The following is a 104,330-nucleotide window of genomic DNA, read 5'->3' as shown; positions in this document are numbered from 1 at the left end:
CTGTGCATCAGTAAAACGACAATAAATTGACCGTTACGAAGCAAACGATGTCAGATTGAAGCTGATCTAGCTGACTGCCACTGCCTTACACCACTATTTTCAGGTTAAAATCAACACTTGAACATAATACTGGTACCAGCGTTAGCATGTGAAGTAATGTGGCAAGCTATACAGCTATAGTAGTTTGCAACGGATAATGTTAGCAATTGGTTGGCATTAGCCAGCAAGCTAACATTATCTAACTTAACCCCACCAAAAAAACAAAATCACAATATATTTTACATAAGTTACAGTAATGTTGGTTTACCTGTCCAATAGGATGAAATCCAAGTCTGTGTCGATTTTGAGAACAAAGCAGAGGTCTCTCAATTACTCAAATGTCTGACGGTGTTTTCGCCCGACACCAATCAGATTCTCGTTTGGCCTGATGGGCATAGGACATTAAAGTGTTTTTTGTTTTCTATCCTTACATGGAGTTTGTGTTGGAGCCTGGATTGGGCTGGGAGACGGTTGTTTTTTGGTGCTTGTGGACATTTCGTTAGCTCTGGTGTTGCCGCTGAGTTCAGAATCAGTATGCAAGAGACTCGGGAGCCCGCATGAACGCTGCAGCCTTGATTTCTTCACATAGGAAGCAGCATAGTGGCTGTTCTAAGTAACTGAGAGCGCAGACGAATGGGTCATTTTTATGTTCGGTTACAACCCATTCACAAATAGGCAGTAAAAAAGTGATTTCATTTAAAAAACTCCATATAGCCCCTTTAAAATATCAGAATCTAACACAATTATTCACAAAAATCAATAACTCTTCAAAGGCACCTGAGTGAGAGATGGGGTGGAACTGCCTGTCATATTCAATCATTGAAATTATGGAAACATAAATATTTATACATGGAAGTTAATCTTTCAAATATATGTCTGCCATAAATGTATACATTTAAAAAGGCCACTGGCATTGCAGGAAAACAGCATTACTCATGAATGTGTTGTGTGTATTGCCAGTGCAAGTCACGACTTGCGCTGCCTCTGGGTTAAAAGACATATTGGAACTCAGTTGCCAGTCAAGACTTCCGACTGACTCAAACTCGTCTTCTCTACTCAGCGCCTGCTCTCTGTTCTTTTCTCCTGAACTTTTTTCTTTACTGTTATCTAATCAATCCAATTATGCTCCTCTTCTTGAGATATTGGCAAAAACATGTCACACTAAGAAAACTGCTAATTCCATTCCATTTCAGAGATTTCATTTCAATTTGATAAAAAAGTAGGAAAAATAATTTTAAATGTATTTTATATAGACCGGATGAAAGAGTAGAGTGAAAAAACTCTTTAAACCTAGAAGCAGCAGATTTTCATTTATTTACTCATATTTTGATTTCTCAAAATTTGTCCCAACAGCCAACAGCGTCAGATATTTATTAAAGAGCAATAAAATCAGGCAGCTACATGGTCAACTATATTCCCAAAACTCCCTTTCCACCCTCCACATTTACTAAATGCAATGGTCAAAAAAGCTCCTGTAATTATTATTATTATGCTTTTTTAAAAATAGTTTTTGTTATCACATTTACTGACGTTACTAATGTCACAACCATAATGGGTCAACACCGTCTCTTTTGTATAGAAAGTATTATTTTAAATTATGACATAAATCCATGCATTTTTTTTGTAGAGGCCAGAGGTAGCTAGCAACAGAGGGAAAACAAAAGGGAAAACAAGATGGCTCCCGGATGTTACTCGTGTATGTCATGTTAATAAGTGTGTTTTTGTCACCACCGTCAGACGTCAACACCGTCAGGTTTTATGTCAGACGGCGGTAACACATACTAACCCTAATCTCCACATAACACCCTAACATCCAAATCATCCACAAAGGAGGCTTGAATACTATTTATGACCATAAGAAATAGTAACATGGCTTGTAATGTTTAATTGACCTCTATTTATACTATGCATCATTCTCCCTTTGTTTCTTCAACACATACTGTAGTTCTACAGTATGTTCTTACTATAATGTATCACCAATTTCTAAAAACATAAATTGTTTGTCTTAAGAAATTTCTCCTAATATAACAGAAAAAACAGTTTGGGCTGATATACAATACACCACAAAGAGAAGGACCAATTAATAGGCTACCACCACAACCATCTGCTCTGTGTCACCACCGTCAGAAGGACTTTCTTTGTTTTAAATTAATAGGTTACAATCTGTTCCTACAATGCCCCAAATTGTTATTTTGTATACTTAATGCTAATGATGAACATTGCATGATGTATATGTTTGTAAAAGAGTACATGTGAAATAGTATAAAAAATTAACAAAAGTTCATATTCAACATTTAATAACATGTATATGTGGCCACAATTTGGACACAATGATTTTAAAGCTCTAAATCATTATAAGGCTAAATAAATAAGATGAACTGGCTTTTTTTTGTGTCTGACAGTGTTGACAAAAACTAAAAGTAAAGACAGGAAAAACACATATTTTATGAACAAAATACAAAATCAGGAGGTTGCACCAAAATATTGCTAGATTGCTGAGATCTTGTACACATAAATTTAGATATCTTAATATTACATTTTATTTATTTTCAAAATTAAAACCTGTTTTATCCAAATTCTCAAGAAACAGTATCCTACATACTCATAATATTTTCCTTCCTTGTTCTTTTACATCCTTTTTGTTTTTTAATCCCTTTCTCATGGGCTTTTCTTTACTTAATTGGTTTGATTGGCATTTTTCTCATCTCCCCCTCAACTCTCATCTCACCTTGTCTTCTTCCGCTCATCTTCCTTATCATCATTATCGCTGTCTCTCTCTCTTTCTGTCCCTGAGAATGAAGTGGGATGAAGGAGCACTGCACAACGCAGTGTTCGTACTGTAAGGATGTGTAAGTACAGTTGAGGCTGGTACCTGATGCTTGATTAGCCACCATCATCAACATAACATAATCATACTGGGTAATAAGGTCTGGGGGAAAGTGACAATTATGAAGATGTGTAAACTTGCTGCTGTAATTTGAGAATGGAAGTTCATTGTTTCGCAAGTTAGGCCTATTTAGTTGGAACAGACTGAAAAATCTCAGGAACTGTTTTGATATTTGATGGATTTCCATGAAGATTAATCCTAATTACTTTGGTGAGCCTGTAACTCCACTAGCAGGTATCAATATCACAATAACATCTACAACATGAATTGGCAGCACATTTTTTTTGTCTAATACTTTGGTTTTCTGACCAAAGCAAAACTAATGACATTCCCATCAGCCAGGATGGTAAATTTGTAGCGGCAGTAGCTCAGTACATAAGGACTTGGCTTGGAACTACGATCTCCATCATTGTCCAATTGTGCAATCAGTTGTATTGCTCTCCCCAACATAATATTTACTAGCTGACTTTCTCAACCATGTAAGGGTGTATATATTTGCAGACAGCATTAAGTATTCATCAGCTAGCTGTCAGTATCATATCTTGTTTGTTGTCTTTATCTGGCAACAACACAGACCAGCCTGTGGCTCAAACTATAATTTTACCGCCGTCCCTTCAAACTGCTGAACACCACACAGCACATCACAGCATTGTTTGTTAAATGGCTTTCATCTGTCTACTGCCAAAGCAGATAAGAGTACATCACACATAATGAAAAACAGCCACAAGTGGTTCAAGTGGTTCAAATGATTTGACGGTGAAAATGTGTTTTATTGGCATAATCAATTAATAAAAACAAAGTATTTAAATGAAGGACTGGATGGACTACTGGTTAATATTTATATAGTTAAATAAAATAGCTACTCACATGCCATGCATAGATAGATAGATAGACTCTGTCAAAATCTGTTTCAGTGAACACTTCTCCTTTGCCGAGATAATCCATCCACCTCGCATGTGTGGCATCTCAAGATGCTGATCAGACAGCATGGGTATTGCACAGGTGTGCCTTAGGCTGGCCACAATAAAAGGTCACTTGAAAATGTGCAGTTCCATCACACAGCACAATGCCACAGATGTCGCATGTTTTGAGGGAGCGTGCAGTTGGCATGCTGACTGCAGGAATGTCCAATTGAGCAGATGCCCATGAATTGAATGTTTATTTCTCTATCATAAGCCGTCTCCAAAGGCATTTCAGAGAATTTGGCAGTACATCCAACCGGCCTCACTACCGCAGACCACATGTAATCACACCAGTCCAGGACCTCCACATCCAGCATCTTCACCTCCAAGATTATCTGAGACAAGTCACCCAGACAGCTGCTGCAACAATCAGTTTGTATAACCAAAGAATTGCTGCACAAACTGTCAGGGAAGCTCATCTACATGCTCGTCATTCTCATCGGGGTCTTGACCTGACCTGCAGTTTGTCTTCGTAACTGAGTTGAGTGGGCAAATGCATCTGGCACTTTGGAGAGGTGTTCCCTCCCGGCCACACCTGTGAGGTGGATGGATTATCTCGGCAAAGGAGAAGTGCTCACTAAAACAGATTTTGACAGATTTGGGAACAATATTTGAGAGAAATAGGCCTTTTGTGTACATAGAGAAAGTCTGAGATCTTTGAGTTCAGCTCATGGTGAATAGGGGCAAAAACAAGTGTTGTGTTTATAATTTTGTTCAGTGTATTTTGTTTTTACTCTTCTTATCTCCTATTTACATCTTACATTTTGATGTGCTTTATGCCATCTTTTCATTTCCCTTTTCTCTCCTTTCATTCACTCTGTGTCCTTACATCATTGCCATCTCTCACTTTCCTTTCTCTCTTTCCTTGTCTTACATTCTTTACTCTTGGGTGTTTTCTATATGGTAATTTTGACTGTTTTCTTGTTCTTAGAGTGTTAAAGTAAGAGGGACCATCAGAGCTTGGTAAAATCATAGGTTTTGCCACACATACAAGTGCCATCCAGTTGGATTCTCCCCTCAGCCATCAATTGATTTCCTGCATGATCATTCCTTCAACCCCAAATGCTGTTTGCCTTTGGTGGAAACCTGCAACAACTGTCTTAAGCTGCCACTAGTTGACACATATGAGGATTACAGAGAGAGCGTGGCAGAGAATAACTGGGGAACATTATGTTTGTTGCAAGTACCCTATTGAGGATATTCCACCTAGAGAGGTTTAGGATGCACTGTAAACATAGGAGCATTTGTTGTTTTTGTTGAAAAAGTTTGCACATTGATGCTAACTACTGCAGTTTGTTGAGAAAATACCTCATATTCTTCAGTGATAAACTAAAATTGTTTGTATTTTACAACCAGTGCATTCATAAGCTGTATAAAATGTACTTTTCTATCAGATGTTATTGATCAACAAATCCTTGTTGCACATGTTTAATTTTACTAGTGCTGACTCAGTAGCTGGGAAGGGTTTATTTCATTTGTTTTTTAGCCAAATATTATTGTAATATTTTACTGTTATTCATACGTTCATCAATCCAAAGAGGGCCAGCACTTCAACAATTAAGGAGTCTGCTGCATTTTCAATGAAGAAAAACAATTATTAAATAATTTTATACCAAGGTTACCATCATCTCTCAGTGGATATTATGTATCTTGAATTCAGTTTATAACTGCTTGATTTATATTAGAGAGGGTTGTCCTCCCTGTGTCTATGGTTGATCCACTAATTATGGAATTCTGCAGACGCCCTTTGAACTCTTCGCAAGATGATGTAGTGAACTGTCAAGGCATCCATGAAAGACCACCCTCCACCTCACCAGTTTATGGTTTGCATTTGTATTACAAAAGGAATTGCAACCATGGTGCATAATGTTTTTACAGAACCAAAATATATTCCATCCATCCATCCATCGTCAACCGCTTATCCTGCGTACAGGGTCGCGGGGGGCTGGAGCCAATCCCAGCTGACATCGGGTGAAAGGCGGGGTACATCCTGGACAGGTGGCCAGTCCATCGCAGGGCCAAAATATATTCCTTACCTACTTAACCTATTTGAAGTTAAAGGGTCAGTTCATCCAAAATCCAACAAATAATAATCTAAGACAGAGATATCTGTCTCTGAGATATCTGCCTCCCCAAATACAATAATGTCAACTTGTCTATATAAATAGTTTGAAAAAAAGTTGTACTATTATATTGCCATAATATTACTATATCTAATAACAATTTGATAAAACACTTGTCCCAATATAACACAAATGTATTATGTTCATATTCTTATGTCGCGTGATTGGGTCTCCCAACGCTGTTGTTGCTTAGCAGGTAGAGTGGATCGTCCACTAATCACAGAGTTGGCGGTTTGATCCCCTCCTCCTCCTCACAAATTTCTCCCGATAGTTGACCAGCACTCTGCATGGTAGCTTGCTGCCATTGCTGTGTGAGAGTGTGTTAATGGCTGAATGCGGGGCAAAAATCTTGTAAATATAGTCATTTACCTTTCACCTGCATTTGGGGTAACTGACATTGTTAGGGAAGGATCTCCCTAACGTCAGTTAAGACCCCTTCAGACATATACATCCGTGGTCCAAATTCAAGTTGCTGTCTGCTCCTGTACGATGTCCTTCTGCTCATTCCAAAGCATTTAGCTATTCTTTGCCAACTCGTCCAAGGGATAAACAGTCGGTAATTCTTTCATGTAGTATGTTGTACTGAGATCGACCAGGATGACCAGTTCTGATTGTTGGAGGTATTCTGTCGAATAAAGTGTAGCTCTTTGTCTCACTTCCAGTGATCCTGAGTTTTCATATGAATTGATAATCGAACAGAAACGTGCATACATGATCTGTAGTGCACCTAAACTTCCTGAACTATCACCCCTTTTAACTGCTGGCTAAATAGGTGGCAGTAGCTCAGGGACTTGGCTCAGGAACAGTGGTCGGTTTCAGCACAGACCACTGCATAATGTGGACTTGTAGCTAGTACACCAAACCTCAACTGCTTGGGATGCCAGACTATGGGGCCACCCCATCACACTAACATCCTGTGTATTTAATTTCCTCAAAGGGATTGATAAACCAATCCTTCTTTTTCTAATCGAGAGAAAGAAAGAAATTGTCCATGTGTATCCATCAATAATCTTTCCAACATAATGCGGTCAGATCTGATGCTGTCCCTTATAATGTTCTGAATACACCAATTGTGCACAGAAAAAAGTTCTCTTTAAAAATGCTGCTGATTTAAATGCACAATGTTGCTCCAATTTAGCTCCATGGTTTAAGCAAGCTGAAATGTAAAGACTATTATCACGTTTAGTCAAATTGGAACAGGTAAGAGTATAGCTAGTGTCAGGCTAATGTTGCTACTGTAATTGATTCCACTTCCTGCCTGTCAAAGCAGCGTCTATAAAATCGGAAATTTTGTTCTCCAATTTGCTAAGCAAGCACGTAGACAAACATGAATATGCATGCATTGACACCCACACAAACAGCTCATGACTGGCATTGCAGGTTTATCTTTATTGAGGCTCTTGTTCCTGACAAATAAGTGCTGAAAACAAACAGTGAGGCGGTGAAGTAATGTTAGCAGAACGCCTTTTCTTAATTAAAAAGCTTGTCTTTGTTATACCTGAACCAATGATAACAGCATCTGGGTCGGGGAGATAACGGGAGGAGTGGGGGTTTTATAAAAGGGAATACACAGAATGACACTGTGTGTGTGTGTGTGTGTGTGTGTGTGTGTGTGTGTAAGGGATCTTAATAATAAACATACATTATGGATCAAGATCTCGGGATGCGTACATATACATGCAGCATGCAGTGTTATGGGAATGTGATGGGTTTCACTTGTCTATATTAAAGGGAACATAGGGATTGAAAATGTTATTTAGCGAGTCGTGACTGGAGATGCGGTGTATGTCATTTAGGAGCTAATGAATGAAACTACTGTCATCTATAGGTTTCTGAGCATATGTTGTAAAGCAGCAGAGACTGAGTTTACTGCAGCCACAAAATTTGGTCAAAGCGAGGGGAGCCTGGTTTGAGCTGATGAATCCAGCCAGTGGTAATCAAACAAGCAAACACATCAGAAAACCAAATCTTTCTCCTAGAAATTACTGTTATATGCTGGTAACTTGGAACAGAATATCTTTTAAATCAGCACAATAAGATTTACATATCTGGAAAGTTGTAAAATGTTTGGACATACATGCACTTAACAACGTTTTATGGTCATGTTAAACACTGTTTATGTTGAATATTCAAAAAGTCTGATGTGACTCGAGGCATGAGGCGTGATCTTTACTTTGTGTATGATGCATGGTGTAGTAAACTTTGATGTTTACTGCACCATTTTTATTTATTTAATATAAATTGAATTTTGAAAAGTGAGGGGGACCCCCATCCCGAGTGGAAATTATGCCCTTTCTTTCCCTACTTCCCTTGCTACTGTTTTTGTAGCCTAAACTTAACTGCATGTGAAAAAAGTATAATCAAGGCAGCAATTACATTTTCCTTCTAAAATCTAAAGCCCTTCAAGTTGTTCATTTTTTGTCTACCATATAAAGATTTTGATAGTTTGTTTTTTTATTAAACCCCCCAAAAATTATGAAATGGAAAAACAGAATTGTATTTCCATTTTTGGTCTCTGAATCAATGTTTCTCCTTTTGACCCAGAAGTAGTGCCAAATCAAATCAAAATAAAGGCCAAGCCTATATGCAAACACTACCAGGGTAACATTAGAAGAATAACTAAATAAATACATGAACCTGCACCAAGGGAAGTAGGCCAACAGAAGTCTAGTTGATTACATGCGGTTTCATATTGTGCATTTATCCATGTACACAGCAAAAGTAAAGATTCCCATTAATGAGCACAATGTTTGGTTCAAAACAGTGTGCAATATAGTTTAACCTAAGTGATTAGTGTTTATGGTTAATTTGCAACCTAGTTATATAGAGCATGTACTTTAAAGAGGCTGTCTGGGAAAGCTTCAGCTTTTCAAATGTTGACCACACAGCTGCAGTATTGAAGCAGATGGGAAAACTCTCCTGTGAGATGTTGAAAATGTCAGTAAATACATCAAATAGCTGACTGACACATGCTTTTTGTACATGGCCAGGGATGTTATCAGGCCCAGCAGTCATATTAACTCTCAGCAGGACTTATCTCATATCTGCTTTGGATACTGACAGTGGCCAGTCCTCTGTAGGTGGAGAGGACTTCAGAGTTCAGACTGCAGGCCAAAGTGACCAAAATCAGATTGTTTTTGCTCATATGTGACTCAGATCATTACATGCAAAGAGAGATATTTCAAGCCTTTATTTGATATAATTTTGATGATTATAAATAAATGAACTTTAGCACGATATGCTAATTTTTCGAGTTTCACCTGTATTATAAATCGGCAAATCGTGGCCCCGGGAGAAACTGGGAGAGGGCGATGAAAAATGAAATACAGGAGTGTTCTAAGAAAATTGTTCACTGTGGCTCCATCTAGCACAAAATTGTGACAACAGACTGTGGTCTCTTTCAAAAAATCTGGTCTGTGTCTGATTTGGACCAGATATGAAAGTTGCCCAAATCTGAACTGGAAAAGATCAGATTCCATGTAACTACTCTGCCTCTGATTGGCTAACCTAATCAAAGGAGGCAACAAGCACTAACCAATTAGAGGCATGTGTCGAAACTCCAGGGAAAAAAATTATGTGTGGCCATCACATGTTTACTCCCGTACGTGCTGCTCTTCCCCCTCTTTCTGAAGCGATTGCACCGCTTACGATGAGGTTTGGTCCTGGTGGAAATAATTATACTTCCAACTCTTAGGGAGAACTACTACCTGAATGCTAATAGCATCGATATCAGCAGAGTTTTGTGGTCACTTTCCAAAATTCCTGCCATGAAGTGACTGATAGCTTATCGGACCAATAGAAGAGCAGCAGAGAAACACCACACAGAATCCCCGCCCCTAGAGCGTTTGAAAAACTGAGAATTGGAAACCAAAAATGAGAAACACAACCACAAACCAAAGGACAGGCAATTCAATTACACTGAAGCTGGGATTTAAGATGAAAATCACATTTCTTTGCATTTCACATTGTGGCTCTTTGTCTTATTTTGGAATGATAGTTGGATGTTTTTAATCTCACATTTCACAGCATTTTTAATGGCTTCTACTTAAAGAGGTCATATTATGCTTATTTTCAGGTTCATAATGTGATTTAGGGGTAGTATCACAACACGTTTTCATGATTTAATTTTCGAAAAACACCAAATTTTTCATACTGCGCATTGCTGCAGCACCCCTTTTCTACTCTGTGTGTTAAACGCTTAGTTTTACCTGCCGAGTGAAGCATCTCACTTCTATTTGATCTTTATTGGGAGATGCACATGCACAGTACCTAAGTAAGGACTACCTACCAGCGAGGTAGTGTGATCCAGAACAAAGCCACTTCAGCCTGTGACCACATCTGTACATGATCCGGAACCAGCTCCGCAAACCTAGACTGGAGCAAGATGTTTCAGAGTGGTAAGTTATTCATTTGAAACATATTTATTTATCATACATAACGTTTTAACTGAGCACTGTCTATACATCACAGTAACAACTTTATGTCCACTGACTACCTGGAGGGTCTTTAACGTTCGGTAGGGAGGGTGGGGGTGAGGGGAGGCAGCAGGCGGACGTCTTGTCACTGTGTGTGCTGCAGCTCAGTGTGTTTCTCCACCAGTGTTTTTAAGGACTAGCAACACAAGCCGCTGGACGAGCATCATGACACATGTTACATAGTGATGCAGATAGGTCACGGAAGTAAAAGCTGGACTAGAATCAAGCTGTTTTCAGGAAGTTCAGAGCAGTGTTTTCTGTGGGAGATGGGAACTCCTTTTGGGGTGGACTTCTGGCTTTTTCACGTTGTAAACCTATTACATGCACAAAAAAAGATACATAACACAATAAAGGGAAAAAGCTAACAAGGCATAATATGACCTCTTTGAAATAAATTGACAGACCTACATACGACCACACAAAATTACAATGATTACTGACCATTTGACATTTGAAATAATTTTCTATTATAAACGCTCTTGGGCACATTTCCTCTCATTCCAATCATGCTACCAGCATGTAAAAAGATTTATACGCTTTACAGAACAGTAGGTCGGTTTCTTTGCAGGTTCTACAGACTGTGGAGTTAAATTATATAGCACATGAATGATTTTTCCATTTCTGACAATCAGAAAATCCTCATAATAAAAACATTATTTATAGTTGTGGTCAGGAAAGCAGTGACTGGAGCATTTCGGATTTTAAAAGAACAATCCATGAAGCAACATGTTTTAGCACCCACAAAACCCCGCAAAGCTGTTTCCTCTGGCCCAACAACATGAGAAAGCTTGTAATTGATCTTTTGTTAAGAATAAAAACACATTCATCACACACACACACACACACACACACACACACACCAGCACACGCCTGGAGACATAAAAGCTAACGTGAAATATTATTCCCACACAGAACTTGCATGCTCGACTGCCATTTATTAGCCAATCTATGTCAAATACTTTCTGAGAAGCAATAAAACAGATTGCTTGATAGAGTCAATGTGCAGAAAATAGGTGTGTGTGTGTGTGTGTGTGTGTGTGTGGTAAAGATAGGGGGTAGGCTATCACGTCACATCATCAGGTTTACCCCTCCACCCCCTCCCCTGTATCCCCGGTGACGTAAGCCACACAAACTACTTAAAGAAGCTGCGGAGCCCCCAGCCGCAGTAGCGCACCGAGCGTAAGAGTTAAACGGGTGTTTGTTTTTACTCCCAAACGGCGACACACGGTCCGGTATTTCACTTTGTGCCACGGAAAACTGAAGACAGAGCGCGGATAGACAGAGAGAGAGGAGAGTAAGCGCTGTGTGTAGGCTATGTGTGGTTGCTGATTGGCTGAACCGTGACCGCTCACTGTTTTTACGCGCGCCACACGGGAAGCCTGTGCGCAGATATACCCAATTGGGCTGCACAGACTCGCTCCACTCAACAGTTTGTCGGTCGCCCGAGGGCACGCGCGGACGAGGAAAGCATAACTCGGCTTCAGTATCATTTAAAATAACACAGAGGTAAGAAAATAACTTCTTCATTTATAGCTAACAACAGCAACTATTACTACTACTGCTGCCATTTCTTCTAGTACAATTACTACTACTGCTGTCACAATAATCACAGTAATTCACTGAGGTCACACAGCAGCCACTTTACACACTTCAGGGAACTTTCGTCTTACATATATTCAAATGTATTCCTATTTATTTTTATTAATATTGTATTTTTATATTAAGTAGTATTAACGAAAGTAGTGCTAAAAGCAGACAATACTAGTAGTTATAATAGTATAAAATTGTAAATGACAAATTGCATCTCTGCATAGCTTATAAAAAGGTAACATTTTATTTATAATTTATTTTAACGTTTTTTAATGATTTCTTATATTTTCAATCAATTGCACAATTTACTTAATATTGTTAGGTTAAGTATAGGCCTAATGTTATCTATCTGACACAGTTGTAACTTTGTGCGTATTTTTCTGTCCTAAGTCCATGGCTGCCCCTGCAAACATCACATGCATGTGGATGTTGGTTCTGGGTGCGTGTGTGTCGCTGGTGGTTGGAACGGACTGCGGGAAAGAGTGTGCACTGTGTGTGTACCGTCTGCTGGGACAGCAATCTGGATTTTCCTCTCTGGTAATGTAACCATATTTGATTATTACTACAAAGTTTATGTGTATTTATAACCCCCTTATAACAAACTCAGTTTTATACAGAGACTTAGCCAGGGTGCGTAAACAGGCGCAGCAGTCTGGTTTCTCCTTCTCACAAAGTCATATTAATAGGCCTTTAATTTAAAGTTTAACTTTCTCTTTTCCTTTCCTTTCATATGAATTTCCATTTTTCACTACATTCCTTTCATTCTTTGCTTTCCTTGAAGTTCATCTCCTAATCTGTTTCTTTATTTTCTTTCTCTCCTTTTTCTGTCTCCCATCCCTCTGTACTTTCCATTCCTTTCCACTCCTTTCCTCTTGAATTGCCTCTCCTTCTTTTTTCGTTATGTCTTTAGTTATTAGATGACTGTAATTCTAATACTATCCCATAGACATCAAACCGATAAAGCCTCAATAAATATTTTATTTCACTGTTTTCATTTCATCAGTAGGGATTTCTTCCTGAGGGGTTTCCTTTCTTCCATACTTCCTCTTTCCAACACTCCCTCTCTGCTTTCTATTCCTCCTCTCTCTTCCTTCACCTGGCTTTCTCATTTGATTCCCTCCTCCTTCAGCCTGTAAATGACTGTAATCATAGCCAATACTAAAAACTGGTAGCAATTTTCTTTTCTCATTTCCTTTCCTTTCCACCATTCTTCTTTCCTCGTCTCTTCACATTCTCTTTACTCTAAAAATATTTTAAAGGGACTCTTCAAGATATTATACATTCTTTGAAATTCTCTGACACCAATAAGGTGGCTTGAATTCTCTAAATTCTTTCACTTTAAAAAATGTTTTAACTCCTCTAGAAATTTGTGATTAGTCATTAGGAGGGAAAGAACAGTATACAGACCAAGACAAAATATACCATAAATAGAAATCTAATTTATATTTCCTTGAAATCTGAATAGCCGCCCATATTTGGTTTTTGCTGCCCCTTTTCCCTCTTTAAACAATGATTACTTGTTGTATACTTCACATTATGGCCACCAGAGAGTGCTGCTGCCCTCCACCCTCCCAGCCCCTCAGGTGCCAGTATGTCCTCAATTCAATTTTCCTCTTCATTAATTCTGTGTTCATAAGCCAGCGGCACTGAAAGCTCAGCAAGAATCCCTCCATGCCATCAAACAGGAATTTCTGATGGCTCAAATAAGTGAAATCCAATGACACATATGAGGTTGGAAGCAGGTTATCCTGGCAGTAAGTAGCCCCCGGGGCCCAGTAGATGCCTTTATTCTGATTATACTCCTGATACTGGGTTATATGGACTCATATAGTTAAAGGATTACTGGGATCAGTGGGTGGCGGGGTGGGGGACACACAGCTTTTATAGGGAACGCTTCCATTAGATGAATAGGAAATACTGTCAATGAGTGAGGAACAGGCTGGCACAGATGGTTTTAAAAAGGAAATCGTGTTTTTCTAAGTTGTTAAGGGAGTAAGTGAGGGATATCATAAATAAAATGGGCTGTTTTCTTCTCCCAAACCATCTGTTGACTGTTGTAATCTCTCCCTTATTGACGGTTTCTCTCTTTTGTGTAGTCTGTGTATTTCTCAATATGAACACAGTGGGAGTGGAATGTGCAACAGCTAGATGACAGAGCTTTCTCTGTGTTTCTGTGTCCATTTCAATTTCAGTAACAATTCGTCAAGCTTGATTGTCATGGTTTAATAAATGAAATAAACAGTGATGGAATGAGACACATAGAATACATGATTGAAAATGCTTAACCCTTTTTTTGGTCTTAATTTGTCAATAAAAAACTAGATGGAATTTTAATTTATTGTCTATTTGACTGCTATTGAAGGAATGGACTATGGCCTCAAACGACTCTAACACAATCCATTTGAACATATTCAGAGTTAAGAGTTGTTTTATTTTTGATTTTTTGTTGCAAGAATCCATAATAAAAACCCAATCCATTGACCCTGATCAAAATTTCAATTGTGTGCCTGAACTCCGAAATGTATGCCGACTCCAAAGCCTGTCTGTTTTTGCAGGGGAAATCGAAAGAAATACTTTTTTTAAAATTAACATTTAAATATTCAAACAGGCATTTACATATCTCAAGTATTTTAAAGACAGCCAGTTTATTTTTTTTATGTTTTAACTAAATCAGTATTTGTGGTAGTCATGTTTACAGTTCTGTTATAATGAACTAGTTCCTATACAGGACCCATGTGCAGGCGCATGCATTCAGTTGGCAATACGAAACTATATTAACATTGAGTGGCAAAACATCAAACGGCAGGGGAAAGGAGACTAATAACCTCCGACATGCTATGCCGTGTGGTACTGCATACCCACCTCAACAGAATTATTCAATTGTAGCTATACTGCTTGAGGATTTGAAGCAAATTGTTGCTCGTTCTTAACGTGGTTAGCTTTTGTCATCAGCCTCTCAATGCAGTAATGTGACTCCACATTCATTCGCCTCACAAAGACATTTAACAACGCCTCCAACAGGTTTTCAGCCACCTTATCTAACTACACCAAAAAATGTTGCTGTTTTTTTTCATAGCAATGAATTTTTTCTGTGAATAATCTGTCCCAAAATACAGTCCAGATTTATCAGACGTTGGGTACAAACCCATCTCATATGTTGTCAAGTCATCATTCTCATCCTAGTTTTGCATTCAACTCTTGTTGTTTTAGGATTGATTGCCATTTAATCTATGAGGATAGTCTGTAAGTAGAGTGCAAATACAGACTGATAATATAAAGCCCAAGGTGACATCTTCAAAAGACTTAAAAGCTGAATCCATTTCCTAAATTGTTTTCTACTAATCGATATTCGACTGAGGATCATCAAATGCTAGCTTTGAAAATAAAGGTAATGATATTTGCCTGCAAGACATCACAATGCTGTCCATTAGAAGGACCAGTTTCCCTTTTAATGCCTCAAAGCTTTTCAAAACCTCAGTCATATATCTTAAAGTAATATAGATTTAGAAATATGCTTTTTTTGGTTTCTCCCCGAGAGTGAGATGAGAAGATCGATATCAATCTTTAAGTGTGTTAAAGATATATTCCAGAGCTTACTTTTGCACTTCCTTAAAACTGGCTAATTTAAGAGAAATGTTTTTAAAATAATTGTAGAAACTGAAGCAGCAGACACCAAAATATCCTGACTTCAAGTCCCTTATATGGGTCAAGATTGAAGAAACTGGATCCTGCATTTCCCATGAGGGAACTCAATAGTGTCTTTATTAAGCTACATTCATGTGCTCCTCGGATGGTCCAATTTCCCAAGTTGTGAAGTTGTTCTTCCGACTTTAGTGCGTTCATGTGTTTTTAATTTGGGTTTGGAAATAACATGGACCCTACACGCAGACATCTGTTTCCAGTGTTTGAGTGACAGTGAAGAGCAAAGGAAACAAATTACAAAGACATGTTAGCAAAAAATGTATATACAATATGTGATTTGCACCATTAATGAAAAGTTTCTTACCATCGCCATGTTTCTACGTGTATTCCATCAATACACTTTCTTCAACTTTCCGAGTTCTTATTCCAACTTCAGGAGTCGTTCACATGAATTTTCCCAGTTGGGAAAGTTGACCATTTTTACCTGGTAAATGCCCACGTGTTCTAACTCGAGCTCTGTTCTCAATGTGTTTTTTCTGAAATGATGAATTATTCCTTTAATCTCTGCTTGTATATCTTTACATAGCTAAGGTGCCATTACATTGAGGCCCTTCAATTCACAAAGTTGTGAAACCCCTAAATGATCCATTATTTTACTTATTCTGTAAAGTTTGAGGGGTTATTTAATGTAGAGATGATTCCCCAATAAAACCAAACTGATTCGGGTACTAATATTTCAATGGAAATGTGACAGCATGTTATAATTGGCAAACATTTTATTGGTAAGATTGATAATAAAGTCATAATGATAATTGTGATTGTTGCAGACATGCTCACTTGAGTGCGAGGGTGGGTTGGACAGCCAGAAGCTTCGCCTGTGCCAGGACCTCCTATTAGAGGAGGAAAACCACATTCCTCTGGAAGCTGACCCCCATCAACAGCAGGAACAGGAAGCACTGGCCACCATGACGGCTGTCGACGAGGATGTGACATCACCAGAACACCAGCTGGCCAAGAAGTACGGCGGCTTTATGAAGCGCTACGGTGGTTTCATGTCTCGCCGCTCCTCCTCTCCAGAGGTGGCACTAGAGGATCCTGGAAACCAGGACGAGGAAGAAAACGTTCGTCTGGAGATCCTAAAGATTCTCAATGCAGCAGCGGAGCACGGCACTGAGGGGGATAGTCAGGGAGGCCAGGCAGTGAAGAGGTATGGAGGCTTCATGCGTCGGGCTGATGGAGGGGCGGTGCAGAGCGACCTGCTGGAGGCGGTGTTAGGCCGTGGCCTTAAGAAGCGCTACGGAGGGTTCATGAGGCGTGTGGGCAGGCCTGAGTGGCTGGTGGACAACAGCAAGAGTGGGGGGGTCTTGAAACGGGCTTGGGAGAACGGAAGTGAGTTACAGAAGAGGTACGGTGGGTTCATGGACTAGTATGCCACAGTTGATGACCCTTCCCCCCCCCCCGTCCCTCCAAACCCTCACCTTGTAGTCTGGACTTGTTGGTGTTTGAATCAACTGGCCACCCGCTCTGCTAATTACATTGCATCATCTGGCTCTCTATAACGTGCTGCTGCCTACTTCATTGGTTCAATTGGTCCTGTAATAATAAAAAAGATAAACATATATTGTTCAGATGTACACAAATCATTTTTTGGTCTGTTTTTGGTTTTCATGATGGTATTATTTATTAAAAGAATCTGTTGATCGAGGTGTGTTGGTCAAGTGTATGATTTAAAAAAATATACCATGTTCAACCTTTTCGTGTGGGAATAGGTTTCAGAAGTGGGAGACACAATAAAGTCAGGGGCTCTTCAGACATTCAAATATGCATATGCAATATTTGCTTTGTTGACATGGGTTAGGGCAAGTGTATCGACACAGCTCTTAACATGATGAAATTGGTTGCTTTCATGCTTTCCATAAAACTAGTAGTAAAAGACAATACAAATATTATGTAAACAGAGCAACTTGCATAGAAACACTAGTCTTCACTGCCTATTCTTTGTTTGTGTTTTTAGAAGAAAACTTTAATTATCTATTGTCACCTGTAAATCAAAATACACATAAGATAATATTTCCCCAAAAGGATGCTACAGGTACAGGTAGTTTTTTCAGTAGGGTTAGTTAGGGTGTATGCAGGTCATCCTCTCAGGCTCCAATGGGCCTCAACAAATTCTACGACAGCTGTTGACAGGAGAAGAAGACCAAAACAGACTTAAATTAAAGTCAAGTTGATGACACTGGGAAACAAGCGGAGCGACGGGTGAAAGCTAGCTCAGTTCACCTGGAATTCTGGTACATTTGTGGCCACTTTTTTTTACATTTGTGGTCAGTGGCTTGTACAGCAAAAGGGCTTAGTGATAATTAAATCTCCTGGATCCTTTTACTAGTACTGACATACACAGCTCAGTTCATGTATGATTACAGTGAGGTTTAAATTATGTAGTCAAATGTTAGGCTATGGTTAGAGGTTAGACAACCCGAGTAATAAATGGAAAGTTCACTGAAGTCTAATCATTTAAACATGGCCACGTAAACACCATAGGTGGCACACAATGGGCCTACGGGTGGCATTAGCTCAGTCAGTTGGGGCTTGTCTTGGAAACCAGTGGGTTGCCAGATCGGGTCCAGCATGAAACCATTGCCAAAGGTGCCCCTGAGCAAGGCTCAAGCAGGCCCAAACTGCTCCCCGGGCGCTGTACAATGGCAGCCCACTGCACCTAAAAATAGAATGGGTTAAATGCAGATAAGAACTGTCCACTTAGGTTACAGACAACAATATCCACAAGACAATTGTCGATATAATTAAAATGACAGTGACAAGTATCAACTGATTCACTCACCATTGCACTTACAAAAGCTTTAAAATATAAACCATATCTTGTGATCTCAAAAGATAACTACAGTCAGATCTATGTGCAATCAAGGTGCAAATGTATGATGGTAGTTTACCCAGAACGGCTTTATAAAAGAACAAGTACCTGACATGACTGAGTTTACAAAAGGTCAGAGATGGCTAACCAGCCCTGGAGGAAAGCATACAATGCTGAGTGAGGTCTTTACAGATTGTAACAAATCTCAATCTGTAGTTTCATGTGCAAACAATGTGCAGATGCATTCATGTACAACACATCCCCATAATCAAAAACCTGTAAAAACAGCAGAGACCAGTCTTTTTCTGGTGAGAGGAGAAACGGGAGTTGCTTCTAGCATTTGAGAAATGCATTACCCTAATGTTATCAGCATTTAATATCACTGTAATATCATCACTGTATCATCAGCATAGAAGATGGTATACCTGGGAATAGGATGGAGCACTAGGTATCCTCAATCCAAGTACAGGTAGCCTGCAGATGGCTAAAACAGTGAGGAGAGGATAATAAGTCCTCCATTGAACAAATATAATTTAAGGATTACAAATGATCATTACAGAGCAGAGATGGAGACTCGACTTGAGACTCGTCCTCGAAAGACTTCAGACTTGACTCGGACTCGAGTTGCAAGAATCGTGAACGTTTATTTTTAGGAAACGTCTGATGAGATTGCTGTTATTCCCCTCCCTACGTTACCAATGACCTACCTATATAACACATACTACAAATCTGCTGCGCACGGCCACATGTGAGACAGGACAACAAACACCAGCAGCTGCTGAATGTAAAATAGGTTAGTAATATAAGGTTCGTAAACATGTTTACCTTAGCATTGGTCATCTAACGTTTGCTTGCTTTTTGCTTTAGCTACGACTTACGGGAGTTTAACTCGGACTTTTGTTTGTTTATGAAAAGATGAATGAGCCTTTGTTTACTTGCCAAACTTATGGTGGTTAATTAACGTAATAATTTACATCCCGCTGGCTGCCATCACGTTATTAACGTTGGCTGCAAACAGGTTACAGGTTTATTGTTTATCATGTAACGTTGCAGTTTTATTTAGTTAACATTACTCTGGGTTTGAGAGTCTGGGGAACGTGTTGACTTACAGTAGTTTATAAGCTGTCATTAATTGCATTGCACATTACATGGCTGTGCTCTGTAAGTGAAAAACAGGTTACAGTTATAGAATTCCTATTATAGCTATGCAGTGTTATAAGCAGCCTGAATGTGCAGCCTGAGACTTGACTTGGACTCTAGACTTGAGAGCATCTCTGTTACAGAGCTTGTATAATCCACATGGAGGACGCACAGCCATCTTCGCCACTAACAGCCTTTCTGTTCACAATCAAATCAGTGCACAGAAAGTGCAGCATATGGAAATACACTGCAACACCATCCAGGAGGAGCTGAATGAGCCCAACAGAGATGGGGTAGCAGGTAAGTAGCAACCCAGGAATTTCCAGGATTTATTCATTATTAATGATTAATTCCAACACCTTTCTTCTAAACCCAACAATGTGAAGTGTAACTGATGCACCATAAAAAGTGTAGTTTAGTGCCAAATCTTTCAAAGCTGTCAAGTCAATTAAACGCTTTGAACAAGTGACGTTTGAAGCTTTGGAAGTTATTCGTCACGTGTTAGTGGCAAAAGGCCCGTGAACGTAGCAGTCAGTGATTGCAGTGATCCACAGCAGCCTCTATTGAATCTTAAATTATCTGCTGAATTTTGAGCCAGAACAGCCACTTACAAATCTCTATAAATAATTCAAATAAAACCCACCCAGTCAGCAATAATAGTAGATGAGCATTAATGTAGAAAAGGTGAGTGAGAAAATGGGGAGTGCCGGGTAAGTCAGTACAATCATTTACATTACATTGTTTTCAACCAAAAGCTAATAAGATCTCTAGCAACTCTAAGTTCATCACACAATCAGTCAGTTAGTTAATCAATAACTTTAATTTGCATAAACCTGAATACACAGAAGTTCTCTAATCTATGCAGAGTTAATGGAGGGTTCTTTGAGGTTTCTTTCACTAGCAAGGACCACGCCACAACAATATGTCATTTTAGAGGTTTAATGAATATTCTGAATGTGCAGATAGATAAATGGATGTAGAGGGGAAGGGTGGTGGTGGAAGAAGGATGCCGTATGGGCCTGGGATGACCAGCGACCTTGAACCTTAATGGTTTGGTCGGAGATACCTGATCTAGCCGCTGTGGAAGCTGCGCCGATGCGGAATGAATGGCTTGAATAGTGTTCAGGTGGAATGCCTGAAATGCAGAGGACTCTGTTCAGATGCTTCTGGAAACAGAATCGAGTGGCCATTTTCCCTGTTTCAGTAAGGAAAAGGGGATGTTGTGTTGATGCCTTGGCAGCGTACCTGTAGTCGATGTATTTGGTTAGTGGCTCGTAGGGGCTGAGATAGGAGCTGAGGCGGAAGATGTAGATGGGGAAGGAAACTCCTAGCGGATCCCTTTTACTTCTTCGGAGTGTGAATATGAGAGAGTTGGAGGTCTGAATAGTGATGTCTGATAGACTGGGATGACGAGAAGGATTATTGGCAGATGATGTCGGGGTGGATCCTGAACACCTCAGGAAGCCGAAGAAAGCCAGCAAAATAATGGATTCTAGAGTTAAGTCGATTGCTGGCGACATGTATCCTGAACTAAGGAGGTCTGAAGTGAGAGGTAAGCGTCTAGCTGTGAGAGTTGGTTCCTGTTTCCGCAATCCTTTGATTAACATTGTGACCTGGGAATGAGAGGTGGAAGGACATTGAAAGCCGTTTACTATTTTGAAGAAGAAATTGATACCTGCTAAGTAGGTCTGGATGGTAGAGGAGCGGATTTTTTGGATGGTGATGAAATTGCAGACGGACATGATGTCCAGAGAGGGAAATGGCAGCCATATGTGGCTTGAAATGCCTTGAAGCGATTCCAGCCAGTTAAGTAGGATGAGAGAGTAGTAGGGGCGAGGCTATTGATGATGGTCTCTTGTGAGGTGTAAGAGAGGTTTCTCAGCTAAGGAGTTAGTTGAACGTCGTGGCTGAAAATGGTGGCACTGATGTGGGATGAATGTCCAATTCCAGAGACTGAAGGATGAACTCAGGACTCCTTCTGTACCAAGCTGCTGCTTCTTCCCAAAAATACTAGTCACATTGTATTAGGGCTGAAACGATTCATCGATTAAATCGATAAAATCGATGAATGAAATGCTTCGACACAAATTCTTTGCATCGATGCTTCATTTAATCCATGTAATTTTACAGCACAGTGTTTCGCAGGGACATTTATTACTGTCGCACATCGCGCTTACGCTGTGAACGGCTGTGAACACGATGTATAATGTGTATGTGTGTGATGTATCAGAGAAGAGAGAGAGAGAAAATAGCAAGGGACAAAGAAGAAAGTGTCCAAAGTATGGGATTATTTCAAGCTAAAGAAAACAACAACTCGTAAAATGAAACTTATGTTGCCTCGGCAACAGTACGACGGTATCTGATCAGAAAGCAAAGGCTACTTCTTAAACGACGCATCGATGAATCGTTGAAATAATCTATCAAAGCTTCCAACACTAAAATCATCGTTAGCTGCAGCCCTACATTGTATGGTGTATGCTAATAAGAAACTATTGTAAGTGAAAGGCAGTGAATCATGTTATTATCCATCTTTACTACTTCTGAGTGGATGTTTCCAGACTTGGATCTTGGAGCAAAAACTAAGCTCAAGAAACATCTGGTTGTGCAAAACTATGAAGTTGCATGACATTAATTATCAATTAATTAATAAATCAATTAATCATAATGACATTCCCCTGATATTTCATATTGCACCAGCAATTTTCATTCATTGCGTGAAAAATCTCAACATGTATCAGATGGACGGTTCCCAGATGATGAATTGTGATGACTTTGGTCACCCCTGTGGGTCAATAACAGGCACCATCTGTTATTGAACAGGGGTGTGGCTAAGCAGCAAATGATGGCAGGGCCTTGGCATCCCCATGGGGTGGACCTTGTTTTATGTCTTAACCACTTGTGATATTAATCAACTTAATAAAGGCAGTATCAGAAATACTCAACTAAATAACAGGATATAACTTTAAATTCACCTCTGGGCACCACCCTTAAAAAAAGGGATAATGGCAGCCAATTAATAAATTCAGTATTGATTCTGGAGGTTGCTACTAAAGTCTTGACTCATGCACAGGGATTGTAATACTTCATATACACAGACCACAGAATCACATTCTTTCTGTAAAAAAAATGATTGAGGACCACCATTTACCAAATAGATCAGTGACATGTTGGCAAGATTTACTAATTTGTGGAAAGACAGGAGACCACTAAGTGGCTAAGTGGATGAAAATATTGGCATTAACCAGTGAAATTAACTGGCTCAATAACATCTCTAGACCCCCCCCCCACTCACCCCACCCTTAGGGCTCAGTACCTAGTAGTTCATTAAAGGCGCAGAAAAACTGAGGGCCAAAAAAGTTAGTCCCTTCAGGGAGATACTGCCAAATGTGTAAAACGTACTGATATGTTTGCTGCAGGACATTCAGCACCAGTTGCCAATGATGGTGGTGGTAGGCACATCATTAGGGCTGAATCTCGTTAGTGTTTTTGTTCTTGTTGCTTGACTTTTGCCTGATCCTGTGTCCTGTGAGAGATCAGTGTCAGTCTCATTAAGTGCCTCTCGTGGCCTGGGCAATAAATGGCACCGCCTTTTTTTCTATCCCAGTGCAGCCCTGCACATGAAAAATACTTGAAGCCATTTGTTACGAACCTCGAATGGAAGCCCAGGAGGAGGAGGTAAGCTACAATTAATTACCTTACTTTTATCCTAACATTCCCTAATTTTTCCAATATATCTATTATCTATTATATATTATATTTCCAGCTCAGTTTAAACATTTTGACGGTGTTGCATTTGAATTAAATAAAATCAGCACACGCACATGACTCCAGAACAGCTGATCAGAATTAGTCTGATGAACTCTGAGTATGTTGAACCTGAATTGAATGTGTGCGTGAGGAATAAAATATAGAGCAGAGCCTCTGTTTTAATCCAGTGCTATGAATGCGTGCCAAAACAGGAGTGGGGAAATGATACTATTACCACTCATTTAGAATTTACCAGACTTGAATTTCCTTAATGAATGATAAAGTGCTGGAATCCATCTGTATCATTCAATTTTTAAATTATTTTTTCAGCTGTAACCCGACAGGACCAAATGCTGGTGGAAAGATGAAAACATGGATCAAACAAATAGGCTAAGACATAGGTTACTCATGGACCTATGATTCTAAATTCATAGTCTGACCCAGTAATATTATTAGTTATTTTGGTGATTTGCAGTTGCAAAATGTGTCTTGGCTCAAACTGACTGTAAAGATTTAGATTTATCAGATGTAATGTAGTAGTATAGTAATGTAGTCTACAGTAAATGTTTCAGTGCAACTGTTGCCAACCTGACAGCTGCCTTAATGTCCACAGAGTCAAAGTTTTATAACCAAGGACAGTGCAGACTACAGATTTTATTGTGTGCTGAGGATGAATCCATGATGTCCTTACATTGATAACAGATGGATCATAAATGTCATGTTAAAGATCTTGTTTGGGTAACAAACTAATACCCAATCGAGATTTAGATGTTTCTAAAGACGTAAACTTCTGCAAATGAATGTGTTCAATAACTGCTTTCATATCAACTGTATGAATGAGGAAATTAAATGTGTCAAGGAAATTAAATGGTGTGCCAAACAGCTGCTTCGGGCCCTGCAGTCCGAGAGAAACTCAGAGTTTGTTGAAGAAAAGCTGCCAGCGAGCAGATTAGGTTCACAGAGTCAGTTATGATGATAGCTGACTCAGAGTTCTGCAACAGAGTTTCCCTCATCTCAGGCTCAACAAACTCTTTCGGCTTTCTGAAAACAGGGTGCTGCTGACTATGTTACAAATTAGGCACAGCACATTATGTGAACATCTATGTTCCAGTCATAATGTGTTTAGCCATGCATTTCAGTCCATCACTTTGACTACAACCACCTTCCTCAGTAGTCTTAATAATCTAGAAAACGCTTTAACCCAATTAAACATAAATGGCTGACAATTAAAAAATCAATTAAATAACATTAACCTGCCACTAGCAGAGTCAAGTATGACCACGACAAACAATGCAACACTCACCTGTTTTAACTACATTCTGTGAGCCTTGTGCACCACAAAATGCTCCACAATCTTCCCTTACACTTGTTAAACTTCATTCTTAATCCCACATCTCTGCTTCAGTTGTTCCATTCACATACAGTTTTTTTTGTTTCAAGTACAATACTAGTAATAGAAAATACTTCACACACAAAACATTAATAACTTGAAAGTAAATGTGATTTTTCACTTCTATCCCTGCTCTTATGATCCCGCCAACTTTATTGAAGTGCAATACTAAATTGCTGGAGTACCCAGCACTGATGTCAACTGCAGGACCTCATAAAGTTGCACCAGTCTGACACAAATACACCTGTGCATTATTCCAGTGTGTCTGCATTTACGCTAACCGTATGTTTTTGAGTATTATCCGCTGGTGTGTGGATCTAAGATCTGTATTTGGAGGATGCTTTCAACGCTTTATACAAAATCAGAGAAATAACATTCTTCTTCAGCTGTGACTGTTTTTCTCCCAAAGTCATCACATCAGACGAAGGCTGTGTTCGAAAAGTCTTTTTTGCTTAGGAAGGTTCCTAACTGAGGGAAGTGAACCGGAAGGATTTCAATGGCAGCCATGATAAGAGCTGTTCGAATTCTCTAAAAGCTAAGGAACGGTGCCTCAGTGCTTCCTTTCATATCTCCTTTAGCATAGAGTACACCTGACCATCCTTTATGAAAGGAAAGGAGAGAATACTATCCCACAATTCCTTGCGGCGGCAACATTTAAAGCCACACACGTTCTCAAACTCAAACATAAAATCCATCAACCACATTTAGCAAGATCCTTGCAATACAGAAGCACGTTATGATACTTTAATAAGACTCACAATTACCTTCTTTCTTTTGGTTTGTTTTCTTGGCTTTTTTGTAATCTAACACCGTTTCTGGTTGTTCAAATAAGTCATTAAGTGTTTTCTGCAGTAAAAAAATAAATACATCACCAACCATGATGGATAAAGGAGGTTGATCAATCATGTTAAGTTACTACTGGCTATTAAGCCTTTTCTCTCTTATGCCATAACTTGCTAATATGCATATATCTCAACAATAACTGAGACCCATGCGAGCTGTAACTACTTTTGTAACGTGATCAACGTTATGTACTGCAGCCTTCAGCAAATTAATTTTACTTCAGTCACAGATGCTCCCTCGCTTTAATAAAGGCAAAGATCCAGCTGGATAACCTCTACAGTAGGCGTTTCCCACACACTGATTTATTTGTGGCGGCCTGCCACATTATCAACGTTGATATTTGATTGATTTTGTTACTATTTAAAATGGGTAAAATCATATTTGCGAAGATATTCTCTGAGCATCTCCTCTCGCCCAGTGCTAATGGTTATGCATACATACTTTTATAACTATGATGTTGTAGATGAACTTTCACTTTCAACATGATTTCATTGTTAAGTTATTGTTAATAATTTTCATCTACCATGTTGCATCTGTGCCTGAAAGAGGACAATATATCCCCAGCACATGTCTATTTCTGGATATATAAGTATCCATGCCTGATAGCAAATTATTCCAAATCAGAAATATTTATTCATTGAGTCATTTTATCTTTAATCAAATTAAATAGTGTATTTGATTTGACAGTATCAGTTTTCCTATGCATATCATCCCTCTCACCCACTCCTTCATCCCTATTATTGGATTATCTGAATCAGTCACTAATATAAATTAGATGAAAGATGCCAGTGTGTGTTTGGGGAATACAGATCAGACTCCATCTCTGCCCCCTTCCATCCTAACCCTCTGATAACATGAACTTCATGATGAAGAAAGAGATTTTAGTTCCTTACAATTTGAGTCTTTGGTTTTCTTCTGCCATAATTTATGTTAGTTTTTACATGACATGACCACCCTGCTTTACACAACTTAAAAGGCTCACAAAAGAGTGAGCAGGAGAACCTCATAGGTGATCATACAATTTTAAACAAGTTGAGCTTAAACCAATTATCTAACCATTTAGAGGAAACGAAATCAGACGGGAATGTGCATCTTCTCAATAACAGCTGCTCTGATTTTACCTGATTACCCTCCAACGGCTTCTCAATCCTGTTGAGTACTTAAGGCAGCGTCTCCTGCCACGCATTGAGCACATTTTATTTGTTTAAATTGTCTTCTCATTTCCCTCCCTTGTGTCTCCATGCCTTCCACTTAAGATGTTAAGAAAAGAGGCATGGAAACCGGCATGTAGTAAAATGAGACATCCCCATTCTCTCAAACATGCTAATAACTATTGTGGGTTAGGCTCTCAGCACCTCACAAGTGTAGCCTGGGTGTATGTCACCAGTGTGGGCTAGATAACACCACAGTACCAGCAAATTCGAAAGACAAAACAACAAGCCTAGTGATCATCAATTGTGCCATTATTTATTTATCTTAACGCCAAACAGGGCCAATTAGACTACTTCAAAGAAGAGGACAGGGAAAAAACAACAATCAAGAATTTGGGTGCATGACACTCTTCATTCCTCACAGTGGGTGGTTACATTTTTCTTCGCTTATACAGTAAGTCTTAAAAGTCTATTAAAACAATACTCGATTGCAAATTGTACATTGACAGAGAGGCTTATTGGTTTCTGTAATTTTTTTTTTGACAATACTGGCAGCAAAAAAAACCTTTCCTAATGTCATTCCAAAGTATACTGGCCTTATTCTGCATAAAAATGCAGTTTATCTGAAGTTAGTCTGCTATGGTAGAGAAAGAGCAACGCAAAAGGGAATTTTGCATTGAGCGATAGGGTGATTTCTTTGTGGCCAAGAAGAACAGCAAAACAATTTTTTAGAATAAATGGCGTGTGATTTATGTTTTAAGACAGAAAATCTGAACCTAGCCTTTAAAAAAAGTCCACACACGATTTTGGAAGTAAGAAAGAAAGAAAAGCTGCACTGGAAGGTTTATCTTCTGAACCTCTGACCACATCAATAGGTGTCATTTACACTGGGGACGCTGGGGACATGTCCCCACCACTTTTTGAAATGGCTGATTTTGTCCCCACCACTTTTTGAAAGTATTTGTTAAAATGGTTCTGATAAATTGCTTGCAACAAGAAATGTTAAATAACAAATAAGAATGATTTGAGAAAGATTTATTTGCACTATAAGAAACATGCAATGCAATGTAAGTTTCTAAGAAACAAATGTGCATTGTCCAAGAAAGTAACTTAAGCTAAAAAAAAGTTGCTGATTACTATATTGTATTACATTATATTTTTATATTTTGTATTGTCACTGTACACCTGAATTTTGTGTTTCCCTTATTTATATATATATATATATATATATATATATATATATATATATATATATATATATATATATAAAAAGACATCTCAACCATAAATTGGTCCAGAAAATGTCTCCAGAATGCAGGAAATTAAGTGTTTAATGCTCAAAATCTCCTGGGGGAGGACCCCAGTCGTGAATATTAATTCTAATATCTTCTTGTTTTGTTCACGTTTCGGGAGCAAGTGTGTCACTGCACCCCTAATCTGAGCCCTTAACTGTCCCCACCACTATTCTTTGGTGGGGACAGTTTACTACTTCAGCACAAAGTGACTGACCACGTCCAACCTATGGAGACAGCCAAGATGCCCAACAAGTTGGAATTTTTGCCTTTCTTTGTGCTTCAATTTCATCTTTAACCATAAAACAAAGGTATAGCCCTGTTAGAGATTTAAAGCAAAACATCACCCTGTTTAATAATCTGGCTTGCAGTGCCAACTAGTGGCTTCAGAATAGTTTTTCCACACCTTGTGCCACAGTGATGTATATTTGCACTATTAATCACTTATTGGGAGTGGCCACAAGTACAACTGACCACATCCAGCTGTGATGTGGTGAACAATTTAAACACTACAGCAAGGCAAAAAATCATAACGCTGGTGGGAAGTGCAGCATGTACGCTCTCTCCATAGGAAAGCAATTACTCACACTGGCACAACAGGATCCTGCTGTTGATAATGTCTAGAGAGCTTGGAAAGTTAAGTCTGACTCTGCCGGACACATGGTACTAAATGATGATGAACCAACAAGAATTTGGAATCACAAGGTTAATGAGAGTGGAGAGACTGAACCAAACAGTGTTAAACATGGTACGAAAAACTTTTCACATTTCAAGGTTCAAATTTTTCACTGCTGACATTAATCTTGGAATTTAATCATTCCTTCCAATAGCAACATGAAAGATGGCTAACTGAAAGTAACGTTAATGTTACATCCACAACACATGATAATTGTAAGAAAGGACAGAGTACTTGGCTCTATGTTTTTATAGTTTCTCTCAGCTGTCTTGTTCGATTCTCAGTGGATTATAGCCCATAAATATGTTCCTTGGTAGTGGATATGGTATGGTTAGATATGTTTCTTATAAGAAACAGATAGCATTATTGATGGACAGAACTTTACTGACTGCAAAAAAAAAGGTTAAGTGTGTTAGTTTTAGTGGCATCTAGTGGTGAGGGTTGCAAATTGCAACAAATGGCTTACTGTGCATTGACTTGCTCCTCTGACGAAATAAGTACTTTAAAATAAATGTATTAATGGGAATTGTAAATAAAGCAATAAAAAACCTAACTTTGTACTTTTTCTCAATGAGGTTGTACAATTAAGGTTGTATATCAGTTTAATATCTAAATCCAACTACAAAAAGGCAGCGAAAACTGTCAAGATACGGTCTTCTTTTAATATCTTTATATAATATAGTTTTTATTGTTTGTGTCCTCTTTTAGGTTTTTATACTGTTCTCTATACTTTACTTTTACTGTTACTTTATGTCCCATGTACACTTTATTCCTGTTTTCACTATCAAGATTTAAGGAGGAAAAGAAGAAATCCAATTATTCCAATACCACAAGAATGCACCATCAGTCACCGCTCACCCCTCCCTTTGCAAGCGCGTTGGAGAAGCTACAGGAGCCGACACGCTCTGTCTGCTCTCGTGCTAAATAATAGCCTACGGGTCCTCTATTTGTCCAAATTTCACTTCTCTTCTTACTTCTAACAAACCAGATGATGACGACTACTACTACTACTGCTTGTTTTTTCTTATGTATTTCGTATGGGTCAAACGGCTAAATCAACTTCTGTACAAGAGTTATTTTGGGCAGTGGAGGAAACAGGAGCTACAATGTGTAATCCGCAGATGCAGACAGGTCCTTAATTAAGACTTTTCATTAATATAATAATTAGTTCATTTATCCATACGGCAGTCTTTTTTTATTACTTGACTGAAAATGTTTCCAACTATGTTTAATCATAGTTGTTGTTTTCAAAGTTTACTTTTCTCATTGACAAACACATTGTGTTTCCTGTGGCCTCTTTGCAATAACAATCACTCAGTGATTTTTGCCGGTTAAGCATCCTTAGTGTTAAGCAGCAGCATCCGAATATTCTGCATGCATTAGCAGTTACCAAATACTGCTCTGACATGATGTAAACAGGGTGAAAGGTAAACAGTGAGGCCGATATCAATGAGATCAAATAAAGTTGGTTTACAGGTTGCATAATTTCCTGTGAATCCATCAATCTGTCACTAATAATTAAAACTACTATGGAAAGGTCATTTCAGAATGTAAAGACGTTGAATGACTACTGCAGAGGAAATGCGAATCATAAATCAAGAAATGGTGTTTGATTTCATGAAAATCTTGATGATTAAAACATAAAGGTAAAAAGCAGTTTAATGAATCTAAAACAAACTGTAGTGTCAAACAATACTTCTTTCACTGTACTAGCAGTTGGCAGAATCAGTAGTGTGTTTTATCAGTCTGTGTTACATGATAATATGAAATTTCTACCAGTTACTGCTTTGACATCGTCATTCAGTCATGAAATTCTTGCCAATGTCTTGTGATTTGAAAGGTGTGATTTACATTTTTTGTAGTAGCTGTTTCAAGACAATATATGCTGGCAAAAACAGACTAAAGCTCAGTGATTTTGTTTTGTTATTGCTCTGAACATGAGAGACAGAGGCCTTTCAATTATAGATCATAATAGTCTCTCTCTCTCTCTCCTCCATTTCTCTTTCCAGCTGTTCATGTAGCTTTCAGCTGTGAAATGGGGGGGGGGGGTCATTCGGTCCTGTTGGGATAGAACATAACCGCGTTTTACGTCAATTAGACTGCACAAAAACACAATCAAACCTCCAGATAGAGCACAGCAAGCCTCTGATCACTAGGTGTGTGTTGCATTCCAGTGCTGTTATTAGGTTAGTCTGTGGGATTATGTGGGAGTTTGTTTTAATGCTGTGTGGCAAGACCTTTAAATTCTTATATATTTTTGTCCATTTAGTTTACCATCTATTCATACTTAGTTACTTCATCCATCTTGGCAGATCAAATATTATCCTTGCTCAATAAAACTAGGTTGCTGTCCAGGGTGTAACTGGAAAAATATTTTTTTGTGACATTTTTTGACAGTGGCAGTCTGGGAGCAGGAAGCTTTTCCCTTTTACCACAAGTATATTCACTCTTTTTCTAGCCGTTTGAGATAACAGAATGCCTAAAAATCTGTTCATAATTTTGGAACAAAGTGGTCCTGGGTGATAATGGTGTCCAGTAAAATCTAGTTCACACTACACAATTCTTCAATTTGGCGCTCGGCGAGCTCGGCGACCGTCAGGCTGTGATTGGGAGTAAATCAGCGGTTGATTGGCAGTCGCCAGTCGTTATGTGTGAACTACTGAACAATGTATCAAAACGGCTCCCCGACACCTCACTGCCACATCGCCGACGTCTGGCATATATCTAGCATGCAAAATATCTGGAGAAGTCAGACGACTCCACATCCACAGCCAGCCAATGAGAGCAGGCAGCTGGCAAAGCAGGCAGCTACTTTTTCTCTGCAAAACACTTTTTACTCACCTCCAGCTCTCTCTCCAGCTGAAACGATCCCTGCTACCTGCGTGTGCTAATTCATTCGAATATTCTTTGTCTTTATAATTATTATAGGAACAACCCCAGGTTTCTTTTCAGCACTGTAGCCAGGCTGACAGAGTAGCTGTAATTAAACCTCTTCTGAAAAAGCCCAACCTTGATCCAGATGTTTTAGCCAACTACAGACCTATATCTAACCTTCCATTTCTCTCCAAGATCCTGGAGAAAGCAATCGCCAAACAGCTGTGTGACTTTCTACGTACCAATAGTTTATTTTCAGTCAGGATTTAGAGTTCATCATAGCACAGAGACAGCACTGGTGAAAATTACTAATGACCTCTTAATTGCATCAGACAAAGGACTCTGTACTGTCTCTGTACTGGTTTTATTAGATCTTAGTGCTGCATTTGATACCATTGATCATCAGATCCTATTACAGAGACTGGAACATTTCATTGGCATTAAAGGAACCGCTCTAAGCTGGTTTAAGTCCTATTTATCAGATCGGTTTCAGTTTGTACATGTTAACGATGAATCCTCGGACCAATATTCTTCACTTTATATATGCTTCCTTCAGTCAATATTGTGTTATATGTTATATGTTAAAACCTGGATGACCTGTAATTTTCTAATGTTAAACTCAAATAAAACTAAAGTTATTGTTCTGGGGCCCAAGCACCTCCTTGATGCATTATCTAAAGATATAGTTTCCCTTGATGGCATCGCCCTGGCCTCCAGCACCACCGTGAGGAATCTTGATCTTGCTCTGATCTTTGATCAGGACATGTTGTTTAAGACTACCCCACCAGAGCACTGCGCTCCCAGAATGCAGGGTTACTTGTGGTTCCTAGAGTCTCCAAAAGTAGAACGGGAGCCAGAGCGTTCAGCTATCAAGCTCCTCTCCTGTGGAACCAGGTTCCAGTTTGGATTCGGGAGGCAGACACCATCTCCACATTTAAGAGTAGGCTTAAAACTTTCCTCTTTGATAAAGCTTATAGTTAGGGCTGGCTCAGGTGAGTCCTGAACCATCCCTTAGTTATGCTGCTATAGGCCTAGACTGCCGGGGGATTTCCCATGATGCACGGAGCTCCTCTCTCCTCTTCTTTCTCTCCCTCTGTATGCAACCTCATCCCATTATTGTATGTTACTAACTCAACTTCTCCCCTTTCCGGTAGTCTTGTGCTTTCTCGTCCCTCTCCTCTCTCCTCCTATCACTTCCTGCAGGTTTTTCTGGCTCTGGAGCTGTGGAGTCTGGATCTGTGGTTGCGGGTCACCTGCTGCCCCTGTGTTCCTGCTCGACACCCTCTGCTACAATTATTGTTACTAGTCCTATTGTTATTATTGTTATTATAATCATTAACATTACGATTGTTGTCATTAACACTACTGTAAATATCTGTACCATTATTCATTCAGTCTATAGCAACATCACCTTTACTGTCTGTACCTCTGTGTGTATATTGTGTAGGCTGCCTCCCTCCCCTCTCTCTCTCCTTCCATCCCCCTCCCTCTTTCTCTCTGTTCCTCTCTCTCTCTCTCTCGCTTGCTTGCTCGCTCACTCTCTCTCTCCCCCCCAACCGGTCAAGACAGATGGCCGCCCACCCTGAGCCATGGTTCTGCTCGAGGTTTCTGCCTCTTAAAAGGAAGGTTTTCCTTGCCTCTGTCACCTAGTGCTGCTCTTGGTGGGAACTGTTGGGTTTCTGTAAATATCATCACAGAGTACGGTCTAGACCTGCTCTTTTATGAAAAGAGATAACTGTTGTTGTGATTTGGCACTATATGAATGAAATTTAATTGAAAATAATTGCTATCTTTATCACGTGTGTTTTCTTGACAAAATGTGGTTTGGAGACCAGATTTGTTGTTGATATAATTCACCGTGCTGCATGATGGTACACACGGGGGTGGCTGTGGCTCAAGAGGTAGAGCTGGTGGCCGACTAATTGAAATATCAGTGGTTTGATCTCCGGCTCCTCCAGTCTGCATGTCAAAATGTCCTTGGAGCTCAAATTACTGAATTTGTGTGAATGTAAGTTTCTGTTTCTGGTAAGCAGTTGGCAACTTAGCCTCACATGTAGTGTAAAGCCCACTAGTCCTCACAGAAGCTGATGTAGGACGGTACAGCCTCTGTATACTCATCCAGATTGTTAGGTAGCATTCCTCAATACATCCCAGTCAGTACAGTGTAAGCATTCCCGAAGATCCTCCATAGCTTCACTGTTCCACTACTTTGTTGTCCTCACAATAAGTTTACAGAGCTTTAATCGTTGCCTGTTTGCAGGAATCAGGTGGTCAGTGTCCCAGTGCAGCCTCAGGGATCGCTTATTAGGCACAGTTAATTCTAGTAATACTGACACCTGCTCCTGGTTCCCCATTGCCAGCAATCTCTTGACTCTGCTGAGCAGCAGCGATGTACTGTTCCGAGCGAAAGAATCCTGTCCCTGTTGCAGATCAGTTGGGACAGGACTAGGCCAGGGCAGGTGTCAGCCGGGCCATCAACAAGAAACCCAGAGCTGGTGTAGTCTGAACCGCCAATGGAGAACCGGAAGCAGGTGTCAGCCGGACCACCGCCTGATAGCCAGGCAGGACTGATGGTACATCTGTAGTGCAGAATAACGTAGTCTCTGGGGTGCTAGCCAGCACAGTGTCTGGGGCGCTACTCAGTTGAATCTCCAAGAGGCCGACCAGCAAAGTCTCCAGGACAATGATCAGGTGAGTCTCAGGAACACTGAACAGCTGAATCTCAGTGACTATGGCCAGTTCAGTCTTTGAGGCACTTTTCAGCTCAGTTCCTGCTGGCCAGCTCAGTCTCTCCAACACTGGGCAGCTCAGTCTCTGGAACATCGGGCAGCTCTGTCTCTTGCAAGCTGGTCAGCTCCATCTCTGGGATTCCATGCAGTGAGACCTCCGCACCACTGGATAGTAGCAAGGGGAAAGAGCAGAGCTGCAATGTGTAGGAGGACTGAAACAGTGATGAAACATGATGGCGGTGAGAGCCACGCTTCTTTGTGGAAGGCTTTACTGAAGGTGGCTCTAGGTGGGATCCAGCAGGAAACTGGATTAGCCGACTAGGTGTTCTCTGTCTCCAAAGCAACTGACTCAGGGGTTGGAGCTGGCGGAAGGTTAGCTGTCCAGGGGTTTGTCTAAGAACCAGGTGGTTGTAGTTTCATGACACTGAGCCTAATAGGCTGAAGTGCAGGCTGTTTGCTAGCAGGCCAGGATAAAGGCTGGTGGCTAGCAGCCGGGATGCTAGCAGCTTTACTATAGCCAGCAATAGCAACCAGAGTTAAGTCCTAACAAAACTATAAATGGAACAAACAACAAAAAATGGCAAGCTGCGTAAGGTCAATTTCTTTGTGCCATAGAGCTCCATTAACCAAAAACTTCCAGAAACACCTCAATGAGCTACACTACTGTAGTGTAATATGTTCAATCATTCTCATGTACACACACACTGTGGTTTATTTTGATTCAGTGACATATACACCGTCCAGCTGCCGGAAATGCTGATTATCTTCCACTGAATAGTACCCAATAAATGCACAATTTCTTCCTCTTTGAGTAACATATGACTAAAATCTACTGTCACCAGCTATTTTAGGAAATGACTGAGCCTTGTTTAAAAAGAAAACTATAAATTCATGAGTCAGTTTTAAAGATTCAGTTGGAAAGGCTTGAAGGTGAGGGGACAGGGAAGTATTTAGAAACTGACGTTTTTGGTTTTCACTTCTTTTTTTTTTAATCTAATTTGGGATTTGATTAGTCATGTGCTTTCAAAAGGCCTTGTGATTTTGATCAGGATGACAATCCTGCCTTGATATAATCCCTAAGATTTAAATATATTCTTATCTTATATTTTCTTATAAAAATAAAGTCAAAAGCTAGATAACTCTCACTCTTCCCCTTTCTGTTCCTCGCAGACACGTACACCGTGGCATTTTACGTATGTTGATAAGATCTGAACGTATCCTATAAATCAATCAGCCAGCTGTTTTTTTCATGACATCTGGAGGTTTAAATATAGATTAATTATCATCATTAAAAATTAATATTAATTCCTATCTTGCCATCGAGTCTGGATTAGGATAGATGATATCAGCCATCACCACCAGTATAATTTTATATTAACTGTTCAATCAAAACATTAATGATACGTAACTGCACAAGAAGTAATTCTTCTTGTGATCCAAACTTTCTCATAAAACCTACATGGTCTGTGATTAGTGGAGACATCTTGTGTCTCATGTCTATGATTAGTTATTGTGATCAGCTAATTAATCCATTTCTCTCTTCTCTCACTTGGTATCTAATGTGGAGGTCCGCCGTGAATGACTGCTCCGTCCTGGTTCAGTCATACATGTGAATCTTTATCAGCTCTTTAAGAAGTACTCTGGCCAAATGTCCTTCTAGGGATGTGTGCGAGTGAGAATTAGTTATCCCTAGAGGCAAGACTATCCTTTAAAAAACATTATTTACATGGCGTCTGCTGACTGACCACACAAGTTGTGTTGCCACACAGTTTTAGAGAATCAACAAATGCTTACACTTTTAAGAGCAAAAGCAAATCTATTTAAGGTAGACTGTGTTACTGAAAATAAATATCTCGCTATGGATTGGTGGTTATTATTATTTTTATTGGTATAAATATAGAATATGTGGCCCTGCGATGGACTGGCGACCTGTCCAGGGTGTACCTTGCCTTTCGTCCAATGTCAACTGGGGTTGGCGACCCTGTACGCAGGATAAGCGGTTGACAATGGATGGATGGAAGTATAGAATAGATAAATAATTATTTTAATTATATAATAATTAATATACAATTATTATGCTAGTTTTGCATATTCTGTCTTGATTTGCTTAATGTGTTGGATTCTGTTCAGTGATTTCAGAATTGTGGGTAGACTCAGTTTCCTTGAAGCCTCCCTTGTGTCAGTTCTGTCCATGTTCACGTTCATACTTTCCTGCACCTCTTCCTACATCTTAAACCTAGGAAGGATTGAGGTAAAAAAAAAACAAACAACCAATATAGCCATTCTAGTGCGAGGTTTTGTGCACAGCAATGGACAAGAAAGGTTTTCAGAGCAGTTTTGTTTGTCTTGCATCCCTGTTATGTGACATCTATAATGTGTAAGAGTTTTAAGCGGGTGTGGAAAAATGCTTTAAAGTAACAATGCTATCAAAAATACACATTAGTAGATTATATTTATCAATTAACAAAACCCTAAATGGGTGAAATTAAATCAATATTTGGTGTGACCACCCTTTTAGGTACACTTGCACATAGTTTTTGAAGAAACTTGGCAGTTAGGTTGGCCCAAACTCACATAAATCTTGGAGAACTACCCACAGTTCTTCTGTGGATCTAGGCAGCAGATTTGACTGAGGGCACTCTCAGTCACACCACACCTTCTGGTCTTCCTGTACAGGAGCATCATAGAACCTGTCTACTATTCCACATGCTACTTCACAATACTGTCACCAACAGGAACAAAATTCACACACAATGCCTCTAAAATTATTGGTCTCCCTACTCCCACAACGTCTCAGCCCTCAGTCACGCTGCCATCACACGCAGAGCACTTACAAAAGCACACGACCCCAGCCACACCCTGAACTCGTGCTTCACTTTACTCCGATCTGGATGAAGATACAGATCTCTGATCTGTAAAAGAAACTGTTTTTGTGTTTTTTGTTCTTTATTCACTTTGTTGTCATGTTAGTTCACTGTTCCTTAATTGTTCTCATGTGTGTACAGGCTGTGGAAACAAATTTCCTCCAACCCGAGGACAATAAATTATCTATTAATCAATTCTATTCAGCTTAATTGGCATGATTGTAAAACAACAATATTGCCAAAGCTACAAATAAATTAGAAAAGAACTATTAATTTCATACATTTCTTTAAATAAGTAAATAAAACATTAAAAGTTTTTGTGTGTTCAAAAATAATAATAGTAATAAAAAAAAAGTACAAATTAATATTAAAAATAAATAAGTACAACTATGTGTGTGTGTGTGTTGTGAATTCAATTCATATGGTTCATCAAATAAATAAAATAAAATAAATAAAGCAGTAAAAGCGTGTTTGTGTGTGGGCCTGTGTTTAAAAATATTTAAATAATATATTAAAAATTAAAATAAATAAATAAAACAGTAAACGTGTGTGTGTGTGTGTGTGTGTGTGTGTAATAGACAAAAAATTAAAAATACAAATAAAAAAAACCTGTATCAAATGTGAAAATTTTATTTATATTATTTTCATCTATGGAACAGGATGAAAGGGAAGGAAGATGGAAATTTGAAGTAACAGATTTTAGCAATTAAAAGTTATACCTGAATCATCTAGTTAATGAATTGACAGAATTCTGAAATCAGGTTCAAAGTTTTGAAGAACACTTTGTGCTTTAAAATAAACAATTCCTTATAAGAAAGCCGGCAGTAGTGAGGAATATAATAAAGAGGACTTAAAGAAAGTATTGGAGGAAACTCTGTCATTCATTACATTCACATTTAAATTTACTCATTTGATGCTTTTATCCACTGCGACCTACATTTGGTGAAATGCACTATTAGAGTGAGTAAGAATCGGGGTACGATTAATGTCTGGTATTAGAAAAGAATATGGGAACATGGATATCTGATAATGAACTATGTTTAGCACCGACCTTTATTAAAGAACATAGTATAGAAAACCTGAGTTATGAGGAAAACAGAGGGAGATAATGAACAATAGCAAGAAACATAGAAGAAGAAAAGTATGAAAAGGTTGATTTTTCTTTTTAATCAAACTTAAAGAGTCACTTATAGGAAATAATCCAGGCACTCAACATGAAGCAGTCCAAATTTAGCCAAAGAAATCCACTAAACAAAGTTATTCTGGAGAGCTGTAAAATACAAAGTCCATCAACAGAAAATAATCCAGAAGGGCTGACAGATCTACAGATAGTTTCCAGATATGTGGCTAAGCAAAACCAGGCAGATGCTCACAGAAGTGATGAACAATGGACCAGCAATGACAGAACAGAAATGATAACCGTTTGCAGTATTCACTGGCAAACGAGGAGGTCAGGAGCAAAAACAGATACCAATCAGGGCAGCACAGACACACAGGCAGGCAAGGTGATTGAGAGGGAACAGACAGACAGGCACAAACAGGCCATAATTAACTTACAAAGCAGGCAGAGAGGCAAACTAAACCCCCAAAACAAGGATTGAGAGCGTAAAAATACAAAGCAGACAGACCGAAATAAAGAAACAAAGGCAAAGCAGACTCAGATTGTGACAGGGAAGAGATTTTCGTGGGAATTATTTAGTAGAAAAAGGAACTACTCAAGGTAGTAAAGTACGGTCAATATTGTTTTCAATCATGACATATGAAATAGTTTTATACATACTCGGTCTGTTGAGGTGTCATTATTGCAGATGATAAGGGTTAAGTGGAAAAGGTGATGGAATATAGAATTTATAGTTAGTGAGCAATGCTAAGCAATATTGAAGACATTGGCACTGGAATGGGGTTTTAAAATTTGTAAGATTATTAAATGTCTTTTTTTTTCACTGTAGTAATTGGTATTTGCCCTTAACTATTGAACTCCTATTCTATTGATATGAATTATTTAGATCTTTCACGCACAGTGTTGGGAAGGTTACTTTAGAAAAATTTAATAGGTAACCGATCACTAGTTACCCTATTTAAAATGTAATTCTACTGTAACTATTTCAATAACTTTATCAAAGTAATGCAACTTATTACATTTAAATACTTATTTTTCTTAAATTTCTAATGAATGCATAAAAATGTTAACCATTTAGAAATGATAACTTGAGAGGCAGTTTAACTGTCAGACAGGTGGCGCTATTACATTATAGTATGTTATTTAATGTTGTTATATTATATAGCCTAGCTTTTTATAGAACACATTCACATGTAACCCCTATTGTAATCATGAACATTTCAATGAGTAACAGTAATTTAATTATGTTTTTTTCCCCCAGTAACTGTAATGGATTACAGTAGCATTAAATTTTTATTTTAAACTAGTTACTCTCCAACACCAGTTACGCACTATGCGTGTTTTATTAAGTTAGTCGGTTGCAGTGTTTGTTTGTTTGTTGTAGCCCCACATTCAATTAACATTTGTTTGTAAAGTGGAAAAACCACTCACACTCCAAGTCCCACAATGCCTCGCGTGGCAGAGGAGACGCCCGACGCTGTGATTGGTTGATTGCCAGGTCATGTGACGCATCCGGCGTCTCCTCCCGAGCAGCATTTCGCTAGTTTGATGTGACATCCTGTGTGTTTCTCACTCCCGAGGCTACAGAAACGGCCCAACCTCTGCGGGCACAGCAGACCGAGAGCAGCCTGTCTGAACTGTTAAACTGCGAAACGAGCACCACGGTACGTTCAGCGGCTCCGCGAGCTGCAAACACACACTCTTACATTTGTTTATCAACTTTAATCAGAGCTGAGCGTGCGTGTCGTAACGTTAGCATTATGTCGTGCAAAGGTGTCGGTTCAAGCTCATAAAATAAACTGGGTGTCCGTGTAGAACTAGACAAGGTTAATGTTTAACCTTGTCTCGGTTGCACTTATGTCGATGAAACAAACGCTTTAATAAGCCTAGTCTGTAAAATACACCCGTGTCATGACGCTTTCTTGCAAAACATCTTTTGTCTTTTGTTTATCGTCCAATCATAACGGTTAAATTTAAGGTATTTGCGGCATGTGGCACTTAGAGGAAACTTCAAAAGGACTTTCATAAGTAGTAGGTCACTCCCTCACAACAAAAGAGCAACACATAACACTGCGTGTTTTTGTGGTTTTTTTTACTTGAATGACCGTGTGTTTCCACGTGTGCTGTTGTCACTTTTATCAAACATCTTTTTTATTGAGCACTTGTATTACATAAATATCACAACAATACTTTCTGTACTCAGAAAAGACTAAACAGTAAGAACAAACAACAGTACTCATCAGGAAGACAGTAAGAAGTGATTACTGTTACATCAAATAAATAAAAATAAATAGGTAGAAATAAGTTGATAAAGGTAAAATACTGAGTTGACCAAAGACCAGTCAAAAACTCAAATCTGCTCCATCAGGACTATTTTGTTGCGGTTTTAATCCGATTTGACTGTCTATATAAAGTTGAGTAGACACCATGCCGGAGTATTAGTTTGAAGACCAGTATCAATGCCTGATTATTTCCCTGGAGGATCACTTCCAAATTCCCTCATCCTGCTGTCAAAATATCCCTTACACAATAGAAACTGTAGTGTTGAGACTACAACTGAACTTAACTTCAGACAGACTAGACTGCATCTTTTAGCCATCTACAGCTCCATATTCTTTTTTTTTTCCTCGAACTTCCTCTGTTTATAGTAAAATTTAGTATATATTTATAGTAGACTTATCCCTTTTTTTTTTTAGTCAACACCTTTGAGGATGCAGCCTTCTTGTTTGAATAAACTTTACTGCCACGGGACAAAAAACAGGGTCTCATGTTTAATAACCCTGCATTGAGTGAGAAAAATCAATGCTTGAAAATTTGAATGCCGCCTCAAGTCTGAACAACAACTTTGAAAGTTGGAGAAAATGTTGTTGCACGACTTGCTGAGGTGACTTCATATTACACAGAAACATGTGGATGAAAGTAAATGTTTTTTTATTAATTCATGTATTGCATATACATACTTTGATAGCAACATCACATACATAGCAGACGGTCACCCAGGCGCTATACAAAAACATCTATGTTGTTTCCTCATTAGCCTACGACTCAAAGCTCATGAAGAACAACTTCCCAACTCGGGAAATGGGAACATCCGAGGAGCTTGTGAATGCACCATGTGACCTGTACTGTGTCTCAGTTCGGATACTTACTTAACTACATTTGACCGCAATTCTCACCTGCCAAAATATCCGCTGGTTCATTTATTCATTTGACTTAAATAATATTTTATAAAAAATACATCCTTTTACTGCTTGTGTGTGCCATTGCAAATACTGCAGCGTCCTCGGCCACTGGGTTTAAAAATAAGTTGGTGGTCCCTCCTCTTCCGCTACGTAGCCAAGATGGTGACCGTTAAGGCTGAGAAATGTCCAACTTTTAGACCGTTAAGAGTACACCATCCAGGTACTCGGAGTGCATTTTGCAAGACTTGTCTGTCTGAATGCAGCTAGAAGCTTTGGTGAGCAGCAACGATATGCTAAAAAAATCATTATTATTAAAATATTATCGCTATTTCCACATTATAATTGCGCACGAGGAGAAGGAGCACACACGCACACCTTGTTAACAAACTCTGTGTTACTTGAGTATTTCTGATGGACAGAAGAAAATCTTTCATGTGAAATAATCAAAGCTGTTTGTTGGACTCCACTCATGCTAGGAACCTGATTGAGAAAATACAGTAGGTTTCCTGGACTTTGTTGCAGGCGAGACGGCCCACCTCGGCCATAAAAAATGCATTACTTGAGTTCACTCTGCTGTCCCATTATGTTTCTATTTATGTATCCTCTTTCTTTCCCTTCCTTCCTTCTTAGATCCATCATGAATTTCTTCCTGGAAACCCTCAAAGTCATCTTGCTGTCCATTTGGTACAATGTGGAATCTTTCATCCACCTCTTTGTGCCCATGAAGAAGAAAAACATAGCTGGTGAGGTGGTGCTGATAACAGGGTCAGGTGGCGGGATTGGTCGTCTCATGGCTCAGGAGTTTGCGGCTCTTGGCACTGTGCTGGTGTTGTGGGATATCAACCAGGAGGGGATGAAGGAAACGGCTAGACTGGCTAAACAGAGCGGAGCCAGCAGAGTCCACTACTATCTGTGTGACTGCAGTGACAAGAACGAGGTTTACAGAGTGGCTGACCAGGTAAGGTTTAGAGATCAGTCACCATTTTTTTAATTATTTTTTTCCTAAATGGATTATGTTAATAAAATAGATTACAGTCAACTGTCAGTGCAACTTTTTCCCATCGGTAAACAGAGAATAAGCATGTGTATTTCACTTTACACATAATCTGTCACAATTTCAATGTAGCATCTTCACATCTAGTTCATCCCTTTTCCAGCACTCTTCTGACCAAAGCTACGAGAAACCATTTCTCATCATCGGTATAAATCATGCCGGGTATGATACAGTGAGCTGCTGTTGAATGCATCTAATACAACATGACTCTCTACAACGAGGACTTGCAACTTTGAGATTTCATTTAACTAACGCTATAACTGCAACCAGAGCCGTTACGGCTCTGACAGCGTTTCACATCTACAACGTTACAAAACAGAGGAGCTACAAGAATCCGTGTTACTTTCTTGTTCAGCTCACGTTTATTTACATGTCCACTCTGGCTTAATCATTTCAGACACGCAGACTAACTGCAGACAGGCAGCTCGCAGATATATTTAGAATACACCAGAAACTAGTTTAACGGTTCATTACGACGTTAGCGCTCCTCCACTGATAAACACGGGATTAGCTTTGTGGCAAAATTAGCAACGGGCAGTGTTAGCTGCTGTAACGTTACGTGATTTTAGAGAATATTTAGAAGTGATGAACTAGAGACAAATGTGGACCGTTCACTAGAACTGCCACACTGTTTCAGAATAAATCTACAGTTGCGTCTGTCAGCAGCTTCCAACACCCAGCTACCGTAACATTAACCTGCTGTGAGCTAGTAGGAAGCCGGTGCAGGGAAAAACGGGAGGGTTAGCAAGTCATGAATGTTTTCAGGAGAAGAGAAGTGATTGGGTCTGTTTTCATTAGAATTATTAAAGTCATGTAATTAACGTGACAAAAGACCGACTCAATGCTCACACAGATCTCTGCGTGTGTGGTTTCTAGATGCTGCAGTAAGCTTTGGTAAACTCTGGTCAACTGATTGTTTTCTTCTGTGGTTTTTGTGGCGAGGCAGTGTAGTTAACAGGGGAGCTGCAGCTGGTCGCCCTCTGGTGGGCAAACTATGCAACACCCATGACATGAGTGAAGGATCTGACTCTAGGTTTCTTTTTTAATTGTCATATATCTGCCGTTATAAACAGCTGATGCCGATTAAATGCGATTAGCTCATATTGGGCTATAACATCGGTCGGGCTCTACTTCTAATGCCTCAACCCAACAGCCAATCAGGGGCAGAGTAGGGCGGGGTTTTTTCATACCCGCTACTCTGCATAGTCGGACAGCTGAACACGTGGGGATGGTAAAAGATTGCCGAACGAGCTGTCAGTCAGAAAAGAAGCCTGATGTAAGACAGAAGTAAGCTAGATTACAATATGAACTGTCCTGTCTGATACTGTAATGGTGCCAAGATTATACCCTAGCCCACTATAATGTTAGGTAAGCTAATTGTTAATTAATGGAGACCAGTTGCAGCAACCTGTAGTTTAACGTCAACTGGACAAAACATTTTGGCATCGGTGTCATTACCTTTTGAAACCATTTGTTAAAAATGATAAACACTAGATAAATAATGATATGTCTTGTTAACAGCAGATCAGCTGCACAGATGAGTGCAATGCACACCGTTGCACACAGTTATTTATTACAGTAAATATAACTGTTTGGTGTATGACAGGACTTTATTTCAGTGCTTCAGTTTTTTTAAATGTAGTATTAATTTTATTGTCTTTATAAGAAATCTTTTAGTTTAGTTGCTAAATGTTTACGTTTCCTGTTTTCTTTGGCTCTGGGTAGTAGCGTACTTTTGGCCCCTTTGACCTCCTTTCCTGTACCACACAGTCTGGGGCCCTGCTGTAAAATCTGGCTGCAGAGCTGGTTGATATTTCTCTGGGGGATCAGCAGTAGTAGCTACACTTCCAGTCATTACAGTCATTTAGATCAATGTTAATTTAAAAACTGTTAGGTGGAGTTGTTTGCCATTTTGAAGAATGTTGTGAGCAGAACATTTTACAGTGTTAAAAAAATCAGCTTGTCAGTGCTCACTGGTGAAAAAACTATGTAATGGAGACGTTGTTTGTAAATTATCTGAAACATATCTCTATTGACATAAGATACTGATAGGTTGTGGCTGGTGCTTGATTTGTAAATTATTAGGTGCCGGAGTGTGAAATGTGCCATCTGCCGAAAATAAGTTTTTAATAATTTACCATCCATCGTCAACCGCATATCCTGCGGACAGGGTTGCGGGGATAAATAATTTACGATCAATTAAATATTTAAAACGCATGGCGTACCTGCACATTGTTTTAAAGGGCGTATTATTAGCTACCAAATCTAATAGTAAATAAGGAAATCCATTAGACTTACCCTATCAGGCTGGATGAAATCTTGTATTTTATTTGTGTAGAAGAGTAGTGCTGTGACGGAGCACAGTTTATAGGTGCCGGAGTGCAAAAGACATAAACTCAGAGGTACTGGAGCGGTGCTTCAGCTAGCAACAAATTAAGCACTGGTTGTGGCTAATCAGACGGTCTGTAGTTCGATCCCTGGCTCTTCAGTCTGCATGTTGAGGCCTTTGGCAAGATACTGTTGCTCCTGAAGGCTGTGCCATCAGTGTTTGAATGCGAGTGTAAAGTGCTTTGAGTGGTCGGAAAACTAGAAATGCGCTGTGACATCGGTCGTGCCAGTCTGTCTGTTCGGTTCTGAGTTAAGTACAAGTGCAGCAAATGAAGCGGCCTCACCATTATTAGAATGAGCTGCATATTGACGCAATAAAGTACTTCCCCAGTGAGATTCAGTGATACTCATCCTCCAGCACTGGAAGTCCCAGAATTAGTTTTAGTTTTACAGTATTTTCTTTTTGTTTGACCAGTTGTTTTAATTAAGTGGATGATATCTCATATTAAACATTTTATCCACATCAAGTCCAAAGCATGTAGAGTAAATATTAGGAACACCTCTTGATACAGTTCAACAGCAGCACAAATAATAACCTCTGAAATGTCCACAAAACAGTTTAAATAAAAATTTTACATCACAGCCTCATGAAGATAGGATTTCTAGCAAGCATGTTGTATTATACTATAAATTAGTTTTAACTTATAGGAGTATAGTATTTTTGTGTAGTCAAATGTAAATCAGGGCGTTGCCTTGATTTGAATATGTCGGTGTGTGTGTGTGTGTGTGTGTGTGTGTGGGGTGGGGGGGGTGACTTTTGAGTAAACAGGCACATTGTTGGCTTAAAATGCTAGATGTGGGCAGGAACTGTAACGGCTAGACACAGGTAAATACTGAGAGAAGGATCTGAACCACTTTAAGGCTGGGGTAGGAAATGTTGGAGGAACTAACAAGAGACTGCTAGAAAATCCTAATCCTCCCTTCAGGCCTCCCTCCAAAGCCACTCCCCCAAAACACATGTTCATGCTCAGTGTGCGCGCAGGTAGACATAAACTTATTACAGTCCTGCGACAGCCACAGATACCAGATCTGGCTGTCTTGTTGCCCACCCCGGCTTTATAATGGTGCAGATCCTTGTCTCTCTATTCATTTCTTTTTTTTTTTTTTGTACAGTCTGGTATTCACCTGGGTCTAGCCGTTGCAATTTGTGCCCACATTTAGCATATTAAACCAACAATGTGTCTGTTTACTCAACAGACATACACACACCCTTAGATCCAAATCAAGGCAACGCCCTGATTTACATATAACAACACAAACATACTCAGTTGCCTGTTCATTAGATCTAACAAGTTAAGTTACTACTGCAGTATAATACTTTACGGCAGAGCTATCACATCAGCGCACACCTGAAGAGAGGAAGGAAAATAAATTGTAGTGGAGAGACGGCTTAGTGAGTTATTACAGTCTATAGTTAGAGAGCATCTTTTGGAGCCTTGCAAATAAAAGGACGGGACTTTCGGTTGTTTAAGCTGGACAGAGCAATTGGATCTTGATCTGACCTCAATGTGGACATTGAAGAGTCATATTGATATCGGGTGTAAATGTAACAGTGTTTCCCCTATATGCATTCAGCAGTGGCGCACCGCCGTTGCTGAATCATGACCGCCGCTACTAAAATTTCCCACGATCATTAAACTATGCACTACAAATGTTTTCACTCGCACACTGTGCGAGCACAGCAACACTTAATGCTTGACTAGCTTCTTCTCCTCGTTCTATGCAGAACATCTACGTGACAGATGGTGTAATATGAGCAGTGTAACTCCTGTAAGGAATCGGGAGGTGCGTGAGTGTTTGATTGTCCGAGTGGCAGAAAGTGACGGTGACCGCGAGCGGAGGAAAATATTCTGGCAATAAATGTACTGTGTCTGTTACAGTGTGTCAGCTTCTCAAGACCAAGAAAAGTTTGTCCTCCTTTGTTGGAAGTGAAGCCTGTCTGCGCTAGCAAACAACTCCCCTCCCCTTCAGACTGAGCAGGAAAGCTTATTCAGTGTGCTCGGCTGTGTCTTTTGGCTGCTATGTAACTGAACATTAGCTTAATTTATGGAAAGTAACTGGTAGATATATTTTATTACTGCCTACTTGTCCAATGTTAAGAACAGCAGTTACAAACTGAGAGTACACTGGTGTAGCCTGCAGCTCCGTTCTGTCCAGACTGATTCAATTATTTTTCACTTTTCAGGTGACTGTGAAAAAGTGGTTAGGAAAAGAAAGAATGGTGGTGACTGTAGAGGAGCTGAGGTTAGTAAAGCAAATTAGTGATGCAAACTAGTCCTTTTAAGCTAATGAAGAGACATTTCCTTTTGGATTTTAATGTGCAAGTAAAATGCACCTCAGAAGGGAGGAGGTTTCTCATGTTGCCTTTTTTTTTAATGTCTACAGATAAATGTCAAAGGCTGTAAAATGAAGACACAAAATGAAAACATGAACAATCATATCTATAATGATTCTGAGGTCATTAACAGGGTTTTCCTGCTGTTAAGGCTTAGCGGGTGATGCCCAAAACATGCTGCCATAAATGTAAAATCACTGTGGAGAGCATCATAATCAACCAAATTACTTTCCACAAAATCTAATGGTTGTAGTTCATCCCCAGTAAAATGATCTTTGGGTGGTGGTTATTTGTTATCTGCTGTAGCTTTTCCAACTATTTGTTCAGAGATATGGTGAAAATAATGGCCCAATATGATGTGAAATTCCATATTTGTCATTGGAAAACGTAGGACCCCAAAACCCTATGCCCTTCTGTCCATTTTGAAACTTCATAAAATATATTCCAATGAAAAAAATTATAAAAGTTGTAGGTTTTTAAGCAGTAATCAGTGAGGCCTTGAGCAGATCTGGTACCTACATTGGACCCCAGAAACACACTCCAGTGATGACGACAGTTTTTAATTGTCTCATGTTTCAGGGAGGGTGAGGTGGGCATACTTCAAAAACAAGGACAATTTTAATGTGTATCTACACCCTACCTAGGGAGACAGCAGAGCTAGCAATGGCAAGGACCGCAGTGCAAGGGAAACCCAATCATATAGTTTACCATCGACTCAGGTAACACTTTTTTTCACTCTACCTGGGTTCCCTAATCCTTGGATCCATCTGCGTATGGTCCAGTACTCGTCACTGATTTCTCTTTATGATGGTGAAAACCAAAAGGATTTTTAGGACATCATGAAAACACATTGTATTGCCTTCCAACCTTTGAAAGGGGTTGCACTTTGTGACGATGCAGCAGACATGTTATTGATTGGTTTAAACTAGTATGGGCAGATCAATCACAGTCTGCCCACTCTAAGAAGTAACTCATATCTTGTGTTGAGACATTTCTTGTAAACAACCTAATTCCTGGAAGTACGGATGGACATCGTTAGGATTTTATCAATAGTACCACTCTTATTAATACTCTAATCAGTCACATTTCATTACCAAATAATTGCTTACATTTTTTTTAAAGAATAAAAGGATTATAGATAGATAATAAATGAGAGAGAGTTATATTTTAAATATAATATTTCTAACAGCTAAGTCATTAAATAAACTAACTAAAACAAATCTAAAATGTCAATAAAATAATCATATTCCTAACATCAAAATACAGAGACATTTAGAAAGAATTAAGAACTCAGACATCAGTGAGCGTCAGTCCCTCCTCCTCCTCCTGCTGTGATTCACTGCCTGCAGGTACCGTTGGCAGAGAGGAGGGGATGCTTCATCTCAGCCAGCAGCTGAAGTTACAAGAATTTTCATTTTAAGATATGTGGCAAACAAACCTAAACAGTTAGACTACAGTAGGGCTGAATGATTAATTGCATTTGCGATATCATCACAGTGTGATAAAACGAGATTTTCTAATCGCAAAGGCTGTGATTACACTCTGGTCACATGACAGCCAAGAGTAAAGCAGTCTGTAGACGAAGCATCAACTTTGCACGTTACGCTGTACCTTGACTTGTTGTTGTACAATCACCTGAAGCTTGACAGAAGCTGACACTACAGAAAGGGAATGAAAGTAGCACTCGCAGGTAACTTGGTGGTGAAATCGTCGGGCCATCCGCTGCTTTGACGGACAGGAAAAATGCACAACAAAAATACACGTGTAGTAAGATAAGCGTATGGTGGCGATCGGCGCCTGCGTCACACACACAGCCACCAGTCAGCTCAGGAAATGTTTATGTAACGGCGTTTCAAACCAAACGCACAAGTCCGAAAGAGGCCGAGTCTGTCCCAGTGTTACAGCCAGTGCGCTGCTTACCAGCATCGGAGGCTGCGGGGTTGGGGAACTCCGGTGTTGTTGAGAATTACTAAGCTTGTCCATAAAACACGAGAGGCGTCACTTCATTTTATTTTCGTTGATTTTTGAATTGAACCTCAAACTGAGATGGACTCCTAGGAGATTTGAACTGAGATAAGGACTCCTGTAAACACTCTCCTGCTTGGTAACATTTCAAACAAAAATCTGCATATTAATGATTTCTGTCTTCCCTTGGAAATATATTTTACAACATGGGATTTCATCATTTATGACGTGCTATTTTCCTTTGCTCCCTGCAGGTGAAGCGAGAGGTGGGTGACATCAGCATTCTGGTGAACAATGCTGGGATTGTGACAGGAAAGAAATTCATGGACGCTCCTGATTCCCTGATTGAGAAGACAATTGAGGTCAACACTATGGCTCACTTCTGGGTCAGTAAGACACACGGGATATGGAGAGCTTTCAGCTAGAACATCACTACACATTCTCAGCTTAGCTTTTTCGTAAGTCTTTCTGTGTTGTAGATCAGGTCCATCTCAAAAAAATAGAATTTTGTGGAAAAGTTAATTGTGAGCACCAGATCAGACTGAGAGATTAAATGCTCAGGAAATCTTTACAGGTGTTTTGAGTTAATTAGCTGATTCGAGTTCTTCTCAGGTCAACATTTCTGACTTTATAAATTCTTTATTCTAACATTGTAATACAATTTTAGAGACTGGAGTTTTAATTTCCATGAGCTGTGAGCCGTAATCCTCAAGATTAAAACAAAAATATTATTTAAATATTCGCTAATTAACTTTTTCACAGTATTTGAATTTTTTTAGATGCACCTCAGACTTTATAGGAGAAAACAGACATCTGCGTGACAGCTGACCAAACTTCATCTGCTAATGGAGACACAGAATTGGGATGCGGTTTACTGTGAGATGCAGTAAACTCCATAAAATTGACTAAACGGACACTAAACTTTGATTTGAACAATATTCTTTTTTTAGTGAAAATAACCAAGATAACAAATGCAACTTGCAGTATATTTATTAGAATAGAAAGTGGTTTTCAACTGTTTCCAAACTCTTTGTAGGCTTCCTATATTTTGTTTGATGTTTTATTTGTTTTCTGTTTCTCCATACTCAGACCTACAAGGCCTTCCTTCCTGCAATGATTGCCAACAATCATGGTCATCTTGTCAGCATTGCCAGTTCTGCTGGACTCATAGGAGTCAATGGATTGGCAGGTGTGTGTTTTTTCTCCTCCTAATCACATCATGCATGTCACTAATTCTAAAGTAGAGTGTATGTGATTACATTATCTTCCAAATTTTTCTAATGGTATCCCTACCACTGACGTCATTTTCAGTTGACATAGAATCTGTTGTAGCAGTTGCTAGGAGCAGTAAACTTAACATCTGTCACTCCATTTATAGAAATATGACCGTTTATCTGAAAGACATTTTTCAAGTATTTAGCTAGCTTCCTGTTCTTAGTCTGGCATACACAGCTCTGAACACCAGACATATTTAACCACTGAAGAAATCAGTGATGTGGGCAGTGATCCACAGGTCTGGAATCAGGATGAAAAATTGCTATATTCTGTGTTGATTTCTACCAATTCATTGCTACTACTAACTGGGCCACCAATTAAGTAGTAGTTATTTAAGTAAAAGTGCTTTTTTTCCTCTTATCTTGTGATGCTCTTATGTGTGAAGACATTGCATGACTAAAATATTAAACCGAAGCCCCAATACATGTAGTGGAGAGAAACATTCTATAACAAAGGAGAAAACATTAGTGCTTTTGAATAGACAGAAAATAATTAGAGCAGTGTATTTTTAATGTAGTTATGGCACAGATTACTAAACGGTGAAGACCATGTGCAGCATTCTTTGGATAACAAGCTGCAACTCTACATGTAAAGGTACATTGACCGAGAACAAACACTGGTTCTAATCGTGTAGGTAAGGGTTCAAGGTTCAAGGGTTCATTTAATGGTAATTTTGCAACGCAAGGTTGTATTCAGGGTTTTTCCTGGCTCAGAAGGGGCCTTTGGGGGGTTACTTTGAGCGACAGTAAGCATGATCAGTATACGTACAGTAAAGGCAATGTGTTACCTTATGACCGAAATCTATACATTTTCTTGTTATTTATGACCATTTGATAAACAAAATATATCCACAACCTGAATGAGTAAAAGGTATAAAAGTAAAGAAATATGTTAGTATAATAATATATTTACAGGTTACACCCTTTCTAATGTCTCGCCTACTTGCTGTTGATCCTCTGTAAAAGTTGATGAGGGCTATGCATAGGAACTTTGCTCTCAAGTTATAGAAAAATAGCTGTTTCTGAGTTTTTAGAACCGGTGTGGAGATGTGAGATGTCCATGACCGTTTCTTTCTTTTTAAATAGACATTTCCTCTACTGTTATGACTTGTCTTAATTTGAGGAGTGTAGTACATTTCCTCAGTCAGTAAATAGTTTTGATATCACTGAACATGCGGTATGCTCTTTAAAATGTTTAGAATGCACTATGGCTTACTTTAAAGTGTTACCCGAGGAATTTAGGGTCTAGTGACCGGTTCAAGGGTGTGTCAGAACAGCTTCCGCTCTGGATTTGGACCTTACGTGCAGCTCTGCTTGTAAATACTGTCAAGACTATATAAAACTGATCAATTTCCAATACAATGTTTATTGTAATCTATTATGCTTTGGGTACACAAGCTGTATGAAACACTTCATTGTGGTCTGTTAAATCAGTAGAACTGTTTTCTGACTCAGTGTTGTGAGTGACTCAACCTCTGAGCAGCACAAAGTAAACAAACAGCACGTAGCAGCCCTCAAGGAAGAATTCATCCTGACAGAGTGTCAGCAAGGGATTCAAGCAGAGCTGATTTGTTTTTTTTGATCATTCGACAAGCAGTTCTGACGTGTGTGGATGTGTGTGGTGTCAGGTGGAGTGAGCTGGACCGAACAGACTCGTGGGCATACATAGGTCTCTTGTGAACAAGTTGTTCTTACAGAGTGAGACTTGTCCGGTCTCTATAAATATGAAGTAGTATCTTAGAGCTCTGTGGGCCCACAGACGGTCTGTGTCTCGTTGTTGCACACAGGTTGAAACTCAAGAATGATTATAAATCAGTGTTTTAATCCCAGCATTTAAGAAACCCCCCCCGTGGTGCTCAGCAGCTGTCTGTTGGTGAGCTGCACCCTGGTCCTCACAACAATCTGCGTTATGTGCATAGACTGTATAAAAAAAGTGGACGTAGTCATGGTGACGTCACCCGTTTTTGTGGACTGCCATTTTGAAGCCTCGAGTTTGGCCAATAGGGCACCGTCATGTTGAGTTTTTGCAACCAGTGGCACTAGACGTAAATATATTTGGATGAGACGGTGGAGCTAACGGCCGTGTGGAGCAAGCTAGCTTGCTTAGCTAGGTGCATCTGTAACGGTCATTATAACAGTGCTGACAATTTTGTCTGTATTATTTATTGTATTTTTTTGCATGTTTGTCACACTGAAATGTTTCAGATCAAACATATTGAAAACAAAGAACACAAGTAAACACAAAATGCAGTTTTTAAATGAAGTTTTTTATTAAGGGGGTTAAAAATCCAAACCTACACTGGCCCTGTGTGTGAAAAAGTGATTTCCCCCTAAACCTAATAAATGGTTGAGCCACCCTTAGCATCAACAACTGCAATCAGGCATTTGCGATAACTGGCAATGAGGCTTTTACAGGTCTGTGGAGGAAATTTGGACCACCAATTCAGCCACACTGGAGGGTTTTCGAGCCTTAACTGCTTTTTTTAAGGTCATTCCACAACATCTCAAATCGGACTCAGGTCAGGACTAGGCCCCTCCAAATCTTCATTTTGTTTTTCTGAAGCCATTCCAGGGCTCGACAATAACAGTGGTCCGATGGCCCGGGGCCAGTAAAACGTAACATTGGGACAGTTGTTTTGCGGCACTTGGCGTGCACCGATGTCCAATCCAGAGTTGTAGTTACGTGACGAGAGGTTGTCAAATGGTATTTCTCTAATCTCAGTCGGCAACCTCTGGGTGGAAAGTGAAGCCATGCAGACGGAATTTAAAGCTGCGTTCTCTCTAACGGCCAGCAGGGGCGAGTTCCATTAGAAATAGTTGGTAATTTTTACTACTTCTCAGCTGATTTATTACCTCAGTAAACACTTTTAAATGAGTTTATAGTCTCAGTCGCTAGTTTCAAGTCTTCTTCAACACAGCATGATGTTCATTTAGTATATTATGGTCCTATTTAGGGGAAAATGGACAATAATGCACCGTATGCTTTTGAACAGGGCTACCTTGTGATTGACAGGTCGCTACCATGGCAACCTGTTCATCAGGATAGAGGCGACTCATGTCCGCTGCTCTGTGTACATTTTTCATATATGGCTGTCAGCAGGAGGGCACATCATGTTTGAGTCTGTTAGTATGTTTTGTTTTAAAAGTAAATTGTTTTGTTAACCTTTTTTATAATTTTAGCTAATTACATTTTTGTTTATTAAATACATCCTGGATATAAAGAAAACTAAACGATTAAACACTTTTGGAAGGAGGGACAGTAAAAATTGTCTTCGGGCCAGTAAGTTTTTCTAACCCGGTGGACCCCTGCATTCAGAGGTGGACTTGCTGGTGTGTTTTGGATAATTGTCCTGCTGCAGAACCCAGATGCGCTTCAGTTTGAGGTCATAAACAGATAACTGGACATTCTCCTTCAGAATTTTTTGGTAGACAAAATTCATAGTTCAATTTACCACAGCAAGTCTTTCAGGTCCTGAAGCAGCAAAACAGCCCCAGACCATCACACTGCCGCCACCATATTTTACTGTTGGTATGATGTTCCTTTTCTGAAATGCTGTTACTTTTACGCCAGATGTAATGGGATGCACACCTTCCAAAAAGTCCAACTTTTTTCTCGTCAGTCCCTGCATAGAGAATTTACCATGGTTTATCGTTAAAGCAGTAATCGTTTCATCCCTATGAGTCACTCTAGCCTGATTGACAGGTCGCCATGGTAACGATATGTCAATCACAGATAATCCCACCCTAAAGCTTAATCTGCTTTATGGTCTAATCTCGTCTAAATGGGACCAAAATTTACTAAATGAACATCATGTTGTATTGAAGAACACTTGAAACTAGCCATTGAGACCATAAACTCATGAAAGTGTTTACTGAGGTAATAAATAAGCTGAGAAGTAGGGTCATTTCACCTTCTTTCTACTTGAACCGGACTTCTTTTTGCAACCAGAAGAGTCTCCCCCTGCTGGCCGTTCAATAGAACGCAGGTTTAAGAAACTTGCGTGTTCGCGTCAGTTGTCTGACCGGAAGCTTCCTGCTTGGTTACTTGCTGTTTTTTCACTTCAGTTGAATATTTTCAACTTGCGCTTTTGTTTCCCTTCACCTCTCCTCTCTCATTAATTGAACCATATAGGCCTCTTTTTTATTTTTTTTTAATTTATTTTTTTTAAATCATACAAACAAAGTTTTATTCGGAGAAAAGGAAGAGCATCAATGGTCATGAAAAATGACATTAACTTAATTTAACTTTAAACCTTGTAGTTTGCTAATCCTCTGCACATGTTCAGACATCTTAAGATGCCTTTAGCCCTCTGTCAGTGGGTCATCTACAGTCAGTACTGCAGAGTGCGTGAGGTACTTTGTGAATCATCTAATCAGGTAGTTTTAGGAAGCTGGACTGTATCCCATGTGGCTTTAGTCTGTATTAAATGGTGGGATCTCTTATGTTTCATCCATTTATCTTATCTTTATTATATTTGAACTTTGCTGTATCTGTATCATACCAGGCAGTACGACACATCCAGTGGTGTTCTTTTGAGCTCTGCTCTAATTTAACATCAAATGCATCAAATAGATAAGTGAATTTCCCAACTCCTGGGTTGGGTTATGAAGTCAGTTTGCAGTAATTTGATGTTGGGGTGGGCTCAGGTGCTACAACTAAATCTGAGAGTATCTTTAAACTGGACTAAGAACTGCCTTTTCTAAACAGAAATTAATCAAATACTTGATACAAGAATAAATGCTCAATTCTTCAGGCATCAGCTGACTTTATTAGGAATACTTTGAAATGATAGAATATTACTATTTGCTTATTACTCTCCAAGACTGAGTTGCCCTCTCACCTATCTATGTCAGAAAGATTGTAGTGCCTTATCACCTGTAACCCTGACTCGGTCAGATTATATAATGGGTGTCGCCATGGCACAAAATTATTACTGTCAACAACTATATATGCGTTGTGATAAGCCAACATGTCACATGAAGTCTATACATGTAGAAAGAAGGTGGATATTGACTGCACTTCACCTGGAGTCTCACATAGCCGGCGGTATCTCCACACTGACTGTCAGCATTGTGCTAGCTAGTGGCTGAGAGACAGAGGGTCAATAGAGGTGCTGAAGCAATGGACAGTGGGGGAAAGTTTGTTTTTTGAACGTTAAAGCTTGTAAAAATGTTCTAGTGGAAATAATATGGGACCTTTTTTTTTTAAAATAAATTCTTTGACAATGTAAAGACCTTCACAACCTCTCATAAATATATTGTGACCACCTGCAGCAAGGTGAAAATTTTCTAAATACAGTGTAAACCTAAACTAATATTTAGTGGTGATTATGTGGCTGCAGCACATTGCTTAGCTTCCATGCTGTTCCTGTCTGCTTGTCCAAACCAGGAGCTTGCCGGATGCCGTCTACTGTAGATATTTAGTGGGGAAACCCACATAGAGTGATTTATTGAGGTAGATTGAGGCAACATTGGAGGATAAAAGAAATCATACTTGAAGCATTAATAATGACAAAAGAATATGTAGGCCTACAAGGTGGGGAAAACACTTTAAGAATAGTGATAATGTTAATTACTGTTAACAATAGTGTGTATGTATGGGTTCAGTGAGTGTTTCTGTACCAGCATTATGTGCAGGTTGTTTTGTGCCTAGGACTCTGTTTGACGTGGTAACAAAAGAGGTATAGAGTATTGTTTTTTTTTTTTTTTTTATACTAGTATTGCTTTAAAGTTTTATTATTGTGACAACCTTAGTGCATACATTTACATTTATTCATTTAGCTGACCCTCTTATCCAAAGCGACTTACAATTGCTATGTATGTCAGAGGTCGCACACCTCTGGAGCAACTAGGGGTTAAGTGTCTTGCTCAGGGTGTGGATTCAAACCCAGGTCTCTCAATATCAAAGGCATGTGTTTTATCCACTACCCCATCACCACCCACTACATACATACATGCATACATAGATTCTAGGGTTGGGCCGATAGACGATGCCATCGTCCATCATCAGTGGCTGACGGACATCACAATATTGAACCAGCATCTTGGCCATATTTGTCCTTCCATCTGCCCCAGGATGACGCGGTACATAAAAACGTAGGCTTTATAAGATGACTGCTAGCGCCCCCATGGTTTTTGGGAAGAAATGTTAATTATGGTAACCATCTGTTAGCAAAGAGCACCAGGGTCTGTCCCAATGGGATGAACTTATTGAATCACCTACATTTTCAATGAAAAATTAAGGTATTTAGAAATAAAGTTTGGTTTTGAGGGATCAAGTCACCACCATGGTCCATCTGGATTATGTGAAAAATAACAAATATGCAAAGTAGTTACCTACCATTTCCTGTCCTGTTGGAAACTATCCTGTAGGAATGTAACTTGAGGCAAACAACAACTAAGGGAATAAACGGACTATAAACTGATTATCCTTTTCGCATGTTTTTTCCCTGTACCTTTGACCCCTCTCCCTGCAGACTACTGTGCCAGTAAGTTTGCAGCAGTAGGTTTTGCAGAGTCAGTGGGTCTGGAGCTGCTGGCAACTGGGATAGATGGCGTCAAGACCACCATTGTGTGCCCGTACTTCATCAACACCGGAATGTTCGATGGATGTCAAACTAAGTAGGTCTTTTTACATGACTTTCACCATGATCTTGTTTTTTTATTTCAGCTTGCACTCTTGACTGAAATAACGATAGTAATTCTAAATAATTTGCACATTTCCAAACAATTATATCTAGTTTCCCGCATCATGACGCATGGTCAGTTTAGTCTGGCTCTCTTTTGATGACCTGGCTTCACTGAATATACCATAACGTTGTTTATCAACTGACACTAATAACTCTGCATTTACTATGTTTTTCAACATGTTCAGAAGTCCAGATTGAACATTTCTGTTTATTGTAATGTAGTTTATAGAGAATACATGGACATTTGTGCACTTTTTGTTTCATGTTAAGCAAATGACTAATATCAGTTCCTGTAGTCCAGTGTTTTATTTGTATCTGGGGGGATGTAAACAACAGCAACAAAGACACCGGTGAATTCTCTTAACATAAAACATTTCTGGGGAAGATTTATCCATCAACTTTGACTGCACCACACGTCACAAACCAAGCGGCAACCTCTAAGTCTGAAAAGTGAAGCCATTGTGGAAGTGCCTTAAACCTGCATTCTTACTAATGGCCAGCCTGAAATCCAATTACATTGGAGTCTGACAAAATTAGTCTACTTCTTAACTTGATTTGTTACCTCATTAAACACTTTCCTAATGAGTTTATGGTTTATCATCCCATTCAGAGGTAAATGGACGATAAAACACTGGTATGCTGTAGCGTGTGACAAGCTTCTACCCAAGTGACCTGTCAATCAGGATTCGCTGCACTGTGTACATTTAAGGAGCCGTAAACTTGTTATTGGGTGCTGACGGTGTTTTCGTCTAAGAACTTTGACCCTTTCACAGTGTGTTTTCAGTCCATGAAGTTAATTGTAAAAGTTTTGCCTATAAATGTTCAGCTTGGTTCTGCTTAAGAGTCGGCTGTTAATTTTTTCTGTTTAGTACTTTTTGTTATAAGCCTCTTTTTTGCTAGCCTAAATTATCACCCAATTAATATCATAGTTGAATTACAGATGCACCTTATTAACCAAGCTAACCAGCTCCACCCTCTCGTCCAAATATGGTCACCAGGGATGCACCGAAATGAAAATTCTTGGCCAAAGCCAAAACCGAATATAATTAAAAAACTAATACTGAATACAGAACAAGTACATTCACATTTTTTGCCATGGATGCCGTGGATGCGCTAGGAGACAATACAGCTGATCAGTGTCTGCAAACAGCAAGTTTTTGCGTCTTTCTCGGACACTTTAAAATGCTTCCACGCTGCCGACAAGTCTGTTTGATTTATTAGGCCTTACACCGAGTGATTTTTTTTATTTTTTGGTATTTTTTGGTATTTTCAGCCGATAAATTTACAATTTCGGTGGCCGAAAAATTACAAATTCTAACAAAAATGTAGAGACATTTGAAGGCGCTACTGGCCACCACATCTGCAAGCACCGCCAGCACCATGGACGAAGCCATAATGATGCCTCTTTGATAACAAATTCAATAAGACTCTCTTTGTATCTCTCCTTATGGCTTCAAATGATTGGCTATTATCACCTAATCTTAGCTCTGCTCAGCTTAAATAAACCAATCACACAACTTATCTCCATCTCTTCTCACAGGATTTTCTCTGTAATGATCTCGCTGTCCTCCACTTCTTCATGTCTTTCTGCTGTGTTTTTGTATAAAAAGCCATGTCACATGTAAATTTCATTCAAAGTAGATACAATTTTCTCAGTTTTCTTCACGTTTCTCCCTTTTTTTTCAGATTCCTTCTGATTGTTTCCAGTCCATGGCTTAATAATCACATGGCCTGTGTTACTAGATTCCTACAGATTTTCTTGTCCTGGATTTACAGAGGAGTTTCTCTCTTGGTTTAATGGGCTATACAGAAAGCCATTAAACAGTGCTAGCTGTGGGCATTATAGCCTGGCTGTGCTGGGCTGTTCTCAGAAGACTGGTGTGAGATTGACTGACTTTTGGCAGTGGAGAGAGAGGTGAACAAGGGGAGAGGAGTTAAATGGAGGGGTAATAATCATAGGTTATGTAACTTGGCAAGTCAATTAAGCACAAATCTTATTTGTAATGACAGCCCTGAAATCTAGGGACCACCTGGGGAATAAAATGGAATGAAAACAAATCAAGAAGATTAAACAGAGAATATGAAAGGAGAGGGACTGAGAGATAAAGCATAAGATATTCTCGGAGCATGAAATAGAACTGTAGCATTACAGTACAGACACGAGAGAGCGTAGCTTTTATTTATTATTCACTCAGCACTTCCTCAGTCTGTTCCAATGAAAATGCTTCCATTGGTTCAGTTGACATGACGTCCTCACTAACATTTTAGTGTGTTCAAAATTCTGCTGGCTGTTTGTTTAAACAAGCTTCTGGTCTGAATTACAAACTCCTCAGGACCAAGCACTGAATCTTGGGGGATGTGGCCTTTGTAATTGCTGCTCCCTCTCCTTGTAATTCTTCAACCTTCCACATTAAGGGGACCACCCTCTCAAAACCCTTCTCCTCTGATTTCCCTGACTAACCCTCCAACCCGTATTCTGCAATCCTCTCCCCAGTTTTACTGTTTTACTACATTATCCTGGTTTTTACTTTATTATTGAATCTTGAATTTCTTTCACCTGTCTTGTATTTGGCCCATACCTGTTTGAATGCATGGCAACCAGGATAATGGTAGATAAAGGAAATATGTAAATGTTTTTGAAAAGGGCAGCTGTGGCTCAGGAGGTAGAGTGGGTGGCCCACTAATCAGGCCCTTGCATTTTTGTGGATAAGATCAGAGGACACTGTAGGCTGGTATGATATCAGATATTTGAATGTCCGTCATAAACAAATTACATGATGCTCGTTGGAGGCTTGAAGTTAAGTAGTGTTTATGGGGTAAACTGAGCTTTTCCAGAACGATGATGTAAGCCAGCCCAGTGACAGTCAGGAGCTGTTGTGATTAATCTGTTTGTTTAATTTGTTAGACGTCGCAACTACTACTTTTGCCGGCTTTTGGGCTGTTGTTCAAACTAAAGATTGTACTTCCGCATTTTATGTTCCTGCCTTCACGGACACTCGGATCTCAAAACATGCTGTCAAAAATCAACTGGCTAGAACAACCACTGCAAGACCATGGCAGAAAGCAATGTCCCTGTAGATATGGGAGAACGATTTTAATAGTGTAATACTGGAATCAGACATTCAGGGCTATTCAGGGAGAAATTACGGCGTATGGAGGAGAAAGAGGCCGCCGGAGCAGAGAGTCAAGCATAGCCAGCCGGTGAGGATAGCGGCACACAGCTGCCCTGTGCCAGTAAATGTACAACACTGGAAACAGAAGTGGAGTCGCTGTGAGTTACACCAAAGCTTGGGGCCATATATGTACAGGGGAATGCTTAAGACATACTGTACTGAGCATAGAGTTGATAGCCTTAGCAAAATAAAACAAAGGGGACTGAAGTAGATTTCTATTCTAACACCTCTCAGGCTCTTTGTTTTTGCACATTTGCTGCATTAAGCAGTGCTTTATATAAACAATACATGAAATGATTAGTAATGTAATAAATGCCGCTTGTATGATGAGCCCCCCAAATAATTACCACCAAACTTTGCAGTTCAACTCAGATCAACAGAGCGTATTAGCTTATTTTTGCTCATTGTTTTGATTTGACAGCCCACCATTATACAATGTTTTTTGGTTCCATGTCAGTATGAAATTAGACACCTTCTGTTGTCTCCACAGTCACTAAGGCCCTGTTCTTCGAACATGGCTTAACTAATCCATGCTAACATGATGTTGGTTGGATCAAAGTATCCTGTTAACTCTCATCCAGCTAACTAAAAGCTGCACCAATCAGTGTTTTTTTATAATGGCTCAGATTCATGTAATGTGAAAGGGTAATGGTAGATATTAGTAACAAACCCTCACCAACTCTGCAGTTCCCCTAAGCTCTACAGATCATTTTATTATCTTTCAGCTCATTGTTTTGATTCTTCTGCCTGCAAATTTAGCAGACAGACACAGTTAGAGCTGGTGAACATAGCGAAGCATTTCCCACAACTGTTGGATTTGTAAATAGGCAGCTGTTAGCAATAACAACTTTTATAAGATGGTAATGTGTTGTGTTTACAACTTGTTCTTCTGCCTCAAACATATCACCTAGCTCATTGTCTAGCATTAATACTTTGAATAAATGTTTTTTTATCAGATCTAACATTTAGTTTGGAGCTACAGGTCTTTATGGATATGTCTGGTGATATCCACTTTTTTATTGTCAGCAGATGCATTAAAAAGACCGTAACCCAACCAACCCAACTGGTTTTAGATGTTTGTTTGTTTTTAAACTGCCGTGACCAGCTGTTTGAGGTAATTACTGAGTCTTTTTTTTAAAAGTAACACTGTATTTGTGAGGTTTCTTATGTCTTTTCTAGGAACCAATGATCTGTAATTTTTTTTTTAACCTATTTTTCTGTAATGGAAAACAAACCTTAACCAGCTTTAATGACAAATGAGAAAGAAGCCACTTACTATTCAGCAAAACACAAAATAATGCCTGAGGCCTCTGTGGTGATATTTAGACGGGTAGACATTAGATTGACAGTGTATTTTTTTTATCTACCCAATACACACACACTAACTCACATGCACCATTGCTGGACCGCCGTGGAGAACTCCCGGATGTCCTGGGGTCAGGTTTTAAAGGTGTTTGGAGACTTGTGTCCATCTTTAGATCTGTCTTCTTGCCTTTATCTATCCAAGAGCCCCCGAAGCCACCAGGACACATGCTTTATGCCAGCGCCAAACACCTGGCCTGTCACTTTCTACTTCTCACATCTGCACCTTGAGGGTCTTTTGAAGTATACGTGTTTATTCTGACTGGACCCGACAGTCAGTTTTCAGACATATATTTCCCACACTGGTATACTTGCTGAAGGTTTTAGCAGCATCAAAATAATTTTATAAAAGGTAAGCATAAATGAAGGGAGCAGAATGCATGAATTATTTATGCCCCTCATAAAGATTGTTTTTGTTAAAATTAGTTTGAAGGCTAGAGCTGCCAGTAAGCTTCTTCAGAACAACTTGTCAGATGGTCGGAAACACCCTAACGCCCACACCTTTCCACATGCTTCATGCTGTGTGGAGGTGAGAAAGGAGCCAGGGTTTTAAATTTCTTATTTTGTTATTTGTTACACAACTATTTGTCACTTTTTGTGTGAACAACCAAGTGCATTTTTATGACTAAGAACAGTTTGCAAAACTACATTCCTGTCAGCCTCAGCTGTACTTGGTGTTAGTGCTGATTAGCAAATATGCTAAACTAAGATGCTGAACATGGTAAACTACTAAATACCAACATTGTCATTGTGAGCATGTTAGTCTGCTGATATTGGCATTTCAGCTCATAGTGGTACTGTGAGCTAAGTACAGCCACAGTCTCTGAGCTGCTGGCATGGCTCATTAGTGTCCATCTATGCACCCAGCACTCCCCGGAAAAGAGTATTAATACTTTTCGATCGAGATTATCCTAATTAAGTGAATTAAAACGGTTAACTCTGAGCTCCTCCCACGAGCAAACGGCGTAGTTATGAGAGCATAATCCAGTCCGGCTACAGGTGTTTATTTGTCCAAAAGCTGCAGCGCTGCTCCCGGTTCTGTCCTCAGCTTTTCCCCACAGTTTAGTAGCTCTACGCTGGCCAGCGGCGTTTCAATCCGCCTTTCTGCCTGGTCCTCTGCACACAACGCTGTGAAGCAGTCTGTGATGTCTCGATAATCTCAACGCTGATAGGCTATCGTGACTCAGCATCATGCGACTTTCTCTCTCAAGTTGAAAATTTTCAACTCACGCAAAAGCCTTCACGTCGCTGGCAGTGCCCCCTCTGTACCGCCTGGCAGGAAATCGCGGCTCTCCGCGTTTTTGCATTGACTTTGTATGTAAACTCCCGCTCCCAACGCTCACTTCGCTTTTGGTATGAAAGCACCATAACTAATTTCTTACCTCATCAACAAAGTAAAATCCTCAGTCAACTTCAATTTATACTCGTTGGGCCTCATGCAAGAACCACTCCTACGAACAGATTTGTTCTTATGTGTCTTGTACAAGGGATTTTGGAGAACTTTACAGCATTCACCAATTTTGTCATATTTGACAATTTCTGAGTTCCAGACTTGTTTTGGAGTCATGTGCAATTAGTCTGCTGTTATTACAACCTAAGTTTTTCACTAATGGATTGTATATTTTATTATTTTGAAGCATTTTTGAGTTTGAAAATCCTACTCAAATTACACCTCCATAATTATGTTGACATCATCTTGGATGCAATTTTAATTATAAGATAATAATGAATATTGTAATGATCATCATCCATTTAAATTGGTGCTATTGTGTAACGCTACAATATCAATATGAACTTCTCTAAAAAAAAAAAAAAAAAACTTAAATGATGCACTAATTGAACATTCATTTAAGGTGTAATCTTTTGGATGTCTTAGCGTGTCAGGCTCTTGGGAGAGCGTGACTGTGTGCTGATATATTGGCAGAGAGATGAATGGTTTAGATTACCATGTGTTTCTGCAAATGTGAAACTTGTTGGAGCTGCAGCTCCACAAACAGACACACCAATTCAACACATTTCCCTTAATTCCATTGCTGACGCTGTTAAAAATGCATCCATAGAGATCCATAAAGGAAAGTCAAAGGAGGACTTTATTCGCTGGACTCGTAAAGTTATTTTTGCTCTTAGATGTCATTTTCATGAATGAACACTTCCTGACACATGGGGTATCCTTATGCTATTATCGGGCTGTTAATTATGTTAATATACAAATTTCATGAATGCGTGCTCATTTACGCACAGAAGGCATTCATCAAGTTAGTTTGCACATGTCATTTACACAGTTATCTGAAGTTAGGAGTGTTTGCTGAATCTGACGTGGCCTAAAAAAGTAATATAAAGTTAAGAATATGAAAAGGTTGTTGCATGAACCCCAATGTTCAGAAAAGCCATTTTAAAGAGATCAACCAAGCCATACGTCGTCTCTCGCAGGAAAAATGGGGAACGTAATTGTTTGTTGGCAAGTGGTTCAGTGTTGTTAGCAGTTGCATTTTCTTTTCTTAATTCCTTGTCTTGTCCTCATCAGATGGCCAAGACTGATGCCAATCCTGGATCCAGACTATGTAGCCAAGAAGATCATCCATGCTGTGCTCACAGACAAGGTCTATCTGCTGCTGCCCAAGAGCATGTACTTCATCACAGCTCTCAAGAAGTTAGTGTCTACCTTTTTTCTTCTCTTCCACATAACTGCAGTGAAGATTCACACATCACTCTACACACACAGTTCATTGCCACTGAATAGTTAATATCAGTCATTAGTGCAGTCAACTTTACTTAACATTGTAGAACGCAAAGATATACAACGAAATGCAAGTTGTAGTCCCTTCATGTTACACACTAAAAAAATCACGTCAAAAACAAAACGATCGGTGGAGTGCACAGGATGAGGTGAGGTTGAGGTCTCGCAGAAGAAGCTGCTCTGCTGTCTGGTGGTGCGACAGCAGATACTTCTGTATCTCTTGCCAGACGGCAGCAGGGTAACAGGCAACAGGCTGCGGCTGGGTGGGTACTGTCCTTTCATATCCTTTGGGCTCTGCTGGCACCTCACCTCACTGATATCACTAATGCTTATGGGTTCCATTTGTCATGGAGAATTATGGTATTCCTGGTGAGGGATTGAGCAAATAATTGAGTTACAACAAACTGTTGTCTTTGAAGAATCTATTAATAAAAGAGAATAAACAGAGAAATACTACAACACAAATCAGATGGACCAGAGGTTCTGTCTCCTAGGACAGTCATGAAAGTCTTGCTCCAAGCATAGAGATGCATAATCATTTACAAAGTCTAGGTTACTATGTTTTGGGGAACAAAGAAGAACAACTAGTGCAGAAAACAATAAAACAACTTCACATCTCTGACCTAAACCCTCCGCATGTGGACAGACTAGGATAATGAGTATAATAATAAAAGAAAAGGTTAAAGATGAAAAACAATACATAAGACATAATAATAATAGAAAAGTAGTTCTATTACAAGTACTTGCATAAAAGAACAAAAAGAGAAAACAATTTTCTGCCATCACACCAATCATCTTGTGAGAGGTGTTAAACACCCACACACATCCCGTGCCAGTTTCTGATGTTTCCAGTGAGGATGCTTTCTACTGCTGTTCTGTAAAAATTAATAAGATGCCATTTATAGTAATAATATTGTAAAATAATGGCAAAGCTGAGTAGTAGTAGTAGTTTTTAAGTAAGCAAACATTCAATGAAAACAAACTATAAAATGAATGCTACCAGTTCAGTATCAGTTTAAATTAATGAAAACTGCTACCTAAAATCTCAAGTACTGCACTGCTTTGTCTCCAAACCTTCTGTTTTCTGTTAAGATCATGTTAACTATGGTTGGTAAAAGCATATACACTACACTGTACATTTACTGACTGACCTCTAACTTTCTCGCTGTCACCATCACTTTCTACTGTGTGAAGTGAATCAATCAAAAAAAAAAATCCAACCTTTTAATTGTTAAAAGCATATTTAGAGTAGGCTACAAAACTTGTCTGTAAACTATGAGGGCAACCAATAAAAGGTAGTAAAACATGCTTATGGCTGTTCATTTTCCAGCTGAAATGCCCAGCTACTCTTCTGAGAGTATTTGAATAATTGTATGTTCAAAATAGTTTTGAGCTGAAGTTTTAATGGTGCTCACTGTTAGTTGACGAACACATCTGCCACAGTGCAGGAGAAGACCTTCATGCTTGCATTGATACCTATACTCTGTTGTCTGCATTCAAAATCTGGGTAATAGTTCATGTTAGCCTGCATTAGTTGAAGCAAAGTCAGCAATGTTTGAAGCCTTAGTGATTGTGGGGAGCACAGAAGGAGTCTGGGTTCATTCTGACATGAAACCAAAGTTGAGTTTCTTTGCTGGTGTGTATGGGGGTATTATCATCCTGGAACATGAGTGCATCATGGCAATTTTACCCATGCTGAACTAACATTAGACCTATGCAATGTTTAACAGATGGCAACATGCATTGTGGGTTGAAAGCATTTAGCGCTTTCCAGATGAAAGCCACTGTGGATGCATCAGAAAGATTGGAGGATGACTCATGCAAACATTTTGCATTGAACAGGGGGTCCAGGTTTTGATGGTTACTCCAGGTTATGTGTTTTTGTGCAATGCCCTTGGTTACAATTGGTCTTGTAATTGCAGCCCTGCCCATGAATTCCATTTTCGTGCTCATGACGTACAGTTTTTATCGAGAGGGTTCACAGGGGTGCTCATTCAGCGCTGGGGTAATTTTACAGCCCGTACCTCTGTAGCATTAATCATCTACAACAACAACCTGTGAGTCTATCTGTGTTGATGAGCTTCTGTTTGTTACCAGTGTTCTTTCAGCCAGTGCAGTTTGTCCAAATTTAGTGTCATGATAAGATTAGTCCTCTTCAAATAAAATAATTGTGTTTGCTTGTGTAATTCAGGCAGTTTGGAACTTTGTTAAGAGTTTGCTTTTGTGAAATCTTTCCTGTTAGACCATTATAACTATTGCTTAATGGTCTCTCTCCTGGTAAGACAACATTTGTAGCTCAATTTCTAATTGTGGTTTGGTTACTTTAAAGTTTAACTTCTTTCATGCATAAATACCAATTTTAATTCATGGACTGCATGGCAAACTTGCAGTAATCTCTCCATTACAGATAACATTTTTTTCAACAATCACTTGTATTTTTGGAAGTTTGACGAGTCTCCTGCAGTCTTGTCATCCAGTTAAATTGAGCGTACTTTATTTCCTCAGTATAATCTTCATCAAGCAGGAGTCAAAATCTAGCACAAGCCGTATCAGTGGCAGAACATACAAGGTACCAGGTATCTCCACTGCCATCAGTCCATTTGATATTAATTAATTAAAATACTTAATGCACTTCCTGCCATTACGAGGGAAGCAAAGTCAGTTAAATATTGTATATATTTCTTCCCTTCACTCATCCTGTCCCTCCATCATCCTCTTCAGTGTTCTACAGTGGAAGGTGACCTCCCTCTTTGGCTCTTACCTGGGATTGTCAGACGGAGTAGACTGCCACACTAACCTCAGTCTGCACAACAAATTACACTAGCACATGTATTATTGTTTCTACATTTTGATCACATTGTTTGTACACTCTCATTAATGTAAGTATGTGTGAGGATGTTCTACTCTACTCTGAGCACTACTAACACAAAGCGGGTGCATTTAATCTAGCACTGTAATGTGATTCAGCAGTGTACTTGAAACTACCTCAGGTTGACGTGTTACTATACACATCGCCATACAAGGATTCACACTGTGACTTTAAGTCTCCTTTCTTTGTCTAATATGTCAACGCCAGAGTGAGATTCACATTTAAACATACAAGAAATAAATGGAATACAAGTAGAAGTAACACACAAACACACTGTATCAGCACTGCAATCAAGCACATTTTTACAGGTGATAGTGTTTTTAGTGGTGGTAAATGAGGCAGAGAAAACGTATACAATATGTAACATCATATGGTCAAATGTGTTGGTGTTTTTGGTTGCAATGGCATCATCTTCTCTGACTAAGCGAATGCTTAAAGGGGAATTCTGGTTTATTACAACTTGGGTCTTATTTTAGTAGTTTTGGGCATCATTTCTATCAAAGTGTGCACACTAAGGCTGTCTTTCTTTATTCAAAATGTGTACTACCATTCAAATGGTCAGATCTGTCCAAATTAAAAGTTCAGTCTTGGAATGCACTCTCACTTGTCTTTGTTCATGCAGAATGGAGGAAAACTAGTCATGACCTCAAACCATCTTAGAAGTAACGTGTAGAAGCAGTAGCAAAGATCAAAAATATGAACAAAGATTAGGTTGTTTGCTGCTTTTTTTAAAAAATGTAACTTGTTTACAGTAACATTTTTAAACAAATCTGTAGTTAACTGTTAGCTTTGGTGAGTCTGTTATTATTACTGATGGAAATAAACAATACTTTAAAGACAAAAACGTTTGCAATAAACCACAATTATTCTTTAAGGGTGTATTCTTGAGCACTAACGTACTTTGCATCAACTATGGAAAGCACTGTTGTGGTGATTGTGGCTTTAGCATGCAGCACTCTCACAGCCTCAACACTTGTTTGAGGGATCGTATAACCAGGATTATTGTTGTCTTTTGATTTACGGGACAATGCACTGTCGAGAACAGAGCTGGCGGCATGGTTTCTGTTTGACCTCAGTTTAGTCTGCTCTTAGACAAACGGCTCTCTCTGTTACCTAGACAACTGAACCTGTTTGTAATATCATCAAGACAAGAGTGCAGATAAACCAACTTTTGTAGATTCGTGACTGCAAACAGCATGAGGGCGTTTTATTGTTTTGTACAATGGAATGACGATGATCTTCGGGGCGTTACAGCTCACATATTCTGAGTATCTGTCGAGTCAGTTGTTGGTGTGTAGAGTAGCTCAAGGTGACGTGTCATCATGACTTGAGCTTGTACAGGTTTTGTCTGAATGTGAGTTCTAATTGAATAAAGGTCTGTTTTCATACATCAGTTCTAGTAAATTAATATTTATGCACTAAAATGTGCCTGATTATTGTGCCTAGTCATTGTATCTTAAATTGAAACATGTTTAATAAAGAGTGTTTATTTTGTTATGAATCTGAATTATGTGTGTATAATAAAACCAATGCTCACATCTCATAAGCCGCATCACTGGCGCATAGGTGTGTTTAACATTTTAATAATTTTAAGTGACCATTCTATGCACTTCGATCTGTAATGATTCCAGCGAAAACCAAGGAAATGAGTTGCCCTGCCTCTTTAAACTGCTGCTGCTGCTGCCAGCTGCTGTTGACGTACCCTGAAGCAAGGCACTAAATCCATACATGTCTGACTGCAGTTGCAAAATATGACTAATCAAGTTGCAATCAATGAATACACTCACTGTAGCACAGTAAATCTGCATAGATCATTTGCCCCCCTTAAATTTGGTGACCTTTGACATGCTATGCCATGCTTTTTTTTTTTTTTCTTCTTTTTCTTTTTACAACAATTGACTTTTGAAGTAGTGATCAGAGTCAACAATGAACAAAGTTTCATATGCTTCTTGTCTGGAAAAGTAATTATTAAAGGTCAAAGGGATGAATAATAAAAGCATATTTTCCATTATTGGTGAAGTGTATTTGTCTGTCAACATAAATGATGAATGTCACATGATCATAGAACTATTATTTATTATGGAGCCAGGACAGTGACATTAAAGAGAACCTGAGCTGAAAAGGGGAACTTTGACATTGAAACATTTGTTCTGGACCATGGTTCTGCTCGAGGTTTCTGCCTCTTAAAAGGAAGTTTTTCTTTGCCTCTGTCGCCTAGTGCTTGCTCTTGGTGGGAACTGTTGGGCTTCTGTAAATAGCGTCATAGAGTACGGTCTAGACCTGCTCTTTTATGAAAAACGCTGTGAGATAACTTATGTTGTGATTTGGCGCTATATAAATAAAATTGAATTGAAAAAGCTGTAATGGAACTGGCCTCACTGCAAACCTACAGCAGGAGTTGACATGGCACACAACAAGTAAGTCTTTCTCTGTGCTGCTGTTTTCTCACATAGAACTAGGCTGGTTAAAGTTAACTTCAGTGTCTAATTTTATTTTTAATGCCAAAATCTAAAGTCACTGTTCTGGCTCCATACTTTACAGAACTGGCACAAAACATTAAAATGTTTTTGGATGTGGTTTGCAGTTCTCTATAATGAAAGTGTCTGAATAATGTGGATGGGGTTGCAGTTCGTTGTCATAATATGAGATACAAGTAAGGTCCGTATGAAGTACAGCCACCTGGCAGCCTTCTCTCAGTGCTCAGCTTCAATCGGTAATGTTAAAAACCACAAACCAACCCAGATTTCTTGGTGTAGTCGTGGACTTATGTCTCAGCAGGACCTGGAAAAACTTATCCATGCATTTAACTTCAGTCGTCTCGACTACTGTAACGGTGTCTTTACAGGTCTCCCTAAAAAATTGATTCAGAACGCTGCTGCTCGAGTCCTTACTAAGACCAAAAAAGTGGATCATATCACTCCAGTTCTGAGGTCTTTACACTGGCTTCCTGTCTGTCAGAGAATTGATTTTAAAATCCTGCTGTTAGTTTATAAAGCACTAAATGGTTTAGGGCCAAAATACATTTCTGATCTTCTGCTTTGTTATGAACCATCGAGACTTCTCAGGTCGTCTGGGACAGGCCTGCTTACTGTCCCCAGAGTCGAAACTAAACAAGGAGAAGCAGCGTTCAGTTTTTATGCTCCGTATATCTGGAATAAACTCCTAGAAAACTTCATGTCTGCTGAAACTCTGTATATATAATCCGTATGTCAATTTCCGCAGCACTAATCCCATCAGTACAGAGTCATACATCAGTTCACCTTGGCTTCTCCCCCTGAACACTATTAAGCTAATGAAACTCAAAACTTTCTCCAGAAGTTTCAGGTTACAAATGTGGCAGCCTTCCCATTATATACTTTTAATGTGAAAATACATAAGGAAGTGTTGAGTTATGTTGACTGTACATTGATCAGGAGTATGGCAAAGAAGAAGCAACTGAAATTAGAATAAGTAAACATTATCTTTACTGTATCTAGTATCTATAATTTACCTGTCAATTGTGGCAGAACCTCTGTTAAAACGTCCCCTGTAGCACTGTGTGAAATGTTACCAGACTCCATTTGCATGGATAAACTATAAACAGCATTGCAGTCGATACCGTGATAATAATTTTAGCTGTAATTGTCCATAATCATCATCTGCACACATTTTCAGGCATCAACCTGAAGGTCCCTGACCAAAAGCTTACCTCAATAAATGAGTATTGTATAGTGTGTGGATGTTTTTCTTAATATTTAACATTGTGTCTTAGCTCCAGCACCTGTCACTCTTTAGTTGGTGAGTAGTGGTGTTTTTATATCGGACTGTAGTTGCAGTTGCACATCCATAATGTAAAGTAATTTGCCAAAATAAAACAAAACACTTGACTCTATTAGTGATAAATGACTATCTAGAACACATTTCTTGTAACCTTGCACAACAACATATTACACAAAAACCCATTCCTCTGAAGTTTGACATTAAGGACACGCTGTGTTAAAAAAATAAGGCTTTCAAGGTCATTATCTGAGGAAAGCCAGTGCTATTCTGTCTCTGTTATCTTTGAGTTTCACTTCTTCAGTGCAGTGAATATGCCTTGTTGACGCTGTGCCTACTGACACTGACTCACATTCTCAAGCATCTCAATAAATCCAATAATCCCACGTTCTGCTTTGAAATGGTCATGAGCACAGTTATGACACAACTGTGCGTAGACAGTTTGTATAAATGCGGAAATGTAACCTGGGGCCGTCTCAGCTGAATTTTATTTTTTTAGAACTTAATCAGTGATTCAGTGAGCGGTGTCAGGACAGTGTGGACTTTTTCTTTTTAAATTTTCACTTTAATTTAAATTTTCACACTTCACAAAAGTCATTTCCTTCCATCTATTTGTCTTCCCTAAATGCCCTGAATTTGTTTACCTCATTTTCTTGTTACACATTTACAGTTCAGGCCCAAGTTGATTTATTTATACAACCTTTTATCACAAGCATGGGTTTAAAGAGGGGACATAAACAGAGAAAGGAGATGAGAACAGGAAATTAAATGCAACCTACCCGGATCTAATGACTAGCAAAACTACAGGACAAAGTATAAATAACAGACCAATCTAGACGTGCATGAAAATGAGCGACAAGTGGTTGGATCTTTGAGACTGACTGAGCAAACAGTAGGTTCTGGGCAGAACATTAAAGTTTATGTAATGTGGATAGTGGCAGTCAATTAAAGCATATGGGACTGAAAGCTTTGTATTGGATTGATGTGCAACTTGGGCTGGTGCCAGTGGCTGGAAAGGTAATGACCGCATCCATACTGTAACTGGTGTGAATATGAATTGATGATTTTTTTGATACTGCTGAATCAGGTGCTTCTCAGTTTGAGGAAAAACAGAGACCGGAGCGCACTGATTGATTTGCAGCCTTTAATTGTGCATATTAACATTTTAACACTACTGTGTCTTTATCAGAGTCAAAATGGGCAACATACTGTATATAGACAAGGTGTGCAATTATATAAATGGTTTAACAGAATTTCCCAGATCCGTTTTTTTTTGTTTGACAGTTCACAATATTGCTTAAATGTGGCCAATATCAGACTCCAGTGTGAACTGTCCATAGCCTGAAACTGGCCCGCATGTGCAGAAGAATAACACGACGTCACGCGCAGCAGCACACTGTGGTACACAACTTTCTGTTCTGTTCATTACGGTTTCTGGCGCTGGACAATGCATTTGCCCCACAACTCAGCCATCTCTTCATACAACCTTTTTCACTTATGCAGTAGAACTCCCCAAGACCTCTAAACAGAGTTTGATCTGTAAAGTCTTTGCACTTCCTCCTTACTCCACTGCACGCACTACAAACAAGATTAAGGTGACGTACTAAAGGAATACTACAAAACATTACATTGTACACCATCATGCATAAGCTAACGTTAGTAAGCTGGAGCTCCGAACTCCAGCACCAGCAAATTTCAAGACCAACCAGCACTACTGCCGCACTTACAAAACTAGCCAACTAGGTGAAGAAAATAACTCGTTCTGGAGTTCAGCTCAGTCAGAGGGCTGGCAGCTTTGACTGGCTGCAGGTCATCATGTCTGCTTTTCAGCCACTGTGCTGTTTGACAACCTTTATTGCAGCAAAGGAGGAAAAAAGGTAAATATTCTAACTGCATTGACAGAGGAGTTGAAGAATGGATTAATAAAACACGGATGGATAAATAGTACATGGATGGATTCATGGATGTGGGAACAAAATTGCTGCACACCCAGAGCACAAGGTGATAAATTTATAAATTGTCTCCAAATACAGCGCTTGACTACAAACTGGAAAAACACCTAGAAGAAACAAAAAATAATAGAAGAAGTAAAGCACCTGGCTACTCTGTATCAGTGTTTATGAGTTTCAGTAAAACCAAACACAGGCCTCAGGCTGCCTCTCTTACTGCTGCGGCAGTTGGAGCCATCAAAGACCATCAGTTTTATGGAGACAATGAGTGTGTTTATGGAAGTGGGCACAAGTATCTGGCTGGATAGAACTTATGAAGCATGATTATGTTCCTTTCAGGAGCTGGCTTGTAGCTGATGTTGAACAAATCAGTAAGTACACCCACACAATGGTGTGATTTCAACTACCGTTATGTGTGCAGGTGTATGTGTGAACATAGGAAATAAGAATAATAAGAATACCATTTCATGGAAAATCAATTCTACTTTGAGTATCTCTAGATTCATTAAAGTTTTACACTCATTGGAGCTGTTACTGATCCAGACATGCCCTATACCCTATGGTTTGTCTGTGCTTCTGGCCCTACAATGTCAGAAGGTTTCAGGTTTCATATATTCAGTGTTCATAATAGTGGATTTTGAGGGCAACCATGCCTTAACCTCATAAAATCACCCTTTTTTTTTAAAGTCACCCTCATCCCTAGTCTATTTGGATGCAGGGTAGAGTCCCAGAGCAGTTTTTGAATTGATGAACACCTATTTAATGGATATAGACAAACAGCTGCTGACTTTGTGAATATAATATTATATGTCAGTATATATTTGATCAGTGGCCAGCAGCTTGCAATAACTTTTGGTTAACAGGTTGTACTGATGAGTCACGACCAAATCTATTTCCATTTATGCCTAACTTGCTCTGTTGTGTGACACGAGAAAGAGAAAACAGGGAAATGAGTTAAACTATATCGCAAATTCAGCTATATTAAAACTCAGTACACTTGATCACAGTAACTGACTGTGTCTGCCTGCACAGTGTGGCAGAGAAGTTGAAAAGGCAACCTCTGTGGTCTCTAACTTTCTCTGTGCTCGCTCATTTTAAATATTAATAAAGCCGATCCCACAGCCGATCTGTATGTTGATTTTATGAGATGTCGTCGTGATTATAAAATAATGATTCTCATGACGCTCAGTGGCGCATGAAGCCACAAGCCACATGTTTGTCTTCTGGGTCTTCCGCATCATGTGACTTTTAGAGCAAGCGCTCTGGAGACTTCTGCCAGGAGAGCCAGGTTTAGCACTCCGCTAACTTGAATGGGGATAAGATGATTTAATCGTGCAGCTCTTCTAGACTTTCCGAATGTTATTGGTGTGAAAATCTTGTGAGCTGGTCTACCCTAAAGGAAGAATGTTTCAGGAACTCAGGATGTCTTGCACAGCATTGTTTAATAAAGCTCGACCAAGGAGAGAATGGTATCAACCGCCCAAAATGATAACACCTTGTAGTGCCAAAACTAAATTTTAAATTCCCTTCTTGGTCGACAATATTGATGCCTTCACTGTCCCTGCAGAGTCTGTGATTACCCCCTACAAGGCCATTCTCTACTAGTCTAAATATGTGAAAACTGCAAACTTTCTTATTGGATGATAACTCTTTTGTCTACATAAGACATGTTGGAATTAGGAGGTCACATGTATTATCTTCTAGGAGCCGGTATCTCTCTCTACGTCTGACTCAGGATGCAATCTACTGTCCTTGAGTGTCTTGGCAACAGATCTTTGTATCTGCTCAGCTGTCATCATGCTCCCACAGAGAAAGACAGCAGCATTAACTATTGTCTGAGAGACACAGAGGTCGTTCGGCTTCTAGGTTTGGGACCAGTGTCCATCACGTGACGGACCCGGACACAGTTTGGCCACTATGTCATATTGGCTTTGAAGCACGCTGCACGTCCTCTGGCTTTGGGTACCACTTGTCTGTATGTCCACATAAACTGGTTAGATCTATAAAGATCTAAACTCCTGCTCTGCTGACAGAGACATCCATCAAATCTCTTTTTTATGATCATGAATTTGTCTGACAAATTACAATGACAAACAGCTGTTCTGTGTGACGGCAGAACAAGTCAGTAAGCATAAGCGCACATCATGATGCATCATGAGTACCTATTAGAGAAAACCTGGATTTCTACTTTGAGAACACAGAAAGTAGGGGCTCTGGATAAAGTGAAGTCATTCCTCAAACCAGGCCTTCCCTACAGGCAGCAGTTAACATTTCCAAGATAAAAAAGACACGCTGTAGTGCGACTGGGTGTCTTTTTGTCTCTGATGGTGCTGACGTGTAGTTTCCCCATGAATATTTCCCTGCTCATGTGGTTATGTTCATTATGGGCAGCATTTGCAGTCTGTGGTCTGATTCTGTGTTTGTCATCATGGATTCAAACATTTGGCTTATGCTTCTAAATACATGCGGTAAACATGTAAAATACTTTTAATTCTGATGTAAATGAACACAATGCTACAGAGGCTGGCCATATAAGGTTTGATCTCATTTAGCAGTATTTGTCAATTGTATGTGTCATCTCCTTGTCTGTTCCTCTTATTTGATGCACTGTCTGTGTGTTAAACTGTTCCCCATTGACTCATCTAGCTCTTTTTTTGCTGACATTGCTGCTTATTGATGTCCATTCTAATATGGATATCAATAGCAATGTTAACTAAATGTTAAAGATTGTTACATAAAACAAATATAATTTATTAAAACCAAAAATGAACAACAGCTTTGTTACACTTTGTGAAGTTACCCCAAAAGTTAGCACTGATATCGTTATGATATGCTTTCCTGCATCCACTGATAGTACTGTAGGTCAGTTTCTAGGGCTTGTGTCAGATTTTTTTTGCTACAATTATTATGTCCAAAAATATCATAATAATCATCCAACTTTCCTGAAATGTTACCAAAGTGGTAAAATATACTAATACTACTTCATGCTGTGATTGCCTTGGAATAATTCAACCTAAAACTAAAACCCTAAAACTAAGGCTATACCGATATAGTTAGATGATGAATTAATTAATGTGTTTCTGTAAAGTCCTGCCAGCGATTGCTCCTCTCTCTCCCTCACCGCACAGCCCCGCCCCTCCCTCTGCGTCTGTACGCGACCGTCTACTCACAAACTCTCAACAACATGGAGGGAGACACAGAGCAGAAGAAAAAACAACAGTTCAGTGTTTCAGCTGCTGCTGTGAACGGAGTCACGCGAGTTACAGTTTCAACAAAAACTGAGCATTATATACAAAATAAAGCTCAGATTTATTGCAGGACTTTTGTATTAGTCTTTATTTGTTTTTGCCAGGTGTGCCTAATAAACTGGCCACTGAGTGTTCTTCATAGATTTGATGATGGTGCTTTAGGTATTTAGACTTCCTCCACCCAGCACTTGCATGTATGCATATACATATGCTGTTTTGCTAAGTAGTCTTGAGAATGGCACATAATAACTGTTTTGCTTTTACTAAAGTTTTTACCTTTAACATTGTCAATGACACTTGTGACATTTTGACATCATTACATATTTGACTTAGTTCATTATGCAAACAGAAAACTGTTTTTGTGCTGTGTAGGCCTGCTGTTTTGTTGCAGAACTGATAAGGAATTAAAACAACACAGCGTATTTCATCCTACTTTTCTCATATTTGTCGAGGTACATGATTTTAAGTAAATTAAAGCTGCAGATGTTGAATCCAGTGTTGAATAAATATGAGTAGATGTGGGTGTTACATTACATTCATTTGACAGATGCCTTTTGTCCAAAGGAACTTACAATAACTGGATTCAACCAACTTTTTTTACGAGATAGGGTAGACATAATGACTACATTTTGTTTTTGTGAAACAAAGTGTTGTTTTTTGGCGACTTTCTACAATGTAGCTTACTACTGATGGAGAAAGTCACCGGATCAGACATACAGGCAGAAAGAGCCGGAAAGAAGCAGGGTACAGTGACGTGTTTGCAGCAGACAAAGTTAGGTCTGTGAGTTTGAAGAGAACTGAAGGAGGCAGATTCTAAGTGAGTGATACTTTAGATGGAAAATCAAGTTTTATTAAAATGGTCAAATAAAAAACAAGCTAAGTTACTACAAATAGTAAAAACATGGCCCTAAAACAGACACTCTCCCCTCCGGCCCACTTAGCAGAAAATACCGATATATATTTTATACCGTAATTCTGCCTAACAGTACCAGGATAAAAAGCTGAGACTGATTGCGGTAACTCTGGGCACCTGGCCTATTGCCCTGTAGAATATTTGTAACACCTTATTCTCATTCTTATAGATTATTTTGCTGGGCTGACGTTACAGACCACCCTGCTAATTTACTACCCTCAATTTCCCTCCACAGGTTCCACCTTTGCCTTGGTTTCTAGACATGCTCTTTTATTTATTGTTTTTTGCACATTACAACACCCCAACACACATTTCCTATGCATCCATCACCCTGCCCTAACATGAACCACTGATGTTCATACCCCATACTTTGTCACGTTTACATTGGCACTAGCAGCATTGCAGATTTTCCTCAGGCCCTCGTTCGCTTCATTTCTCATTTGGTCAGCTGGTTGCTTGCTCGGATGGCTGAACGTGCAAAACGGTCAAAGGCTTAGCTTAATTTCATTAAACCCAAAGATAAGAAAGAAGTGAAATGCCATTTATGTTCCAAGTTAATTTCTTGTAAGGTAGGGAACACAACGTCAAAGGACATCAGTTAAAGGACTGTCTTCGACTGTCTTTGAGTTGGAACACCGCCAAATCCATTGGGTCTGGTCTTACTAAATAACTGTCAACAAATAGTGGAAAGCTATCGACAAAGACTCGGATCATTAATCATTAGCAGCCTCATTAATGGTATAAATATCAATAACAATTGACGATCCCTATCCCTAAGAATGAGATAAATGCATTCTGCTTTTAAATCTGCACAGTTCCAGAGGTCCAGACCTCTTCATGCAGAGTCATCAGGTATCACGAGTCCTGCGTCACCCACCTTGTGCCCCACTGTGAACAAAGGATTTATGATTTATTGACAAGTCATTCCTGGTCTTTGTTCCTTTCCTATCCTCATTATTTCTCTGTAGTTACAATGTTTAAAAAATTAAGTTCTCTTTTTCCACACTATTCTCAATATCACTGTTTCACCCTTGTTAGTCATGCTGGTTAATATAGCAATAAAATTCTCAATTCTTTTAGATGCAAAATGGATTTAGAAATACTAGCAGGTACTTTTTTATCTTACTTTATTTCAGGAATTTCTTAGTCTCCATTCTCATTCTCATGGACTTGCAAAACATGGCCCAAATATTGTCCCAATTCAAAGTCCACATTAAGCCAAATACACTCCAAATGCCTGGAATAGTCCTTGTTCTGCACATTATATCTGGGATACTTTGGGAGCGGACTTGTGTGAGCTTGTGACAATCATCCTGGCGTACATTTCACATTAACCTGCGCCAATGAAGGGTTTTCTTATTTTCATTCTACAACAGAGTTTTTTAGAATTGTAGCTTCTTAGATTTTGAATATGTTGTCAAAATATTGCTTACTTGAACATTTGCTTAAACGTTTTAGAAGATGTGAGTTCCCACTTTGTGTTTTATCAGCTTTAAGATTAAAGTATTGGAATTATGTAAAAATATTGTAGTTTTTATCACAGCAAATGTATTATTGATTGTCAGATTGTCACAGCCCTTTTAAGCGTCAGGTAAGCTTATTTCTGATGCCTCCATTTCCCATAAAGCAACACGTCAGACTCTGCATTGGCTCCAGTAAACGGAGTGCAGTTCCCATCACTTAATCCAAATTGTTAAAACTGTGTAATATCTTTACAGTAAGATTGGTAACGGAAATTAAACTGCATCGTTTCTGATAACCTTGCATAAAACCCTCAGTGCTTCAGCTGAGTAGTTTTGCCCTTTAATTACGTTTGATAAGAGTATTTTGGAGACGTCTTCTTTCGTTGTTCTTTCTTCTGTCTCTGGTCCATTTGTCTGGGGACAGAGCCATTATTCTCCATTAGAAAGCTTTTCGTTTCTGGAACGCAGCTCACACAAATGGAGATCGTGCCTCGCCTGTCACCTCTGTTCATTTTATATAAAAGCCATTGTATTCACGCTTTTAATAATGTGTTGTTGTATTATCCAGCCTTGTCTCTGCTCCCTCTTTGAAGACAGTCATTGTTAGTCAGAGGATTGTTAGTCATCCAAAAGCTGCTAACACGGGTTGATTAAAAAGAGATGCAAGAAGGCATCATTCTGGCTGCAGCAAATTACCTAACAAACCCTACTTAAATCTTGAAGCCTACTTAAACAGCCTGAAGTATCGAAAGTATTCATTATGCAAAACAGCCCATTTAAGTCACTGAATGAAAATTATTGTTGCTTTAATGTGCTCATCACTTTAATGTTGCTGCTGGTAAAGGTGGGGCTCATTTTAAGTACTTTGTATACTGCTGGGTGGCTTAACCTGTGATAAAATTATATTTTATCATATTGATTTATATTTTGGATATAAATCTACAAAGTAACTACTAACTAAAGCTATCAAATAAATGTACTAGAGTGTCCACTGCTGGATGGCGCTAAATGCTACAGTTTCATTAGTTTTGGCCTTGGCTGCCATGGAGTAGAAGCCAGTCAGAGGCACAAAATAAGGGCTGTAGCAAATTTAAAATACTTCATCATGTCTATTAAATGTTTTATCAGGTTTTCAGGTTGACATATTTAACATCCAGGACACACCAACAGAATTTTAAGCTCTGATGGATAGATATTTCTTACTGAAACGCATCTTGTGAGCTGTGGTTAATTAAAGATTTTCTAATGCAGTTGTTTCTCCAATGTACTAATGATACACCACATGTAGGGCCGGATAATAAGTCAGTAATGATAATCATCACAATATAATTGTCCCCAATATCAATTATTTGCCAATAAATGTTTGATTTAAATCGGTTGAATTAACACTTAATTTTTCTATTAAGATATTTATTTTGTTGAGGAAAAGGGACTGAAAAAGATTTTATCATAATAGTTTTGAATGTTCTACCTCAGATTTGTGAAGTGATCCGCTGTTTGGCGTCAAGTGTTTGTCACGTTCTGGCCATGAAGGTAAAGTTTAACCATACAATTAACTATCTGGTTTCTTTAATCTACACTAATGAGCAAAAATTAGCCTTTAAACTTGAAAGAAATAATGATTCGATATTTATCGCGATAATTATCGATATCGAATGGTATGGAATGTTTTTATCGTGACAACATTTTTTGCCCTATCGCCCAGCCCCTAACTACATGCGATATTTATCGCGATATTTATCACGATAATTATCGATATCGAATGGTATGGAATGTTTTTATCGTGACAACATTTTTTGCCCTATCGCCAAGCCCCTAACTACATGTCACATTCACCCCATTAACACACAGATTCATACGCTGATGGCAGAAGCTACCATGCAACTAGAGCCTGACCGGTAAATCACTGTGTCGATATTATCGGGTGATATGAGCTAATTGCAGGTAAATCGGTATCTGTGTGTATAGCAGCCGATAAATGACAAAGAAGAAACAAACAGATGGAAGACGGATTTTTCAATCATGTTACAGGTGTTGTCGTTACATAGTTTGTCCACCAGAGGACACTCTGCAACTCACCTGCTGGCAACACTGGTGTTCACATAATCAGCTGTACTTTTGTTCAAAATACTATTTATAACAATAAATTCTGCATTATGTCATGTCATCATGGTGAGGTCTCTTAAGTACACATAATAAATGTTTGGCTAATTTTTGTTATGTGTTTCTGAAAAGAAGAAGAAAAAAACAAATCAGCCGATATATCGGATTATCAGATTTTAAAATCAGATATCTTCTTCAGTCTTCAAAATCCCATATCGGTCGGACTCTAAGCTGCTCATCAGAAACTAATTATTCACACAGCTATCAGGGCAAATTTGGGGTAAATATCTTGCCCAAGAGGACACTTAGATATGCAGGCTGAGCCGGGGAACGAACTGCCAGTCTTCAGAGTAATGGGCGTCTCGCTCTACCTCCAAGCCACAATGCATTTTAATAAACTATGAAAACACAGTGAAAGAGAAAAAAATGAGTTTTTGAAGAGATTCGTCACATCAGATCACTCTATAAAAACTATTTTCACTTTTGCACAACTACTACTACCCTGTCTACTAAATGCTCACATCTGTGTCCAAAGTCCACGCTCCCAGACTTTCTTTCTGTTATTAATTGAGCCCAAAACAAGAGAACCGTGACGACATCATCGGTGTTATAAAAGTGTTTTTACATGCTGAGGAGTATATATCATGAGCACTAAACTGACCTTTATGTGTAAAACAGGTGAAGTTTCACTCTCTTTAAACCATATTATTGTTCAACTACAACTTGTTTGCAATTCAATGTACGAAGACAAGATTGTTTAGCACTTTACAACAGCTATCACACCATTTCTATCAAAGGCGTCCTTTTTTCTTACACTTCGTTTCACAAAAACAAAATGTAGTCATTATGTCTACCCTATCTCGTAAAAAAAGTTGGTTGAATCCAGTTATTGTAAGTTCCTTTGGACAAAAGGCATCTGCCAAATGAATGTAATGTAACACCCACATCTAGTCATATTTATTCAACACTGGATTCAACATCTGCAGCTTTAATTTACTTGAAATCATGTACCTCGACAGATATGAGAAAAGTGGGATAAAATACGCTGTGTTGTTTTAATTCCTTATCAGTTCTGCCACAAAACAGCAGGCCTACACAGCACAAAAACAGTTTTCTGTTTGCATAATGAACTAAGTCAAATATGTAATGATGTCAAAATGTCATTGACAATGTTAAAGGTAAAAACATTAGTAAAAGCAAAACAGTTATTATGTGCCATTCTCAAGACTACTTAGCAAAACAGCAATATATATATATATATATATATATTGCATACATGCAAGTGCTGGGTGGAGGAAGTCTAAATACCTAAAGCACCATTCAAATCTATGAAGAACACTCAGTGGCCAGTTTATTAGGCACACCTGGCAAAACAAATAAAGTCTAATACAAAAGTCCTGCAATAAATCTGACCTTTATTTTGTATATAATGCTCAGTTTTTGTTGAAACTGTAAAATGGTATTGGAGGCTGTAGATACAGAGATGTGCAGAAACACATTTCAGTATAGTGCATGTTGAGTGTTAAAATGAACTTTATTATTATTTGTATGAATTTGACTCCCAAGATTTGGAGAGTATGTTTGCAAATAGTTGTATCTTACTAGGAACTTATGCACCAACACTGTGTATTAGGAACGTGCCTGTATTATACTTGTATGATGGCATTGCTAAACCTATCAGACCCCTTTGACCCTCCTCTCTGTATATCCATACATTCAAAAATGTTTTAGTCATAATGCCTTGGGATGAATGCAGATTTTTTTTTCTGATTAAACGCATGCATGAATGCATTTTTCAGAGTGAATACTTATGTTTTAATATAGAGTTGTCACTTTTTCAAATTTCAAAAGATTCGAATAAATAATTAGTTTGAATTAAATAGTAACCAATGTAGCCTAATCTCAAACAATGAAGTAGAATTAAAGTCACTGCATTTGTTGGGAGTGCCTACATGGCCTTGCTTGAGTGACCAGCTAACATTACTGATATTTAGGCTAGTCAGCAAACAGCCTTACCTTACAGGGATCATATTATTACAGATGAAATACAACATTAGAAGGAAATTTGCAATTAATAACAGTAAGCCCTAGCTGTTAAAGAATATTGTTAGGGGGTTTAATTGATGTGAGGTAAGACAGGCCGAGCTTGGAGTCATTAGCTGACCCAATAAGTTATAAATATAGTTATAAATATATATATACAGATATCGGTGTTCTCTGGGAATCTGGCAAAATTGAGTCTTACAAGAATGTTTACAAGAACTTACTGACTCCACAGATAAGAGTACAACTCGTGGATAGCATTGGAGTCTAAACATCAGACAGATTTGTAGCTCTAGGTTAGTGCCAGTTAAAGATGACCTGAGAGAGAAAACCTACAAGAACGAAGCGAAAGACAGATACGTAAAAGGGACCAAAAGATGTCATCCTTCAGATTTGGTGTTCACATGTTGTACGCTGGCACTGTATCTCCTTGGCTGGGCTCAATAAACCATGCTATCTTAAGTCTCCAAAACTTCTCCACAACTGAACCTGGCTCGCAATATTTCCTCAACACTAGCTTGCTAACATTTTGCAATCACACCGGCTCTTTCTTAATCCAGTTTGTGCACAGTGTTCTTCTGCACAGATGAATATCTCTAGTGACTAATCAGAAATCATGAAGACACGAGGACCAGCCGAAAGGTCTTAATGGCCGTCTGATTTCTTTGTTGTGTTTCTCTCCACAGTATCCTCCCTATGAAGCAGGGAATTCTGCTGGGCCAATGGCTGGGAGCTTTCAACCTCATGGACACGTTCAAGGGACGCCCCATCAAACAGGACTGAAGGAGGAGAGAGGAGAATAAAAAGTGAAGGATGACTGAAATGGAAGGAGCCATGGAAGTATTTAACCCATCAATATCAACACCTGATTTAATCTTCGTAGTGTATTGGCCTAATATTACTAATAGAGAAGGGCAGAAGAGTAGTGGCAAAGGTTGGATTTGAATTTTAGACTTTAATGCCTCCATCATTTCAATGGTTCATACTTATATTCTATATATCAATGAATGATAGAATCTTATATGTCTTGCACTGTATAATTCATGTTTTAAGCATTCATATCCTTAATGTACTTGTTTTTTAATTACTACATCATTAGTAAAAAGTGAAGTGGGATAATTATCCTAAATATGGGATTTTAAGGCACAGACTTGTTGTTGAGTGGCTCAGTGTTTTATAGTCTTTAGTCATTGCACATTAAAACCAAGTGCCAGGGCCACGCGCTCACACTCAGGAACAGTGAATCTGACCAAAGGGTTTTTGAAATATTTGGTACCTGACTTTGTTAAAGTCTGGAATATGATGGTCAGACCACTCAGAGTTCTTGTGTGTTCAGACTGAACACAAAGCAGATTTTTACTTTGTGTTATTGGCACAAGTTTTAAAACTTGATTATTTTTGTAGTACATCTTTATTTACAAACGGCAAATATACTTTTATGAGATTAGCTGTACTAGGTAGCAACATGCTAGCATGCTACAGCTAGCTAGTGTGTGAGTAGAGACTGCTATACTTTGCTTATTGTTTCCATAGATTCATGAATTAGATTGAGATTACGCACAAATCATTTTTAGCTTGATAGGGTGCATATTCACCTGCGTTTGCTCGAGACAGGTCGAGTTTGTATACACTTGGGATTTGCCTCCAAAATATACCTTGCGTAAACGCCTTTATACAACTTAAGCACACTTGTCAGAAAAAACTGGCTTTGAGTTTGAGGCTAGATAGAAGTAACAAGCATCCTTATTGTGTATTTTCGTCTGAAATTGTTGCACGTTGAAAACGGAACAGCTTCGATTACCTGCTTTTTCTCATATAAGCCAAAAGCACAGTATCATTTTATAACTTTAATAGCTACTGTATTGGTTAGAATATAAGAGCCCCCACCCCCCCCCCCACCCTTTGGAAAAATACTTTCTGAAGACCAAATCTTGTTTTTCTAAAGAAAATCATTTTATTTGAAAATAATTATAATAAAAACACATTAAATAAAAGGTAGGTTGTTGATTTTAACATATTTTAAATAAAATAACTTTTTTTATGAAATGGTCACAACAACAACAGCCACCATAACGCCTCTTCAATTGTTTGTTAGCTTGACCTACTTTTGAGTTACTTTTTTAAACACAATCGCTGTGTCTCTCCATGTTTCAGTGGGACAGATGGTGACATGCAGGATGGCAACATTCACTTTGCCGATATTTGGCGCCATCTGTTGTTGAGGGCGTATGCTTACATTTAAAGTGCTACACCCTAAAATAAGATGAGGTGAGTTTTTCCAGGAGAAAATTAAACGGGTCAGGCGGGTGAGGAGGAGAAAGAGGATGAAATAGAGGATGAAGACAGCACACAGACTCAGAGAGAGGACGGCTCAGTCCCTTCAGGTAGCCGCGGGGCCAAATGCCAGACGTGGGCAGAGAGAGGTTCCTCCAGTGGAGGGAAGCGAGGGAGAAAATGAGAGTAGAGAGACAGAGCGAGACTAGACAGGCGACGTTGTGTTTTCACAACTAACAGAATAATAAGACTCAATGTGGAAGGATTTTTATGGGATAAAATAATAACACAGACTTGGTGTGCAAAGACCTTTAGTTTCCAAGTGAGTAACATCACATTCAGCTATATCCACTAACTTTTTATTTCTTACAGTGGTGTTGCTCTTGTTACTTCCTGTTATCTAGCTAAAGCCTGCCATTTGACCATGATCTTGAGCTGGGAATCATTGTGTTAGAAAAGCCATAGAAAGCTTGTATATTAGTGCCTAGTTATCAGTATACCTCTCAGTAGTATGTTCAGCGGGCAGACAGAAAGGTGATTGTTTCCTGTGGATAAAAACATTTTCAAATTTCAGGAATAACCTGTAGTAATTGTTTTATGAAGTAATAGTTTTCAGTCAGAATTTTTTCAATTCCACCGAGATTTTGATGGTCCTATCATTACACTTATTAAGCACATTTACTAACATGTAGCAGTCTATAATGGCGAGATTATAATATTATAAAGATTGTAAGACATGTATCTGGGAACACGGATCTAACTTTGTTTTAATTTAACAATGTGTCATATGTAATGTGTAACTGATAGCTATCATATGAATGTCATTTGTGGACGTTTTCATATTGAACACATTGAAAGAATGTTTAATTACTGATTAAATGGATTGCAAATAAGAGTTTACACATTTTGCCTGAATCATGCCGTTAAATGACTCATAATGGAAGTACTGGAAATGGCAAAAGAATGTCATGAATGTGTGTATCTAAATAGTACATGTATACTTATGTGTAGTACATACAATATGTTTTCAGAGCTATTGCACAGTGTTTGAACGTTAACTACCTGGAACTGTCATTTTTAAGATCCTGATCAATACATTTTCTGATTTCAAATGTGTTTTCAGTGGTTTTCCTTTGATTTCCAGTGTTCCTCACTGCCAGATCACATCAAAGGCACAAAAAGCGATCACAGTACATTACACTTCTTTATAACAATCCCATCCTCTCAACTGCGCCCTCATATAGAATTACAGCCTGTTATGTTTTTCTAAGATGTAGGGCTGCACAAATTGCATCACAATTTTCATTTTCACTGAAAAAAACCACGATTATAATCATGATGATGTAACATTTGTTGGGGTTATATATCGCTAATATTTTGATTAATTGTGCAGCCCTACTAAGAATAATACCTGGTTTTAAGACTAAAGGGGGTGTTCAAAGAAGATCTTTACATTTTAGCAATGTTTGGAAGTGAATCTGTTCTAGTCGTCTTCATATTATGAGTTTCTGCAGAATCACAGCCTCAATTAATCTGACATGGCTTCAGGTCCACTTTCTTAGAAGGCCTATGAAGCTCTAGCTGATGTATGATTCATCGCATTGTAATTGCAAGTTCCTGCCATTTTTCTTGAGAAAGACCAAAACAAATGGACACTTTCATATCAACTCATAATGGGGTTTCAGGATTACCTCAAGGACATTGCTTTTAAACATCTAACAAAATTTAAAATACCAATAATTAGTAATACATGAGTTTACAGGATAAGTTGTGGCCACTTCAGCACACGCGCGATTGGCATGTACCAGTAAAGATAAACTGTAGTCCTACATGTCCTACCAAAGGCGTAGGACATGTGCCTACAGAAATCTGAGCAACTTGTTTGCATTATCTTTGGAGTGAAGTCATACTAGATAATTCTAGTGTGCCCCCCAGAGGCTGTGTTAAATTAATGGCCGAGATGCATGTGACTTCTGCTTAGCTGTTGTTTCAGAACAATGGATAGCACTGAGAGAGAGCTGCAAGGCAAACAGCTGTTTTTACGCAGATTCTTCTGCAGATTTTGGCAGAGAATTGTTCATAAATTTAAAAACTATTTAGCGATCTGCTGGTGCTACGTTCTTATGTGAGTGCTCTGATTATTATATAGGGGCTTGTGTCCATGTACTGTTCATCTCTCTCACCACACAAGCGCCTCATCCCAGCTCCCTGCCTGTGCTTTAATACGAGAGAAAAACACAGTATGGACACACTCTTATGTTGCATGGTTAAATCAATGAATTTGATTTTATCTCGCAATTCTTTTACTTGCTAATGTTTAACACTCTGAGATGATTAACAACATTTGCAGGTCCATATTTATTAAAGTGTACATGACTTACATAAGTAAGCTTTATTTCACAAAATCCTTGATTGTTCAGATTTCTGAAATAAATATGAATATCTGGAGCTGTTGTTAGAGCGAAGGTCCACTAAGTTCCAAAGACGCAAAGGACCAGGCTTATTTATAGTTAGCTGACCAAAACTGTTTTGTGTAGCCCATGCATCAACTAATTTTCAGAATCAGAATCAGAAGGAGCTTTATTGCCAAGTAGTGTTTTACACATACGAGGAATTTGCTGTGGTGATAAGGTGCTACACGTAGACAAACATACAGTCAACATAAATAAATGTAGAAATATATAAACAAGAGAAAGTATTAGTACTGTTAAAACCAATATATCTGCACAGAAGAAGAAAAGATAAAATTTGTGAGAACAAATGAATAAAAGCAAAACAAGAGTGTAAGTACAACACTGTTAAAACAACGGCATTTAGCAACCTAGAAGAAAAAAGATTCCAGATGAATACAGCACAAGAATTATAAATTGGAAAACATTGCAGTTCAAATAGGACGTTTGCGTAAGTGCAGTCTTTCAGGACCAGGTACCTATAATAGCAGCATTGGAATATAAAACAGATTTTGATGAAATACAAGAAAAAAATTAGTCAAAATAAAACAAAACAGGGTAAAATAAAGGATAAAAAACAATGAGTACAAACAGCATGAAGCACCATAGTAAAGAATTACCTCAGTGCATTTTAATGAGCTTCTCAGATCCCCATGAGCAAGCACTAAGAACTGTATTATAAGTAATTACAAGAATATAAATATGATATATAAAAATGATCGATTAAACTGAAGGATTCTGTTATCAGATCAATGAAACCAGAAAACATGGCATTCAGTTATAACAATTTAATGGAGATATTGACATTGAGTAATAAAGTGCATGAAATGTACCTGCATCATACACATTGAAGTATGCAAGCACTTGGCTTTAAGCACTCAGTTTCAGTTAAAGCCAGTTTTATAACTTGCGGTTTCTATAATTAGCTGTGTGTGTGATTTTGGCAGGGTTTTATTTCATATTTAGACTTTAATGTTTAAAGCTAAATATGTATTTTTTTCCCTCATGTTAGCAGCCATAGTGCCAACCAATCATCATTTTATTGGGTGCTGATCACGGTTTTAATTCGGTTTTAATGCTCTCTTCATTTTAAAAAATAAGAGTGCACTGATATTTAAGATAACATAATCCAAGATTACACAAATCAAATCATGTCTGTTTTGAAGAACCAAGTTAGCTGGATGAGAATAACAGGATCATTTTAGCTGAATAACTTCACGTAAGCAACTTAAAGGGTTGATGCTTTTACTATTAGTATTAGAAAGAGGGTGTTTCACCATTGCAGTTCAGAAAGATTGCTGGTACAACAAAGGAAGAAGCGGTCAGAGGTAAACGTGTTGTAGTGACTGAAAGGTTTAGCGCACAATTGTTGCAGTGCAAGTTTAAAGTGGAAGATTGAAGACTGAATTGCAGTTGGCTGAATTTATTGAAAGGATAGCCCTTTGAGATGAAGCATCTCATTCAAGGGGGGTCCTATAAATACAAATAGAAACAAAAATAAAACACGTACAAACAAAAACAGCATTACATAACAAACATACACACAGATACAGACAGCTCACTCTCCCTCTGCCACCCTCAACTGTTATACAAGTATAATTTGTATGGATAATGATCAGGATAATAAATCCATTACATCAGCATAAAGAGCAATTTGAGCAGTTTGTCCTCGGTTCATCCAGAAATAAAATGAAGACAAACTGCATTAAAATTAAAAGCATAAAAAGGTTTGTTTTAAGATGAGAAGCAGCAGAAAAAGATGAGGATCATTATTCCAGTCGGATGGAGATTTGTATTGGAATGACCTGCGCCCCGACATCTTTTCCTGCGGACAAAGAAAAGGGGATGTACCGTATTGTCTGAGTGGATATGAACATCCACATGGAACTGTTTCAAATAGCAAGGACAATAACAATCCAGGGAGCAGGCAGCAACTAATTAAGCAATTCATGAAACAGACACCTCAAAACAAATCTATATAGAGAATTATAAACAACTTAAGTGTCAGAGGTGTTCTGATAGACAATGTCAGCATAATCTATGAGAGGTGGTATCAGCTGAGAAATTATTCTTTTTCTGACTTGAAATCTAAAACAATTATTTGTGTAAAAGTGAACTCATAGAGCCATATGTTTTAAAGAGGGTCATGACAAAAGCACAGCAGCTGGCCACGGCGTAAAAAGGCACCAACCGCAAAGACGACCATCAGGGTGTCCGCGAGCAAGATGCGCCGCCAGCAGCTGAATCGGTAAGACACAAGACAACAGGGAAAATTCAAGGAGCGTGTTGGTTTGGCTAACGTTTGGTTATTTAGCTAAATCTCTGCCTTTTATTGAAACACGGAGCCGACGCTCTCATCAATGTCACTTTTTGTGAACAGATCAATCACAGCCTGGATGGGGCGGGATTTAAAAAAAAAAGCTCAATGTTCTGCATAAATGGTTATGATTATTGACGAGTTAGTAGTCTGCGTAAAATCAAGGTTGGAGACTATCATGTAGCCTAGAGCATTTTTCTTGCACAAAGTTAATGAATAAAAAACAACTGAAACAGCTGTAATTGTAATTAATATGACACTAGTGGTAAGTTATATACTATTATATTGAATATAGTAAAATAATGAATATATTAATATCAAACTTACAGTTTACTATTAAATTAACAATATACTTTTAATTTAATGTGATAATATTATACTAATACAGTCATTTAGACTAGTTCCTCCTCCAGGTTGTGCCTGTGCTACACTGCCTACACTACTAACGTTATTCCTCACTCAGTTTATTCTCTTCATCTTTGTCCCCTCCTGGCTTATTTGAATTTTGTTGTATTGATCAAGTGGTTGATGAAACTTATCACACATATCATTGCAGGCAAACTCACATTATCTAGTTTAAACCAACTAAAACACAACATTTGTTTCACATGATTTGCTGTAATATTGCGTACATAAACGTCATAGTCTATGTAAGACAGTTGCTTTTCTCAGAAAATCTGACCAGTCCTTCACATAGAAAACTGTTGGCCCATACCGGCTGTTATAGGCAACTGAGAAAGCTTTTGAATGCATCAATTTTTAGGTGGTTACAACCTGATGACATATCGGCAATAAATATATTTAAATTCCTTTTAAAAACTAAAAAACGCCCCTTTTAAAGGTGTGTGGCTGATTTAATCAGTTACAGCTCAAAGTGGCGCGGCAGTCTTGAAATATGTTGAAAAAGTCTTGAAAAGGTCTTAAAAAGCTTTTGAATTTTACTTCAGGATTCCTGTATATACCATGGACCATGCTCAGTAAATTACTGTTCCCACACACACACCACTGCAGCGAAACATCACACAACATGTTGACAGCCATTGTTTTTTGACATCGCGCCTGCACGGCATGGTTACTTTTTAAAGGAAGAGTAGAAAAATAACAACGAACAACAATGTGACATAACAGCCACGTGTGGTCATAAACACCTGCACCTGACTGATGTTAGGTATTGTCATTTCCGCCCTCAGAGCTCAGTGTAGTCATGCATTTCCTCTTTGACAAGATTTAGTGTGCAGTTCCTGCACAACATACAGTATTTTATACTTCCGCTGGACAGTACGTGTGTTCTATCTCTGCAGTATCCATTCTCCCTGTTACAAAAACCTCCATGTTAGGCCGTTTACACTTTGGAGGGTAGATTCACCGTTTGACTTCACAGATATTATACCACAAGTAAGTTAAGAGATGGGTCCACATCTATGGAGCATTACATGGTGCACTGGTATCAGCTGTATCTCACCTCACCATTAGGGTTCATTCATCAATTATGAGACTGTCAACTGTCTATTAACTTCCACTTCTCACTATTACTCTTTGACACATTCTTGCCAACACCATTTGCCAATTCCCATCCAATTTGCTTCTTTTAATGTAGTCTGAGGATCAATTTTGTGATCCTGGTTGAAGTTATCTTGAATAACAGCGCTCTTACTTTGAAATAAAGGCAAAATACTGTGCTGGGCTTGGCAAGTTTTTGTCACTTTGAGGCGTCTTTGTGATAGGATGCTGCTGCTATGCCCGTAGGTATAGGTGCTCCCTGGCTTGTAAGTTATTGTGTTCATTTTCTAGTTGGTCTTTGATTAGTTAAATTACCATACTAACACTGATACTTCTGAGTGGCACAGATTAAGATAACAAGCATAGTCTTTTCCCAAGATACAAAATGCTTTAATTTTAAATCATATTGTTATACATTTCACCAACTCTTTGTTTTTCTCCATGGCAATGCATGATTCAAGACTGGGTGTAATGTGTTCATTAATAAAGATATTCATGATTTGCTGTCAAAGTATTAAGCTGCCCAACCACAGCACAGAGGGCAGGACTTCACGCAAAACAGGTGGGGAATAAAGTGACTCACTTGAAACGATGATGAGCATTCAAATTATTGGCTGAGTGCTGATCATGTGATTGCACATGCACGGGGGAGATTCATGGACAAGTCTCATCTTATGTATTACTGGTGTTATTTTATTCAACATTGTTATCCACAGTGAGTTGATTAATGAATGTCCACTTTGGTGTTTTGGTCATGATCCCGCTAACTCATCATTAAACTGCATTTATGAACTTATTGCAACAGTCCCAGATGAATTTGAAGCGTCATTGAAGAAGTAAAGGATCCAGACTCATGTGTAATCATTAACATTCTGTCTTCCAGCAAATCTACCTTGCAGATCCAACTTCCAATGGTTGAAAGCTATCTTTTTAAGCAGAACTTACTCAAACAATCTCAGTTTGAATACTATTTCTAACCTTCTACTAAACCACAACCACCTCTAACAGGTTACGTCAAGCTTAACATTTATTTGAGTCTGTTGGGAATGTTACACAGTGCAGGAGAAAGCACTGCCTGCTAGGCTGAGTTGAGGGCAAAAAATTAGCATTCAACTTCCTGGGCGGCCATGAGCACAGAATACTAGCTAATGACTATTTAATTATTAAATTAGTATTTGGTCATCCTGGTGAGGGGATATCAGCAGTAGTGGCCTTTGACCACGTGGGTGTTTAAACTCCGTTGAACACCTGGGACAGGAGCAGGGGATTTATTTAGTAAATTGGCTCATAAATGGCCCCATGCAAAGAAGATGGGAATTAATAAAATGCCTCAGCAAGAGGTAACCTCCATGTAATGAAGTATGAAGCTATATTTCAGATATGAAGTGTTCCTCATCATGAGCTGTGTAAACCATACTGTGATCCCTGCTGACTGAGGACCTGTGAAGAGGAGGGCTCAGAGTGTCACCAAAGTGTTAGTCTGTCTCTTAGCTGGACTGCTACTGCCATCCTATGGAATATCTTTGAATTAACAAAGATGAAATATTGTTCTTTGGCCTGATGTTTTCTAACCATCTTCCATTCGTAGAGTTAAAAAGCTGGTCTGTTTAACAATAGAAATATACACAAGCCTGTCTAAATCATGTACTCATACATACGTACATATACACATATAATTATGTATTCTGTATATATTTTATTTTATTTATAGTATATGTTAGTATTTATTTACTGATAGCATAAAGGGACTACAAACGTTCATTTTGTTGTACAACCTTGTATAATAATAAATAAACTTACCTTGATATACTGTATGTGCATGTATAAATACACTGCATAATTATTTCCTGGGTGTATACGTTAATTTGTACACACACATACATGTTTTATATATATATAATGAATAATGCACAATTTCCTCTGAAATAACTTAAAACTGACAAAGGTAATTTGCATTGTTTATTCCATATTTAATAGAAATCAGACTTTGCTTTTGATTTTGTTGTTCAAAATAATTTTGTGAATAATAAAATAAATGAAAATCGCATGGAAAAAATTTATGGGACCCTCCAGCTAATGTTTTTGTTGCACAACTTTTAGAGGCAATCACTGCAATCAATCAGAACAGTCCAATGTTTTGTTCTTATCCGTTCTCGGGTGCTTTAGCTGTGTGTTTTGGGTCATTATCCTGTTGGAGGACCTATGACCTGCGACTGAGACAAAGCTTCCTGACATTGGGCAGCACATTTCGCTCCAGAATGACATGATAGTCTTGAGATTTTATTGTGCCCTGTACAGATTCAAGGCAGCCCCAGAAACATAACCGAGCCTCTTCCAGGTTTCACTGTAGGTATGGTGTTCTTTTCTTTAAAAGCTTAACTTTGTTGTCTGCGAACATAGAGCTGATTTGACTCACCAAAAAGCTCCAATTTGGTCTCTGTCCAAAGGCACATTCTCCCAGAAGGATTCTGGCGTGTCAATTTGCATTTTAGCAAATTTCAGTATTGTTTTCTTTCAAAAGAAGAATCCTCCTGGGTCCTGGTTCTTCCGTGGAGGCCGCTTTTGCTCAAAAAGTGACAAATGGTGGCTTTTTTTGCCATTTGTCCTTCTGTTCAGTATGGGGACAGTTCTTCTCTTACAGCCTCGCCTAGGGAGGTTGGCTACAGTCCCATGGACCTTGAACTACTTAATATTTGCAACTGTTGTCACAGGAACATCAAACTGCTAGGAGACGGTCTTGTAGCCTTTACCTTGACGATACTTGTCTATTATTTTCTTTCTGATCTCCTCAGACAACTCTCTCCTTTGCTTTCCTGGGTCCATGTGTGGTGCACTTGCGCTCTGTCTGCTTGAAACACGGTCTGCCTGTTGAGTGCTTGATCCGGGATGTTGATGAGCAGTATCTGATTTCTCCTATAACTTGGCAGCATGGGTCCTATTTCTTCCAGACCAGACATTAGCCAGGAGCTAAGGCTGCTCCTGGCTAAGACCCCGTTGTGGCTGGGTGGATCGTCTCAAGGTTCTCTGTTCCTTAATCCAAACCCAGGCTTCTTTTTCCAATCACTGTATTTCAATTATGAGATACTTGGCTGAGTGAACAACAATACATTATTGACATGTGATACATTGAATGTGAGACCCCATTGTGATGATGTGGTATTTAATAGGGGAGGTGAAGACTTCTGCTGAACTTGAACCGGGCCTGGATCTGATGAGCAAGAGGAGAATGAGGCGATTCATTCTGAAATGACAGCTGGCAGCATAGAAATGAACGTAACCGTAAGCGAGAAGGTAAAGTTTGATGGGGACTTCATGATTGGCTGTGCTGATGGTGGTAAAACCTGATTGGAAAACCAGCCATTGCCAGTCAAAATCTCATGGTCCAATCGATTTGAATAATTTTAGCTTTGGCCTTTATATCAAATCCAATCAAGACATCATTCAATTATGTTTCAGCAATAAAGGTTTAAAAAATACAGATTAAAACAAAAGTGTAGCTAAGTTTGAAGGAGCTACTGTGGGGCTGGTTCTAGCCATGGGCAATAACTTAAAATACTTTTCGGTTATTTCAGAATAACTATTTATTTTGTCTGTCAATTTGGGCAGTCACAGCATGGCACCTCAAAGTAAATAATACACCTCTTATTGGCTGTTGCAGGTTTCTGATCAGACTCTTCCTGATATTCAGGTGACCTTAACGTTATGTCTGTAAGCCCCTCACAATACAGGATCATTTGGGCTCATAATCGGTTCTGACCTTCCTCGGCTCAGGAACAGAGAATCTGGACCAATTATCCTCTAGTGTGCTAGGCAAAGCAGTCTACAACCGGGCCTGCCATGCAGCCTGGCCTCTATCAACATTGGATGAGTAAAACAAGAAATGAAGAATGCAACAGGATGAACAACACTGTGTGTGTTACTGCTATTCTTCCTGCAGGGGACAGTGGTGCGGTGCTAGTCAACTTGCAAGGCTGCGCTGACCAGGGAGACACAGTAGAGACAGTAAAGCCTGTTGAAGTTGTCTATAGGCAGCTGATGTAAATAAAAGATACAGGTGCTACTCCAGTCTACAAGTCTGTGCCTTTAAAGAAGTGGTATTATGCTCATTTTCAGGTTCAAAATCCTATTTAGGGGTTGTACCAGAACAGGTTTACATGGTTTAATTTTCAAAAACACCATATTTTTTGTCATACTGCACATTGCTGCAGCTCCTCTTTTCACCCTGTGTTGAAGGCTTCGTTTTAGCTATGGAGTGATACATCTTGTCTCTAAATGATCTTTGTTGGTAGTTGCAGGTGCACAGTTCCTAGTTAAGGACTACTAGCCAATCAGAAGCAGAGAAGGGCAGGTCAGCGAAAAGCCAATGTAACACCAAAATCTGTGACCTATCAGATTCTGTGACTACACCCAAACAACAATGTTTTCCTAACCATAACCAAGTACTTTCGGTGCCTAAACCCAACCAAACTGCAACCGCTTCACATTGTCAACAAAGCCTCTGCCGCTTAACTTCCCATTTGGGTCACAGAATCTGATAGGTCACACATTTCGGTGTCACACCGGTTCGATTCAGCTGTAGGCTGCATGATGCCGACCAGGTTGGCAATTTGGACTGGATCAAGAGTTTCAGAGTGGTGAGTTATTAATCTGTAACAAAAGTATCTTTCATCCATAAAGTTTTATCTGAGCTCTGTCTCTACATCACAGGAACAACTTCATGTCCATTGACTGCTTGGAGGGTAGCTAGTGTTTGGAAGGGAGAGGAGAGCTGTGTGCTGCAGCTCAGTGTTTTTCCACCGGTGTTTTTGAGGGCGTGTCGGACTAGTCGCTCAGATATGACACGTATTTTCATTGTGATGTCACAAGAAAGGGAAGTAAAGGCTGGACTACAAACGAGCTGTTTTCAGGCAGTTCAGGGCAGTGTTTTCTGTGGGAGATGGGAACTCCCTTTGGGCTGGACTTTGGGCTTTTTCACTTTGCAAACCTATTACATGCACAAAAGATATATAACTCAACAAAGGAGAGGGGGGAAAGCATAATACCACCTCTTTAATATAGGTCATCATGATAAGGCATGATGAAAAAGGGACCCATCCATTCAGCAACCTTTGAACACCATGTCAACCAAATCACCACAACTGCCTTTTTTCCACCTGAAAAACAGCTCATCTCCGACCATCACTGTCCTACTCTGCTGACAAAACTCTCATTCAGTCACATCCAGAATGGACTACTTTAATTGCATTTTTTGCCCAAAGTCCTCATTAAACTACAGTAGGCTGCATCCAGAACTCGCAGCTCGCCTGCTCACCCATACACTTTCCTATGATCCACTGGCTCCCTGTTCCACAACAGATCCAATTCAAAGTCCTTCTCCTCACTCACAAAACCACCACACTCCCTCCCAAAGCCTCTGCTCTCCTGATGTGTATTTGAGCACCACTAGAACACTCTAGCCTATAAATAAAATGTATTATTATTATGATTATTGTTATTTTTATTATCTAAAACAGTATGCAGCTGATTGAGTTCGTTTTAGTAAATAAGTAGCTGATAATACCAGGTAATTATTTGCATGACCAAAAGTTCATGGCAAAGACTTTTGGTCAGACTATTTATAAGCTATTGTTATTCAAACGAAACGTAGTATATAAAATATTGAGACCTGGTTCCATTACGATAGTATTAGTAAAGAGTAGTGTCAAGCCTTTAGGCCTATATAAAGGCTATGTGTAGGTCTATGTATCTGCGTGCGTGTGTGCAGATCTACAGCAAGGCGTGACGTCTCCACACAGAAAGCGCGAGCGTATCGGAGTAGGTCTAGTTTGGGCTGCCTAGTGGAGGAGAGAGGGAGGGAGGGAGTCCGGAGAGGAGCTGAGGAGAACTACAAATTACTTCCACGCTCTGCTGCTTCTTCATTCATCTCTTCCTTTGTCCACCGACAGCACCGCGCGCCATGGTGCCACACCGGTACACCCCCAGCAGCTCAGCCGCCGTTCAGAGCGAGACATCCGCTGGAGCTGCATCGCCAGGTCCCTACTACGGTGAGTGATGACGGATCACAGCTTCACTGGGGGCTGTTTGAAACAATGGAAAGGGTTTTTTTTTCACACAGTGTTATGCCCACGAGGTATAATTATGTAATGGCTTAGAATTATAATTAAGGTAATAGGTGAACATTATTGTCGCATTAGCTCATTTTAATTATTAGTTGGTTAAACCAAAACACAATCCACAAGCAGAATATTTTCAAAACTTATCATAATTTAGAAAAAACAAGGGCGAGATGACGCATTCTTTGCTCTAGTAGGTTTCTCTAACAAACTACTAACTAATTAAATTAATATACCTAGAAAGCATAAAAAGTCTTTGCTAGAGTTGTTATCTTTGCAACACCTTTTTTCTTGCAAAGACACACTGTCACAGTGGGGCTCACTGCATGTGGACAATGGCTCTAGATTAACATTGGTCCCAATATGTCCCAAAATATAACAATTGCAGTACCTTGTTCAAAGCAGCTACTGTATGTGTGTAGCTCATGTGTTTGTGTATGTCTTTCCTTCATTGTTTTTTCAGGGTTAAAAAAATGCCTAGCATCTAAAAATAAAAAGACAAACCCTTTCCATGAAGGACTGAAGATTTGTTCTCAAAAGTGTATTAACTCATCACGCGCATTATTACACAGCTAAACAAATCTTATTAGAGCTGCAATAATTAGTCATTGATTCATTAGCAACTATTTTGATAATTTTTATAGGAAAAAAACATCCAAATTATCCTGTTTCAGCTTCTCAAATGTGAATATTTTACAAAAAAATGTTTACTTCTCCATGACAGTAAACTAAAAATTTATGGGTTGAGGACAAAACAAGATCTTTGAAGACATCATCCTGGGCTTTGGGAAACACTGATTGACATCTTTCACCTTTTTCTGGACCTGACAACTAATCAAATAATCAAGAAAATTATTGACAGATGAATCGATTAGTTGCAGCCTTAATTCTTGTCTTATAATGGGGTTGGTTTTACAGTGTGAAACATGTCCAACCAGCTTTCTAAGATGATCTTTTAAGCATCATCATACGCCTTCTTTATTTGGAAAAATATAAAAAAAGAAGGACGTTGTGTTGTTATCTCCTCACGGAAATGGTCACCTATGGACACTGTAAACAAGGTAGACAACTGATAGGAAGATCATGCAGCATTGTTCCCTCTTACGGCTTCATAAAGAACTCATAAACTGAAACTATTTAAACTAAGTTGTATTTTACAAACACCCTGTATGCCCTGTGCTCCGCTATATTTCACTTTTCATAAAGGACATCATCATTCCTGTTGTAGGCTATTCAACATACACTATTTAGGATACTGTAGATGGCAAGTGAGTAGTTTAAAAATAGCCAATGACAGCAATGCCAACAAAGGTGTTGGTGTTTTGTACTGAGCAGACTGTGGCTATTTTGGTCAGCATGGACAGGATAAAGATTAGCTGAGTATTACTGTTCACTAATGCCATCAGCTGACCTCAGGTCTGTTTATTTCAACAAGGATGCTTTTCACTCAGCCTGTCTTGCTGTATATTAACTGCCTGCAGCACACAGCTTTCCCAAAATGAATTTCAAAGATGCTGAATAGAGAACAGAATAGATTTTGCCACATCAAACCAAAGTTTCCTTTTCAATTATTGGTGCATTATTAGTGGTACTATCCTACTTTCTCCGCTGTCTGTTTCTGTCTGTCATAAAGGCCTGAGGACAGCTTGCAACCAATCTGTGTGTGTGTGTGTGTGTGTGTGTGTGTGTGTGTGTGTGTGTGTGTGTGTACATTGGTGGGGGATTTGGCAGAGTGTAATAGACAAGTAGAGGTCCTTTCTGATAAGACCTGGCTAAACGCCACACATTTTCACAAACGCAGAATTAATAGCCTACTGTTTTCAGTGTGAGACACCTGATTTCAATCTCTCCAAACAGTCATCCCTTAATGAAAAATGTACAGTAGCTGTATCGTTAACTGTCTCCTTGACATCTGAATGTCTGAAATCTTTTTTCCCTCATTCCAGCTCTGAGACAAAAGCCACAATTTGTGTATATATAAGTAACTATATACATCTTTTTTTAAAATTCTATTCTAATTGTAAATATTTGTATATATGTGTGCGTGTGTGTAGAAGTGAAAGAGGGCTACATCTTTAATTTCAGTGTACAGCCCTGTAGCCTCTCCAAAAGTACAAAACACAGGAAGGATCTAAATGAACAGTTATTACAGACACTTTGTGAGTAAACCGGACACAGACTCCAGCTCTGTGATTGAAGGGCTTGAGTGTCGCAATTTTTTCCACTGCACCACTAATTACATATGATAGCCTAAAAATAACAATATAAGCTAACAGATCAGATGATGTTGTTTCCTTACATGAAATAAGATTTCTGTCAGAAATGAAAATCAATCACATGAAGCCCAGTTGCATGTCCAAAAGAACATGCAGTGAGAGGAAGCTGTGTCCAGCATGCACTCATTATTCTATTGACTGGTTTTTAAGCATAACTTTTATTGACACATGAACTGTAACTGCATGAGCTAAATATGGGGGGGGGTTCCAGGATCAGCGCCTTGGCCAGTGATCAGATAATGCATCTCGGAGGAGTTTGGGCCCAAGTACACTGATTTAGAACTCTGCAGGATGATGATTTTCATGTTTAATGATGGACAAATTTTTAGGAATTATATTTGACTTGAAAAATAGTGCATACAGCTCTCGCTCCCTGGGGAAGCACGCCCCAGGCCCCCCTAGGTTTGGGCTAAGCCCCAAACGTGAAGGCCTATGACGGCATTGCCCTGTGTGAGGAGTCAGTCAACGATACAGCTGCTGCATATGTTTTCATTAAGGGTTGGCTTTCTGGCTTTGTTTGGGTGGCGACCTTTAAACCGCAACGTTTTTGGGCTTGTGGAAAATTATGTTTGTTGCAGTCAGTGAAAAACATGAATATTAAATAAATAACAATATTACATCTTTGTCCCATCCCTGTCCAGAAATATGGAATGAACCACAGAACTAACTGCTCAGCAAGGTTAGATTGCAAAGCAGGAGTTTGTGATTTCTGATTTGTGTCTTTGCAAATGTCAATGTGCAGCTCCTTCCAGGAAATAGTTCCTGTGTGTATGCTGCTTTTACCAGGAGAATTCAGGGATATTCACAGTGGTTTACAGCCTGGGTGTGTGAAAAAGATTATCAAAATACAGCAAACTGTGATCCTGAAAAAAAGTTTGAAGTGATTTTGAAGACTAGCGTTTTCTGAAAGTTTACTTTCAGAGTCATCTAAAAGTCTCCTGTCATTAGAGACAGTGGAGACATCGATATATCAATGTTTCTGAAACACTGAGTTGGTGTGAAAATAAGCGACACAGAACACTGCCAGAGGGACCAGCACTTAGAACATCTGAACATCACAAGTTCTTTGTATTCTGGTTCCCTTGATGTTAGAATTTGAAAACTTTTCAGATGCTTTATCTCTGTAGAAAATAAAATATAGAAAAGAACAGTTGAGAGAAGTAGAGAAGGGGTACTAGGAAACATGTGGACTACAAAGTACAACATGTTGAGTAGATATGCAAGTAGAGTGGAGTGGTGTGATAAATTAGAAGAAACTAACAGATACGTGACTATGGCTTCAACTTGAAAATACAATCTTGGTCCCAAAACTAAATTATAGTAAATGCTGGATAAATTACATAAAAAAGAAGACTTGTTGAATAAATTACAAATAGAGCAAAACTCAGGGTGGTGCACAATAGAGAAACCAGAGAAACAATAAAAAAAATTGAAGCACAGTAAAAAGACTGTCCAATAGAGCTACCGCATTTAATATTCACTGTTAAAACAAGGTTTATGTTCTTGTTTTGGTGGGTAAGTAGCATTTGGATCACCAATAATAGCAATAAACTTAATTTCCATAGTAATCTGTAATTCGTGCTTTACATAAAAGCAAAGAATAACCTTGTAGAATACATCTTGTGATGTACCTGGTTACATCATCAGTGTTACCTAGCGTCATCAGGTGCTTAGCAACCCACGCTCACCCAGGCGATCCAGCCAGAGGTGATCAATTCCCAGCTCGTATCCAGTTAGCACTACCATACCACCAGCCACCTTTAGGCCATTTCAGCTGCCTCCGTGCCCTTGATGGCCTTTTGCCTGCTGGCCCCTGTGATGCCTAGCGAGACCCTGCAGAGGGACTTGCCTGCTAACCCTCGACATCCCACCTTGATGGGCTTGGACCTCACTCACCACCTGTTGCTTTGGCATTGCTCCACCAGCTCGGCATACTTTGCCCTCTTCCTCTCGTTGGCCTCTTCAAGGCGATCCTCCAACAGGACGGTGAGTTCCAGGAGGAAGACTTGGTTGGCGGCAAGAATAGCACCATGTCTCGCCTCAGCGTTGTTGTTGCAACATCTTCTGGGAACTTCAGATGCTTCAGTTCCCAGTCTTGTGCTGTTTTAAGAAGGCTAGTAGAGAATGCTTGGGATGATGCTGTGCTGAAATTGCTAAAATGTAGTTTGAGGACGTTGTGAGGTAGTTTGGGATCATGGACTTTGTTGTCTTCAGTGTTAAACAACCACTATAGCAGATGAAGATCTATTTGATGTGACTAAGCACGAGCATATCCACTCGGCCACACTCTGTGTTGCCATGGAGTTTATGTAGATATTAGATTACATCGGTTTGTCTCATTTCCAAAACTCGGGCCACTAACCCTCACAATCGTAATGAGGTACCTAGAAATTCCCACCCTTGAGGTGGTGCATGGTGATGCATTGAGGAATCAAATCGATTACAATCGTCAGACCAGTGAAGATGCACTCCCCTAGTATGGTTGTGTTTGCCTTCTTGTTTAGTGCAATATGAGGCATGGAGGATATCAGACACATTATGTAATATCCTGCCCTTCATGTCTCTCTTTCTTTCTTTTTTCTTTCTTTCTGTCTCTGCATCTCCTGTTCCCGTCCTCCTCTCTCACCCCTTTACTCCATCGCTCCTTCAAAGTTCCCCTCTCTTTTACTGCTGAATAATCTGAATATATTTCCATCTCATATTTTCCTCTGCTCCCCACCTTGCTTCGCTTCTTAGAAAGGTCCCACACTGACAAATACACACTTAAATATCCTCTGTGATTCTCAGAAGGGCTGTCTGAAAAGCAACCTCCTGGGCTCTTTTCATTTTAGCTTCTGTCTCTTGTGCCTCCTTTGTAGACCAGTACTCACTCCACTAAATAAGTGTGTGTGTCCAACCAACCAGAGCACATCAAATCTCTTCTTTTACTCAAACAGCAGTCACATATTTGTCTCTGCATCTGTGTATCTGTATCTAATACCAGGAACCAGACCCCAAAAATTGGCCGTGTTGCTTCAGGTGAAAAGATTAAATATAGTCCAGAACAGCCAGTGTGAGTAACAGATCTAAGAGTATGTATGGAATATTTAAAATGTGAACAATAAAAAACTATTAATTCAGTTATCAAAGACTAAAACTTAAAAAAGTGTCCTTTAACATGTTTTTCATTTAATTATGACAAAGTAAATGCACAAAAAATGGGTACAAAAAGTTTGTTACAAAACTAAGAAACAGGATTTTACAACTCTTGAAGGTTAGCGACAGTCATTTTATCCTCTATCTCGACAACAGCAAAATGTGCCTTTTCAAGTAATCTACCAGGACCTACTGTGCATTTTCACATATTTGTCTGGCCAACACAGTGCTTTGCTGGATATATTACTTTGCACCAAAGTGTGCCAATGCAGTGAAACGAATGAGGGTAATGCGTTTTCAAATGATATCGTCAATCTGAACACAGCCTTAAGCTGATGATAAACGGGGCAACTTTTTGAGCAATGTTGCTGGGCAATCTTGCTGGTGGCAAGTCCGACTATGTTTTGAACGGATAGCGGCGGGGCGGGGCAAGTGGCGGAGTGATGGAGGAAGGGGATTACGGTAGTAATCTTTACTCATTACCATTGACGGGAACATTGCCCAGCACACATCAATCTTTATATTGAGCCTTGTAATAATACATATACTAATAAAACTATTCTTAGTGTGAATGGAGACAATGTAAAAGCAAAAATAAATGCATATTCAGTTCAGTCCATGCAACATCAGCTGTTGCATTGTATCAAAAAATAGTCAAAATGCAAAAATGCTTTTCATTGCTTCCAATTATTGCAGTTTTTCACATAGAACACCATTCTAATTCGAGAACTCTCTTGATGCAATGTCACGTTTAAATTATTAAATAGCTATGCTATCCATTACATTACTTTATGTCAGTTAGATAGTATCTGCATGAGAAAAAAACATCTGGTTGTATCAATCGACTGCTTATAGACGGGTTTCTTAGCAACGTTGTCACCGAGATGTGCCTGCAACTAAGGGGCAGAAAGCAGTACTCTAAATATACTTATATAGTATATACTATACTTTGCGGTATATCAATTTATACGTACAGGTGCTGGTCATATAATTAGAATATCATCAAAAAGTTGATTTATTTCAGTAATTCCATTCAAAAAGTGAAACATGTATAATGTATACATTCATTCCACACAGACTGATATATTTCAAGTGTTCATTCCTTTTAATTTTGATGATTATAACTGACAACTAAAGAAAATCCCCAAATCAGTATTTCAGAAAATTTGAATATTGTGAAAAGGTTCAATATTGAAGACACCTGGTGCCACACTCTAATCAGCTAATTAACTCAAAACACCTGCAAAGGCCTTTAAATGGTCTCTGTCTAGTTCTGTAGGCTACACAATCATGGGGAAGACTGCTGACTTGACAGCTGTCCAAAAGACGACCATTGACACCTTGCACAA

General features: G+C 39.0%; 2 protein-coding genes across 3 annotated transcripts; both read left to right on the top strand.

Annotated features, from left to right (window-relative positions):
• Window positions 1–11,959: 11,959 nt before the first annotated feature.
• Window positions 11,960–17,380, top strand: LOC123972831 (proenkephalin-A-like). Its single transcript, XM_046052533.1, has 3 exons — window positions 11,960–11,992; window positions 12,467–12,613; window positions 16,546–17,380. Exons 2-3 carry the CDS (start codon window positions 12,470–12,472, stop codon window positions 17,143–17,145), a joined length of 744 nt encoding a protein of 247 aa, XP_045908489.1. The 5' UTR covers window positions 11,960–11,992; window positions 12,467–12,469; the 3' UTR covers window positions 17,146–17,380.
• Window positions 17,381–39,938: 22,558 nt separating this feature from the next.
• Window positions 39,939–86,302, top strand: LOC123972109 (epidermal retinol dehydrogenase 2-like). Of its 2 annotated transcripts, none has more exons than XM_046051363.1 (7): window positions 39,939–40,077; window positions 42,226–42,553; window positions 49,592–49,723; window positions 50,427–50,526; window positions 57,088–57,232; window positions 64,360–64,485; window positions 83,603–86,302. In XM_046051363.1, the coding sequence occupies exons 2-7, from the start codon at window positions 42,233–42,235 to the stop codon at window positions 83,697–83,699; spliced, it is 921 nt and encodes a 306-aa protein (XP_045907319.1). In that variant the 5' UTR covers window positions 39,939–40,077; window positions 42,226–42,232; the 3' UTR covers window positions 83,700–86,302. The 2 variants fall into 2 exon arrangements, with proteins under 2 accessions (XP_045907319.1, XP_045907318.1); XM_046051362.1 differs by lacking the exon at window positions 83,603–86,302 and adding an exon at window positions 67,294–69,452.
• The last annotated feature ends 18,028 nt before the right edge of the window (window positions 86,303–104,330 follow it).

Source organism: Micropterus dolomieu, linkage group LG06, assembly GCF_021292245.1.
Source record: "Micropterus dolomieu isolate WLL.071019.BEF.003 ecotype Adirondacks linkage group LG06, ASM2129224v1, whole genome shotgun sequence".
Taxonomy (NCBI): Eukaryota; Metazoa; Chordata; class Actinopteri; order Centrarchiformes; family Centrarchidae; genus Micropterus; species Micropterus dolomieu.
Note: the sequence above shows the minus strand (reverse complement) of the source record. Positions and strands in the feature narration are given on the sequence as shown.

Excerpts from the sequence above, each read along its gene's own strand:
- LOC123972831 (XM_046052533.1), top strand. The coding sequence starts at position 12,470 with ATGGCTGCCCCTGCAAACATCACATGCATGTGGATGTTGGTTCTGGGT. Across the intron at positions 12,614-16,545 it reads AATCTGGATTTTCCTCTCTG|ACATGCTCACTTGAGTGCGA; the intron begins GTAATGTAACCA and ends TGATTGTTGCAG.
- LOC123972109 (XM_046051362.1), top strand. The coding sequence starts at position 42,233 with ATGAATTTCTTCCTGGAAACCCTCAAAGTCATCTTGCTGTCCATTTGG. Across the intron at positions 49,724-50,426 it reads ACACTATGGCTCACTTCTGG|ACCTACAAGGCCTTCCTTCC; the intron begins GTCAGTAAGACA and ends CTCCATACTCAG. Across the intron at positions 50,527-57,087 it reads AGGAGTCAATGGATTGGCAG|ACTACTGTGCCAGTAAGTTT; the intron begins GTGTGTGTTTTT and ends CTCTCCCTGCAG.